General features: G+C 40.7%; 8 protein-coding genes and 3 long non-coding RNA genes across 23 annotated transcripts; 6 read left to right on the top strand and 5 right to left on the bottom strand.

Annotated features, from left to right (window-relative positions):
• The first annotated feature begins 5834 nt into the window (after positions 1 to 5834).
• LOC125500638 (heat shock protein 70 A1-like) lies at positions 5835 to 9220 on the top strand. The gene has a single exon (XM_048654119.1). It carries the CDS (start codon positions 7059 to 7061, stop codon positions 8985 to 8987), a length of 1929 nt encoding a protein of 642 aa, XP_048510076.1. The 5' UTR covers positions 5835 to 7058; the 3' UTR covers positions 8988 to 9220.
• Positions 9221 to 11709: 2489 nt separating this feature from the next.
• Positions 11710 to 19271, top strand: LOC105684445 (arginyl-tRNA--protein transferase 1). Of its 3 annotated transcripts, none has more exons than XM_012397782.3 (9): positions 11710 to 12401; positions 12546 to 12672; positions 12840 to 12973; positions 13082 to 13491; positions 13903 to 14064; positions 14723 to 14895; positions 15104 to 15365; positions 15436 to 15612; positions 18379 to 19271. In XM_012397782.3, exons 1-8 carry the CDS (start codon positions 12305 to 12307, stop codon positions 15580 to 15582), a joined length of 1512 nt encoding a protein of 503 aa, XP_012253205.2. In that variant the 5' UTR covers positions 11710 to 12304; the 3' UTR covers positions 15583 to 15612; positions 18379 to 19271. The 3 variants fall into 3 exon arrangements, with proteins under 3 accessions (XP_012253205.2, XP_012253206.2, XP_048510084.1); XM_012397783.3 differs by lacking the exon at positions 13903 to 14064 and adding an exon at positions 14477 to 14632 and having other exon boundaries at positions 11712 to 12401; XM_048654127.1 differs by lacking the exon at positions 11710 to 12401 and having other exon boundaries at positions 12583 to 12724.
• On the bottom strand, positions 17739 to 23160 carry LOC105684444 (sialin). Its single transcript, XM_012397781.3, has 5 exons — positions 22852 to 23160; positions 21064 to 21940; positions 20685 to 21004; positions 20364 to 20605; positions 17739 to 18568 (listed from the first exon to the last, which is right to left on the bottom strand). Exons 1-5 carry the CDS (start codon positions 22889 to 22891, stop codon positions 18362 to 18364), a joined length of 1686 nt encoding a protein of 561 aa, XP_012253204.1. The 5' UTR covers positions 22892 to 23160; the 3' UTR covers positions 17739 to 18361.
• Positions 23161 to 30208: 7048 nt separating this feature from the next.
• LOC110116910 lies at positions 30209 to 34737 on the bottom strand. Its single transcript, XR_002305603.2, has 4 exons — positions 34601 to 34737; positions 34307 to 34529; positions 33074 to 33197; positions 30209 to 32982 (listed from the first exon to the last, which is right to left on the bottom strand). It is a non-coding gene; the product is annotated as an uncharacterized LOC110116910 (long non-coding RNA).
• LOC105684491 (2-hydroxyacyl-CoA lyase 1) lies at positions 30662 to 36728 on the top strand. Its single transcript, XM_012397873.3, has 12 exons — positions 30662 to 30799; positions 33458 to 33599; positions 33954 to 34038; positions 34331 to 34512; positions 34590 to 34766; positions 34879 to 35120; positions 35259 to 35444; positions 35517 to 35592; positions 35673 to 35910; positions 35996 to 36103; positions 36193 to 36316; positions 36392 to 36728. Exons 1-12 carry the CDS (start codon positions 30749 to 30751, stop codon positions 36485 to 36487), a joined length of 1707 nt encoding a protein of 568 aa, XP_012253296.2. The 5' UTR covers positions 30662 to 30748; the 3' UTR covers positions 36488 to 36728.
• On the bottom strand, positions 36365 to 37474 carry LOC105684492. The gene is made up of 2 exons (XM_012397874.3): positions 37145 to 37474; positions 36365 to 37050 (listed from the first exon to the last, which is right to left on the bottom strand). The coding sequence occupies exons 1-2, from the start codon at positions 37225 to 37227 to the stop codon at positions 36831 to 36833; spliced, it is 303 nt and encodes a 100-aa protein (XP_012253297.2). The 5' UTR covers positions 37228 to 37474; the 3' UTR covers positions 36365 to 36830.
• A 152-nt stretch (positions 37475 to 37626) lies between these two features.
• On the top strand, positions 37627 to 41047 carry LOC125500641. Of its 3 annotated transcripts, none has more exons than XR_007278060.1 (4): positions 37627 to 37825; positions 37936 to 38083; positions 38611 to 38893; positions 40190 to 41047. It is a non-coding gene; the product is annotated as an uncharacterized LOC125500641 (long non-coding RNA). The 3 variants fall into 3 exon arrangements; XR_007278062.1 differs by having other exon boundaries at positions 37628 to 37825; positions 38734 to 38893; XR_007278061.1 differs by lacking the exon at positions 38611 to 38893 and having other exon boundaries at positions 37635 to 37825; positions 37936 to 38093.
• Positions 39806 to 50305, bottom strand: LOC105684435 (mitogen-activated protein kinase kinase kinase 7-like). 3 transcript variants are annotated; one of them, XM_012397764.2, is made up of 10 exons: positions 50079 to 50305; positions 49340 to 49565; positions 49115 to 49232; positions 48485 to 48814; positions 48119 to 48231; positions 47660 to 47838; positions 47435 to 47581; positions 47263 to 47359; positions 42686 to 42939; positions 39806 to 42515 (listed from the first exon to the last, which is right to left on the bottom strand). In XM_012397764.2, the coding sequence occupies exons 1-10, from the start codon at positions 50154 to 50156 to the stop codon at positions 42351 to 42353; spliced, it is 1707 nt and encodes a 568-aa protein (XP_012253187.2). In that variant the 5' UTR covers positions 50157 to 50305; the 3' UTR covers positions 39806 to 42350. The 3 variants fall into 3 exon arrangements, with proteins under 3 accessions (XP_012253187.2, XP_012253186.2, XP_048510082.1); XM_012397763.3 differs by having other exon boundaries at positions 47435 to 47838; positions 50079 to 50304; XM_048654125.1 differs by having other exon boundaries at positions 47435 to 47838; positions 50060 to 50193.
• LOC105684437 lies at positions 46281 to 48638 on the top strand. 3 transcript variants are annotated; one of them, XR_007278067.1, is made up of 6 exons: positions 46281 to 47144; positions 47215 to 47385; positions 47482 to 47729; positions 47801 to 48015; positions 48085 to 48385; positions 48496 to 48638. It is a non-coding gene; the product is annotated as an uncharacterized LOC105684437 (long non-coding RNA). The 3 variants fall into 3 exon arrangements; XR_007278066.1 differs by having other exon boundaries at positions 46281 to 47385; positions 48137 to 48385; XR_007278065.1 differs by having other exon boundaries at positions 46281 to 47385.
• On the top strand, positions 49562 to 66160 carry LOC105684434 (brefeldin A-inhibited guanine nucleotide-exchange protein 3). 3 transcript variants are annotated; one of them, XM_048654103.1, is made up of 23 exons: positions 49562 to 49910; positions 50837 to 50900; positions 50977 to 51110; positions 51339 to 51473; positions 51612 to 51777; positions 51863 to 51992; positions 52086 to 52355; positions 52498 to 52728; positions 52795 to 53022; positions 53139 to 53512; positions 53580 to 53764; positions 53846 to 54008; positions 54097 to 54405; positions 54486 to 54708; positions 54808 to 54972; positions 55207 to 55615; positions 55675 to 55887; positions 56017 to 56866; positions 56964 to 57096; positions 58444 to 58672; positions 62607 to 62833; positions 62960 to 64703; positions 64839 to 66160. In XM_048654103.1, the coding sequence occupies exons 1-23, from the start codon at positions 49908 to 49910 to the stop codon at positions 64980 to 64982; spliced, it is 6729 nt and encodes a 2242-aa protein (XP_048510060.1). In that variant the 5' UTR covers positions 49562 to 49907; the 3' UTR covers positions 64983 to 66160. The 3 variants fall into 3 exon arrangements, with proteins under 3 accessions (XP_048510060.1, XP_048510061.1, XP_012253184.2); XM_048654104.1 differs by having other exon boundaries at positions 49563 to 49889; XM_012397761.3 differs by lacking the exon at positions 49562 to 49910 and having other exon boundaries at positions 50676 to 50900.
• Positions 66161 to 67251: 1091 nt separating this feature from the next.
• On the bottom strand, positions 67252 to 110833 carry LOC105684400 (runt-related transcription factor 3-like). 3 transcript variants are annotated; one of them, XM_048654126.1, is made up of 6 exons: positions 109046 to 110833; positions 107813 to 108043; positions 98294 to 98407; positions 93484 to 93771; positions 68799 to 68948; positions 67252 to 68662 (listed from the first exon to the last, which is right to left on the bottom strand). In XM_048654126.1, exons 1-6 carry the CDS (start codon positions 109296 to 109298, stop codon positions 68145 to 68147), a joined length of 1554 nt encoding a protein of 517 aa, XP_048510083.1. In that variant the 5' UTR covers positions 109299 to 110833; the 3' UTR covers positions 67252 to 68144. The 3 variants fall into 3 exon arrangements, with proteins under 3 accessions (XP_048510083.1, XP_020707072.1, XP_012253132.1); XM_020851413.2 differs by having other exon boundaries at positions 93484 to 93768; XM_012397709.3 differs by having other exon boundaries at positions 93484 to 93762; positions 109046 to 110832.
• Positions 110834 to 133289: the final 22456 nt, after the last annotated feature.

Genomic DNA, 133289 nt, shown 5'->3' with positions numbered 1-133289 from the left:
CGTTGTATCGTAAAAAAGCTCGAAATATCGTCCATGTACATACGTACGATAAATCTAAGCATACCATCTATACCTTTCTCCATTGCTTCCACTCTATTATTGCACCAGGTATCTCATGGAGTTGCGTTGTAACTTGTGCCCAAATCGTTCGCCCATTTTTATATGCAGAGCTGGCGGAAGACTTTCCACTCTATAATTCAGGATGTTTACCCACGAAGTCTGTAATTGAAATACATACGACAAAATACTGTATTTAGAGTTTAGTAAACACGAGTTAACATCAGTTGGCCGAAAATGTATTTAGCGTACAATCTGCGAATTCGTTTAACAGGTATATGTATTTGTTTTTGCTGTTCATAATGGATTAATTTTCATTGGTGAATAGAGCCGTGAAACCTATGGCTGGACTCTGTGAATTGATCCGATAACGAATGTTTCGGATTGAGACACGGTACGGGTACTTTTATCGCATTGTCAAGTAAGTACATCGATGAGTGGTGAATCATCCCTTTCCTCGACGAGTATTGTATTCGGAAACACTTCTCGGTTATTTTACTAATTAAAATTACGTCTGCGGATGGATGGCAACCAATTGAATTTGCTTGACGGATCGGGTAAAATGAGCAGATGAACAAGCAGTCTCAAAATTTTCTTGCTAATGAAGCAAGCAATTCCGCCCGCAAAATACATAAATTCGAAACGGCGGATCCAATATAGCGGAGAGAAATGCAAAACTCGATGTGAATCGGATCACCGGATAATGCGCGGGTCAATTTTTAATAATATTTTTCCTATCTTAAAAAGTTGATGACCAATCGAAAATCGAAATACCAGATGAAAACTCGAAATTCGAGATGAGCCTCGTGTTTCTAAATTCGCGCTGCGAAATGAGCGAGAACCGATTGGTGCCGTTGCGTTTTGTGTGTGGGCCGATTCGATTTTGCGAAATGTGTGAATTGTGCCGCTGAACGCAGCTGAGTTTTTATGCGTTTGCTGATTGGCTGCGTTAAAAATTGAAAAATTGGTTGGAAAAGCGAATAAATATGAATATGATGTTTACGATAACCAAGATTATCGATTCACATTTGGTTTACAAAATGACACACGCGTCGGCGTGAATGTCGATATAATATTATAATGAAAATTACATTTCGAGCATATAAATGATCAATTTGAGAACATGGAAGCAGAAAATGTAAAAAAAATATCATTTCAAAGTTGAGCCCGAAGCAGTAGTCTGTTTGATTGTCTCTGAGCGACTAAAATGTCAATTTTGCAAAACGAGTGGAAACTAATAATATTCATACCGAAAGCAATATAATTGATAATCATTGCGCCAATTTCAAAAACCAAGTTGAAAGCATTAGTACCGTAGAATACAGACAACAATCACGGGCACTTCAAAGATCACACGTCAATTTGCGAAATGAACACGTGTTGTGTGGTAAGTGCTCTGCTAAACGTTTTGCGGTAGAAAGGGTGTCAAATAAAAAAAATTTCAATGATTGTTGTTCACATGGAGACGTGTTCCTAGAGCAAATACCAAATCCGCGAAACGAATTACGAGAGTTATTTGAACATCGCCGTGTTAAATCAAGACATTTTTTAGGAAAAATAAGAAGTCATAATACTTAGTTCAGTTTGTTTTGCTTCGTTCAACGCTAACCTGGTTATCTTCAGAGAAACACGTAATGGACCGCATTGTAGATGCGAATGAAGCGACAGATCATAGATTACACACTGATAAAGAGCTGGACCGTGAAATATTGCATACTATCGATCGGTTAATACGTGAACAGAATGTATTCGCAAATTCTTATCAGATGATTGGTGATGAAATGGAAAATCAACGCAGATCAGCAATCGGAAGGAACGAGATCTTACCGGAATCACAATTATTATTTACGCTGAAGCCGGGAATGTATCGTCGTAGACTTAACTTTCAAAGATGCAACGAAGTTTTTTATTTCATTTATCAATATTTTTGATCCATTATTCTTTTAATTATATGACGTGTGAATTTGATCGTATTAAGATCATAGGTAAGAATAATTTTCTTCAATTGAAGGATCCTTGTCATCATTGTCATTGTCATTATTATTATTATTATTATTATTATCATTATTATATGGTATAATATGAAAATCATGTTCTAAGTGGGTTAGTGTTGTAAATATTCGTCTTCAAATCCTTCACATACTGTGTTTTATCAAATTAGGCCAGATTTTTATGTGTCTCGTCGCCATATTAAATCCGCCATTTTGTTAGGATAATTTTTGACTTCAAATTCGTAATCAGCGACCTCGAAAACCCCCGAGTAAGGATTTTAGTCAAATTTAACGTCGTTTTGAGGTTTTGGCCACGATTTGGGGATTTGGTCCCAGTGTGCGACGTCTTGAAAGATGATGTACCATTCGGTGGAAAGATTTTGATAACGGGTGGTGATTTCAGACAACTACTACCAATAAAAGTAAGAGGTACACGCAGTGAAACAGTCAACTTATCGATTAAATATAGTAATCTATGGAAATTCTTTGAACAGTTCAAATGAAAGCAAAACATGAGAACTTTATCTAATGAAGTTGAATTTTCAAAACTTTTTAATAGACCTTGGTGATGGAAAATTGAATGACATTAATGATTATGTTCAATTTCTAGAACATTGTATAGCATCTCCAAATTCTAACATAGTACAACGTATGTACGGCGATTACATCAGGGAAAAACGATTTAAAAAAGCAGTGAATTGTGCAATACTATCAGCTAGAAATGCAGATGTTGAAGAAATCAATAAGAAAATGGTAGAATTCATCGATTCCAAGAACGAAAAAATGTATACCAGCATTAATAGTATTGACAAAACCGATCACAGGGATGGTATATGCGAGACTATTTTACCGGAGTACTTGGATAGTTTGTCACCGCCGTCCTTATCATCACATGAATTGCGATTGAGAGAAAATTGTGTAGTTATGCTCATTTGAAATTTAAGTGCAAACGAAGGCCTTTGCAATGGCACTAGATTACTCGTGATCGAACTTGGAAATCATTTGTTGAAATGTGAAATTCTTACAGGTGATAATGCTGGGGAAATAGTATTTCTGAATAGAATTACGCGATATTGCGAGGAAATTTATTTTTTCACGTTCAAAAGAAGGCAATTTCCAATAAAACTAGCATTTGCAATGACAATAAATAAATCTCAGGGACGAACTTTGAAAAAAATTGGAATCGACCTTAGAAAAGATGTTTTCAATCATGGGCAACTATAGGTAGCGTGTTCCAAGAGTACGGTCATGGAACTCATTGAATATATTTTTATCGAATCAGCGAACCGACAGCAAGGTCAAAAATTACGTTCACACAGAATTGTAGAATTGATGAATCTTACCAGATTAATAAAGATGAAAATCTAACCATTCAAAGGCCAAAGCTATATATTGTATGAAATAATAATTGGAATTTAATTTTTGTGAGTTTTATCGTGCGTATTCCTAATGATGATCCAATGGTATCTGGTTTGAAATTATCATAAGCAAGCACATTGAAGAAAACGCTGGTCAGGATGCCGCCAATTTTGATGCAAATACACAATTTTTTACCGCCAGCATCAATCATGAAGTCCAATAAGAATACCGAAGATTCGTATTACGTTTATCAAGACAGATGCAATAACGCCTGGTGCAGGAACATCACCTCAATAATAATCAGCCAAACTTTGGAACAATGTTAGATTCGCAATTGCATTGGACAAATTACAATAAAAAACTATCAACCAAAAGTAAATGAGCTGATGACCGTTTTTGATCGAAGGGCGCAGCGCTGGAAGAAATTGCAGTCGAAAAAGCTACCGAACCTTTGATATTAGCGTGCATCAGCAATTGCTAAAATGTATCCATGAAGCGCTGAAAAAAATTTCCAAATGACATTACGAGAACTTATATGTTAACAGAAATCCGCCGATAATTTCTTCCGGTATATATATTTTTTGTATATACCGAGCACGCCATACAGATCCAAAATCAGTCCTATGTAGCCAGTTTTTTCCTTGCTGTGTATAACTTTTTGTCCACCTGAATATTTCGGGGTTTTGATGTAATCCTTTGAAAAAATTTACCTCGAATGAATGATATCAAATGCACTGTTCGTAATTTCATAAAATTTCGACGCACCATGAGTTCCCTTGTAAAGTATTCCAAATTGGTTGCATACTCTGAATAGTGGAATGCGTCAGCAAGACTTTTGCTAAAAGATAAAACAGCTAATTTTACGTTCGCTGGATTTGCCTAAAATTACGTTGTTGGTCGCTACACCTTTCCCTACATTCGCATACCCATATTCAATCTCATTGACCGTCTCAATTTTCTTCCGTATGGACATTTCATCTACCACCAAATTACAGAAGGTTGGGTTTTGTGATCTGAAGGCTTGTTTCTTTACAGCTGCTATTGCTGCTTCGCTAATCCCCGAACCACGAGTTATCTTTCTTTACCATTTGCTTATGGTTTTGGGATGAGTTAGGGTTTTCAGGCAAGTGTTGCGGAGATATAAGTTTTAGGCCTTGGGTGAATAAAAGTCAAGCGTGCGTGCAAATTCACGCCAAGCTAATGGGAATGGGGTCTTCAATTTCCCGGTCTTCAAGACACTTTACACCACGTCCAGATCCGGGAGGGGTAAGGTTTTCTGTGACAGGGAACATGACAGGGAACGTAATCAATTAAAAAAAAAAACATAAAACATAAGTATGCTACATTAATAATGAGAAAATAATCAGAAAGCAATCGGAGAAGTGATACAACAGCGGAAGTAAGCTTCAGCATGGAAAATGTTGGTCGATAACTGGGAACATTGAAAATGAGCCATAGGACTACAATCATTCAAGGAGAATGATTCTGAGACGACTGTAGAACGTTTGAATCGTGAAGAGAGACAATTGAACGTTACAAACTAATTACTAACTTACATGCAACATGAAACTCGGCGAGTAGAATCCATGCGCAGTATTTGTCTTAAGGTTGGGACCTGAACCAAATGAGAATGAGTCGAGATGTTTATAGATCGACTCATGGTTCACCATACCTGATGAGAATCTGAGAAAAATCACTATCTGTTGGTTGTTTGTTGATTTGGTTGATTGCGCGTACGATGTTTTAGTATAGGTCGATGTTTGATCGCAATGTTTGTTCTAGAAATAATGCAGCAGTTAGGTCTCATACTCACCTGGAGAGCAAGGCTTTAGCGATGAGATATATATTTTCGTTGTTTCGAAGCCCTGGCTATTGCTTTCCGATGTAATGGTCTTATCTGGATCTTGCCAAATTCATTTGTGAAGAATCTTTCTTTTTCTGCAATGTCGCAACAGTATTTTTGAGTTTGCTGATTTCTTGGTCAAGTTCTCTTTCTCTGGTTTTACGAGGTGAGCCATTGAAGTCTGTTGGCACCTCGTTCAGCAATGCTCCTTCAAGCGTGGGATTCTTAGAAAAATAGTGTATGATCTGTTGAAATGAATTTTGAACTCTCATAACGAGTTGGAGTAAACTCTGCACGCAACTCACATGTTATGGAATAATGGAAGAATGTAATGTGATTTTCAAATCGCGATATTTCAGGAACCAAGGCCCATTGGATCAAAAATCAAAAACGACGCTAATTCGGAGGTCTCCAGCTTTTACCACGCGGAAGAAGAACCCGATTCGCGACATCCAATCTATGCCGTCTCCTTGTTAGTAGAAAAAAATAGCATGCTGATCCAAAGTCTCGAAGCAAAGAGGTTGATCCGAGCACAACGTCACATTTGTACTTGCATTGACGCTTACTTGGGAAAACTGAGGTCAAAGGCGCCTGGGTCATCTTTCTGCAATTTGTAGCTCGGTATGTAACATTTCATTACCATGTCCGTTGTTTCATTGTGATTCATCTGATAGTGAGCATCTGACGCTTCCAATGACGTACTCCATACTGTCACAACAAACGCAGCAGACGCTGACACGCTTTGTGGACATCGAAATTTACCGAAGTACGGCAATGACCAATCACGTGACAAAATTGTCGGCGACCGATCAGAGCTTGCGAGACAAAGACGCAATGTCCTGCTACTCAGTCTATCTTGTAACACTTCCCTCTCATTGGCTCTGAGCTCTAAGCTCTCGAATATACCAGATGCGTCAAGAGCTCCTGGAATCTTCGGGGTTCGAACGTGCCACCGGTCGCTGGACGTTTCCAGAATGGGTTTCCTTTCCAAATGGCAACATCCGCATACGACACGCACCCCTAAGTACGTACGTCATACGTCGGCGTTGAGTGCGAACGCGATGATCTGTAACCAAATGCACATCGATATGCAATCTAAGCGCATTCGCAATCAGATAAAACGCTTGGCCACTGATATACATAGTATGTATGTATAATACGTTTGGCGCTTTGGGCGATGAATCGCTTCGGGCATGCGCACTACCGGCCGATGCAACGACGCCGGGCGTCGAATTTACCAGATGCGCCCGGAGCACCCGAAAACCCGAGAATCGTCTTTGATCGTGCGTGCGTATACCTTCGATTATATTGCGCACCGGGTGAAAAGCGGTCTACCTATTCGCAATCGACGCCATAATGTAATTACGGGTGCATGTAGCCATCTGAAAACGAAACCTGTTCCGCAAACGTCGGGCGGCAGGTAGAAGGTTCGAGCAGGTTCGAGCTCCGAAGCACCCCGAAGATTCCGGGCGCTCCGGACGCATCTGGTAAAATCGACGCTCGACGTCGTCGCATCGGCCGGCAGTGCGCCTGCTCCGAGCGGAGCCATTGCTGGAAAGTTCGCGCGGCGTCGAGAGATCCGAGCGGGAATATAAATAGGTGCGAGCGCGCGGATCACGTCAGTATTCAAACGAAAGCCAAGCGAAACACAAGTACGAGAAGCAAAGTTGAACGAGATTCGAGAGACGATCTCTAACGTTGCAAAGCGAACAAACGAATTGGAAAGTTTAAGGACAGACGTAAATCAGCGTAGAACGAGTGAAATAATAAGATCACATTGTGAAATAAGCAGCGACAGAATAATAGAAATGCCCGCAATTGGAATCGATTTGGGAACAACCTACTCCTGCGTCGGGGTCTGGCAGCAGGGAAAGGTCGAAATCATAGCCAACGACCAAGGGAACAGAACGACCCCCAGCTACGTCGCGTTCACGGACACCGAGCGACTGATCGGAGATGCTGCCAAGAACCAGGTGGCGATGAACCCCTCGAACACGGTGTTCGACGCCAAGCGACTCATCGGGCGGCGATTCGACGACCCCAAAGTCCAGGCCGACGCCAAGCACTGGCCTTTCCGGGTCGTCGACGAAGCCGGCAAACCGAAGATCCAAGTGGAATTCCGCGGCGAGACGAAACGTTTCAACCCGGAGGAGATCAGCTCCATGGTGCTGACGAAGATGAAGGAGACGGCGGAGGCCTACCTGGGACAAAAGGTCAGAGACGCGGTGGTCACGGTACCCGCCTATTTCAACGACTCGCAGAGGCAGGCGACGAAGGACGCCGGCGCCATCGCCGGGCTCAACGTCCTCAGGATCATCAACGAACCGACCGCCGCCGCCCTCGCCTACGGCCTCGACAAAAATCTCAAAGGCGAGCGCAACGTCCTGATCTTCGATCTCGGCGGCGGCACCTTCGACGTGTCGATTCTGTCGATCGACGAGGGTTCGCTCTTCGAGGTCAGGGCGACCGCCGGCGACACCCACCTCGGTGGCGAAGACTTCGACTCACGGCTCGTCGACCACTTCGCCGCGGAGTTTGAGCGCAAGTACAGGAAGAATCTCAGAAAGAATCCGCGCGCCGTTCGCCGGCTGCGCACCGCCGCGGAAAGAGCCAAGCGAACGCTTTCCTCCAGTACCGAGGCGAGCGTAGAGATCGACGCCCTCTTCGAGGGAATCGACTTTTACACAAAAGTGTCGAGAGCCCGATTCGAGGAACTTTGCGCCGACCTCTTCCGAGGAACACTCGCTCCGGTCGAGAAGGCGTTAGCCGACGCGAAGATGGACAAGGGGGCGATCCACGACATCGTCCTCGTCGGGGGTTCGACGCGTATCCCCAAGATCCAGAGCCTGCTGCAGAACTTCTTCTGCGGCAAGCAGCTCAATCTATCCATAAACCCCGACGAGGCGGTGGCCTACGGAGCCGCGGTGCAAGCGGCCATCCTGAGCGGCGAGGGCGACACCTGCTCGAAACTACAGGACGTACTGCTCGTCGACGTCGCGCCGCTCTCCCTCGGCATCGAGACCGCCGGCGGGGTAATGACCAACATAATCGAGCGCAACGCCCGCATCCCCTGCAAACAGACGCAAACGTTCACCACCTACGCCGACAATCAACCCGGCGTCTCCGTCCAGGTCTTCGAGGGCGAACGAGCGATGACCAAGGACAACAACCTCCTGGGACGATTCGAACTGAGCGGCATCGCCCCCGCGCCACGCGGCCTCCCTAAGATCGAGGTCACCTTCGACCTGGACGCCAACGGGATTCTCCACGTGACCGCCAAGGACACGGCCAGCGGACGCAGCAGCGACGTGCGCATCACCAACGACAAGGGTCGCCTCTCCCGCGAAGAGATCGACCGCATGCTGGCGGAGGCCGACCGGTACAAAGAGCAGGACCGGGAGCAACGGGAACGGGTCGCCGCGAGGAACGAACTCGAGGGCTACGTCTTCACCGTGAAACAGGCGTTGCAAGAGCACGCCGAGCGACTCCCGCAGGAGGACAGGGAGGCGGTCGCCACCCTCTGCGAGGAGACCGTCCGTTGGCTGGACAACAACTCTCTCGCCGAAAAGGACGAGTACCGAGACAAATTGGAGGCGCTCCAGAAGCGGTGCTCCGCGGTGATGGCCAAACTTCACCAAGGAGCTGGCAACGCCGCACCCGGGGCTCAGGACTGCGGAGCCCAGTTCAGGCAGGCGGGAGGAAACCACTCCGGACCCACCGTCGAAGAGGTCGACTAAAGTCGAGCCGCGCTATACCCGTACCCGAAGTATTGATGATTTGTTCCTACCGATGACATCGCCGTCACCGGTGATTGTACATAAATAAATGTAAAAATAGTGCAGCGCATTTATTGTAAACAGCTTAGACCTAAGATTAATTTATTAACTGACGGATGACTGATGCCGAATGTATGCGTGTGAGACGTTTCCATGGTACGTGAATAAACGAACAAAATGTATACTTTTTATAATCGCGCGTTTTTATTCCATCGAGTCAACCTTTTTTCTCCCCCTTATTATCAGTTTGCCACGCTCAATGCGTCGTTCATTCTCTTGATGTCGTGCATCATGCGAATGTCATCGTGGCTTCGTTCAAATACTCCCGCGAACTGAGTTGTTGTGAAATATAAATTTCATCGTCGAGATACTACCTAATCGTGCTGTCGATGACCCGGTCATAGACTCAAGTCCGTTCCATCGTCAAAAATTCAGCTCGCGACCCATTTCAAATTTACAGTCCTGCGCGGAATCGAACACGAGAGCAGCGATACCTGGCGTACCTTTATTTCTAGCCCTACAAACGCTGTTCAGTTCCATATCGCCGAACGATTGAAAAAATCATTCTTATCATAATGAAAGACCGCAGTTCCACATACGAGACGATTCAACGACGATTCGTAAAGCTCTCCCGATTAAAGAAAGATAGAGCTCACAGACTCATAGATATTGTAGAAGAATATTCATCAACAAATGAAATCATCGCGAACTTGAGCTTTGCTCGCAAGTGCACAAGTAATAGTCCAGTCGAATTAGGTTTAATATTAATGTGGAAGAACATAGGCAGGCCAATTTTTTTCTATTTTCTTCAGACCAGTAGAAAGCTACTCTCAAAAGTCTAACATTTTTTTCGAACGGGTTTGGCCGCAAAAAATTCTTGAAATTTGAAAAACCCATATTTCGCAATATAACTTTTTTTCTGTAAACTTTTCGGAAAAAGTTTTCGTACAAAAGTTGTTTGTCGTAATAAGATCTAAATTGTGAGTCCAATTTCAAAATTTTCTAAAATTTAGTTTACTTGTAAATTGCACGCAAATACGGAAATTTTTTTTTTCGTTTTTTTCGAATAACTTGATGAATAATCAACTTGTGGTATTGCAATTGATGGAGCAGTAATTTCAGTTCTTTCAACCGAGAATAGTCGACGATTTGTTCACCTAGGTTTCATAGTTGAGCAACAATACGCGACGAGGCAAAATTTGCGGATTGGCTATACTTTCTCACGAACGATCGTCACATGGTGCCAAAAAATCATGAAGGTAGTGGTCCATGAGTACTTTCTAGATACAAAAAAAATAATTTTTTCATCCATAAAAACTGACCTTTTCTGCGATTTTAGAATGTTTGCTCTTAAACAAATAGAGATATTTCTGATAACTGAATCCAAATTCGAATAGATCTTAACAGATTCTTATTGTTTTTTCTTCATTGAGTATTTTAGAAAAAAAAAACCTGAATTTGTTAATTATAACCGGAGATAACAGTATCTTAGATTTTGTGTGATATTCATTGCTGTAATTAATAATAAGAAACTGAAAAAATATCAAAATTCGTCAAATACTCCAAGGAATAACCATGAATTTTTTCAACTTCGTCAAGGTAGTTTAAAATAATGAAAAATATTATTGAACAGCGTTGAACGCTTCGAGTCGTGCTCGATCGGTTGAAATGCATGATGGGGGGTGCCGAGTCGCGTGGTGGGAGGACCGAGCGACGCGGGCTGACCGATTACTTAACAAATAACCATCTCCGTTAATAATTGTCGTGGATAAGAATTTTTTTTTTAAACCTACTTGTTTTTTTTCTCAACTTTTCGAAAACCCACTTGTATCTTCGATCCGACCTATATTGAGCCTTTTCCAAAAAAATTCATATGTATTCGTTCGAAATATTGCTATAAATTATCTGAAAATCATATTCAATGTTTTTACAAACATGAAAACAAATATTGTCCCCGTTCAATAAGTCTCCTAGCAGATCACAGAGGTGGATTACGAAAGAAAACTGCCGCATATTAGGTCTTAAATGTAAATACAAATTAGGACTTATTTGTCCTAATAAATAAGTCCTAATTTACGGGGATAATATTCGGAAATATTCCAAACTTTTTGAGTCCCTTTCTGCTTAAAACGCCAATAACTCGGCGGGAAAACATCGCACGATCGTTCTCATAAAAGCGTTTTGAAGCTAAAAGACTGACCTTCAGTTGACACGTCTGACATTTGAATAAAAAAAAATCCCCCGTCCCATGCGATGCTGTAAACTCAACGAATCGTTAGGGTGATTCTGTTTTTCCGAATTCACAGTCATCAACTCGGCCACGAGTGACTGAGACCAATTTTTCGATGAGCATCTCAAAGTCAAAACTCTAAGCTTCAAAATGCTTTTTTCTCAATATCCCACGAGGGTTTTTTCACTGAGATTCGAGCGTTTGAAGTTGAGCAATTTTTCGGTCAAAAATGGGTGTTCCTTAAGTTTTGAGGAATGTAGTATAGTTACTCGATGATGCACCCCATGGACATAGGAATACTCCCATAGTATTCCTATGTCCGTTCTGAATTCGTTGTCCATGGTCTCACTCCACCTGGAATTTACGTCAACACGACCTCAGAGGGCAGAAGAAGACAAAAGCTACACCCACAGCACAGAGGAGAAAATTAACCAATCCTGCACCCCCTAATCTCTTGACTACACTATCTCAAAGTAAGAATAGTTTATTCGATAAAATTTAAGTAATCAGTGATAAGGCGATTTAACAAACAATTTTTTAGACAGTAAACCAAACTGTATAAAAGTAAAGTCATACCCAGATAATTAAACAAATAATATAAAAGAGAAAAATCAATAAATAAATAAATAAAACGAAATAAACAACAAAGTAAATAAAGGAATAATTATTCAAGTAATTAAAGTAAGAAGAAACGGAAGTATTAACGGTCAAGTTTCTTCGGGACATGATCCAATAGGGTATTACCATTTTTACTGCTGTGGTTCTATGACTGTGGTTCTGTACAATACTGAAAAAAATCAAAAAACGGTTATAACCAGTCACGGATTTACCAGTACGTACGTACATACACATATGGTATTTGATTGCCATTAAATGGTATTTGGTTGTGCTACCGGCCACGCAATGACCAAACGTTGATGAGACTGTCGTGGCAACGAATTCAGCTTTGCGTCACGATACATTACCGTTGAGCCTATCTACACTCAACGACAATACCTACTAATTCGGGTGTGGAATTCTATTGCTAATACAGTAATTCATTGTCAAAATGTCTAGATATTCTCCTAGTATCGTTGAGTATTTCGCAGAACATGAAAAACACAGATGTGGTTACTGTAAGAGCCCCGACACCAACTTTAGCCATGGTAAGCGTATGTGACACGACTTTCGATGGGGTTATGTTACCATTGTCAATGCGTATTTTATAATTCAAATTCAGTCCTTTAAAGTAAAAACCAATTCAGTCACTCCAGGGTACATGTAATTTTTGGTTCATGCAATCTTAATAGGTCTATGGGCCCACACTTTGACGGTGCAAGATTATCAAGATTTAATAGACCGAGGCTGGAGACGGAGCGGAAAATATTGCTACAAACCTACCATGGACCAGACTTGTTGTCCGATGTATACCATCAAGTATGTCAGAGAATCAATTCAACTAATACTTAACCACTGACATTTCATAGGTGTAAGAAAGTTCACTTTCCGTAAAAATGGCATGATTGTTTTTCAGTTATGAACATTTGATTTAATATTGATTACTTCTCTGTATGTTGATTAATCTGCTACATTTTCGTTGTTAGATGTGATGCATTAGATTTCAAAATATCTACGTCTCAAAAGAAGATACTAAAGAAAATGTCGAAGTCTTTGAAAGATGATTTGAAGAGAAGTGAGAATGCAGATCGAGACGAATCTATTATTCAAGGAGACGCAGGTGAATCTTTAACAGAAGTTTGTCTCTCAAAATAAGACGAACTCCAAATGTGAACTTGATTAAATTATGCACGATAATCCTCAAATTTCATTTTTGCAAAATTTCTAGGTTGCATGGAACAAGCTGACAAGGCTCTAAAAAATGTAACAGACATTGATCTTTCACTGGTTACCGATACTTTTGATGTGAGATTAACTGCTCCAAAGAGCTCTTCCAATCCAGACAATGTCTTTGGGGTTGATAACCTTTTGGGCACTGTGAAACAAGCTCGAAATCTGACACCCACATCATGTAGTAGTAGTAAAGAATATAAGTTAGGGGCAGGCTTAGATAAGAGTAAGCCACCCCCTAAAAAGGCAAAATTGATGCGGCTGGAACGCAAACAGAATAAATTGCTATCAACAGGGAAAGCACCGACTGAAATCAGCAATATTTTTAATAAGGGACAACCATTCACTGCTGGTAAAACCCTAGAAGAGTTATTCAATGAAGAAAATACTGGGGATAGTAAGTTGGAGGTATGTGAAAAGAACTCTTCACCTCTGCATGCTTTCATTAAATAATATTACAACACATTTGCTCCAATTTTGTTGGTACACCAATGTTCGAGAACGTCCATTAGTAAAATTTGGTATAGATATGCTGAGTACTATTCAAGTTAATAAATAATCGAAATTTCAGTTTTCTAATAAAATCTTAGTTTCAGTAAGACTCACGAACATTGATGTCAGATGACCATTTTTTAATCCAATTGTAAACTCTAGAATATGATTGTATTTGGATCATTAGGCTTAATGGATAAAAAAATTGAAACTAGTCTCGTTACCCTGATATAGTTTTTGTTCCAGTATCTGTCACCTGTTCTATTTCGAAATAACTATGTATTATGTTTTGCTAATCTCATGTGATGATTTTATTATTTTACTAAGCTGCGGTTAGTTAGAACATCGCCAATGAGCACTGAGTACATGAAAACCTCGAGAGAAAGTTATGAATTATACAAAAATTACCAAATGGCAATACATAGGGATCCAGCTGAAAAACTTACGGAACAACAATACACAAAGTTTCTCGTAAAATCTCCCCTACAGGTAATCACTAGTAGTATCACCTCTGAATAATTCAACTACCTGATTATCTAATAGACTGCTATGAATAACGAATTTGATGATTCATTCAGAACTCGACAGGAGGTTCACTACTCCATAAAAATTAGACAGAACTTTCTGTTAGATAAAATACAAGATTGGAGCAACGTGTACCATGATGACTGACGTATGTGTAATTTATCTTTGGTTTTGATCCAAATAATTGGTTATTTGAAGCAGCGTGAAAGCAAACTCCAGATTTGTTTGAGTGCCAGAAAAAATTCAAAGACACAGTTGAGTTGCAGTATTATCTAGTGCCTGGCATTCATTGAGTACAAAATTTCACGCAAATTTGATTTTCTTCATATCTCTGTGTTCTTATACGTTGAAAATTAATATATTTTATATTTATTAGATTAAATTGGTAAGAGTTGCATCTGAAGAGTTCTTGGACACATTTGACTCAAGTGCAGAAGTATATAGAAAGTACCAGATGGCAATTCACCAAGATCCACCTGAAGAATGCGATAGACTATCCTTTACAAACTTTCTTGCTAATAGTCCGTTGCAGGTACACTTTGGTCAATCTTGGTTCATGTCATTTTTAAACAATCAGCTAAAATACCTTTTGTATAATTTAATTTTATTTTTAATTTTGAAGCAATGGGCTCCGGCCGATGGTCCTCCTCAAGGCTATGGTTCATTTCATCAACAATATTGGCTGAATGATAAACTGATTGCTGTTGGAGTTATAGACATCCTGCCATCTTGCATTTCCAGTGTTTATTTCTTCTATGATCCAATATACTCGCACCTTTCTCTCGGAACTTATGGGTCAGTCATAATCTCTACCGATTATATTATAGGAACTTAAATTACTGGCACTCACTTTGCAAGAATCTTTCAATGTTTTTTATCATGTATTCTGCATAGCCGATGCACTTTACAACTTAATATTTGTTCAATTTTCCTTGAGATGGTAATTACTCAAAGGTAGCTCAGACTTCACACGTGTTTTTCTAAAAAAAATTCTAAATTTCAGATCCCTCCGCGAAGTGTGGTTAACTAGACAGCTCTACAAAGTTGTTCCAAGTCTAAAATATTATTACATGGGATTTTACATCCATACGTGCCCCAAAATGCGGTACAAAGCCAAAATGTGTCCATCAAAACTTTTATGCCCAGAGACATACGTATGGTGTGATATTGAAAATTGTTTACCAAAGTTAGATAAAGAGAAGTACAGCAGACTTAACGAAGATATAGATGCTGTTGACGAAAATATCAGCAACGATATTTCACAGGTAATGATATGTTGACGATTTGTTAAATTTAATTTATTTTTGGCGCCATTTTATTTCCTACCATTTGCAGGTTTTAATTTTTTATAACCGGAGAGTTATGCCTTACTACATTTATAAACAACAAGCACATCGATCGGATGATGAAGATGAAGTCAGAGAATATGCTGCACTTGTTGGCAAAAAATGTGCCCAAAACTTACTTCTTCATCGCAGTTGACCATCTCACTATGATTCATGTCAGAAGAAGGTATTTAATTCTCTCTAAATAATAAATTACTCATTTATTGAATTAACCCCTAATATTTCCATATCAAAAACTACATTTCATAATATTTCAACATAGCAATTACATAACAATTGATGTAGCCAAAATATATGTTTCGATGCATTAATTTGCAATGTTACTCATGCCCGTCTTTAATCGGAGATTTCACCAAGCTGGTATCAAATATATGAGTCATATCTCGATGGAAATATTGCAAACAGCCTTTTCCGAATATAATAAACAAAAATGCTGCCCCCAAAATACATCGATCAATTGATAAAAAACATTTTTGCTAGCTCTAAATTGAATACCGAAATAAAGATAGGTAAATAGATGTCAGAAAAATTTATAAATATTGCATAACAGCGTTTAATGTAGCTGGTAATAAGTTATTAAGTTCAAATATCAATGCTGATAACGCAGCAGAAGTGAGTCCCAATGTTGTTACAAAGCTTATTATATGACTCCCACAAATTGTCGAAAGATCTTGAGCATTCACATTGCTACTCTCTGACGATGCGCGATTGAACATCATTATTGTAATAACAAGATATGCATACCATTCGTAGCAGTACGCATTTGACATTCCTAAGCACATTGTCAGTATTCCGGGTATTATGTGTACTGGCATGAAGCAGTGCAGGAATGATCATTGTGGAATCGTTACTATAGTGGTTACTACAGGGGATTCAAGCAATTTTTAGAGGAATTTCTACATTCAATATAAAAAATAATGAAATATTCATAACCTCATTTTTTCTGTAACTTGAAACCTGCATTATTTAAGAGTTTTTTTTTAAGAGGGGTTTGAGGGAGCGTACCGATTAAAAAGAGAAAATGGCAATGATTAATAATTTCTTGTCGAACAGAATTTGACATCAGCCTGTAGGTTTTGAAGTCCTATTATGTGATTAAAAAAAAAAATTCCGTTTCAACAAGTGTATCTACGTCGGATTGCCTTAAGCTGTACAAGGTTGATAGGATCTTATTACACAGTGATTATTATTCCAAACTTCACTCACCATGTAAACTTTCAGCAAATAATACTCTATCGCCTCGTGGAACCCATCACATTGTTAATATTGGAAATTGTTCTTGATTGTCCTTAAGTGCAAGTCATAAAACAATCATAACTAGATTCTGTTCAAGCAAAAGATAAAACATTTTCTGATCGTATTTTTCCGTAACGTAGTTATTCATTGAGCCAATACCACTGAACATTTGTACAAGTACGGTCCATTTGCTGAAATTAAGGAAGATACAGAAGAGCATATTTAATGCTGGGTAGTATAATAAACCAGCCAATTACTATTGTTGGGTTGAAAGTAGCACAGGATGAAGTTATATAAAAACTGCATCAAGCAGTAAGAATTTCGCATGCACTCAGTTTTGAGTAATTACATATTACCTACAATTAGAATGTAAGATAAGATATTAATGTTCTTAAATCTATTAGTAACATGTTAAGGTGTTTACATAGAAATAAACTATATCATACTAAATGATTAACAGCGCTATCAACAGGAATTTGTGTTGAAGTGTAATTTTGGACACTTTCTTCGTCAGTTAGAATAGGTATACTCTTGACCATTCTTGGTATTCTTCTTGACCATCTTTAATGTAGCAAAGCTCATATGGACCCTGAACGTTTAAATGCTAAATTTTGCTGAGAAAATGATACGTGCAGTTACGCACCAACTCGTCATTGCATCTGTCGGATATAGAAATCATTGTCTCTTTCCTTCACTGAAACACACTTATATTATTCTTCTGATCAGTACCTTTTTTAGGTTACAGAGCATCATCAAATGCTGAAATCCTCCGTCAGCATTAAAGTCAAATATTTTATAAATTAAAAGATTTACCAAACTATGATGCTGCATATGTATTTTCAAAGAATGTATCCTCTAAAAAAGGGAATTAAGTAGATTTGATATCTTGCTTTTAGGTGGTCAAAAAACTAAGAGATATAGTAAACATAAGATATAGTAATTGATTTGCATTGCAACATGGCAATATCTATTTTACGATTACGTGTAACTCTATACATACATATATGAGCATGCTTCGAAATCTCAATTCCAAAGGATATTGAAATGAATATCATATTTTAAATAAAACTTTTTATTTCGACACCATGCAATTACTCTTGTGAAATCAACAGTTCATTTGTATTTACAATAATTTAGTTATGTTAAACATTGATATAATTTGAAACATTCTACCCCTTATAATATACTTTGTAAAAAACCTTGGAAACAACAGGCATTGTGTCAACTAAACCAATTACTAATATGACAGTACTCTGATTATTTAACTGGAAATCTCGTATACCCAGGATTTATCAGCAACTGAGTTTATATTCTATTCGATCAAAGTTATCTCTAATGACTCATAGTGGATGCAGACTCTACTAAATTTATGAAAGTAGAAAATTCGTAGTTAAAAAATATAATTATCTTATATTATTGCTCATTAATGAATACGCGCTAGTTATTTGATGACTTTTTACGTGGCTCACAGACATATATTTATCATGTCAGGATAGCCTCAACATGTGATGCATTTGAATTGTTTTTTTATGAATAGGCGAAATACCGTTACCCTATCATGCTCATTATTTAAAGTTATAAACTTTTCTTATTCTATGACTTCACAGACAGCAAACTAAAATGGCTTCAATTATATAAATAAGCTGTACATAAATTATAAATACCATCGTTCATAACTGTTATGCTTTTTGTACAGCAGGTGCAGGAGCAATCGTAGGACCTAATGTATTGAGCTGGCTTCCTTGAGGTGTCGTAGATCTTTCCACCGATGATATTTCGTTCCAAGATTGAACTTTCCCGCTGCCTCCGATGAAGAAGACTATCATACTGAATATGCACACGGCTGCACCAACCCAAAATACGATTTGCCAATTTTCTATTGAATCCTATGAAGTATATTGAAATAAGAGTTATTGAAGCATCACTTTGAAACTGGACTGTGTTATATAAATCTTAATTATACGTTTCCTTTGGTATTAACATTATTAAAGTAAGAGAAAATGAAAGCAAAGCCTTACCACGTTTTTAGCTGCATAAACATGAACGTTTGAATTTTTGGTGCAAATAATTAAGCAGAGGATGTAGGTCAATGCACAAAATTTGGCTGAATAGCTCCTAAGTACTCTCCGTACTACAAATACCATACAATGCAGAGACAAACAGTACTTAGGCGTCAACAGCTATTGATACATACAAAATGCGTTAGTTGATCGTCCCCGAAATATTATTAGATTTCTTCACTCCAGAGTACTTTCCGTACTACAAGTTATGTATAATGTAGATACAAAAAGTACAATGGTGTTAACAAATCAAATGATAGGTAAAAGCAATAAAGCCAAAGCATAATGGTGACTGCAAAATGGTTAAGTATTAATGATATGCAAATAGGTATGATGAACATAAGTTCATACATTATTATTGAAAAAAATACATGTACACAAATATGCAATGAAAAATGAAATGTAAGCTAGCAAACTTGAATCCGCAGTACTCACCGTACTACAATTTATTCCATGTAGTGCCAGTCAATACTGAGGATTCAAGATCGCCGAAATTATTATGTTGCCAATAAACTAGATTAAAGCAAAAGGTAGAAGATCAATTATTACATGATAAGCAGAGAGTTGGCAAGTATAAGTCCATAGTACTCGCCGTACTACGAACGTAGTAACGTAGTTCTAGCAAATACTAAGGTCCCATAATTGCTAAAATATTGGAAACAAGTAAAAGCGTGAAAGGATAAAATCAAATATACAAAGTTAGTTAGCAGACTCAAATCGATAGTACTCACCGTACTATGAAACTTTATCTAACATAGTTTCAATGAGTGCCAACGATTCAAATCAACTAGTGCAAAATATTACTTAAATCAGTTTACTCAGCAGATATAAACCCGTAGTACTCACCGTACTACAATTAATACTCTGTAATTCAAGAGAGTACTAAGGGCTTAGACATGCTGTCAACTGAAGCAAAGTTAAGTAAGCAACTGTTAAAACAACAAAAAGCCAGTATAGTATAGCATGGAGTGTTTTAGCACATACGAATCCGGAGTACTCGCCGTACTACGAATTGAATAACGAAGTTCCGGTGAATACCCAGGTTCCAGAAATGCTTGTGATACCAAAATGTGTTAATTGTGTTAAATTAAAACATGTAAGAGCTCGATGTGCGGTAGCTACCACAGATCCGCAGTACTCACCGTACTATGAGTGATACATCATAGTCCTGGCGATTACTGAGGATCTGGTTGAACTTTCATTGCTGAGTGCTTGATAGTGAATTAGTGTAGCAAATTTTCAACATGAATAGTGCAACAATAAATGCGGTGAGCGAGCGCTAATGAAGCAACAGAAACATCAAGCCCCGAGTCTACTCCGTACTACGAATTCATGTACACGTAGTTGAGGAGAGACTCAGGGGTTGATTTTTCAGTGTGATAGACCTTCCACCTATCTTACTGATAACGACATTTGCAGATGAAGTGTGAAATGATTCCTCCAATCCCGAGTACTAACCGTACTACAAAGACAAATATTAATGTAGTAACGGTACGAACAGGGGATGAGCGGAACCATGTTGCGAGTGTATTAATGCAAATTGTGATAAGCCAAGTAGGTTGAACAATTGATATAAAGTGATGCAGAATTACTTCTGATGGAAGCAAATTACCCAACATACCTCATCTCCGATAATAGCAGCTACAATCGGGGGTCCAATGAATCCAGAAGTGCATCCAAGAGTATTCATAACTCCGTATAAGAATCCCGCAAAGTTGGGAGAGAGGTCTTGATTGTTAGAAAGATTAGCAATCACGGCTGCACCATTGAATCCTAAGCTCAATACGAGGAATAGGTTTGCAAGGACAAAGTTGCAACCAGCATAACTCACACCAATCAAGAACAATCCTGGAATTAAGTGAGCTAAAAATATATAAGTGTGTTATAGAGTTAATAGTGCACAAACTTCACTTTTGAAAAGAGATTTGAAGAAATATCCTACAAAATATTGTTGCGAATTTCCTCAGCCATGAAATACTTATATAGTGTCTTCTTCTCATAGTATCACCAATCCAACTAAAGAGAAAACCAAACACCATTCGCCCAGCCCATGGAAGAGATGCGAGTGCTCCACCTTTGGTAAGTTTGAACCCAAGACTTCTTGTAAGATATTGGGTCATAGAATTTTGATAGAAGAACAGCAAAAACATATTGCCAAAGTGGCACAAGACCAAACTGATGAAAGGCACTGACAAAAATATTTTCTTCATGGGAGTTTGAGCCAAAGTAGGTTTTTCGTTGGTCATTGTTCCAGCTTGTGATCTACAATAAAAGTACCAGTTGAGGGCCGAATAGAGCTTTGAAACGGAATATACATTTACCTGATAATAAATTCTTTTTCTTCATCTGTAATACCAGGGTGTTCGTCAGGTGAATCATATGCTATTATTGCCCAAAATGCGACCCAAACAAACATCAACAAAGACGGGAGATACCATGCCGTTTGCCAGTTAATTGAATCTGCGATAGCAGCAACCATTGGATACGTGATTATTGTACCAAATGTGCCACCCAAGAGAGACCATACGAATCTACTTTTCTCATCTGGAGGTGCCCATTTAGCTACCATGGTGTGGCAAGCTGGAAATGTAACTCCGCCAGCAAAGCCTATTATCACTCTTGAGATACAAAGAATACTCCAATGCATCTGGGCTAATATCGGACTGATTAAAGACAACATCGCAGCTATCAATGAGGTCCATAGAATAGACTTTTTAGGCCCCCACTTTATAGCAACTAATCCACCTATAAAATTTCCTGGAGCATTTCCATACCCATACGAAGATAGCAACTGAGCTTGAACTTGTGCATCCCATTCGAATGTCTTCTTTGAAAACAAAGAAAATCCTTCCTCATCACCTCTTGTTTGATTCAAAATCTCAACATCACGCTTTTGACGTATATCTTTGAAATGTAATCGTGTCTCATTTATATTAGATTCAGTTTGTGAAATATACTCTGACGCTTCCCTTTCGTAAATCCAATGATTATAAATATTTTCAGGGTCATACCAAATGGCTCTTTGGCTTCTAGTAGCTTGAATGGGCTCAGCTGTATCGCAATAACCAGCTTTAGTCATACCATTTTTTGAAGCTGTCATGGGAACTACAAGAATGGGCATCTGGAGACGGCACATGTATGACGTCCAACATGCCGTAAACATCATCATGCAGATCAGAAACCTCGTGGGAATACATTCTGCAAAATTGCATTTATGTAAAAGAGATACTGAACTATCCGATCCATCCACACTTAATCCCTAATCACTTTATCGCGAATATATGATGAACCCAAGTGACTCCACATGGATTTATCGACGGAAAATCACTAAATACAAGAAAAAAAAAGAAACATGTGTCATAATACTGCCTCGAAAGCGATGATTTTATGATATTATCGACGTAGATGATAATCATTCATTGTAAACTATTAGCTGTTTATTACTATGTGTAAGCAGCTTAGAATAATTTTTGGTCTCAAATATCTCCTTTAAACTAATTCGTATTACAAGCAATCTTTCACGTGACCATAGCAATATGATATCGAACGTAACATTATTCAAAGCTGCAAAGAAATGATTTAGAAAAATATTTACTATGGGCTTACTGATCAACGTCCAAAATAGTGACATAACTCATATCATAGAAAAATAAAATCATGTGTGAAAAGACATCAAATTGTGTTTGTTCAGAATAAAACAAGCAATCGGGACAAATGATGATCAGTTTTGTATTCAAAGGTCTCTACTATTGTGAACATGCCGACATGGTTCTCGACTATTACTACAAGAAATTTAGACTTAGTTTTCAATTCGTGGATGATAAATCATCAATGAATTAATGTCGTCCGATCAAATTCAATAACTGTGATTACCGAGCATTCAATGCCAGTGATGTAATTACATAGCTAATTTGTTATGAATATGAATTTGAAATTGTCGGTATTCGATATTTATTTGAAATATCGGATGAAACGTGAATATTAAATCACGAATATTTGATCTGAATGTAATTGTATAGCTTATATACATCAATGATCTGGTGAGTAATGTATAGGTTTATAATTCAAAAGAAAGTTTACAAGCTACAAGTACAGCGTTTAAAACTCACGTGGAAAGTAGCGCTGGTACAAATGGTTATATGTCTTCATTGCAACTAGAGTAAATAAATCCCAATAATATTTATAAAAGCTAGCTGGAGCAGTGGATGTTTACAAATTCACCAACACAATGCACATATTAGTTTTTCGCGATAAATTAAAACACTTTTACATATTCTGTACCATTTTTAAAATCACAGTAATTTTCGTTCACGTGTAAGTGAAGTCGGAGAAAAATAATAATAGAGCAAACGCGGCGGAGCTCTGCTCTAGTCCTCTTCTTGCCAAGAGTTCAGGTGTACGACTGATGGCCAGGTAACGCGGTCGCAGGTATTTGAAGACCAGGACTCAAAGGAGGGGGTAAAATTTCCACCCCCGACCACGGGCCACCCTTGAGTGCCATTGGTGCACTTCATCGTGGCTCTGCATTTCCCCCACAAGGGTCTAATTTTCTTCGGAATATGCAAACGGCTATTTTTGTATCCAAGAATTAACCATCGATGGGTGAATAACGAGAAAAAATAAAGGGTAGTTATAGGCGCACCGTAGGGCCAGGTATTTCGTATTCCGAATTCCAACTGTCGTACAGCAGAGTTGCGCCTCGCGTTGGAGACCATAAGGTATAAATTGTTATATCTTCAGCGATGGCTGACTTTGTACGTATAATTTCGTTAATGTACGTACCCAATTAAAGGAAAAAAAAGAATTACTGGGTCGTAGTCGTACTTGATTTTGATTACCTTCGTATTCCAATTTTCTTTCGGACAGCAATAATGTCAAGCATTGCTGAATGGTTTTTGAAAATTTCCTTGAAAAAAAATCTGGAGTGGCTAAGATTTCTCTACATCAATAGAATAATTCGTTCGTTTTCTGTGTTCATTCCATTCATTTCAGATTCTGAGTTCATCGTGTGAAGATAAATTTCATGCACTATTTACCTGTGCAGAAAATCATTGTTACCTATTTCTTTTACTCTCCAGAGAGTTCTATGATAACTTTCTTTTTTTTCGCTGTTCGAACGGCTTACCGATCAGGTCACGTTGTATCCGATACAAATTGTTTCCTATTTACGGAAATGGCGAAATAAAAAAATGAAAATTTCCGTATGCGTGCATATATGCATAGATCCCATATAGATACCGATACAATGTTTAATCTCTATATATGTATGTATAGTCAAGAAACCACATATTATGTCAGCCACGCGACGTCAACTTGAGAACTTGGAGAATGAAGACTGTTTGTTTTATATGGTATATCATAGTCTGTATGTTAAAATACGATACGGTAATTGAGCTGTAATTCTTCAGTATCGGTTTAAAAATGTACATGTATATTTTTTATCTTTGTCAAGGCTAATAATTAAATATATAATATTTATGTATCGTAGATCCGCATGAAGCAATTGAATTTACATATTCATTGAATTTTTATATGTGCATCATTGAGTAATTGATATGAGTACAGATGATTCTTACAAAGAAATGAAAATCTTTTAAAATTCTATTTCTATATAATCATCTACGGTGACTGTACAAATATGAGCACATGATACCAATAGCCCGTAAACCGTGGTTACCATATACTTATACTAAAATTATCGTTCTTTTGTCCGAATCAGGATTTGCTAATTCCTTACATAATAGAATTCTCGGTGGCATTTTGAGGTCTTCAAGAAATAGGCGATCGTCTCGCAATAATATCAGCGATTTGCAGTTTTCATTTACACATCGTACAAGAGTAGGTATCTACAGTAATATTATTTTCAGCCAGTTATCGGATCGGTAATAATTTTGTCGTTAAACTTAAAAATTCCTAAAATATAACGCCAATCCATTACCCATACACGAAAAAATAAAAATAAAATGAAAGACATTCAATTCTGTCGAACATCAGAGACATTTTACCTGATATAAAAAACATATTTCTCATTACCACGAGTTGTGGAGAGGAACCCTTGAGAACCACTCAAGCTCCGTATTCAAGTTACGTAATCGCACATATTTGACGTTGTTAATTATCTAACTATACTTCATCAGGATTATATTCATATGCGATTTGCTATGAAAGAACTGAAACCTCGTAACCTGCGATATGGTCATATGCAGAACGAGCAAGATTTTCATGTAAGATTTGTATCAGTGAATAATTGTTACCTTTCAAATATAGGAAAGAATCTAATTGCAAATAAATGACGCCTTTGCATTGTTCGACTCTTTTCAGCTCAATAATAATTCATGTTTTCGAATCTCCATTCGTAACATTAAATATGTCAATATAATTCTAAACAATTGAACAGAGCGATCGCAATTCGCGCGATTATCCACAAGCGATCGATTTGCGTAAGCTTATTTTATTTATCTTCTTTTCTTTTTTTTCGGTTTTTCTTTTTACTGAATACATGTATGTATGAAATTGATTATTTCTAGTAACGTTCTCTCCCATTCAAAATCCGTGGCTTACTCTCATGTTAACAAAACTATTGGCCTTTATGCTGCTTTTTGAATTGACATTACGGTATTTTCAATATAGTTTCGATTAGCAATGCTTGATGAGTTGGTTAAATTGAAAGAAAAAAATATATTTGGTCAATTGAGAAAAATTGTCTATAATAATTTTGGTACGATGACGATTGCTTGTTGAACATCAACGGACCGATTCGCATAATGGTATTGAAACATCAATTGAATATATTAGTGTTATGGGTGATTCTGTTCTGTGATTTTTTACGTCCAGCACCGTTTACTGATCTTCAATACAAATAATCAATTAATTTAAAACATCTCTATGGTAATACGGTCTACCAAACGTACTCCACAAACATGGATTATCACATTGAAATGTCAGTATCGTGGCATGTCTCATTCTCGGATTCATCATGAAAGTAATCACCTTCTTCGTCAATGTGAAACTTTCTAGCAACGTTGCGGTAGATTTCAATGTGCAAGGTTATTCCGCAAGAAATTATCATCGAATCTATCAATATATCAGTTTATCATTGAATTATTGATTAATAAATTTGGTCCGCGGTATAAATCAATGACAAATTTGATCATTTTTGCTGATGGAGTATCTAACTAAAATTATTTTATATTAGCACCATGGACAAACATATGCGTCTATACCGCAGCGTGGGAATTTTTGAATTATGTTCTTACTTCCGCTATCTTAAGGTTGAAGTGAATTGCTTCTGTACACTCATGTCTGACATCGAATGAAATGAGTGTAAGCGTGAAAAAGCCAAAAATATTCACCTTTAGGAAGAACAAATTTTGAGGTAAAAGAATCACAGTTAGAAGAGAATCACCCCTATGCGTTTGTCAGAGTCCGGCTGATATTGTGATTAATTTTTACTATAAAGCACGAGAAACGGAATGGGCCCAATAATTACAGGTCTGATGCCATTTATTTGCGATGAGCATCAAAATCAAATCACAGATATTGCGAAAAGTAGCCATATATCGGTATTATATGTATGTGGGGAGTTGCAGAATAAGAAAATCGTCCATCGAGTTTACGTGAAATACACTTCCTGTGTAAATACTTGGAATTTTTATTGACTCGAACAAAATGCAAAATGTTTCCAAGAATTCGTTCAAAGTATAATTGTACACGTATATGAGTAGATTATGGCCAGCTGCAGCTGGTTTTGTCGATTGTTTGAAAATGACTAATTTGAATTATTCTTACCTGCACCATTTCAAAGCTGAGAATTTATTTTTCCATAATTCTGCCATATGCCGCGGTGTCTTGTGTTAATACACGTGAAGTATATACATGTACGCATAGATACGTGAGTACCTTAATCCTTTTCTGTGTAGTATCGAAGCCTATTTGAAAATGCACAGCGGTTACCCCTAGGGGGATTCCCAGCGTTCTTCTTCAGCCGTATACCTACTTTTATACATATCTATAGATATTGGTATCTACCTGTGTATTAACCATACCTGAAGTTACGCGCCTAGAACTTTCCAATAATACATCGTTGGTGCAGATATACCTGCGATGTCCTTAAATTTAGTTGTAATCACGTTCATTAGAAGGCTGCGTTCTATTGTCGTATTATAGTTGTAAGTACAGCGTATTAGTTCATCCGCGTGGCAATCAGCTCTGTGTAAATAAAGTAAATCGAAACGACGATTCTTATACAGCGAACGCTATCGCGCATCGGCAGGCACGGGCCAATTCTCCCTTCTCTTCGGAAAAGTCGCGGTATTTTCATTATTTCCAGATTAACTAACTTTTCTATTGTTCAAAGCCGTGGAAAATTCACAAGAACAACTTATATATCCTATGTGTCATAAGGAGCACCTTGTAGGTATGCGAAATTGCCACGCATCTGCCATAAATACGGCGAATTTTCTCGGCCAACTCCATAGCAAAATTATAATGCTCCGTGCGTAGGTACCCGAAAACATGACAAATACTCGATGAGTCTCTCACCTAGGCATCGAGCAGGTAGAAAACCCTCAACGATACTGTCGTTGAAAAAAATTTTACCCGAAACTACCTCCTTAATGTTTGTATGTATTTCTCTGTACAATGATCGCCACTTCAAACGGCCATCTTTTATTTTCTGTTTTTATCGATAAGGATTAATATGATCGTATAAAAATACTTTTTTGACAAATACAAATTCGCCACTTTTAATAAGTAATACACAGCTACAGTAAGGTGGTCTATTCATAAAATTACAAACCAATATTTTCCAAAATTATATGGAACGTCGTGAGAATTATTTTTGACAATACTAGTTACGGTAGTTTGTATCATCTGTGATTTTAGTTGGCCAACGAATCGAGTAAAAAGGAAAGTATTTGAGGCTATATCTCGAAAAATACGGGACATACGGCATTTGAGCAATAGTTATATTGCGGAAATAATGAATAATATATGATAGAAAATTCGAAAAATATCAAGACAAAATTGACTAACGACATCTTCTGATTTCAATCTCGATGAAAGTGTACACTCCCGACGTAAACTCCTATACGAGTACGCTTCGGACGACGCTGAAGCAGGATGGTGAATCGGCTGTAATTTACGATTTCAGAAGTTTTCAAGGTCAAAATGACGCTTTGATGGGAGATGATTGCGTGCCGACTTCATATTCGCTAGTTTTGCATTGACTCAAGGTATGAAAAAATCTCCTAGGCTCCGTCAAAATCAATGAAGGCGAATGTCACTCACAATTAGTAATTCCACCGGCATTTGGTAACAGCTAACACCACATCTTGTTTTGCTCCGATGATCTACCGCGATTGCATTCATCAAAAAACATTTCTCTCCATATTTGAATTGGAGACATCAACTTGTGTAAACGATTCAAATATTCCATTAAATTCATGACTAAATAGAGTACAATTTTATGTACAACATTCTAATCGACAAATGCATCAGCACCAAGAAAATCACCAGTGGCTGAACTTTTCTTTCTTCCCAAACAATTATAGGAAGGAAAAAAAAATTACTCTCAGGTTGGCAGAATACGTCGGTGAAAGTGGTCAGGTGTGTTAACAGAAAATATTGCATACTTTTTCTGCGAATTTTTTATACAGACGCATATGTATATTGCACACATACATATATATATGTATATATAGGTATATGTATTAGCCTGTAATATACTTCATACAAGGCATGCAGCTTTGTAATACACTAAAAGAACTTCGCTAACATCATATACGAGAAGTAAAATTGAAATAATAGCGATACGTTGTGTTATGTATTCGTAATATGAAATCCGGCACGCATTAAAGCATCGTACATAATTTAATGTATATGTATGTGATAAAAAAAAATAAAAAACTGTGCTATGCTAGCAGTGCATTGAATATACGTGTATACATATGTGTACAATAGTTTTTACGGGCATTTTTTATGCGAATAATAAAAGTGGAGTGTTCGGTCTGGGGGTCATTGTGGCGGGTAGCACCCGTCAGAAATATCAACTCTGGAATACCGGTCTGGTGATTCTCGTATATGAAAATGATGGATCTCTAATCCGGAATTTAAACGAACATTGCGCGTCTTGTCGAATCGTTTTTACCGTTAGTTTTAAGTTTCACATGGACGGTATTCGGAGACTCGCAAATCCTACTCTCAGATCAGCTAAATTAGTGGCACACGTACAGCTAGCAAAAACATATGTATACGCGCAAAAAGCAGGTTCCATATGGAAACCAATGAACTATGCGATAATGATGTTCGCGTCTCGTTATACCATTCACAGGATATAGAATTTGCTTAATGAACTTAAAGATTAAAAAATTCCATCTTTATAGCCGATATTCAGTGAGCGTAAAAAAAATAACAAACAAAAAAAAAAAAAACAAAGAACACGTTCGAAACTGCACAATAATCAGATTTTATCTATTATAGCTCGAGGCGGGGACTAAAACTGTAAACAAAAACCAGGTTTTATAATCTAGTCAATGTAATACCGATACAATTTAACCGACGATATAGTTGTATGAATATAAATGTGATTAAATAATCGAGTCTGAATGTCGAACGGATAAATATACGATGAGAATGAATAATAGGTTCTTAAATTTACCGGACAATCCGGAAATGCATCGATCCTCCGTCATATTATCTGCATGAACGATTCTCACACGACCATAATAAGCCTACGGTGCATAATTATGAAGTTTATAAAATTGCTACCTTTCTGTCCCACGTAGACGAATAATTATACATCTAAGTAACTAAATTACATAATTCACAATATTTATAAATAAACAGTATTATAAAACGTGCATAAAAAGTCTTAACATTTACGATGATTCTTTAATTAATTCTTGATTGGAAATAGCAGCTTAACGAGCTCTCTGTGCAATCTCAGTCGAACCGGTGCGAATATAAGAATATAATAAGAACATATTTGCGTGTACTTATATAGCTGTTTTATTTTTGATTTTTCTCTCTCTCTCTTTATTAAGAGTCGATATCCGTATTTTGTGGGCTTATTCTATACACCATTCGCAGACGCTCTGAAGAGTATCTATTAATTGCAAGGAAAAAAAAAATCGTGTGCCAAATTTTTTATAAGCTGTTAACACGGTTAGAAAGTTTTGGAACAGGATGTGTCTACTTTTTGCGGATGACACAATACGATCTTCGAGACTGTCGAGTCTAAATGTGGAGAAAAAAAAAATTAAAATATAGAATAACAAGTCTCGTGAGAAAATTACTAGTGTTTGTTTGTAACTTGAGAAAATATTGTAGAAATACCATACGATGTTCAGGGAGACCGAGTACATTTTTCCACTCCATTGGAAAATGTGTAAAATAAGTAAACAGATTTTATCATATACAGACCGGTGTTCAACGATAGCATGGATTTGCCTAATTATCATTTGGCAATCAATTTTCAATTATTTTTATTTTTCTTACAAACCGCTGTGCTCGAGTACGGATACATAAGAAAAAACAATAATGCTACGATTCCGACAAACGGTCGGACATATAATCATCAAATAAGGAGGCAAAAGTTCAAATTTTACAATGCAAGTACGTGCTTTCAATAAATCGATAACCATCATAGGCGTAACAGTAGCTATTCAACTTGCCTTTTCAGGTACTGAAGATAAAACAGATAAATTCCAATTAGATTTTAAATAGAGACTACAATTTTTTGTGCCTAATAATTATAGTACAGTAGGTCCAATTTCGCAGGTGTGATCAAACCTGTCCAATGTATATTGGGTATCGTTGAAATGATAGCAATCACCTATGAACAGCGCCCGCTTAGCAGAAGACAATGTTAATCGCAATTGATAAAAAGAAAGCATTTTATGGACTTTGCTTCCAATGCTCATTTTGTGTGACGTCTACGCATAAAGAAGTAAGTTCGTTTCGTTATAAAGTGCAAACACCTCGACAACTTCCCCAATTACGATTGCGATGGACGAGATGGAGGGTAATCAAATACTCGCAGAAGCTCTTAAGGAGCAGGTAATTTTTATATATTTAATCATTGTTTTATTTGATGGTTTTTTTTTTCATCACTTACGATCATCTTTTGAGGTTATGTCTACGAAGATGGTATAAGTAATTATCAAACTTTGTAGCATGTTCTGTAATTTCATTCAGGAGAACGTTTCGTTTATCATCACATGTTGAGGTTTTTGCGTACCCAGAGAACGGAATCATTAAACCATTCTTCACGAGTTCTTTCCAAGTAGTGTTCAAATTCATAGTCGCAGCTGCGTTCGAAATGACTGAGCTATAAATGTGCGCAAAGTAACACCGCGCATTGAAGCGCGCAACTTTCCGCAGCAACGATAATATGCTAGGCGTTCAAATAGTCAGGTGTCGTCGACGTTTATCCAATGCTTTCCAGCTAATTTAAACGAACTCTCAAAACGGGAATTAAAACTCTGCGAATATTTCGTTTCGAATGAAAAAATTCTAACGGACTTCTAATTTCAAATCGATTCGCATAACAAGCTCGGATTCGTGTAGAATTTTATATATTGACGATATATGCGAGAATCGCTTGTCACGAAAAATGGGATAATATTTTATATCTTTAGTTCCGTCGTGCATAGAGGAAGTTAAATGAACCTGCTGGCTATTATTCAATTACGAGTACCTGCAATGGTAATTTGCAACATCGAATGCTCGGTTGTGCAGATTATCGTGCGACGTTATTAGTTTGGTAATTATCCTTGTAATCACCGACGATAAGCAATCGGTATGAAGTTGCTCATGTGTTAGCTTCGCGTCGAAAGCCAGACTTCTCATAGCTACGTGAAAAATTTGATATTAATTTTACCGAGTTAATTTTTTATAAATAAAAAGTAAATGAAATAGTGAAATTTTTTCACTTTTACCCAACAATGTGAAGGGGCTTAAATTAATCTGATCAATACTCGTCACGAAATAGTTCCTAAAACACGTATCCGTTTTATTTTAGCCGGGGTTTTCACCCACCTACGGGATTACCGATTTTCAATTGCTGTTTCAACAACGCCGCTTACATTTTAGTTTCCCGAAGTTTTACTTATGTAGGGTCTTGGAAAAGTACGATACCTTCGACCCTGCACCCTTGAGAGTTTTAGGGAGGGTCTATCTACCGACTCTGCAACGCTCCATTACTCGGAATTTTGTTTAGTGGTGCCACGTGTTTAATTCTCTACTACATATTCAACTACTCCAGCTGCAATGGAAAAATCCGAGCGCGATAGTAAAAAAAATTCATCTATTTTATCATGGCCATACTACGTGTATAATCATAAATTCTTATGAGCCATGCACGTTTCGTGATTATATTCGTTTAAGGCTGTACAACGTGAAAAAGCGCAAAATCGGCGAAGAAAATTCTGATTCGAATAACAAAGCGTTTTGTTCATTTAGTTTCTTATTTGAACATCAACTATGAGTTGGAACAGAATTTTTTCAGAAACAAATTTCTTCACGTACGCGCACATGCTGCATTACGCGATGCCGGTGATAGGCGCGGTACTCGTAAAACTTGTATTTTTTCCGCTCTCGAACTGTCCTTGCTTCGTATTACGTGCACATAGCAATCGCATTATCACGGACAAAATTTACGTGTTCCATGACTGTGACCAATCTGGCGAACACCATACTCCAATGATCAGCTATGAGCGAGCCTCGAGGATCATCAGATTACTGCTATGCTGTTCATCTTATATAAGCAAATTACGTAAAAATTGCTCCCATATCACGCGAGGGATATACATATACCTATACAGGCATAAAAACCTAAAATCGACACGCATAGCAGCGGTCGATCGAAAGCCCACCCAATAATCTGTAAATTGTAATACGCCCAAATGCAACGTTCAATCCATGTCCCGATGAGAATTCCATCTACTTATATATTTTTATGCATTTCGCATTATATCTGCATTTGCATTACGGACAAACGGAGCGTGGCGATTTATTCTAGAACGGCACCGTTATTGCGATGATTTAGTTGATTGGTTTCGGATTTAGATTAGTTTCCTGGTAGTTCCATAGCGTTAAGTCTTGACTGACCCTGTTCGGTTTTCGATCGTTGTACACCTGCGCTGTCCGTTCAATCACCGGAATTTGCCAAATGACCGCTGTAAACGGAAAAGAGGCAACAGGCCATGTCGCCCCCCGCGGTGCGTCGCTTCTTCACCACCCTAATAACAAAACCGACGCACGTTTCCGCCGCCCTTTACACAGGTCACTTGAATACCTATTTATGGTATACATACCCATATACATACATACCTGGGTACTTATACTTTTCCGTGTAACGTGCCAACAATGAGGCTTACGAATCAACCTAAGACTAGCCTGTTTCTCATTACCCACCCCACACCCGGACCCGACGCGGTTCTCGCATATTTCAACCCTGTAACAGAAATAATAAAAGTTATATGATTGACGAACATATTTCTTGAATCAACTGAACAGATTTTACTTTGGATCGCCACATTTCGCTCAATTGTTAACGAATTAATTTTTCGTTAGCGGTGCGGAATCATTTCTTTCTGTATCGCAAAGATCAGCATTGTAACTATAATATCATGCATTTAACTACTGGAATATAATAATAATCATGCCACCTGTAATTTATTCTCATCTATTTCATGAAAAATTATTACATTGCAGGGGCTGGAATATGTCTTTGGGATAATGGGACATCCTGTGATAGAGTTGGCGTTGGCAATGCAGGTTGCAGGACTCCAGTACTTAGGTTTTAGGAATGAACAATCGGCATGCTACGCTGCACAAGCTTACGGATACCTGACAAGTGAGTGATCTTTGTGCATTTTATACTACTGACCATGATTCGGTTATGAATCTAGGTGATTCGAATAACCTTGTTTTCATAAATTAATACGTCATGATTTTATCTGAAGACTGACTCGAGGTGATAGAATTCCGAGGAGTCTGCCAGTTATCAGCATTTATTATTGTTCAAAGTAAATTGATTTATTTCAGAAATTTAATTTATTAATTATTGCGCAAAAATCAATCGGAAAATACGTTGTTATCCTATGTACTACCCAATTGGAACTGCAGACCTTCGGTTTTTTTACCTAATATAGTGAACGAAGCCGTTAATGGATCATCGTTTGTATTCAACAAAACTCTTTATTGATAGAAAAGCCGGGAGTGGTTCTTTGTGTCTCCGGACCGGGACTACTTCACGTTACGGGAGGTATGGCCAACGCACAAGTTAACTGTTGGTACGTATACTAATGTATGACAAAAGGGAAATAATTATTTGGAAATACAATCATACACGTGATACGATTCGTTCCATTTCTTCGATTATTTTTTTTCGTACCCCTTTTTGACATGGATCGTTCACATCGATTTTATCGGATTATTATTCACGATTTTTATAGTCACAGTAACGCGAAAAATACAGCGGGGGTGTGAGCATTTTTCAAAATAGAATGTGTTATAAGTGATAGATTGGCTCTTCAGATCATTTCATACTTAGATTCTTACCAAAATAAAATCTTTCTTTCACAGGCCAGTTTTGGTCATCGGAGGATCCTGCCCACAAGATCATGAAGGAATCGGGGGGTTCCAAGAATGGCCACAAGTTGAAAGTAGCCGCCCTTACTGCAAATATGCTGCCAGGCCACCTTCGGCTGCACTTATACCTCTTCATGTTGAGAAGGCTGTTAGATTGGCAACTTATGGTAGACCTGGTAAACAATTCACATTACTGTATGAGGTAATAATATTTGATCAAATTCTTCTGATGATACATTATGCAATTTTACAGGTGCCACATACCTGGACATGCCAGCTACGATATTAACTCAAAAAGTTCCAGTAAAGCGTATTGCAAAAGTTGGACGATGTCCACCACCTCCTGTCATATACCCTCAACCAGAGCTCATAGAGCAGGCAGTGAGTCTATTAGCCAATGCTAAGAAGCCACTAATTATTGTTGGAAAAGGTATTACAAAAAACATGAAAATATTAGTTGTGGTGAATGTACAATACCTGGCGTTAGAAGACATAAAAGAATCGCAACTTGGCTGATTGAAACAAAACTCTAATGATTACAGGTGCCGGTTATGCTCATGCCGAAAAAGAGGTTCAAGAGCTCATTAATTCTACGAGCTTGCCTTTTTTGCCAACACCAATGGGTAAAGGGGTGATATCGGATACAAATCAGAATTGCGTATCCAGTGCAAGAACCTTAGCATTACAGCAATGTGATGTCATACTGCTTTTAGGAGCTAGATTAAATTGGATGTTGCACTTTGGTCGCCCGCCGCGTTACCAGAAGAATGTAAAAGTTATCCAAGTATGTTTACTACCACAGAAATTCCATATACTCTTGTTGTTCATTAATGACGAAAATTTGCATTGAAAGGGAGTATAGTGCACCGATGACTAAAGAAAATATTTATTATTGCTTTAAGTAATAGGAACCTGTTTGCAGGTGGACTTGTGCGCTGAAGAAATGCACAACTCTTTACAATCAACTGTAGCTATACAGGCTGATATCGGGCCAGTAGCTCATCAACTATCACAAGCATTTAAAAATCGCAAATTCAATTTAGCGCACACCAATCCATGGTGGAAAGAGCTAATTGCCAAGGCTGATAGGAATAGAAAAACTGTTGCTGTAAGAATGTTTTGAACTTTCGTTCTTCGCAATCTAAAGAAAATAAAGTTTGAAAGAATATTTCCATTACAGGCTATGGCACTCGATACATCACTGCCACTAAATTATTACACGGTCTTCAAACACATTCAACAAATTATTCCGAGTGGTGAGACATTCAGATTGATGTTCCTCTATGATTACAGAGGCATGCACAATTGAAAATTTGACTACTATTTCATATTTTAGACTCCATCATTTGCTCCGAGGGTGCTAATACAATGGATATCGGTCGCACTATGTTACTGAATGAGCTACCAAGACACAGGTTGGATGCAGGAACTTTTGGTACAATGGGTGTAGGTCCAGGTTTTGCTATAGCGGCTGCTCTTTATTGTAAAGACAATGCTCCAAAAAAAAGAGTCATTTGTGTCGAAGGTGATAGTGCATTTGGGTTTTCTGGTATGGAAGTTGAAACCATGTTTAGGTGAGATGATATTGGAATTTACTCAAGTTACATGCTTCGCTTCTGGTTCCTCATATACATAGCTTAAATTACTTCAATTCTCCAGATACAAGCTTCCGATTATCATTATAATTGTCAATAACAATGGAATATATGGCGGACTAGATAAAGAGACGATGAAACAAATACAAGATGCTGGTGAAGCGACACAAGTGTAAGACATCAGTAGAAGATAGCTTGGCATTTGAAGTTTTATTTCCCGAGTTTTCAGCAAGTACGAGTAAATTATTTTCATTTTTATAGGACACCACCGCAATCACTTACCGCTGAAACGAGATATGAAAGAATGATGGAAATGTTTGGAAGAAGAGGTCATTTCTGTACAACAGTATCAGAGATTGAAACTGCTCTCAGGACGGCCTTAAAGGTGATGTGTTTCCAGGGTTAAGCCTCTTCCATAAATGAGATGGAGTAGTACTTATAATATGGATTATTATTTCAGGTAACTGACTCACCAACTATAATCAATATCTTAATTAATCCTGCCGCGGATCGCAAGACACAGAGCTTTAGTTGGCTTACTGAATCTAAACTCTGAGAGTTGGAAATGAATGTTTTATATTCAATAAGGAGCTCTGAAATTATATGAATGTTGACAAATCTTCAGTTGACGAATTATAGAAGTGATCATGTTATTATACTCATTATACATGGACCAGTTCAGAGATTAATTTACTTTACTTTGTTGACTTGATCCAAAGTCTAATAAATATTTCATATTCCACATTTGGGTGAAAGAAGAAAAAATCGGTATTATCAATAAATGAATAATCAAACTATGAGCTGTTTCAATTATTAAACTGATGGGTATTGATTATACTGTGGCGTAAGATGGAATATTCCATGGAATGAAAGGTGATCAAGTAAATATCACCAGCACTTCATCTATGTGACAACGATTCAAGCATTTCGGTGATGTATTGCATAGAGACTGGAGCCAAAGGATTTGACGCTGGATTATCCTCATCATGACTTGGTTCCACTACTGTGATGCCAACACTTGTTGCTAACGAAGACAAAGACTGGATTGCATTGCTTTGACTTGTATCCAAAGGTCCATCCTTCTTTACATAGTCGTTAATATCCTGTAGCTCTTCTTTTCTAGAAATAATTAATAATGTCTAAGATCAACGAATATTCCAGAGGAGTTCGGTATCAGTTCATAACCCAGCTGAACACTTGAGACTGGACTTACATTGACCGAATGAGTTCGTTTATTGCGATCAACTCAGCTTTTATATCCGCTTGTACGTCTGTATCCGAATCTTTTTGCTCCATCGTACGTACGTACGTACGTACATAGATCACCCACAATCGTGCTGTCCTGAGCTATTCCTATTTATTCCGATTACCCGTCAACAGCCTGTCATCGTGGTTTCATTTTGAACTTTTTGAAGGATAGAAATAAAGCAAAATAAAGTATGAACCGCGCACCAGTGTGTCTCTTTCTAGTAATCTGACTGGGAGTCGGTGCTGGTTGGCGACCTGATACTCAAGGAAGAATCCTTCGACGTAAACAGGATGGGTTCGCTGGGTTCAACTTAAGAACGACATACTCCCGAACGTAGATTCGTTCAGTGCGGTCAGATCCCACCCAACGGTCTGCCCACTTTACCCTCTCCAGGTTACCAAACAGGCTATATCTAACTATAAACCAACCAGCAGGCCCTGGGCACTTATAAATTCAAACATTCAAATGTCAGTAGTTGCGAAGTAAAGAGTGCTGTAAGAATATTGATAATATTACAATTTGTGACTTATTTATTTCCTACTGCGCATATAAAAGACTGGAATAAGTGAACATACATAAGTGCAGAGGAATATGGACGACGAAGTATCAGTGTTACCGCCAAAGAAAAGGAAACAAAAAGGCCAGGTGAAAAAAATACATAAAATTATATACGAAATATAATTTTATGTATTATAATTGAAATATTACCACCGTTTTAATGTATCTGAAACAATTTCATTTTAAATTTTTTACAGACTGTTCACAGACGGGAGCGATTGATGATCGTGAAGTTGTACACACAAGGATCTCAAGGTCGAGGATCCCAGAATATCAAAAAGGGAGGCAGATGACATATTGTCCAAATAGACAGGGTTTGGCGTATTCAGCATTAAAAATATGCAGGTAAATGCAGGTAAAGTTTCTGCTAAAACGTAGCCAGGTTCGACCTTAAAATCCCAAGGAGGATGCATTTCTTCGCGAGTAGATAGGAAACGAGAAGTCTGGACCACGCGCCCTACCTTACCGGCCGAGTGGGTGACCTCGTACCGATCTTCTCCCTGCTTTACCGACTTACTGACCGCGGTATTACTCGATATCGATTTTCATAGTTGTTTTACCGACATCGGTATCGACTCTATGATCACTTAATACCGATGTCCTACCTATTTTACCGAGCTCAGATATTCGCCATCCGATGTTATATCTGTCGTACCGATCTCAGCAATTCCGTATGCGAATCGTTCATGTACTGGCACGCATTACCGATCGATCGACATTCAACCGACAATGGTAAGTAGAATCTTACCGATATTATACTTATTTTACCGCGGTCGGTAAGTCGGTATAATATCGGTACGAGATCACCCATTCGGCCGGTAAGGTAGGGCGCGTGGTCCAGAACTCTCGTTTCCTATTTACTTTCGCCATAGATATATTGAATGCAACCTTTGCGACGCTTGGACTATTTGTTTGCTGGATTCAAAAGCGAGAGCAAATGCTCCGCGAGGCGCCAGCAGCTGCTTCAGGGGCCCTGGCAAGATCCCAATTTTCAGATTTTTCGCACGCTCCTAACTGCTGATACCGACGGAGGTTCACGCACGTGAAAAATTCGTGTGTTGGTAAACGCAAGATGAGTTGTCGCTAGTCAGGCGTATGGAGTGGCCACTTTCGTATGGAACTCTTGGTATTCCGTTCAAAGAGACACCAAAAAAGGTACAAATACATCTAATATTTAAAGAGACTACAATGTTGATATTGTTTGACCTTCCAATCCTTTTATAAAGCTCAGATTCAAGTGCTGGGCCGGAATATACGATAATTTATAGCTACGGGACTGGGTAGCGGGCGTGGCTTCCCCCACCCGACTCACTGGCCGCTCAAAGCTGCGCGAAGCTGTGTCGTTCTTGAGTTGAACATACGTACACAAACCGTGATCATAAGTGGCACATGTAAACACGATGCGATTTGATTTAGGTTCGTGCAAAATATCCCTAGTCGAATTTACAGCAGCGCCACAGCAGAGGTGGGGGGATTGCATCGACCGGCCACGATCTGTTATGATCCACGGCGCGTTTACCGAAAATATTAGAATTATCTGTCGATAATGTCGTAGAAACCATGACTGATGTTGTTATTTTCGATCAGAGAAATGATATGGTTAATTAAATAGGATAGAATGATCTCCGTCGATGACAGAGTAAACACTTGCCATTGATGCATTGATGAAGGAAAGGACAATAAACGAGACGCATTAAGGATATTTGCATGCTAACTTCTAACTGCTAACTGCTTCAGACTGCTAACGCGTCTCGTTTATCGTTAAATCATCGTTGAATGGCTGTGTCAGTTTTGTGAGGTTAACAGTGATCATGACAGATCGTGGCCGGTCGATGCGAGTCGAGCGGCGCCGAATTCCCCCACCTCTGCTGTGAATTCCACTAGTGATATTTTGCGCCAGCCCAAATCAAATCGCGTAATGTTTACATGCGCCACTTATGATCACGGTCTGTGTACGTACTTGTTTTCCAGCGGATAGTAGGTTGTTTATGACAAACGGATTGTTCAGGTCAAAGAGGATAGGTGTGGATTTAGGTGACAGTGAAAAAAGAAAAATGGAAAACAGGATTATTGAAAGACTCATCTAACGAGTAACATCTATTTGTAAAGGTGTTCTTATAAATTATACATCACAAGAGTACATGAAATGCATCTTTTATATTAACAAAATAACTGATTATAAATAAGTAATTACAGGGTAATTGAATAGTTCTTTTTTTTAGCAATGCGAGTCATATCTGTCTAAAATAGCAGCAAAAAATTCAAAAAGCTAGTGCTAGCTGATCTTTAAATTGCGAATCGTGTATTATCTGATCAAGGTTGATTTCTTCTTAAAGATTGAAGAGGATAAGATAATTGAGCCAAATATGTTCATATACGAGCAATGGTAGCTGCTGAATCGGTATATTTTATCCAAAAATAATATAATCATTTTGGTATTCTCTCTTCCAGAATCTGAGGGAAATACAGGGAGTTGCAGATGTACCTGCCCAATTTCGCATTGCACATCAACGAGTAAGATTAATTTTTCACCGATCTTACACCGTGTTCATACAAAGGTATTGATACAACAGAGAAAATATACATATATGTAGATCAATTTACAAAACCACTGTAGGTTTTAGCTTTGTCAACTAGCTCATTTATGTGCAGATTGTAAAACAAATATATTCACTCTGATAAAGGCCACTCTTCCCACTTTCATGAAACAAGTATTTTCTGTTTTGGACACATTTTTTGAGAATTGGAGCATTTGCTTCAGTGTAAAGAAACTGTGCAAGATCTTTGACATTTACGTATCTATCTACATTGCAAATTTCGATTTCGAATATGAATTACTTACAACAATGTGTTTAATTGAAGACATACAATATGCATGAATCACATTTTCAATAAAATTTTCCAACTATTGCCACAAGCTATTAGACACTTGTGTCGAGTAAATAAGAAGAGGGACTACAGATTATGTAGTACATACATATGTATGTATGTACATAAAACTCGCGAGGTTGATTATCAATCACTTTGTAATATGATGTGGAATCGGGCAAATTCTTCATAAACGGTGTCTCGAGCCAAATAATTTGTGTAACTATATCTTGGACATTAGAGGGATCATAATCAATTGCACCAAGCATTCATGTCACATAGTTTCGTACACTGAAACGTTATACACATTTACCGTTCAGCACTTTAGGTATTTTCTAGTAACGTGAATTCAGTTACATTAGTTGCATTTGTTTGATTATTTGTAACATTCGACTAGAGTACATATTGTTTCAGTTACAAATCATCGTCATTACTAAAGTACAGAACAGTCATAAGCATTAGAAGTTGTTCTTACCGACTGTGCACGAAATGTTTGTCAGTAAGCTATATTTAATTCCCATGATCAATTATGTCACTGAACAAAAATAACAAACTTCTAATTATTCAATCCCCCAAGTTGGGGCATTGATTGAGTTGATACTTGGGAAAATATTACCAGTAAAAAACTTATAGACATAGGAACAGATTTTCAGACATTACATATTACTAATCACAGAGATTTTTAGGGTGTAATTAATTCGTAGAAGACATTATGGAACAATTTAATACACTTCAACGGTCACTTCTGACTGATATCGCCAGAAATTGTCGCAGACACCATTTCGAGCACAGCCATAATCTTCACTAATCAAATATGTGCAGAGTAATTTTTTTATTACCTATATGTGTAAATCTTTTTTTAAAAATATAATGACTTACAAACTGTTTAAATCCTATTGTATGTATATTTCTTACCACTTACTAAAATTATTCACAACTATCTTCGACTCAGTGTAATCGACCTTATAAATATAACTAGAGGACGTAATTATAAAGAATGTACGTACGTACCATCATTAATAAACTTTTTTCATCACCCATAAAGTTGTCGCAATATATCGCATCATCTCTATTTTCTATGATACAATGATTTCTTAAAGGTACTATTTTTTCCACCAACTTAGGTTTTAGACATGATTTTATAATCAGCGATAGGTATAACATAAGTTTCAAAATTATGGAAAGTATTTATTTATAAGTACCAGCATAAATGTTGATTCGTCCGATTATATCAAAGCATGACATACCTCATTAGATAACTTGGGTCGTTGACAAATATTAAAAAGGACCTCAGAAAACCTTTTAGTTCGAAGTTTCTTGTAGGTCAGGTAAAAGTACAAATAAATAGGTGTTAATTTTTGCTGAATTGCATAAATGTATGACAATTATTGTATCTGATTCTTCACTGTAGTACTGTAGAATTTGAATAGGTCCAACATTTCTCTATACATCAACTCATCAATGGGACTGATTTAGGCCATATTGTGTCATGTTCAATACGTCTTTCAAATTAAGTGTAATAGTTACACTCCTTCGTACCAAGAATCAGGCACTGGAGTTCATATCGAATAACATATGTTTGAGGAAATAGGAGATCACTGCTCAGGCCTTCCGAATTCAGTTCATATTGCCTGGACTCGGATAAATGAAACAATCACTCTCTGTGATCTTGAATGGTGATAAAAATATGTAGCAAAAACATGTTTTGTCATATGGTGGTGCCCCTTTCCAAGAGTACACATTTTCAAGAGAGTCTGGGGGGGTCTTGGCGTGGTACAACTACCCAACCATCCTCCCCTGAAACGGCAGAGCCCATAGCTGCTGGCGAAGCTCCGGGATTACCTCCTCGATGGCCTTTCATGATTTGTAACTGCGTCTTCAGACTCCAATATAATTTCACCAAAGATTCCTGCCATTGTTAAAAGCATATTTTTATCACCACTCATTTATAAAATGATAAAATATTCTCACGGGTAATTGTACTTGAAGTTTGAAGGGTTTTTAGGAAAATTGCGGTTAACCGATTCAGTTGGTTGGTACTTTTTGAAAATAGTAGATTAGATGATTTTGGAAACTTACCTTTTCGTCTTCCAACTCGCGTAATTGTTGTTGCTGTCGAACACTGTCAAGGCTGAGGTTTTTAAGCATTTCGTTTTTGTGCTGTCCTAGCAGCGCGATTTCAGTCTGAACTTTTAGATATTCTTGAGCAAGTTGCTTGTGTTCCTCAAAGATCTCTCTTGATTGCTGACACGTGTAATCTGGAGTCAGTGGTCTCAATTCTGCATCTAATAGTCGATAGATATTCTCCAAATCCTCGCTCGTTGTGCTGCTCCCTGTAATGTGATATTATTTAAATACTGGTAAGTCTCAATTTTTCTACATGTTAAATTTGAGAAGTTTGGTAAATTATCGGCTTTCACTATTTAGTCATAAGCTATTTCGGAAGTTACACCGCATGTATCATTGCAGTATCAGACTGATCAATTTGAAAATATTATAGTATGAGATGAATTTACACCTCTAAAAATAATTGTTAACTATTGCGATTAATACATCTTCATGTATGTATTAATAACACAGTGTACATAAAGTTTTATACGTATTTAACTACCACGCACTCTTAAAAAGTATGTTTCAGTATATCTTAAATACTAACGTAAAAGAACCCAGCAACACTTGAGAGTTTCTGTGCTAACAATATTGGGATATTCATCGCACATATTGAGCAATGCACCGAGTACTTGTTCAATTAAGTTGTGTAAATACTTTATAACTTATGGTCTTGTTCGCTGAACATAACTCAACTCCACGCTTGAAAAGTTCAGTGCAAGTGATGCCTGGATATTTATGTTCAATAATTTTATGCAAAATTTTCATTCATTATTCCACAAAAAAACATGAGTTAAGTTCATATAAGGATTTTGATATGTATAAAACAATATATTCTGTAGATTTTGGAAAATCACATGTTTACAATAGAATGCGTTCGGGGATTATCGTTGGGAGGTGTTCCTCCGCAGGCAGTTCGCTTGCTACTAAACAAATGTGTAGCTATATTGAGGAGGCTGACTCAGCCACACCTGCTAAATACTGCTCCCCTCTGGCCTTCTTCTGGGGAGTAGGGTTGATGAAGCATGAGCCAAGAACAAAACATACTTGCTTTGATTCATCCCCAAGAATTTTTGATTCCTTTCTTCACTTATGATCCGTGTCTTGCAAGTTACAGTAATATGTTCTATTATTCAATAGTTTATCAGTAATTGTAGCAAACAGCATTATTGATTGACAAGTAGAATGATATTCAAGTTAATCAAGACTCTGGTCGCAAGATTTTGCTATGATCTGACTGCGGTAACTTCGAATAGATGAAACAAAAGGTCAAATGCAAATCTGAAGTCAGGGAAAATCCTAATTTCAATCGCTTGCGAAGCATTGACCTCTAGGTTGGTAACTCGCCGATTTGTGAAGATAGAAATTAATATTTTTGAGTATCTACTAAGTATCTTGAACAAATAACATCATACTAACCCAACAAAATGTGAGTAAACAATTGCTTTGGATTATTGCATTAATCCTATGAACGAATAATTGGCAAGAGGTCAAGTGATGCTCAATAGTATAAAGCCATTTATCTCTCTGACTTTAATGCGAAGTTAATGCGTCAGAATTTTCAATATCACTGCAAGATGTTATTCATGCTTAGAAGACTAAGCAGTGTGTTGCATTTGGCTTCCAACCATATTATACGAATTGATTTCAGTGAACTTATTCTATAAAGGATAAAGTCGCACTAGGAATAAATTAATGAAATAAAAATTGTTTGAGGAAGATAAACTTCATTAATGGACTGATTTTAAAGCCATGAATATCAGTCGCACAATATCGGCTTGATGTATTATGAAGTCAAAATTTCCAGAAAGTCTTAAGGAATAAGCTGTTTTATTCAAATTAATCACTCAGCGGCTGTTCAATATTTAAGAAAAAAAACATAGCACAAATAGTCCTAGTTTCAAAAATAAAATTACGGTCCAGCAACAAGGGTCAGTACCTCTCACTTTTATTTTAAACATTATATGAATCACTAGATCAAAGCACCTAATTGAATATAGCTATACTGCGTATTGGTTGTCAAGTTAGCGCTATTGCAAAAATTTGTAGCATCCTTTTCGTTGTCAGATATAAGCTTTCAGTATTTTCAACGTAAGGACCTCGTAACCGTAGCTGCATAAATATTTGTTTATGCAACATAATTATAGATGATTAATGTAAGATAATAACAGTAATAATAACACAACGAAACGTACTCTATAAAAGGTCAGATAATAATCTCGTTTGTGTCACTTTATCATGCATGATTTGGGGAGAGTACTTAATGTAAGATTATAAGTAAACATAATCGGATTTTATAGAATTTATCAGGGAGAACAGGGAAGTAATTTGGTTGACAGCATGTGCAGCTTGTGTATATATGAGACTCACAAGAGTGTATTCCAGATGAGTCAGCGCGCCTTGGTATTCTGGGCCTAAAATATACTTCATACTCACACATTAGCTCGTATGTGGATATACACGTGGCACCAGACCTAATATTACTTGCGATTTTTTCTGTTAATCGCATTTGTCATTTGTTGAGCATGGATATTTCTTCACTTTACAAATAGACATAATGCCTTAAGTATGTATTTTCAGAACTTGAAACATTACATTGACGATCCTTTTTATCCAACTGGTGAACGCACAAACAGGAGACAGCTAACTCAAGTAAATGCAATTTTGATAGAAGATACTTTACCAAATACATTCTATGGTTTCTGTGCCTAGATACTGCGTATGAATTACAATTAATACGTTACCAATGAATTAATCCGATTTATTTCGAAACTAAATTTGAAATCTGTGCAGCACCTGAGACTCGTAAATATACTCAAATTAAAAAGCCCACGTTTGAGTCAATGTTGATTCAATTTAATAAATAAAAAAGGCTGAGCGACACGGGTGATCCGGTTGTGGCTATGAATAGTGCGCGACGTTTGTCTATGACTGCGCTCGTATTGGCAGACAGTTTGGTGTCACCGATACAGCATGGCAAAATAAAAGGACACATTCAAAGTTCTTACTGACTCTGGCTTGCATTTAGAATGGGAAGAAACTCACTAATTAATATAAATAAATGTATCGAAAATTCTTCACAGTAATATGAACATGAAAACAATCTTCTTTTGAGGATTTTTAATCGTAAGCGTACAGTTCTGTCACCGATGAGCAAATCAACTTTCCTCTGATCATCTCTGTAATATTTAGCACTTACTGCTGCGACAATTGAACTTGAATCATTATTATTGCAATAAAAAAGAAGGCTCTCAGTTTATTTCAGTCACTTGTAGCAGTACTGTCTTAGTGTCGTTCACCCCCATCCCCCCACTAGGCACCCTTGATGTTGTACTCGCTGCGGGCTCGGATACACAAGGTGTGACTCACAAATGATATTCCAAGCGATACCGTCATTCGGAATGGTCATTTAGTGCGCGTTCATCAAATAACACTGGGGTGACAGTTTAGTTTCTATCAAATTCACCATGTCAGTACTACATCCTTGCTAAGACCAAAATATAGTGACACGAATATAAAGCAATGCCTTCCACAGTTTGTTCTCAACAGTTTGTAAGAACTTATTTCAAAATTAATAACAATTTCAGATGAAATTATTATCAATGATACTTCAAGTCAGTTTGTCATCACAGGCTAAAAAAAAAAAAAAATGAATAGGTATATGAAGCTATTCTTTTCTGTTTGAATATGGGTGAAAATCAATTTTTTACATTTTGTTGAAAGTGTAGAATTGAGATATATTTAAAAGAGAAAAGTAAAATATAAGTTTTATTTGCATGACACGATCTGAGCATCTACGTAGTCGACTAAGCTACCAAGCTTTCAGGCTCTATGACACATCTGTTAGGCTTTCACACGCATACAGATGCTGGCACAGCACACGGACACATGTCTTAGAGGCCAGACATCTGGGGACCAGCTTCTGTTTTATCCTTACTTAATGCCTGCCCTGTATTCTGGCTATTTATGTTTGTATCTTTGCGTTGAGTCATACCATGAGCTTTCATGTCAGGGAAATGCAACTAAAAGCTTTTTTCAAACGGTGCACAAATTTTTTGGTTCATTAAACGTTCATCTCAAGCGTCGAAATAATCGTCCAATCATAGTTCACATTTTTGTAGCACATCGAAGTATTCTGAGTTTGGTTTCAAATCGCATTTTTGTTCAATATTGGTATAAAGAATCTGAACCGGATTTTTTCGGCAAGAATCATTTACGTTTTCACTTTGAGATATTCATCAACATCTTTATGGGGCATCATATTTTCAAGTCAAACACGAACTACGCTGAGAGGATTGACTCGAATATCTATCTGAGTCATTATCTATCACTCCTGGCACGTCATTATAAAACGTGTTGAATTGGGTTATTAGACAATACTATTTTGCATGATATGACACTGACAAACTCTAATGTAAAGCACGCAAAGGTAGGACACATGGAAACATTATTGACGATATTGTGGGAACTCTGATAACATCATTCCATATTTCCAAAAGAATCAACAAAAATCTGGTTGGATATGTGAAAAATTTGAAATAGTTTACCTTGAGCAGTTTTGTTTGTCTTTGGAACCATCTTGTCTAAGCCAGCCATGTTTCGAATCTCCCACGAAGAGTCATTCGAACTCATCTCCCAAGCATTCTGAAAAGAGGCGAATATCATCTACTGTAAGTTCAGAAAATGAAAGATAAATTAATATTTATTTTAATGACTTACCGAGTCACATTCAACTTGTAATGGCACCGAATGGTAATTTGAAACAGGGAGCGGTCGATTTCTTTGAACAACAGGTATACCCCTAGGTGGTCTTTGTGGTGTGACTTCTGTCTTTCCACTGATTTGTGAAGTAGGCCTAGGATTATTCTGAAGACCAAGAAATGGAGTTCCAGCTTGATTCAGTCTAGGTGTGAGGTACCCTGTATTAAAATCAGTCTGTGGTACCTGGGATTCTAATGAGTCTACGTCAGGATGTGAAAACTGAATTTCGGACATTATTTGACTGTCCATAGGGGTAGGTGTTTGATTAGTTCCGTTACTGACAGACCCATTTACTTGCGAGTCTAATGTACTTGGCATATCCAGAGTATCATCACAACCGTCATCCTCGTCCACCTCACTGCCTAGAAAATGAAGAGATATAATGTCAATGATGCCAGAATAAGATGTCTTTTTTTATCATGTTATTAGTTTGGTAAAATTAAAAAATTCTCGGAAACCAGAAATGTGAATTGAGATTTATGGATGAATCTAAAGTACCAAACAGAAACTATTGAAGTGTCATTGAACTTTCGTGCAATGTAAGATTTCGTTAGTGTGTGTTTGAAATCACTGGTCTGTTCAAGAGTATAATAATTTCACTCTTGTAGGCCAGGTAGGACCAGAAGAAAGTGATGGACTTACTTAACGTGTATTCTACAGGATCCAATCGACCACTGAAGAACTCCGATAAAGAGGTCATTATCCTAACTACCTCATCCATCGATGGCCTTTCTTCAGGAATCTTCTTCCAACACCTGAATGTAAAAATGTACAGTTCAAGTCAAGTGAGAGGGCTAAATATCAAAGAATATAAATTTGGTGAACAAAGAGTGACTTTGAGGCATGAAACTTATTCAAATAATATGCAAGAAATAATTTCCTGGATCTTCGATAATTTGAGAAACAGATGTATGTATCCATTTACTATCGTGCATTGGAAAATATGATAAATTATGTATACTTGAACAACCTATGATGGTAATCACTATCTTTGATTTGTTTCCTCACCGAGTCATCAGGTCTTCTATTGGTTTTGGGCATCCCTCCATCAATGGAGGCCTCTGTCCTATGTGTACAGCCCACATGATTCTGTATGCAGATCCACCGATGTCGTCAAAGGGTTTTCTCCGTGATAAAACTTCCCATAAGATAACACCCCAACTGAATACGTCACATTTTTCTGTGTAACGAGATCCTTCGAAGACTTCAGGTGCCATCCAAGCAGCGGAACCTTTGTTATTAGTCATGTACGTATTCAGATCGCAGGCTGTTCCAAAATCACAGATTTTGAGAGTTTGACCACCCAAGATAAGTAGAAGATTAGGAGGCTTCAGATCCCTTTCAAGTAAATGAGTCATCACAATTATTATTAACACATTACTATGATAACCATGTTTCGAAAGCTCCAGTCAGTATTTAAAAAACGTCTAACAAAGCGATGAAACTCATTCGATAAGGTGATGTGGATCAGTTCAGTAGTATTACTTACAACATATGTGAGAGTCTATTTTCCATGGAAAACTAACAATTAAAACTTTCCTGCCCTTTACTTGCTTATATTCACTCCTAATGCTGTGATTGTATGGAATTGAAACTGGATGTTTTTCCCAATTCAGGGTAAGAAAAAAAATAACCAACCTATGAATTAATGGCTTTGGTTTCATATTGTGGAGATAAGCAACACCTTTCGCACATTGAAGCGCCCAACTCATGGCATGGCCTGCTGAGTAGTTAGGCTGCGGATTACAGTGCAGCACTAAAAAATGAAGACAGAAGTCAGACTATAAATATATAAAAATACAATACATAGCAGTCTTGGATAACCAAGCTATTGGACTATTCTCAAAATTGACAATAACTTGCCGTTATATAGAGATCCTCCTTCTGCGTACTCCATTACTAAACAAACTGGATTCTTGGTACATGCACCATAAAGCTTGACTATATTCGGGTGTGTGACTCTGGAAAGTTGGCGCACTTCTACAGTAAATGCCTTTCTCTCTCCTTCCGAGTTTATGTGTTTCACCGCCACATATTGACCTCTCCAGCGTCCCTTCCATACGACTCCAAAAGAGCCTTTACCCACAACCTGTTTATAACAAAATTCCCACATTTTTTATATAATCACCATCTCCCTATGGTCTTTAAAACTGAAAATATATCTTACCTCGGCATGGGTATTATATCCTAATTATTTACAGATCTAACACACGTACATCCCAATATGTTTTTAAATGTGGTGAAAAGTGTAATGACTCCGTTTTGAATGATTGCAAAGAACATTTGTCGAGGAGCATGGCAAGGAAATTATCGAGAGAATTAAAGCTGATCTGTTATGATTGTTGTTTTAACGAGCAGACCAAATCGTGGGTAAAAAGGAAGATGTTTTCAAGATATCTCCGCACTATGAACGGTTTGTGCAAGAGAGGGCATGGTAAGGTTATGTTTTTATCATTGATTTAAAAAGGGTGGTTTTTGAATGACATGCTATTTTTGATGTACCAGTAATTTGAAGGTCAGTTATTCATTATGAATTCATAATATAACGACGGTAATCATAGTGAGAATGTGCGATTTTCTTACACAGATATCACAAGATTACCTCCTGTGTTTCGATTTCATTGTAGTCAATTTCTTCAACAAACTGTTGCTGATGGCCAGTTCCTTCCTTGCTCGCCATCACATACCGTCCGCATCACACATTATTTCCAGCCCGCATTTAACCAGCTACCGCAAATTCCTCAAAAATATTTATTTGAACTGGCATTCAAATTATTTCGCCATTTGCCATTTTTCCTTATTATTCTACCGACGTGTTTGCGTTGTTTTAAGACGAAGTGAACGTTCTGTCTCATGGTTGGTCGAAGATAGAAAACTAGTAAATGGCGATCCAAGAACACGTTCTCTGAGTGGCCAATCCTGTTAGCGCAAAATTTGAGATGTATCAAATTGTGAACAATATTTATTTGAACTGGCATTCAAATTATTTCGCCATTTGCCATTTTTCCTTATTATTCTACCGACGTGTTTGCGTTGTTTTAAGACGAAGTGAACGTTCTGTCTCATGGTTGGTCGAAGATAGAAAACTAGTAAATGGCGATCCAAGAACACGTTCTCTGAGTGGCCAATCCTGTTAGCGCAAAATTTGAGATGTATCAAATTGTGAACACTTGCAATAGTTGTCAAATCTAATTTGTTACTTGTTAACTCTTATCCAAAAATAAAAGATCTCACTTTCAGTGATTACTATAAATGGCTGTGTATTAGTTACGTTTTTATGAACTTAGCGTTGTGACCGAGTTCCGCATTCGCGTTATCGATTTTATTGTATGGTCTGTCATGGAGGACCTCTTATTGCAGATAGTTAAGGAGGCTTTACACGCGAAATTACCAAATATCCGAAAATCTGCACAAGAAGCGCATGGTGAGTAAAACACCAGAGTTTTTATAAGCTTTATAATAATTACAAATTTTTAACACGTTGTTTCATTACTTGAAAGACTTTCTAGATAAACAACAAGGTCTGTTACGGGATCCCCCGCACGAACTTCGGGCGAAATGTCTACACACCTTTCAGCTTGCCCTAGAAACAAGAAGAAGCAAATTCGTCACTTTTGCTCTTGCTGGCCTACATGTATGTAAAAAACTTAAGCTTACAGTTGAACGTCAATGTTCTTTTATCATCTGGATTGCTTTGGCCTGTAAGGGCCTTGGGTGTTATCAAAGTGACCACTTCCTGGGTGGCACCATAGTATGGTTGACATTGGTTGTTATCCTTTACTGCAGACAGATTTGGCAATAATATAAAATTTGGATCTACTTTCGATAATGTGCATTGAATGTCTATTTGTTTTATCAACAGAAAATGCTAAGAGATGATAGATTTCAATCTCCGTATGAGCCAGAGGATGATTCTTTATGGCTTCCTGCTCAAATGCTGCATGCTATGGGCTCTATATTATCCCAGTCTGATGATGCACAGACAGATATGCTAAAAGTACGGGTATAAATAGAATTTCATAAGTCTATTCGGAGTAAATAATTTCAGAGCTTTCTGTCAAGATACCAAATGAATAATGTTGAATCATTATTTATCGGATCAGCTGGTAACAAATCTTTCAAAACAATTGACCAGGTACTGCTACAAGTCGCATGTTCATCGTATTGGACGATGAATGGACGTCTGATAATTGCGGTACTCACAACGTGTAGTGAAGCTTTTGAAAATGGAAATCAGGCGGTCAGAACAGCAGCGCAGGCAGCTACTAGCCAAACTCTACGATCATTCTGCTTATTTCTAGGTGACTTATTTTTGAGATCTTGATGAAATCATCAAGTATCCCTAAAAATAACTTTACTGGATATTAACTAATGATTTTCTTGCAGATGAAGAGTGTCAAGAAATGGATGAAAATGCCAAACGAAATAAAAATGTTCATGAACGTGGAATCTCTTGTTTTAACGAGGCAATACCGATACTCCAATATATTTGTAGCAAATTAGATGAAGCTCAAACGTAAGTGAATTGAGAAGACTTTTATATTAAATAGATGATAAAATATGCACAACCACGCTACTTATTAGTTACAATTCATTAATGTTAATTTAGTAACGGCAGAAATGGAACAACAGTCGTGTTTCTACTTGAATGCCTGCACACGCTGATATCGTCTCTTCCTCAAAAAATCCATACCAATACGCACTTCACAACATTTTTGTGGCAAAAGTTTTGTCCTGCGCTAATAGCATTTCTGGGCACACCAAGAGTAGATAAAACATTCACATCCAGGGAAGGAAAAGAGACGGAAGTTGGAAGAGGTTCAGGTTATTTAGCAACTGCCTTGGGTTTCGACAGTCATCAGGCTAAAACGGTTTACAGGTATGGATGATTCATTACGAAATCTGAATAGCGAAAAAAGTATTATTCACCAGATCATTCTGAAGCGTACCTCTACTAAACCGATATGTAATCGAACAGGATGTTCTTGAAAATGACATGTGGTCTTTGCACTTATTTTTAGTATTGGAACGGAATTAGTTCGACTAGTTGGCTGTGTGGGATCCCTTCGTCCAGTACTTGAATCAGTTTTCCACAGAATGTTATTGTACCCCCCACCTCAGTACAGAATAGAACCGCTCAAAGCTCTCCGAGAGCTGTTACGAAGTCCAAGCAGGATGGTCGATTTTGCAGGACCTCTGTTAGTGGAGGATGAAAAAGGAAGTCCACAAAGTGACATGGCATTAATGCGTTTGTGAGTTTGAAGAATCCAGAGCCTTCTGAATTATGGGTACACTGCCAATACCAATCTTTATTTCAGAGTCATGGATTCAATTGAAGAATCAACAACAGCAGGGCCTATGGTACTGCATGCAAGTGTTTCCTGCGTCGTTGCTATGTTGTCAGCATTACAAGAGCTTTGTGAAGGAAAGGCTATCAATCATAATTATACTTGCACAATTAATAGTCTCTATGAAGAGCTCGATAGCTGTAACTACCAAGGTCCGTTAACTTATCAAAGCATGGCCAGATTGCCAAAGACTTATCGGTAAGAAAATGTACCATTCTTAACTCTCATGACTTAGACGGCTGCAGTAGCTGAACTATAACTATATTGTACGTTATTGCGAAATTGAATGAATGTTATATATTTTTATTCTATAGCGAGCAATTAGAGCTCATGAACAAAGTAAACAATTCCGAGTCAGATTCTTCTGGCCACGGTCTATCAGAAAATGGAGATTCGACGGATACGGAAGGTCCACAAAATGAGTCTGATATAAATGAAGAGAACAGTTTAGATGAAAATGATTATTCGTTAGAGAATGAGAAACAAAGATTGAGATTAGAAAAGTTGCCAAAGTGCCTACATGTTGGACGTCAAATTGCTGAGGAATGCAACGTTGACGTGGAACGGCATAATGCCAGGTTGTTTGCTAAAACTATAAGAACAGATTTAATTCCAATGGTATCAACATTAAGAAGTAATATTCAGGTTGATGAAGCGTTTCAAGGTTTTGCTTCTGAATATTGCCAAGGTAATACTTTTTGGGCAATTAATATGGCGTAATAGTGAGGACTGACAATAACTAAACTTGTGTACAGGTGTTTTTGCAGAGCAACAAAAGTTACAAGCTCAGGGCGATACTAGTGTCGATACTTGTGCCCTGATAACGATAATGAACGCTGATGGCATTTACTTGGCTACGTATGCTGCATTGCTTTTGAATTTAAAGTTAATAAAGATTAATTACTATAATGATGATTCTCAACAAGTTCCAATCAGTGAGGTATGTATGCTTCATTGCGGTGATATTCTTGATCTCAATTACGGTGACATTATCTTAATATGACATTTGAATCATCTTTAGGAACAATTCGTTGAGGAAGTTCATGGCTCTGGTGTACTTGTGTATCTTTCAGCTACATGGCTATCCGAACTGTATCAACAAGTATTAGCATGTAATCTACTTGAGAAATGTGGATACCATCCAAATATGAAAGAAAACAACGCGCTAGTTAATGTACTCACAGGTAGAATGGAATAAAGAACTTACGCACGTGGTTGGGGTAGTTCCTGTAGAAATAGAGTTATTGACATTGTGCGTTCAATTTTTTGTAGACATTGACGGGCTCGGTAGTATTCTACAGAGTGGTCAACTTTTATCGGATTATCGTCGTTTGGAAAGAGCTCAACCATCTCACATCGATCCCTCACCAGAAGCAGAGGCTGGAGCCAAACTTTCACGTCGAGTACTCACGTGCTGCTGGGGAAGTATGATGACTGTCTTGACGTCGGGTCTCAATCCATCCAAGGAAGAAAATACTAAAGGAATTTTAAATAGAGAGGGTGGCAGAAGAGGAGTTAAAGATACAGTTGTGTTAGCCCTTGAGGGATTACATAAAGCTGCAACACTGAGTAACATTCTGGGTAATGATCGATTATAGTTCTGATATTAATGGCGCATCGTTCTGATTTAGTACAAATTTAAACAGGTGCCTTGTTTACAGGTCTCCAAAACCGATGTGGTTCCATTTTTTCGCTTCTTGCTAAAGCGTCTTGTAGTGAACAATCCATATCAAAATTAAGAAGAACCAAAGACGTTCTTAGACTTAAGTTACAGAATAAAGGAACCAACATACACACATCCCACGCTTTGAGTATGGAAGTATTACTGGCGAGAGGTCTTGAATTGGGTAGTCATAGCAGTGATTGTTGGCCGCACGTTTTTATGTGAGTACAATACTTGGTAAATCATGGAAAGAAGCAGCCGATGATATCATCAAATCACTTCATCATGCAACTCAAAAATTCGTTGCTTTTATTTTTCAGATGTTGTTTATACGTATGTAAATTAGAACATGGGTTCTTCAGTAAATCACAGAATCAGAGCTTACCAAAAGCTCCACAAAAAAAAGATAATAACATAGGAGAAAATAAGACTACTCAAGAACGGTTAAATCTTACTTTTAATCTCACTGACGAAGATGAGACCTGGTATGTTGATCCAAAATTTTGATATCAGGACCTGAATATACCATGTGTCCCAGCGTTTACGCTACAGTATGTCTGGTTGCCTTATGCTTTACAGTAAGTCAAACCAAGGTCCGCGAATGAACGTGGCGCTGTAGGAAAAGTGGCACCTGATGGCAGTAAACTAGACATACTGTAGTGTAAGCGCTGGGACACTTCCAAAATCATTAATAACTTAATCAGTCATTCGTTTTTCAGCGTGGATGTGTACAGTTTTCTTTCAACCCCATACAATCAAAATGTGACGTCGGATTCTATTCCAGAAATTATACAGGAATCTAATGCCGATAACCATTTCAATGGTATCTTACCTGCTGATTATGCAGCCAAAATCATTTGTGTTTTGTCCCAACTGGTCGATAGACTCTTTGAAGATGCTGCGTTAAAGTTAAATTTACGAGCACTCTGCTCGTTTCTGAATACTTTGTGTATGGCCAGTCAAGCGCAATTATTTAAAACAACAAATGGTTCAAAAGAAAACAAACGATTCTGGTGGAGGCGCACTAAGCCAAGGGAGAATGATTTGAATGTTTTACTATTGACCAGACTGGGTGCAGTGATGTTGAAGTGCGTAAGGAGTGGACGACCATTGATCCACATTATGAGGGTAAGCAGAACTTCCCCCTGAATCTGTGTTAAGATCTCAGAATAATGTTTTTCATACAGGTATGGAGTATTTTAGGGCCTCATTTTATGGAAGCAGCTTGTCACAAGGATCGTGCTATTTCAAAAAAAGCTGTGCAATGCATTCATGATTCCGTTGCTGCATTGTTAAATGAACAAATAGAATTACCACACTTCCATTTCAATGAAGCATTGTTTAAGCCTTTTGAGAATCTACTTTGCCTAGAGTTATGCGACAGCGATGTTCAAGACCAGGTGCATAAACAAACTACATTTATGATATTTTTTACTATTATTCACATTGGCTTTGCTTACGAATAAATTTCCTGGTATTTATTATTTGTTTTGAGCATTGGTAATATTGAATTCATTAATCTTTGACAGATTGTGAGCTGTATTTGTGAATTTGTGGAAACCAACAGAACAGAAATCCGTTCTGGATGGCGGCCTTTGTTTGGAGCTTTAAGGGTAGCTTCCGTTGGAAATTCAGATTCAATAGAATCGGAGCCTCTCCTAGAAGTATTCAAAGTGTTTCTTTCAACGGATAATACTCTAGTATTTGCCAACGCTGCACTAGATTGCATATTGTGCTTGTTGAGGCACGTTAGAGGGCCTAGCGATACTGGATTTGAACAAGAACCAGAATCTAAGAAAATGCAGCTATGCGTCGAAAGTTTGAAGTATTTGTTAAGCTGCAGTGATATTCTAGGATCGATGTACTGTATGCCGGCATGTCCCATTTTCCATTCCGCACAAAGAATTCAAGTGTCAACTATTCCGCAATATGTGGATGCTGTAATCCCAAATCTGGACTTGACAACCTTTGATCCAAATGGGGAGTCTCCGCAAAAAACAATTCCAAAAATATCATACAAAATTTTATCGACAGCCAATGGAGTCCTTACCACATTACAAAACTTGGACAAGCCCAGTGGGATATTGAGGGTGTGGTATTTATTGATAGAAGGGCTTGCAAGTGCTACCATGATTTGTCCACGGAAGTACCAGCCGCATACTTTGGAAACTTTGTTTCATTTGTTACGAGATATATTGAACATACCAGGGCCGCAATTTGGATTATATTGCGTGAATCATCTGCTGCTACCTATGGTTCAAAATTGGTTGAGAAAAACCTCAAAAATTTTCCGAGGTTGGGATAATTTTGCACCTAACTTCAAACAATGTTGTGGTCTAACAACCGACTTGGTTGTAGATTACCTAACTCATTTGCAAGGTATGTTGTTTCAACTCTTCATATTTCTTTAATAAATCAAAATATCATAGCTCATTCTAGTGCTATGATTGGTAATGAATGTGTTTGCGATTTCTAGGACCTGATGTTATCAGAAACGATTCATATTTACCCGCAACGACGTTGATGCTCAAACAACTCTTGCTAGTGATGGCTGAGTGTGTGGTACAGCCTACGGAAAGTATTGCAAGATTAGGATGCGCATGTATCAGGCGAGTGAAATCTACCATTAGTATTTCATTAGTCGAGTAGGATGAGATTTCCGAAAGGCGAGACAAACTTTAAAAATATTATGTCTCTTATCGGAGGTCCGATTCTTTAAATTGTCTCAAGACAACAAGATATAAATTCAAACTTGATCGCGAAAGCCGTTTATTTCTCCAAAGTCTTACGAGTACACTAAAATAAGATGAAACAAAAACTACGGGATGCATCGACATAATATGGAATCTGGAAAATTATCGGGTTTGAGATGCATTTGATTTGGATGCATTATGAATGCAGAATAACGCGCACGGGTGTTCCCCGCAGTGTCATGGGCACTTCCACATCTTCATATGTTTATAGTTATTTCCCGCAACGGCGCGAAACGACTACGTGTCACCGCTAGAAGTAAATAATTATAAAATCTCATTTCTGCAATGAAGTGTGTAAGATAATAACGAAGCTTGACAGGCTGTCGGATAAAATAAGGCAGCCGCGGAACCCAATACCCCGACTGTTCGTTACCACACAAGCAAATATCCACCAACACAATCGTAATGAACGTGTGTACTATATCCGTATCTCGATATACGCCAATCGCATGCCAACCGCCAGCGAATGTGTGCGTACGTACATACATGCACAAAGCCGTTCAACTTCGGACACATTTTCCCCATATTATAACGCCGCACACATCCAGTAGTAACTCAATCCCTCGCAGGGATATCGGCGTAATCTTAGCTAACATTAAAAACTGCTACAGGTCCGTGGACGCAAAAATCTCGCTGAACAAGTCATTAATCGATTAATATGAGCCTGCGAATAATCATGTCGGAGAGGAAAAGAATTAATCAACACGAAAATATAAGGGTAGAATGCATCAAAGATGTGTTTCTCACAGCACGCTGAGATATAATTTTGAATCGTATTTTTTATTTTTACTTCGTTATTATTTTCCCTATTTTTTTTGGAAATTTCTGGCGTTCCGATCATGTTTATAGAAATCAGGGTAACAGCTGCGCGGTACCCGGTGATTTCATTCCGTCTGTAAAATTTCCCACAATGAACAACGCGACGTATATGACATTGAAGCAGGTCAATCGGCTTTGTGGAATCATTAATTGTGTTATTAATTCCGATCCAGCATTTACGCACATCGGCACTGAAGAAAAGGTTGGCAAAAAAACGATGAACATGGCTATTGATAAATCTGTTGAAACGCAATAATGGTGCATCGAAATTTTTGAGTCAAGATCCAACAATTACGTTGAAAAAATATTATACCCACATCGGAAACGAAGCTTTGAATAATTCATTATTCTAATTTAGTTGAATGATGTTCTGTTTTCATACAGACACGTGCTTATCAGCGGTGGCCCGATGTTGACAGCGGAACAGTGGGAAGTTTGTGGAGTTGCATGCTATCGGGCGTGTTCGAATTCACTTCAAGAACTCCACCAGCTAACGATGGCATTTTCTCCACGTTCCGAGTCGTTTTACGGTGATGTAGCGCAGGTCAAGGTCGCTGCGCGTCGCGACGCCACCCCTGAGGAATCCGAGCGTCTCCGACAGCTTGCCACGCAGGTCTGTTCATGAAAAAATCATATTTTTCTTTTTTAATATGATTAGTTTGAAAAATTAATTTTCCTCAGCCATGGACATTTTAGGGATTTACAAAAAGGATAGCTTCAAATACCAGTTCTGAGTTATTTAAAAATTTATTAGGTGAGCAGTGTCATTTTCCGAAAATCTCGCTCTCCGAATCAATCAATCAGTCAACTCACAATCAACATGTGTCTTCATAATTGATTATCCGAATCACAGGAATCCATTGTCGTTGTTTTGCACGATTTCGCGTGCTGATTCATAAGAGGTTTGTATTTATGATACCCGGGTTAGTTCTTATGGAAAAAATTTCTCGTGTACTAACCACAAATTATACTGGAAGCTCAAAGATTCGAGCTTCGTCGGAATTCAAACTATAATGCCAGTGGTAGAAAAAATATAGCAAAAATTGTACCAAAAATAACAGTATTGAACTATCGATGACTCCTCACAAATCTTTACACCCCTTCTGGGTATAGTGAATTATCGATAGTCCGAGTAATATCAGCGGGTCACTAAATTGCTGTCAACCGATGATATTACACGATCGAAATTGCTCGCTATTCGTATCATTCAGAATGCAAATTTATGGCGAGATGCACAAGTTGAATTTCCGGTCTCTGTCGAAAAAGATAGATGAAAAAAATTCCACACTGCTGCGAATGTCTGCAATTGAATTATTCCTACTGTACTGATCACTCTGTAATGTCATGGTATAGGAAAAAACCAATAAGTTCCATACCTGGTATCTAAAATTCTTTACCATGATTAGCATCTATGAACGATGCATCTCCAAATAATGGTGCGTTCTGAATCTCGAGCACAGGGATTTTTTTTCCACGCCCACGACATGCGTCTGGCCCGAGATCAGAAAGCGAGCAGGTTGCTAGTGGTGACTCGCGATAAGCAGCTACAATCTCTCTTTCGCCCTGTAACTCTACACGGTCCCTATGTGATGTAGGGATAAACTGAATGTCTACGAAACTAACAATTTTTCTTTATTTTCTGAATGCGTAGGACCAATTGAACCTATGCTCGTAACTTGAATTACGGCTTTTAATTAATATTTGCGTACAATATATTGTATATTTTTTCCCTGTAGCACGGTGTAAATGACCCCGTAATTTACGTGAATTCAATTTCAGTATACACAGAATTGAAGCTGACGTTGACGACTTTTACCTTTTGAAGCAAAACCGATATTGTTTTCGTTCTGCGAAAGTTCAGGTCGTTCCGTATGTAATCCCCGCTGACTCCGTGACGTAGGCAATCGCGACGCGGAATAATAACTATACTAGCCGGCGGTACGAAAACAGGACGTTCCTTAAGAATAGATATACCTCGAATCAACATTTTCAGGAAATCTGCAACAGAATCAGATACTTCGTCATTATATTCTTTTCCGAAGCATCTCTGAATCCACTCTTCTCTTCTATGAAATTTCATTGTAAATATCCAACAAGTGTTATGCTCCAAAATTATTTTATTTACGCCGAATTCGTCGTAGTTTAAAAGTCCATTCAAAATTTGCACAAAAATGTCCACAATTTGAAAAACGGAAATGAACTACAAGCCCTGCCTTCGGACCGGTCGTATCGAAGGCTAAGTACCAAAAGGGTTTAACCGACACTTATTTCGGTTGTCGGCTATTGTGCTGCCAGAAGGGCGCATCTCTGAAAAATGAAAACGATCTAATATAAAATGTTGAAAATATAACACAGCCGAGTCTGCAGTATTCCAGTTTTTTGTGGGTTAGGTTTTTTTGGTTCTTAGCTTTCGATGCATTCTTCAACCTTGCCTTGTATCGGAATCTTGATATTTTTTTCCGCGAATAAAGCGGTGGGTGAAATATTTTTTGATAATTTTGGATGGACCGTCTAATGTGACTGCTCAGGTCAGCCAGCTGCGCGAGGCTCTGGCTGCCATCAGGAAGCAAAGCGCGGCCATTCTGCCACCAGGGCCTTTCGATGACACCAGAATAGAGCCGACACTGTTGAACCATCTGAATCAACTGAATCACCTGAACCACCTGAACCAACTGAATCAACTGAACCACACAACTGCCCCCGGTTGTAGACAGCACACGACACCCCCAGATTACACTAACACTTCGTCGAACAAGGGGCCGCACTGGCTCTAGCCATTTACGGTAACTCACGTCATGGATTTTAGTTTTCTTACCCATATAAATCAGTTATCAAACGCAACTGTTTCTCACGTATATATAAAGAACGTTTTGAGCGAAGAAAAAATCTTTTCGTTCTTGGTATTTCGGTCCTTCGTTTTTATATCTTCGAATCAAAGATATTGTCGCCGACGAACTTTGAATCAATGTTGATTGAATGATTTGAACCACGACAGTATCCGGACCCGTGGTTATTAAAAACATAATATAAGTACATAGTACACGGTTTACGATTGCATAAATTTTTGAAAATAACTAAAGCTTTGATAGCGTTTTCAGTACTCAAGAGTCTGTTGCTTAATGTTATTTCTAAGTATCATAGCGGTTGCAAGAAACTACGATAACTGATTGCGACTCTATAGGAGAAAAAAGATTTTATTATATTATTTTTAAAAATGAAATAAAATTGGAAAAAAGATGTCGTCTCTATTCGGAATCCGGATCAAATTTATAGTGACTAAAACCGAATGCTCGCCAATTATTCACTAGATATAAAGCTTACAATTAGTGAGTTTCTGTATGAAACTTTATCATTACTTCCGGAAAATAATGATATAGAGCTGATTGGCTGCCCATTTCAAATGCGGGCTGGGAAGTTGGCTAGTAACTACCGCGCTCTCATTCGTTCATTGATTTCTTTTTTTTTTTATATATTCAAACGATTGCCATCAACTTTCAATTGTATCTGTTATGTTACAAGGATTTTCGCAACCTCTGAATTCCTCTTTCCTCAATATGACATTTATAATACTGTACCTATTTACAACCGCGTGTCTGGGGCCGGGTTCGTGACGGCAACTTTGGTCACGCATTCTTCCAGATTCTGCTCAATGAAAGATTAGGCTTTCACCTACATACGGCCGAGATAAAAGAAACCACAGTTGTACTACCACAGCCACGACTTTAATTGTCAGATTCAGATGTAATGATGTTGGGTCATTCAGAAAAATCAAACACGTAAGCTGCCGAAACGCGCCTTGCCCGATTGTGGATTGGAAAGTGTTGACGTATGGGTTTTATTTTATTTTCCTCATTGTTCTTTTAATTTACGAATATAAATAAAAGAGCTTATATCGAAGGATTATATTGCGGAGCTTCATCTGATGACAAAAAAGCGATGCAATCATGAAAGTTCGAAAAGACGTTGCTCTTGTTTGTTGATTGTGGTTTTTTGTTTAACAATAAGTGTTTTTCACCCCCTTTCGAAAGTCACTTCACCGATCACAAACACCAAATCATTTTGATGATAAACTCGGCCATTTTTCTAGCATTCGTGCTTCTCCCCCTTCGTATAAATCACAATTGAATGGCCTCTGAGAGAAATTTGCATGTCAGTATTCCCATATGTTTCTAATACTTGTTACGTATGGCGAAGGACCCATTTATACCTAATAGACCCAACCATCAAGTTGCACAGTTTGTTTTCATAGTCACTGCTAAAATCCATGGCTTGAGACCATGGCTATTTATGATTAGTAACTCACATAAATGAACACTTAGGAATCGCTTTCGCTACGTAGATCGCACGTGTTTTTCCTATGTACTATAAATATAAATTATACCTCTGAACGATTATTATTATATCCATTATTATAACACACTCTTTATACTCACCAAAACAGCATTTTGTACATTGATTATTGCAGCCCAAATCATCGTCACACCATCTTGGTCGAATACACTTTGAAATTCATACTTATGCAAAGACATTATTGCTTCCCTTTTCAGGTCCTCCTTCTCGACGAACAGCGAGTGGAAGAGATCTCCTCATCACCTGACGACAGGTCCTTTGTGTTTCTGCTTTATCCACCCTCAATTGTCACAACACTCAACCCTGATCTTTACATTGTGAGAGTTCAGCTCAAAGCTCTAATAGTTGGCCTCCTCGTGCATCAGATGCTGCTTCGTTGTATAGCTAGCGTACTCCTACACGGAACTAGACGGCTCATTCCTAGGTGAGATATACGAACGCACCTATTAATTTTTCAACTATTTTACATAAGTGATGAATTTTTAACGCTCTACAGAAAATCTCTTTAATAAACAGATCGCAACGAGAACATGTTTTATTTGAGTTACAGCCTTGCTCAGATGATTTTACAGCCAGCTACTTCACCTGTAATCGATACCTCGGAGAAATCACTACCAGGATACTTGACTTACATGAATCCAACGCACATCGATACGTTCCTGGCAGCCCTTGATTTCTCTCAAGCTTCAGCGTTGAAGTTTGACTCTCGACCAGGGCTCAAATTCCTGGTGCAAAAAGTCGCTAATCTCGATCAGGCCGCAAATTTATATCAACAAGCCGGCGCGGCTTGGACTATCAAGGTTGTAACTTTGTTCGAATTGTGTCTCGATGAGATTTCTAAAACAGAAGCTGACGTCGAGACAATTAAATTAATTCTTAAAGACGAAATTGAAGATAATACCGCAGAGAGTAAGAGTGATCTGTCTTTATCATCCGAAGTTGCGGAGGGGGAAAAATCTGACGGAAGAGGTGCTCAATCGACTCGTGATTCGAGTAAAAAGTATTCCAATCTTTCTAAATATCTGAAAATGTTGCAAACAACCTTTGACAAGGTATGCGAAATGTACGTAGAGGTAGTCATTGACAAGGACGGGAAGCACTCCAGGGTCGATCAATTTTCGAGTCAATCCGTATTCTTCTTGGTCGCTCAACCTGACGACTACCCGGAGATAAGGGGAAAGGAAATCTCGGACAGCCGAGAAAAAGTCCAACCGGCATCTGTCGCGAACGATTCTTCTGCGATCCCCCATTACAATACCGTCGAGATGATGCAGCGAATTCACGAAAACATTGATACCGATACTTCCGATGAAGACGACGACGAGGTTGAGATCTACAATCCCAATCTCGACGACGAAAGTGGACTCGAAGAACTCGGACTAGCGGAAAACGAATCCAGACCTTTTAGATTATCGGATCTGGCGGTCGAATATTCGACAGATTCTGGACCACAATCTGAACCCCCTGATTCTGATCCCTACGATTCCAGGCCCGCTTCTCGATTAGGATCCATTAATGATCAAATTCTATACTTGGAACAGTCAAGAGAAAGTTCTCGCGAGGGATACATCGACGGATTAGAAGACGAGAAAATCATGAACCGGATTAATTCAATCGCTCCTTCGAGGCTGGATCACGTGGATATGGCGGGCGAAGAAGTAGCGGGAATTACATTGAATTGTTCGAAAGATCGAGCTGGTGTTCGACTTCTTGAAAAATCGACTCTTTTATCGAGGCAAAATTCATTGAAGTTTGTATTTGGACCTATGGATGACAAGGGGATCAGAGAATCACCGCCTCCCTTGCGCTCCCAGTCTGTGATGGAGCTCCGAAAGACGACGGCGAAACAACGAAAAGCTGCACACCAAAGTACGAGCAGTTCTCCGAGGTCTCTCCGGCCTTCCAAGTCCGTTTTCGAGTCGCCGAAATTTCGGTCGTCAAAAATTAGTAATTGTGCGCAACAGTTGTCTTTGAGGACATTAGATCAGTTGGAGAAAGACATTTCCTCAAGCGTCGATCTCCCGGTCAGGGAAGTTCCTGACGGAGTTTCAGCCGGTGACGAGAATTTGAGCGCTTTACTAGATGCTTATAAACGCAGTAAAATTGGACTACGTACAAATCCATTTACGATCGCCGCAAAAACTGCAGCGGAAGAATGCCGAAGCAGACAACCACCGATACCTCCGGAAGTCGAGTTGCAAAGGAAGAACAGTATTTTCAAGGACCGCGAGGCGCAATGCAGGGCGTGGGCTGAGATTTTAAGTGCTGCTTTACAGTGGGCCTCCGTTTTACCGGTAAGTGGTAAAATTTCATTAGAATTTTCAGACCAAGAAACTTTGTAGCTGGAACCTGATTGTTGAGTCTGCGCTCAGATTTTCGGTGTTTCTGTGCTTATGGAGTGTGATTATTTGATCTTTTTCAACATACAGGATGAGAAACTGGCGCCGTTACTTCCGGTTCTTGAAGGTGGCATTCAAACTTTGACTAGGCACGCTGCAGATCCACCGCTGAAGCAGCATCTTGCGATTATATTTCATCGTATCGCGGTATTGTACGGCTTTTCAACAGTCTAAGATCAAATGCTTTTAATTTCAGTTAAAGCTCGAGCTCAAAATCCTCAATATTTGTAAACTATTTTAAAAAGTACCTGTAGGCAGCAGGTAAACAGTATTTTTAGTCGATCCTCGACGGTGTTCACTGAAAATTCATCAGCATACTGAAATCTGGAAACGAGCGGAACACAAATCGCTCATTTTCAGCCACATTCGATTCGCCTGATTCGCTCGGGAAGCATTCTAGTCAGTGTTAGTGTTTTTAATGATATCAGTAAACTGTAACATGGAGTTCCTGATTTTCCTGAATTATCCGATACTATATTCATAACACTTATATTCCTGCATGTATTTAGTCTGGATTGAATCCCTATCGTCGAAGATAACTCTTAATAATCAGGATGTTTTTACTATAAATAATTTTTGTATGCCTATAAATATAATTTATTTTCACTGTCGACTTAACAGCTATGCGAAATAATATATATTTTTTTAGTTATCCTTGCCCATTGATTAGAAATATGATTTGTCGGCATTTTGTACATCATTAAAAAGAACCTTAGAGCGTTCTGTCCGGCTGTGAGGATTCTAGTTACGATTAAAGTATCTTATACGATAATTTTTTAGTTACTTAATTTTATCACTTAAATATATTTGCATTGGTTTTTTCATTTTTTATGCGAAATCGTTACCAAATTTTCAGTTCTCGTAACTGTTTGGATGAGAATAATTATTAAACACGTTGAAACATTTCGAGAAAAATTTTAAAATACAAGTTATCAATGAATTTAGACCAAGAAGCACAACATTGTGAGTGAAAAATAGTTAATTCTTGAAGTGATAGTTACAGTTCATCTTTTAACCACATGCAGAAATAAGAACGATAAAATTAAATAAAATATCGAAACCAGAACAAAAAATTTTATGATAATAATTGAGAAATGCCTACTTAAAAACATATATTATATCTAAATCTATATATGCATATTATATATTTAATATATTATTGTACGATCGGACATACGAGCCAATTATTATTTTAAATGAATAAAATAACTAGGTATAATGTTGTGATTACTGTGAATGATAGTTGTATTGAATATGTTATTTTTTGGAGCATATTACCAGTATTGTCATCCCAAGACAATACATTATACTGTACTGTGCAATAAAAGCATAAGAAAGCAGCGTCAGCATTAGCAGCGGTATTTTATTACTTGGCTAATAATTTCTCCGATCGAATATTTTATCAATTCTTATACTTACATCGTGTGTTACCCTATTCTTCAACTTGTTGTTTAGCCGGTACTGTGAGTTTCGAAGAGAACCAAAGTCGTGCCTCCGCTTCTATTCGTAATGTTTATTTATGCTTTTTGCGTTTAACTGTAGTCTGTGGTTTCTTGGCCGCAAGTTCTGAGCTTAGCTCCAGCAAGTCGTAACTTTGTCAACCGCTTCCTGGACAGCGATATCGCTAGGGCAACGAAGAGGTATGTTGTATGTAAAAACTCCTGGACATTTGATCAGGAGTATTTTCGTTCTGTATTTCAAGCACCAAGGAATTCGATACGCGCATTCATAGGCACCCAATCACGAACAAATACCTAGATATACATCCAGTATTTCTAACACTCCATGAAATACCTTCAAGCTTGTTTGTTTTTTTTTTTTCTTACATCCAGTTGATGGTGACGTTGAGTATAAATTGACAGCTCATTTGTTACAACGGTAAAAAAAAATTACAACCTTTCGCTGTTATAGTCAAAGTGATTATAAAATCGCAGACGTTGTCCTTCGCAGCCTTCGAGAGGACCGACCCTCGTATCCTGGAGTCTTCGCAAACTATTGTGCAGCTGATAGTCGAGCCGGTGGATTGGTCGGCGTCTGCGGTCGCCCGCGAGTGTCACAGCTACTCGTAAACAGTGGAGCTTACGATCAGTACTTTGAATGCCTTGAAGCCGATGTTAACTCTCAACAAAATGTCGTGTATAGTCCTATGAAGTATATCCCCTCCCTCCTACGCACATCTTACGACGGTGCCGACACTATTCTTCACCTCAGAGCCTAAACGTGCAACGATAATTCCCATTAATGATTATAAAAAGGAAAAACTTAAAAGAAAATTCACCGCACCACCGTGTAGTACTCAACAATTGTTTCGCTTGTCACGCATACGTGTTTCATCGAGACTTGTGGTTTTCCAAAATACTTTGCCAAGACAGCGATCATTTCTGCTGAAATTTCGCGACGGGGGAAGAGCGAAGGTTTTGCAACTATGATAACGTGTGAATTACTTGATATTAAGGAATTATTGTGGAAAAATGAAGAATAGCCTCGAGTTTCAGGTGTGAGATGGACATCCTTTAACCCGGTTCATGAGAATGAATAAAAAAATTTCGGTCAACGTAATGAAAGATAATGCGATAGGAACAAATTCGGCAAGATTTTATTTATGGAAAATATTGCATATATTTACACAAAAATTATGCATTAATAAAATTGTTTTATTCTAAAATTAATAATTATGCATATAATGTAAGTACATATATGCATAATGAACCTAATTTATTCATAATATATTTCTATAATAGATATATATATTTATAATTATAGTACATATTTCTTCGAGCTTAATAATTATGAGTTCACAACTCTGTTGTACAACCAATGATGTTTCTTTAAAATGTAACATCTAACATTTTCATAAACTGATATATTCTGATACAATATATATCCATTCTATGATTTGTCATTTGCGTCTAATTTTAATTAATGAGATCTCAACGCCATCCGTTATACGCTAATTATTTAATCGGCTAGCGAAATTCACACTTCGGATCGATATAATATACATATCATCAACAACTCTTGATGTTTCACGGGCAAAAATCAATTCGTTTCACAATAATTAAGAAAATTATAGTTCCGGTATCTATAAAATTTCGATCTCACCAAATATAATGTAGGTATAATATTAGAGCACAACGGAGAAATGTTTGAGCAAATAACCGGCCGTTAAATTTACCTTCGTGTAAACCAAACAAATTGTTTTGTTGTCAACACTATTCGATTAACGCAAAGATACATTGAAACCGAACAGTTGAACGAGGTGTTCGAATCGAAGCTTTCAAAAGTAAACTGCAAAAAAATGATTTTCTTACTTCCTCAATAAATTTGATCCATGCGTCAAAACTGGTGATGAACCGGATTATTGGGAGGAACAAAAGGTCTCCAAACGTCGTTTCTTTGTTCGCTTTCTTCTCCTAAAACTTCGATTTCGAGCCTGTTATTGCTGATACTCACGCCACCAGCTATGGTAACTTGTTCGTCGTTAAGATCACCGCTGTGCAAATGAACGTGTATTTGATTTTGGTTTACGGTACTGTATACTTGATGGGGGTACCAAAGCATCGATGCAGGGTTTATGGAATTGTGCGTCGGGTTGTTAAAGTATCCTGAATAATTAGGGTTGTAATTGTGCGAGGAAACCGAAGCCGCCGGACTGGTCCAAGTGCTGTAACTGTGGTAACCAGGACTTCCGCCGCCGCCGCTACCTCCTCCCCCTCCACCGCTGCTACCGTTATTTCCCAGGACTTCGAGCTCCGAAGATTTGGCCGGTACCAAAGGAAGCGTTGCTGCCGGACCGTGCGGATAAACCGACATACAGTTCGGGGTGTAGTTGTCTTGGGGACTATCCGTTATTACTGAAATTTGAATAAAGATAACCTAATTACGTTGAGGAAAATAAACGCGATCATTTTTTCGAAAAAACTGTATTAAGAAATAATCTAAAAGACAGTTTAGATATTGCACGTTATCGGTATACCGCACACTACTCACCGGTGGGTAACGAAACGGGTTCCGTCGTTGGGTGATGCGATAGCGACTCCCCAGGGTAGGAAAAAATCGGGGAATACGAGCTACTACTTCCCGCGGGATAACCCGTCGCCGTTGATGGATACGTCCAGTCCGTTGTACCCGTGCCTGTATCTGAAACGAAATTGAAAACAAAAATAGCATTAGAAGAATAATGAAAACTTTCAACAAACGCACGTCGAAATCTGTTGCATTTCTTGACTTCATCATTTGTAAAACGGGTAACTCTTTCAAAAATCGAAGCGAATTCAGACCACGTGCGATCTTCTGATTTTCGAATAAGATGCTTCAGTTTTCTGGAAGTTCCCAGACGAATTGAAAACTGTGAAATGTTGCAATTTTCGTCGGTCATCGAGAGAGATTTTATAGGTAGACAGATCGAAGAATAATTTCGCAAAGTCGTCGTCGCCGTAAGGGGGCCATTAGGCGCATCCGGAATCCTCGAATAGTTTAAATCGCGGAATTTCTCCAGCCTCCTTCATCACCGAGTCATTCGACTGGATTCAGAAACACGCCGCTCGCGATCAGCATGTTGCGTAATTTCGGTCTTTCTCTCACCAAACTCATGGTACAAACCGTGATACGTAAGTATACGAATCGACGAACGTTGGACATACGGCGGGCCTCCTACTAATTTGATTCGTCAATTTCTGAGGATCCTCTGTTACTCATTCGGCGAGGCCGTCACTCTGGACTACACCAACTTCCCAAGAGAAACCTTAACATATTAACTCCTACCCTTTTTCAGTATAAGCAGCACGTTTCACACATTATTATACGTCCGGTTCGGAACCCAGTTATTTTTTCATTTTTTTTTTTTTCTACTACGTTACGTCTACTACAAATACATAATACGCTTAATAAAAAATTTCGTAATGCACGATCACCCTCTCGTTGATTTTGCGTTACGTATGTCTACAAAGTAATTAATTATTTACGACCCGAAGATATTATTTTCCATAAACCGCGCGTGCACTGCGGGTATAAACTCCTAAACGTTATTTTCCATCTGTGATTGTTCATATGTGATATATATGTACGGGAACACATGTCGAATGGAAAATAATAGAGAGGATTTTACGGAGCGTCGTTTTTCTGCTTTTTTTTTTTTTTTCCTATGGGCGCGTGTGACCCGCAATTCATGTGATCAGTGAGTAACGCCGACAGATTAATTAGCTTAAACTCGATGATTCATTCACTCATGAATATATTATGGTGCTACCGGAATAAAAGTTCATATGTATTACAATTTAAGTATAGAATACGGAATGAGAGATACTCCGTAAGTTTCTACGTGCTTCTATGAAATATTTTACTGACAATATGATTTTCGCGTTGTACTGTGAGAGAAATTTTCTTCAACACGTGTTATCGTTTCATTTATAATTCACTCATTATATACCGTAAAAATAACGTTATAACACGATACATCCCGCGTAGTATAGAAGGAATTGAAATTTTATTTCTTCGTCTGTAAGTCGTCCTTGGTTACGCTCGGTGGCACACAAATAATATTTTAATCAAACAGGTTGTCTGCGACGCGTCACTTGCGCAGAATAATATACAACAATATACATGTATATAACATGTATATAAAGCAAGAGTGAATCTTATGCGCCTTCGTCGCCAATATATATTTTATTTGTTACGCGTGTGTTATACGTGTATCGAAAATTATGTGGACACCGTACAAATCCGTAATTAGGACAACCGGTAATTTTCAACGCGAGTTAATTTTCTTTGCCCAAAATGCGACGTTCGGGCGTCACGATAGTAACAAAAGACTGACTTTACGAGAGACTTTTGTACGAGGTTAATGTCCCTGCAGATCGATTTATATTCGAAATAATACAAACAAGAGTTCGCATAATTCGCTCAAGCGAAGCCCAACTATTGCCTGCAGCGGCAAACAGTAATCGCTTAACGCTAGCTATGAAGCTAATAATCGATCAGCGTTAGGAAGTGATTAAACTCCATACCGAAGCAGAATAGAAATCGAATCATTTTAGATAGCAAATCGACACGATCGACGAATCGGACGAATTGTTCCGCGGGACAAGTTCAGACAATTCACGGTATTACAGGTGATGGAATATTTTCATTATAGTATAAGGCTGTTCTTCTTCGTGTGCTCGTGTGTGCGTGTGAATTACCTGGACGGTGTAAAAAGAGAAGTTGAAAATTAAAAACTTGACAAAAAAAAAGAACTAGTGAAATCATCATATCGATAAAATTACGCATTATAGCTGTACGCACACCGACTATCATCAGGTTCTTTTAAATACCGGAATTTTGCGTAATAATTTATATTTAAATTTCTAACATTTCATAGTCGTAGTCTTCCACGGGGCAGGAGGTTAATTTTTATTCCCTCTTTCTACGTCTTTTTTTTTTCTCACCACGAGCTTATGTTATATTATTGACCGAAGTCGATACTTCGTCGAGTCGATGAATTAATCAAAGACTAAAAAAAAAAGCAAGAAATATTGTATATATTATAATTTATACGCCACGCACGCGTCAAATGCAAATTAATCCTTCTTCGGATTACATATAAGTAAATATAATTTTCAATTCCGATCATTCGTTGGATCTTTGAATCATGAATGGAAAACCCCAATCACTATGAACGCCTACGAAAGGTTGCATATTTTGATATCGATGCATAACGAAACAGGTGAGTGTACCTTGGTCGTAATAATTCCTTCGATTAACGGCCGATTCTCCACTACTTACAACTTCTCTCTCTCTCTCTCTTTCTTCCTTCTACCGAATAACATATACAGCCGACTCATTAGCACTTTCACCTCCCGCTTTAAAACGTAACTCGCTCAACAAGTCGGTGTATGAATTCATGTGATTTGAAAGAAACGATCTTTCAATCGAGGAATAAAAAAAATGACAAATGAATATCTAATTACTATCGGCAACACTCGCGGATGTATGAAAATGTATGGGGCATTTCACGTCAACGCTATATTTGTGCTTTTCGAATTTTTTCGATTAATAATTCCTCAGTTTCGTATTGATTACTGCTGGCAACAATGACATCGAAAATAAATAAATCAATCAATAAATATATAAGTTTCGTCCAAATACTGCAGTTTATTAGGAAAGCTTTTTGATAAATGTGCGATACACAGAACACCCGACACATATTCTACACATAGAATAAGAAAAACTTGAGATTTTTTATTCGGCTCCATTGACACGACGATCCCCCGAATTGGTATAGGTTGTGGTTTCCACATAGTAGGTGAACGTGAATGAGTTCCCCCGCGAGTTTATTCTCTGAATCATTCGAGTTTACTATTCACGTACCGCGCCTGGAGCCACCGGGTTTCCCAAGATACAAACTTGAACGCAGTCTGCGTTACGTCGCCCGTAAATACGTACGCATGTAAACGTACGTGCGTTTGCTACATCTGTGTATACGATACGCGTCGCGAAATTTGACATTCGGAAGGATGCTCAACTCACAACTACTTACGTTGCGCTAAAACTGTGAAAAAAAAAAAAAGAATCGAGTCGTCTCAAAACAATTATTGACGAATCAATTGACGTGACGAGAAACCATTGAAACTTTTCTAGAAATGCTGTGAGAATTTTATTTTTCGATTCAGTTTCTTACCATAACGATAAGAGTTTGAAATTGAACGTCCCATGCGTATGCACGTACGAAACGAGAGAAAATTTTCAATATTTTTTTTCCAGTACAGATATTGGAATTTCCAAAATAATCGTCTTGTTATTAGGACTACACCGCGCAACCTATGGATATTTTTCCACTTTTTTAAGACACGTAATTTTTTCTTCGATATCGGACCGGGATTTTTAATCTGGATTTTCCCCGTCAAGAAATTATTTGTTGTCACCATTTCACGCAGCACTTTGATGTGGTTACAACTAAATGTGTCACCTTATAAAAAGTATGAATTTTTCATACATATATAATATTTACACAAACATGAATTTCATTATTTTATAGAACGGAAAAAGCGGTGAATATAATTATATTATCATTTAACGGGTATTATTCAAACCTGATCGTTTAGCACAAAACTAAAAATATAAGTAAGTATTACAGCGTGTGGTTCCACGATTACACGCGTCTGCACATATACATATGTACACGCGTACGTGTAATGTAGATATATGTGACAAACAAAAACGAGAGAAAAAAAAAAACGAATGAGAAAAAACTAATATTTGTTTGGCATACGACATCGTATGTTAATATATGGCGATGGCAAAATCCCGAATTGCATAATAATTGGTTCATCAGACTAAATACGGTTTATGTATTTATTGTTCCTATTTTCTGCAGTCATGAGAAACTTGATTCCGATCATCCGAGTTAGAGTAACTATATGTAAATTTAAAACATTCTTTTTTGTCGAAAAGAAAACAGAATGTTACCGAAAAATTGAAACTGGATTTTTGAGGATTCGGTCATAGTTTTGATACATCCGTACATATTATGCAACATTTCCAACTATAAATGCGATAGCCGCACCTAGAAATCGTGCCCTTGAATTTTGAAAATGTTTTTTTCTCATATACGGGAAAGGTCCGTGAGGTTGAGGATGAATCGTAATATGAATTCGCTCAAAAAGACCGTTGAAAAGGTGTCGGACTTATTCGAATCTGTATAGCCGAAGGTCCATATATTTTGGTGCAATTACCGGAACGGTAATAGTAACGAAAAAAATGTTAAAAAGAAAAAAATGAATAATAATAACGATATACCAAAAGAAATAGAAAAAAGGTGCAGAGCTGGCGAGAGATGGGCCATCTGTTATAACAATAATCTCATACTTTGAGGCGGCCCAAAATTTCGACCCCTTCGAAGGGTCTTCTATAAACGATTCTAATGACCGGTTAAAGATTGCCGTACAACGCGCTTAGGTATACGTATGGGTAGATATGATATACATAAAAAAGCACGTTATATAGACGTACATCAATAAGGTTAAGAATCAGAACGGCGTAACCCACAAAAAAGCGAAGATATTACACCAAGGACTTCCCTCAGGAAAATCAGCTGGAATTAAAAAACTTAAAAAATCCCTCAAAAATTGTAAACAAGCTAAGAGATTGAAATTCTGGATTATTCGAATATAACCGAAGGTGCGAGCGTCTCTTTTTTTCAAAGATCGCTCTATATTTTTAAATATGATGTGATTAAATATCGATGCAAATTGTGAAAGAATATTACCTATATAGTCGGTGAATTATGATCGTTTAGGATGTTCTTTGCTGCAACTTGCCAGCAGAGTCACAAATAAACCACAATCGATCTTATATACCAACAATCCCGATACAAGGACCAGGTTTTCCCGAATTGGCTGCAATGTATATTTTGTTTCTCGTTATTGTTTTTTGCCTCGAGTGCAATATCAACGCCGTATCGATATGCGAATAAATAATCCACGTTACACACATAATGCATATGTACACGATATAATATAGGTAATATACGTATGTCTTGTTACTATATGTATATAGTTGACACATGGATATTATAAAACGCGATATTTTATGCAATTGAGAAATTTGATTCTGCAGTATTAGTCCTATAGAATGACACCGAATGAAGTTGATATTCTGATTAGAAAAAAAAAAAAAAAAAAAAAAAAAAAAAGTCTGAGGTGCAGGTAAAAAATTGTGAAAAACAATACCGTATAATATCGGTGCAAACTCCGCTACCGTTCTATCAACCGCAATAATGGAAAGAAAAGAAAAAAAGAAAAAAAAATGGGAATCAGACCAAATTTCCTAATAACGTTTCAAAAGGACTTTAATCAGAGCCGTTTGTGGGTCCCGGTCTGAAAGAGAAATAGGTATACATCTATAGTTTTTTCTTGACTTTGTTTTTTAAAAAAAAAGAGAGAGAGAAAAATGAATGTATGACTTTTTTTTTTTTGGGTTTGTTTCGTTTCATTCTCTCTCCTCGCGTTATGCGCGGTTTTCAAGGTGTTTACTACCGTTGTGGGTGTGAAACCACAGTGAGGTTTTGGTGCTTAGGTTCCGAGCAGCAGTCATCTACTTAGCTGACCGAAGTGGCTAACCGGGTTCATCGCTATCCTCACAATCACATCGGAGAGTCCCAGATCATAATTCTGTCTATCGACGTTATTAGGTTTTGGATCGATGTATTCGACGTTATCTCGTATGTTTCCTGAAACTGCGTAGCGATAAAAAATAAGATTTGAAAAAACAAAGAAAACATAAAAAATTAATTTCTTTCCGATTCTTTTTGTTCATCTTTCAGCAGGCTCGTCCGTATAGGGGAATACGAAAAAAATTCTACACACGCATAATATATCGTACGCATCGGACTCGCGACTCGTGATATACATTATTATACATGCGTACCTAAACAGCGTTGGAATCTTTTGTGGTTTTCGACAACGCCCAGAGAAATGTGTATATTTTTTTGTCATGCGGTGCGGGGCTGCGGTTTTGGAATTTAAGTAAACACCCGTTATATGCGTTGTTCTATCAACTATAGCCTGCTGTTACTTAAAAACATACAATTTTATAGACGGACCGACCGGGCTAAAACGAAAGAATATCGAGGCGAAGCTACGTCGGTGTTCAAATTTTGATTCACGCATTGCATTCGAGATACCACAGGCATCCGTAATTGTTAAATATGTCCACACCACGTGTGGATCACGACGCGACCCGTCATCGTCGGTTTCTTTTTTTTATTTCTTATCTTCTTCATATTTCCTCTTCACCGAGGTGGGTATATGAGGTATAAGGTGTAAGGTATAAGGCAGGTAGGCATAGGTATGTATGTGTATAAGGTAGTATAGGCACGGTACCGACTCTCCACTCTTTTTGTCGATAGACACATTATCCTTGGCAGAATACTTGCTAAAAAAAAGAATATATATATATATATATACATATATACATATATATCAATGTAAGCGATACGCCCTGGCAGCGAGCTGCGATCGAGGCGCGAGAAGCAGAAGAATAAGAAGTTGGTGCTGACGGTGACGGAACGGGAGGCCTCCGATTGAAAAAGCAAAAGAACCCGCGACCAAAAAAATGGAAAGAGAGAGAAGAGAAGCGAAAGAAGGGCAACTAATATCTGGACTCGGTATCGCCGTCGGTCGTCGCAACGCGAAGGGAGGAGGTATACCGTAGGATGTAAGAGGAAGGTGGGTAATCGGTAAGAGAAGAGGAGAAGAGGAAAGAGAAGCTGAACCGTCGAGAGGTTGCCAGTTTCCTGCGTCAATGTCTGCGTAAGACTTCGCTCCGCGCTCCTCCCGCGTACAACGGCGGCGTCGGGACGCAATATCAACTTACGTTATACAAGACACCGATGTGCTCTGCCCTGCCTACCCGCCCGCTTACTTCGCCCGGGCGTCACTGTCCACGTCGCGTCGTCGTCGTTGTCCCTCGCGGTGGGAACCGAAGCCGTATCGAGCCAACCGATCTCAAAACTTGTTACAATTTCCTTTCTTTTTTTTTTTTTTTCCTCTTTCTTTCTTTTTGTCTTTCTTCTGTACATTGCACACTCGCGAGGAATACGTGTACTGGAACAAACAAACATGTACACCCGTATGTATGTACGTCGAGATTATCGACAGCGTGAACGTTATACAGTCAAAATACGAAAATTCGCGATCGATTTAGCTCCTCAAGTATTATCCGCAAAAGTTTAGTTTGCCTTACCGAAAGTCCGTTTAAAGATCACCGTGAAACGGCGGTATTCTCAACAGTTGGTTCGGGCTTTTGAACTCGGGAGCAAAAACGAGGCGGATTCGAAGCCTGTCAAATATTTTTAAGACGAATACGATCACCGGTAATTTGGAGTATCCTGTTCGTGTCAGATGTTTTGATTTCCGTTTGCATGTATTCTTTTTCTTTCGGGGGTTTTTTTTTTTTTTTGTTTTTGTTTTTTTTTTCTTCTCTCTCCACCTCACCCTGCCTAGTACACGAAGGGTTGTTAATTTTTTTTTATACCCGCCGCACAAGCACGATGTTATTTCGGCCTCTTCGCGATGTATTCAATAATAATTGCAAGCACGTACGTACGGCGTATAGAATATTGAAAAGAATTTGAAGAAAAGAGAAGCTTCTGCACTCGGTGCATCAGATGGTAAAATGTAAAAAGTGACAAAAACAAAAAAAAAAAAACAAAAAAAAAGGAAGCGATTCACCTTCTTGACAGATTGCACAGAATCGCGTTGAATCCTGCGCTCCGGATGAAAAATAGAAGAAAAAAATACTTGCTAATATAAAAGACCTCTTTTAACTTCCTCTTATAATCCCATGCGTGTGTAGATTTTTTTTCGGTTTCTGTACACGGCATAGTTTCTTCGGCATTTTTTGTTGTTGCTGTTTTTTTTCATCTCATGTTGCCCGTAATTCGGAGCATGAATGAAGTTACCGGCATGAATGAAAGAGCGTGTGGCCGGCAGGAGAGTCCCGGAAGCTTCGGAGAGAAGTCAAGAGGTGAGTTAGAATATGCCTCGGGGGCTCACGGCGATATACGAGGAGAGATACCGACGCGATCCGTTAAACGTTCGAAGAAGATTTTTTATTGCACTCGCTTTCGCGAGGCTCAAGCTTTTTTTTTTTCTCTCTTTTCTATAAACGAGTCATTTCAACCGCTTGAAATTGTCACATTGATTGGAATTTTGAATTTTCTAAAAACTAGACCGCTGCAGCGTTCGGCTTTGGATCGGATGGAAAAAAAACAACTGAAATTTGAGATTTCGTCGTTCGTGAAAAGATTTTGTTAATTTTTAGTATCTGGCTATTGCAGACATCGCATTTTTAGGTTAGGGTAAGAACGACGGGGTCATACGACGAAACGATATTTTAACGCGATCGTTGAATGACGATGTTCCAACAGCGTAATAAATCGTAACGGCGGTCTTCTTTTGAGTTTAACAATTTGTATAGTTACGATATTAAGCAGAGGACTCTTAACTAGCTTCGTATACAACAGATGTTCTGCCGTAAAAATTTATAATACCGCTCTGTAGGGATGATGCCCACTTCCACTCGTCAGTTTCTCTCCATGTTACGTTTGGCACGTCCACGTGAAACCGGTGTGAGGGTATACGCTATACATCCCCGTGGTTGTCTCTGGGAGGAGTTTAAACTACACCGAGCAAAAGTCCTAGAAAAGGAATCGCGTTCTCGTAATTTGACAGAAAAGCGGTTCCATCCTTGGATGCGCCCTCTTATTAGCGAACCCGCTGTCGCCTAGGTGGCCTCATGCTATTGCCGTAGGTATACCTGCTCTCCTTGGTCCCGGAACCTGCTCTCTTCCTTCTTCGCTCTATAGATCCTAATTTTTGTATCCAATTAGTTCAGCAAACAAGCCACGGCCAGAAGCGCGGATGAAACGACATACGGCATTCTTTTGTCTTTCGGTGTTCCCGGGCTATAAGTTCATCGGAATAGAGTCATATTCGATTAACGATTTATATTTACGATCCGAAAATCGAAAACCGTTAAAGACCGATTTCTCCCGATTTTGACTTGTGGGTGTGAACTGATCTTAGGAATTAAGTTATACAGCTACTTTACAAACTCATCGAGATATCTCAATTTCTCTGTTTCCTGCAGTTTGCGAAAAATTAGCGATAACTCGATTGTTCGGTCAGATAGATCGAGATACGTAAGGATACACTGAAATAAAAACACCGCGTTTGATTTTTGACCCCAAAATCGAATAAAATCAAACGTAGGTATAAATCTACCTGTTGAGATGTACTTGCGATTTTTGATTTGAAAAAAAAAATTCACCATTCCGGAATTCCGGTGTGTTTTTGTCTCAGCACCTGCATTTTTTTCCACGAAATAAGCGAAAAATCGCTGGTATAACGCAGTGCAGATGAGTAGCGCGTGCCGTATGTTCGAAAAAATAAATTTCAGACATTTCGAGCAGTGTGATACATGGTTTACGTTGTTTTTCTCGCTTCTCTTTTCGAATTTTACGTCGTTTTTTGCAGCTTTGCACGTGCTACTAGAAGTTATAATTAATCACGATTCGGTTGACTCGGTGCAACGACTCATCGGCTGAACTATATATATATACATAAAAATCGATTAAAGGCGATCGAGTAAGAAACTTCAAAAGTTTAAGTAAAGCAAAAAAGGACCGTTAAATAAAGTCGAAGTACAGGGCGATCGGATTCGAGAAACTAGGTGTCGAAAATTAGTGGATAGTCCGCATAAAAGACTTGGAAAGAAATAAAATAAAATGGAGAACAACGATACATCTGATGAAAAACGATTTGTAAGTATATACGATCATCATCGTACGAACGGTCGATTAATTTCGCACTACTCACCAATAATTACGGTACATCCTATCGAAGTTGGGAGCGTATTTTCGGTCGATCACCACCAACACGTGGATTCCCGTCCGGAACCACTTCTGCTCTTATTTTTTTCCTATTACACCTCTTTTCTATCCTTCGTTTTCTTTTTTTTTCTCGTCGATACACCTTTTTTCCGTCCTGTTTCCCCCTGCTCGGCTATACGCACGTACAGATTTCCACCAGAAGCAGCACCCAGAGAACAACGTTTTTCAATGGTTCGTGGAATCTCGAGAGTTTTTCTTGAAACTTTTATGTATAGCTTCGGTAATACGTGCGCGCTCGCTACTCGAAGAAATTTAGAAATAAAAGGGAGAAACCAATCGATCAAGTCGACGTAGATCGACGAATCGCCACCGGTAGATCGTGATCATTTTCTATACGATTTATCGATCCATGAAACAATTGAAATACTTGCGGCAGCCTTTTCGTCCGATCTTTCGTCGAATTTGCTGCCTCTGATCGGTGTTGCATAGTGTGGCCTGATTTTAATTCTAAGCGAATCGCCGCGACATCTGGAAAACCTCGAGCGGAGGCAGAGATTCCGTTCGGCCGCGGTGCAAAAATATCGCTGTACGTATTTTTCGTCGCGTAGATCCCGCGGGATCGCAAGGTCAAACGATCGCAAAAATATTTTACGGTTCTGCGCAGATTCCTTCGATTGTGTGAGATGACCCGCGTCGTCTCGATCTTAACGGTTTGTCGAACCGCGACGGGACGCGATGCCGCCTACCGTGCAGGAGATGGATGTACAGATCGATGATCGTCGGAGTTTGATTCTGTTGCGCGGCGCGTCGACCGGAGGCCACAAAGTTGAGGTGCATTAAAGCCAAGAGGTAGAGGAAAGGTACGTGATCCACGGTTGAGGGCGCAGAAGAAGCCACTCTCGTTGATCTTACGATCCTTCGGTTATTTCGGGCGGAGCGAGAGAGCGAGGAAGAGAAACAGATGGAGAGAGAGAGAGAGAGAGAGAGAGAGAGAGAGAGAGAGAGAGAGAGAGAGAGAGAGAGAGAGAGAGAGAGAGAGAGAGAGAGAGAGAGAGAGAGAGGGGTCTTCGATCCATTGATTGAGGAAGTGAACCGTTCTTAGTTTCTGGGAAACGTTCCATTCATGACTGAATATCAGGCTGGTCACCCGTCTACACGTATAACGTTCAATACGTATATATCTACGGTACAACATATAGATAGTTGGTGATTTTTTCTTCATTGATCAATTCCATAACTATTCGAGGCTCTGAGCCGATCGAGAGTTATAGACGAGTGACGTCCTGAGAATATAAAGTTACGACTTCGTTACAAGAAATATGAACTTGTAACTCATGGGGACGAGTTTTCGGGGTTTCGCCGCAGCGATGATCATTTTTCTCAACCCATCATCATTTTTTCCGCTGAAAAATCTGAACACACATCGACAGAGGATTTCCCGCTCGCGCGCGATTCTTCTGCCTAACGGATAATTTTCAGAAATAACTTTCTATTTCATGGCGTAAAAAGTTGATCAATTATCAAAACGCGATCCGCCTCGTCGTCGGTGAACCCCGTTTTCCCGTTGAGAATCGGCGAATACTTTCGGAGAATCGGATGAATTCATAACACAGTGAGTCACATAGTATAGCGTATAAGTCGAGTGCACCCAACACGGGATTCCAGGATTTATATATTTGTTTTCTTTTTTGTTTCGATAATAAAAATATTGATCACAACGCGCTAAGAACACGAGCATCGCTTGAGGCACCGATGCACATGTTCACCGTTCAATTTTTTAATGTCACTCGATGAATCGCTGCGAATTTTCAAAAGACGGTCATAAAACGTGAGCCACACATTGTGCCTACCTTTTGTGAACAGGTGATGATATCGAGGCGGAAAATTATCGGTTATAATTTATGTTCGGCGAGGATCCGGAGATGCAAATACACGGCATAGCTCGGAGACGTAATTCTTGTGATTTACAACAGGTGCGAAATTGTAGAATGGGACAACAACTCAATCGTGTCTAATAAAGAACACGACGAAGACGACTTCGCTACGAAGATATTCCACGCGTTACGATTGGCATATAACTGGTTTTTTCTCCTTCTCTTTTTTTTTTCTTTTTTTTTTTTCTCATTTTTTATTTTACTTTTTCTCAACGACGGAGATGTAGGTAGGGAATTACTGAGAAATGTGACGCCATCAGAATGTCAGGCATTCCCGGTATACCGCGATCGTTATTTGTCAATAGGTCAAAAAAGACGAAACGAGACCTTAAATAGGAGACCGAACTATTTGGGAAGAAAATTTGTCCTATGACACCGAATAAATTTTACGCCTATACGGATTGGTCGATTAACATAAATACATTCGACGTATCTGATCGTCAAATATGCAACCCGTTGGCGCCGGTTAGTCTGTTTTCTCACTTTGCAAATCATAAGTCCAAAATTAGGTTTCCAAAACTCGCACGTGTCTTCGGTATTAAACTGAAATTCTACATACATTTAAAATCCATTCGACATACTTTTTTGGCCAATGTCTCGAACAGAGTCCGAAAAAATTACGAGTACCAGTATACGCGATCATATTTATGACACACGAGGAAGAATATTGTACGCGATGGTATAGAGAATCGACTCGAAGATTTATCGCGTAAAAGGTTTCGATTTCGTATAACCGCTACATCGGTATATACGGCTCGGTGCGACGACATCACGTGACACAATCAATCGCCAGTGTCTGCGAAAGGAACTATGATAAAGCGCGGTATACTCGGTATGACGATCGAGTGTTGTTTTTTACTTCCTAACGTTATATACGGCCCTCGAATTACGTACGCGCCCACGGCGTACATGAGATGAATAGTAAATGAAAATGAGTCAGTAGTTAAATCCAACGTGAAGAAGAACACTGCAGTCGGCGTCTAGTGACCGTTACCAGGAAACAGTTTTCATATAAACCCACATAAACGAGGCACGGTGGCGGTAAAACACACGACTCTTCTCTTCACAAAAGACGCGAGTCTGTCGCCGATTGGAGAGAGTCGGTTTTGGGTAGATGTTACACGAGCTTTTTCGGAAGGTTTTTTGCCCTTTTCGATTTCGTGGTAATGATCGATTGAAAGTTTGACGTTCGGATCTATAGCGATGAGAGATTTCGAGTAAGTTGTGATTATTTCTCGAGACTTTTAACCGACGGGTATTGCGCACACGTATCATACCGGATGTTGTACGTATACATGTATCGTAATGCGACATGTAAAATTCAGCAAAAAAACCCACCGGAGTCTAACCCAGTCAGTCGTCCAGCTTACCGCAATACGCACAATATCGTCACTTCGTAATAATTCATACGATAAAGATACTAATTTTCTTTCATGTTCATTTTTCCATTTTCAGTTCGAGCCAGCTCAACACGTAGACGAGTTTTTGATGAGATCGGAAAAACGGTATAGTGTTCGGAGGTAAATTGTAAGTATATAAATCTGCGACGATGCACTCAAAAAATTGAATCAAGAAATTCGTCCGTCAAGAGGAATGGAGACATCGTGGCGTATGAAAAATTGGAACGTGCCACTTGTAAAGACGATTTTTGTTCGTGGTTGAAACAAAAAAAAAAAATAAAAAATGAACGACAAGTGAAACGGAATATAGGATGCAACCTACGGCTTTGTGCCGCACAAGAAGTGTCGCCTTCGCAGGTCCGTTGACAAAATTATAATTTAATATACGTTAATTTCCTTCAAATATTTTATACCGCGTCACTTATTTTTTTTCTCTCTTCATTTTTACTCTTTTTATTTGCTCCTTTCCCGCAATGTTTCGGTGGGTTATAGTCGTTCTGGGATATCTTTCTTTTTACGAACTGTAACGACTTTCTCGTCAGTTTGCTTCAGGTAGGTTTCTATATATATATATATATACCTGTAATATATTATACACCTTAATATAATGGATTTACTCAAGCGAAGTTAATCAATATAAAACGATTAAACGATCGCTACGCCACGCCAAGCCGTCAGCGTCTCAATCTTGAAAAAGAGTGAGGCGAAAAAGGAGGAAAGAAAGAAATGACGAGAGAAATTTTTTTGCAAATTCACCCGGTTTTACTTTTTATTGCGTTCCGTTTGCTTTTTTCTCCTCGCGACGAATCCCCCCCACGACGCAGCTTAAACGGAAGCGCAGTTCTGCGGGACAACTTTTCAACTGCATCGTTTCGTTGGAAGAATCTCACGAATTGCAGCGGCGCGATTAACCCATCGGCTATCGGACGATCGTCGTACAGAAAACTCGTTGGAAACAGAGGCGAATAAGCGAAGCGGTTCGGACTGAGGCGAGGTTTATTTAGTTTTATGTCGATTTTATTTTTATCCAACACGTATTCGATGACGCGTGACTGACCATTGGGACTCCGATTCCTCCCGCCGATGCTGTTACCGCCGCTACCGCGACTCGTCTGGTCTCCCCCTGCCCCCGATTTTCTTTATTCCCTTTTCACGTTCCCCCGTGTATCGCGATACCACGGCGAAAAGGGGAATTTCCATCGGCAATTTTTCCAAAAACTTATGTGAGAAAAAAAACAACTTTCTCCTAACGCTCAAGAGCTGTTCGAAAAAAAAAAAAAGAATCGTAATTTAAAAGTGACGGCGATCGAAGTGATTGAAAGGAATAGTGACTAGAATCGGAAGTAGCGAGAGTTTGATGAAAATCCCCATACAATTACAAGTGTAACGGGGGATAAAAAGCGATAAAAACAATTGATCTTTGTTACAGTAAAGTCTAGGGTATGGAGGTAGTATACGTGTATAATAGGTATAAAAACAGGAAGCCATTTTTCAGAAAGATATTGCCCGCGATAGACAACCTGTTGTATTCTCGTTTCTCGCGCTCTCCGAGGTATGCGGATACACACATAGACCTACACTCGTACATATACATATATATACGTAAGATGTATTACATAAACATTTTCTGAGCGTATAAAGTGCGGGTTATATAGAGCACGCGTATACATATAGTTGACTATATACTAACGTCGACGACGCTATGCACTCTATATACATACCTATACCTATACATGATATACATAGGGGCGAGTAACAAGAAGTAACTTTGGTGCTTCTCCGTAGGTTGCGGGATGATTTCTTCCCCCCCCCCCCCCCCCCGCCCCCACCCCTTTCCCCGATCCGCCGCATCTCCACCCTACATCCCCCTGCAACACCATCCCCGGCTATTACGGCCAGGTGCAACGGATCATCCAACGCGTATCATGTTCGACATATCGAGCATGGAATCCGCCGAGAAGAAAAAAATTTTATACCTTATATTGAAAAATTGATCACATCGGCTGCAGATTATTTTCAACTTAAGGGGATTACATGCAATTTATATGTTATGTATATATAACTATTATAATAGCCATGGATGTTTTGTACCTGATTTTGCTGACCGACCTCCGCGGGCGAGTCCTCAAAAAATAACTGGACTATCAAATTTTTCGACATTTTTCTTAGCGACCTTGGATTTTTTCTTTGAAAATTAGAAAAATCGAGATTCCTTTGTTCCGTTGTCACGCAACCACTTCTAATCGTCTCCTTGTGAAAAAGTAGGGAAAAATATCGATCGATCTTTTCTCAAAATATCGTCGGATCGAAAAATCAAAATAGGGCTGCTCGCGCGCTGAGAAGACCTGCATGTGCGTAAAGGTATGCGTCGATTTTTCACCGCCACGCATCATGTAGAAAAAGAGAGGAAGGAGGTAAAAGTGAAGCAAGAGCGAATCAAAGAAAAAAAAAAGAGGAAAAAAAGAAAAATCGAAATCAAAAGAGAAGAAAAATTGGATCGTTGTCCGCGTCGGATATACATGAGACTGATTGTGAGTTGGTCACGATCCAAGACCGGAAGTGACCGAATGCCGTTACAGTAATTTCTCGACGAATCGTATTCCCTGTATATTATTACATCGAAATTTAAAGTTGATCGTTTCCTTGCAACAAAATTGGAAGAAGTGTTTTACCGATACACATAGGTATATACGTAAAGGTATACTTCTGGGATTCGGGCGCAACATGAAAAATTCTCTCGTCAATTGTGTACGAAAATTGCAGTGGGAAAAACGATTTCGATTCCAATGAAATTCCTGCACGGCAAAAATCGCCACATCTCACAATTAGCTACACGCGTATTTTTCGCAGCGAATTTGAAAGTATAAAATTATTGACGTGGTTACTGTATAATTATAAGTGCAACGGCGGCTGCATGACTCGTTATCATGTAACGAAAATTAAATTAGGCAGAGAAAAATGGAGTGTCGTTTATAAGAAACGACTGGTAACAATCCTCGTGCAATCGTCTGGAACCCGCATGCCGTGGGAAAAACTAAAAACTCAACTCGACTCAATTCTTCAATTCCCAATCCTCTCGCACCTTCACCCGTTATACATATACATATATATATATATATATATACATAGGTTTATGTACCTTGTGATACATACTTAAAGTTGACCATCGAACCAACGATCGTTGTAATGCAGTGTAAAGAAAATGGATTACCGAAAAGCAGAATGTGACCAGAGACGAAAGGAAGTAGGTGCGCGCGATCGTCGATTGTTTTTTTATTCTGTCGTCTTTGCTTTTAGATTCTTCGTCACCGACATTAACGCGTCGACTTTCGCCGAGTATGAAAAATGTAGACGTTACAATCGGCGATTTCCACGATTTGTCTGATTTTTTTTTCGCGTCTTCGATGATTTTACGTATTTGTTTTTGGTTTTTTGGTATTCTCTTTTCTTTTTTTTTCATCGCATTGAATTTCGGTTCGATCTAATTGTAAGAAATTACAGCGTACCGTCGCTCGAGGAGCTCGTCGCGAGTTAATATTATATTCATGTACATATTTAATATCGCGACTTTTGCGCACGGATTTTCTGCGGTTTTCTGTTATGTTTTTGAAAAAAATGGTTACATGTGTATAATGTGTGCTTACGGAAAAAAGAGAATAAGAAAGAGAAAAAAAAAGAGAGGAAAAAAAAAATTATGATTTGAAATTATTACGCAAGATTATGGAGAGCGTTTATCGCGGTATTAGCGGTTACACTCGAGTTTCCTTAAGCTGTTTTCAAGAATTTTCTGATTCGTTGAATCCGAAGGATGTTAGTTCAGGATATACAAGATAAGAAACGAGCGATAAACATTACTTGCAAGTACGGATTTCGGAATTTTCCTTTCAAATGCAAAACACGAATCATTTATTCGCATGTTCAAACGTCGGGACTCGCGATGAATTCGATAAACGATGCCATGCGCTATTTTCGCGCTTTTCAATCTCGTGTGTCGGGCCGACGACGAGCGATTTTTGAAAAATTCTGCACCACCGTAAGATATTCTCCGATCCGACGCTATGCCGCAGCTGCTGCAACGTCGTAATTCGATGGGAACTTTTAATATCATACGGTAATTCGTTGATAAATATTTCAAAGAAAATAGATACATATAGATATTTCCCGAGAGCGCGAGTAACAAGACACACGCGGCAGACTCGTTTATGGTATTGCGGGTTAATGGATTTATGCGTTTAATTAACTTTCGCGGTTACGTTTGTCATTTTATCTGGCGTACAGAGGCATTGTTTTCCAACGGTTAGGGTACGCAAACTTTGCGCGAAACTTTACTCGCAGTCAGTAGATACATACCTATCGCAGGAAATACGACTCGCGAAGAAAAGGTTCGGTTCGGTTCGTACGGATACACGAAACAAGTTCCCGATTAGGGTGGTTTCTTCATCTTCGAATTCTCACTCGTTTTCAAACGAAGGAAGAAGAATCGTCGCCTGCGCGAGCGCGACGGCCGCTCGTCCGTCGACTCGAATCGCCTATTCGCCGAATCGGGTGCGATCGTCGGATATTTCTTTTCGTCGTCGTCTGTACATGTATAGGCGACGATCGCGTTGAAAACCCCTGCTTTCGTACGCGCGTTGTTTTCTTAAAGGGGTTCGCGAGGACGTAATTAGGGAAGTGTCACATACACGCCTATCGCTTTACCCTCGTAACTCCGTTAACCCTTATTGCGAGGAAATGTTATACCTTGTTATTATCACACTCGCGGGCTGAAAACTTATATATCGCGCGTACGTCTATTTACCCGAGAAATTTTTTTCGGAAAATCCACCGACTGTGATATACCGAATGCCGCGTGAGCGGACGACAGGCTAGTTTCGCAGGGACGAGGGACGAGGGGAAAGGGGGAAGGGGAGAGGGGGAGGGGGGCAGGTGCATTCACTACACGTTTCATACCGTACCGCGACGGGTGATTATATTCGGAGGTGAACGTATAAAATATATATAAATGTATATAGGTATATATATATACACGTATTACGCGCAGAGGCCTTTGTCTGCGACGGAACAAGGAGCGTAAAATGCACAGAATAATTTGAATTTTAGTAAAAATGTTAAAGTAGCAAAGTGCATTCCTCCTGTTCAACGGACTCGGCGAATCCGCGTGGTATATATAACCGTAGACAATATACCGTATACGTATAATGCAAACATCTTAGGAAGACGAGACAACGGAGATAGCGGATGGTTGCAGAAAAGCTGCAGTGCAGTGGCGATACATATGTACGATACTATGTATACGAGGTACATAGGTATACACGTGAATATACACGACGGGATGAAGTTGGCGCGGGAGAATTCAGCGTATAAAAGGCCGAAGGAGTAGGTATAATACTTTACGCTGCAGTATAGTTAAAGTAGGCTGTGGCACGTGGGAATCGCAAAATTTCCCCCTCTGGAATATAAGGCTTTTTAGCGCGGTAAGTAGCCGCATCTTGGTAAATAGGTAAACCGCTTTACCACAGTAAAATTTTACTCGTGCACGGGCATATCGTGTACACGTAATATATTCATACGTACAGTAACGTACGTACGTACATCATCACGCGGTGTAATATTTATACGTATATTATACATATAGGTACGTCTCGTATAAACGAGCGAATAATATATTTATTATAATTCGCATCGCGCACGAGATCCGGAGATTCCTGATCGTCGTCTTTTATTTTACACGGTGACTTTCTTCCGTCGCTTTCGGCAAACTATCAGACTCCCAAAATTCGCGATTCGCGGAGCGAGACGTCGACGCGATCACCCCCGAAAGGAAAACTCGACTTTCAAATAGGATTCGCATTTCAATTTTGCGGCGTTTCGACTCTCGGACGATAGACGAGCATTTTTTCGATCATCTTTCCGCAACCTCCATCCGATTCGATTCGGAATCGAATGGACTTTTTTTTTTATTTTTCTCGCGCCAAATTATTCGATAATAACTTTCTGATTAAATAACCAAATCAAACCGAACCGAATTTTCATTTTTCAGCTCCCACTCCTGATACGGATAACAAATGGGGGGAAAAAAAGGAAATTGTTGTTTGGAGAAAAAGTGAAGAAAAAAAAAAAAAAACAAAAAAAAAAAAAAAAACAACCTGGGGCGATGCAAGGCGCGTCAAGATCCAGAAGTCAACGGATCGGCAACTATTTTATCGTCACGGTCCAACGGCTCGGAGTGTTTTCGCCCGCGGTAGCGCATGATGGGAGCGTATCCGATCTTATTTCGATGATTCGTGTGATGAGACGTGCGAAAACTGGGTAAAAATAAATGAAACGAAACGACAAAATAGGATGGCGATCGAATCGCGACCTCCGCAGGTGCTGCGGCTCCTTCGAGGAGACATGCGTACACGCGGCCGCGGAGTCCCCGACCGTTTTCTCCTCGGTTTTCTCCTTATTTCTTAAGCTGCGCAGCTCGTTCTTCTTATCCGGTAATTCTTCAGCTCTTTCGAATTATTTCGTTATTTCGTTCCTCCTTTAGTCCGGCGGTCCGCGACGCTAGCGAAGAAAAGGATCAACCAAAGTATAGGTTTGTTACTTATACAGTCAGAAGGAGTCGGCATATACAATCAGTGTGATTGTTTCACACCCCATCATCAGCGTCCTTACCCCCTCCATTCCACGACTGAACGCATCCTTCTTTCTGCCCCTATCTCCCCCCCTCGCCCCCCTGTCGGTCGGGTCTTTTCTGCTGCTGCAGGTCTCATTACCCTGATCACGACCCGAGATGAGCGACGAGAGACGAGAGACGAATCAAGTTATATTATAAAAGACAGAAATAACACTCACTTCCTTTTTCATTTCATAATCCTTTTTTTCGCTTCATTCTTTTCCTCGCATGTGGCGTAGTTTTTTTCCCTCGTTCTTTATATTTTACACACACACACACACACACATATATATGTCTCTCTCTTTTTGCATTTCTTCATTCTGCGATTTTCTTCTTCCCTTTTTTCCTTACCGTTATCGCTCACTTTTTCCTCGAACAGAGATGGAAGTTGATAAAGCGATACTCGCACGAAATACGCTTATCCGCTTTCGTTTCAATTCGTAGCCGACTTTTGCGAAATATCATAAACGACGCACGATACATACATATGTATAATTGTAAGCATACCGCGACGGAGGTAAATGTTGCGCGGGTCAGCCGCGGAACCGAATATTACGTAGATGGTGTTCCATTCAAAGGAGCGTACGATATCGAGATATTCCGAAAAGTGGACAAGTTTCGAAAGATATTTTCGACAAAGACGTGCTCAAAAATACGTGATTCGTGACTCCGCCTGGTCAAATTTTTCTAAAAATAATCGGCGCGCAAATTTATCGTCGCCGGTTAAAATGGTGCACATATAACGTTTTGCCAAATGGAACACTCTGTATATCAGGATCACGATAGCGTTACGTATCGTATATGAAACTTTCTACGAGTTGATGATTTACTTGGATCTTATTGCCAGTCGTGAGCAACGATTAAGTCCGAGACAAAATTGTTGGCCGCATTAACGACCCCTGGCGAAATACCTAAACGTAACGTTATACATCCCGCAGCGCGGTTCAAAGCCTACCTATACTACTACTGCGTCGATGCATGCGCCCATCTGTGCGACGCGAACTCGAGAAACCGAATGAAAATTACGAGGTAATCTTTTGATACCTCGAATACATCATCCGCGGCGCGGATATAATACGCACGGTGCAACTTTCGGAATTCACCTTATACTCCGATGTGACTCGCCAGTCACATATTGACACACCGGTTACGCAAGATACACATCCATCGTGATATAATCGATCATCGAAATGGAATTTCGAATACACCGGTTTCCAAAATTTTTCACAAAACGCACACCTCGAGATTCCTTTCAATCAGCCACAACTTTTTCGCTCGTTGAATGAGGCTCGCTTGAGAAAAAAGTAAATCGAAACTTTGGCGCTGTTTTTTTTTTTTTTTTCTTTTTTCTGCAAACCAGTCTAATTATGTTCATATGTATATATGCGGTACGTACACACATATATACATACGTGTGTCGAATTGTCTGTTTAGTACGCGTGACGAGTAGGTGTTGCTCCGCGGGAGCGGAGTGTGTCGGGTAGGGGGACGAAGGTCGGCTCCGCATCGACGGAGTTCGGGGTGTGTTCGGGATAGCACGGCGATCGCGAACGGGGGTAGCTACGGAAACCGCAGCGTTACACCGTATAATATCTTCAAAGAGGTCTTACCAACGGGGACGCGGACTGTACCCGCCGTCATCTCTACTTAAACGACTTTGATCAGACGCAAACCACTGCACGGCTACATAGAGGTATAATACCTGCAACGTTTTACGTACATATCCTACATAAAATTTATGTAACGTACTCGACATCACGCTCTTCTTCTCTCGTTCGTATTGAAACGCGCGTCGAGTAGAAAATCAAAAACAAAGAAAAAAAAAAAAAAATCAAAAAATAATATATTCACACTTTCTCTACTCGTTATCGGGCGATATGGGTTTGTGTACGGGCTACGGGCCAAAACTACCGACTATGATTAGATTTTTCCATCTACTTCAGTTTTCGTAATTTTTTTTTTTTTCCTCTTTTTCCTAAAAAATAAGAAAAACGAAGAGGGGCCAATTTTTTTCTTCACCGTGTATAGAGCTATTTGCGACGATGGGAGTATGAATCTCGTGGCAAATGAAGTGCGAGATGTCGAGGTGATTATAAATTGTAAAATCATTGAAAACGAGAACTCCCCGTGTACGAGAGATCGTTACGATAGAGGTACAGTGGTAGCAGCGGCTACGTGAAATGATTAGCTCTTCGAGTTTCTGAAGGGTCGTGTGTAGCCGCGGAGCGTTTATATTATTTATACAGTTGATTAGGGTCCGCGTCGGATGTATACCTGAAGCGGCGAAGGATGCTGCCGCCGCCGCTGCCGCCGTTGCCGGAGCGTAGGGAGTTTCACATTTACAGAGCATCGTAGCTCATGGCAGCGAGGGGACCAAGATAATGGTAATGGTAAATGGACCTTCGTACGTGCCCCACGCCTCCGGCTCGCTCTTCGCCTTCTCCCGTTTCGTACGTACCCCGGGTCTTCGACGACTGCAGTTGAGAATTTTTATCCCTCCCCCTCCCCCTCCCCCCCCCACTCCACCCCGCAGCCTCCGCGGGTCTCTTTTCGGGCTCCTCGATCGGATCCTTATTTTCCAAGCGGCGTTTTCTCTACGCGCCCTCCACAGGTATATACACGTTACATATATGTAATACTACACACTCGCACGTATCGTCTGTACCTCTTCGGGGGCCCGCCGACGATCGAGGAACCGATTTTGAAAGTTCTAATGCAGCACGTGGGCCGCGATCGGTGATGTTCCTCACACTCGGAGGGATCGGCCCTCATTTTCTCGGCAAGAACGACGATCGTCGATCGCATCCTTCTGGGGCGGAGGGGGGCCCCCCGTCTCCCGTCTCCCGTCTCCCGTCCTTCTCCTCTCTCTTTCCCGCTCGCGTTTCTCATTCACATTTCGCATTCTGAATCCGATCGCGATTCCGATTACCGTCTCTCTGCGTAATCTCGGACGTGTGAACAAAAAAAAATAAGCAAATAAAAACGGGGAATAAAAAGAGGACCGACGATAGCCACCTTTGTTCGCGCCCGGGTTTCTGCGGGCTACGTGTGTAGGTATCGTACGTATAATACGCTTACGAACTTACGGATCGAGCCGAGATCGCCGATCGTCAGCGGAATATTTTTCAACTTACAACCGATACAGCCGGGCGGGCTATCAACCCGAGAGAATCGCGAATCGTAGGAGAATATCGCCGACGATCCGATCCGTTCGGGACTAGCTCGCGGCTCACCACCTCTGCCGATGTTGTTACTCGGGGAGTCGAGTTCGCGATGAATCACCAGTTTCCGAGAATTCGGACAACGAGGCTAAATTCGTGCACATCGCGCTTCAGGTGCGGACTCGATCGCGAAATTTCGTTCAATTGCTGATAAGCGGAAAAACGAAGAACTTGGAGCGTCCGCTGTGCGTCGGTCGATTCGATTCGGAGTCGAATTGGAGAGTTCGCTCGTTAATCGAGTCTGGTATAATCGTAGCGGGAAAATTTTTTCTAATTTATTTTCTTATCGGTAAATGGGTAGGTATTATACCTACAGCGTAATCGGTTTCTTTTAAATACACAGGAAAAAGCTGATGGGTATATGTTGAATAAATAGCATGTAATGAGATTAGGGGGAAAAACGTGCTTATTATACAGTTCCCCGTATTAAACTTATGTAGCGAACCGCAAAAATTTTATCGATACTTAATCGGTCTCCGTTTATGAATTTATATACGGAAGTTAATTGGCGTGGCGATGTATACTGTACATATATATAAATTAAAGAAAATGGTCGCGTGGCACTTTCGTTTTTTGGAGATGTGGTTTTTGTCATCATAGTTTTGTTTCTTTTATTCACCGTTCGTACGCGATATATGCGCTCGATCCAGTGTTCGATCACCTTTTACAGACACCCGCGTCTTTCTCGTCGGCTACAGCTGTTTCGCTGCGGTTCTCGGAAACCGTCGTCGCGGCAAATAAAGCCGCCGCTATTCCAACGGCGGTTTTTCGGACCCAAATCGCAACCGAGCCGCTACTGCAGCATTACGATCGTGACATCGGTGAACAATGACGGACATTTTTTACTACACGCGAGCGATTCGCCTCGCCATTTTTTCAAGAGGATATTTGAACAAAAATGATAAATATCACAAAGACCAATTTCGTAGAAATACACAAGACGCACGACTATATTAATATCGACGAAAAATAATTGCTCGAGTTATATTCAGAGGAAAACTTCGCACTGCACGATCGAATTATACGTAAGGATGTATTTATGAAGGAAATAAGATAAAAAAAAAATAAATAAAAAAAAATGAACTCACCGCCATGCGGAGGACTCTGCTTGTAGCAGGCTTGCTGGGCGTTGTTTCCTTGACCAGCGGGAGCTGAGGATCCCGCGGATCCCGTGATATGAGCGGACGTCGCCACGGAGAGAGGAGATGTCGCGTTGGGGCCTTGGTGATGAGGATGGTGATGGTGCTGATGATGGAATTTGCTTTTGCCCCTGTACTCCAGTTCTCGAAGGTGGCTGCCGAACGGAGGTCCGGATTCTATGTAGGGCCGTTGCCCCAATCTCAGGGCTCCGAATTGCTGCGGTTGCCCTAAGTCAATTGTGGGGGGAAAAAATTGTTCAATTAGTACGGGGGGAGACGAGTGGCTATCGATGCGTCGTTACATCGATACGTATATGTATACGAGGCTGACGTAAAATGCCAAATCATTCGAAAACCTCCGAATTTATGTAACGTCTCATTTACCTCCGGCGTTTTCAAATTAGCGACGCAGCTGAAATTGCGATGGTCGAAATCGGAGGGTAGAAGGAATGAGATGAATAAACAAACAAAATTACGTTGTATACATATATGATTTCGGGGACGCGGATGCGATTCGGAATGTCGCTCTGAACAGAGTATTATACATCCACGTTTATCCGTAGCCTTTAAATTAAATTAGCGCAAACTAGAAGTGGATGTAAATTACTGGAGAAAATGTTCCCGTATATAAGTAGTATACCGTCATTACGTGGAACGATACGTATATACACACGCGAGTATCCACCCACACGAGGTTGGACGATTCGTCGGTGAAGAACGTCAAAAGCATAGTTAGCGTACACGCGGCACATAGGACGCGGTGTAACTCGCTGGTTCAGTATCTGGCTATACGAGATATAGAAGTTGTTGGAACGCACGGCATCCTATTGAACCGAGGTTCCGACGTGGTCGAGCTACTTGATCACCCTAATATTCACCTAATTGCACAAACAATATATTCGCGACCCAGATAGTTCATTCACCGAACACCCGCACCCCGTAGCGCCGTAGCGACGACGTGACGTCTGATTCGCCTGATATTTCGGGGTAGCCGAACCTTCCCCCCCCCCACAATCGTAAGAATTCTACTTTATCTTTTTCAGACCATCGAACGGCTGTATTCCGTTAATTTTCAATCGGTCCAGTCTAGCTCCACGGCAAAAAAAAAAAAAAAAAAAAGAGATCGTTTATCCCGTTTTCCCACGCGGGACAGCGAACCCGGAAAAAAAAAAAGAAAAAAAAAAATGACAAACATATTTCCATAACCCGCGAGGTCCGCGGTCGCGTATCGATTGACTTTTAGCGGCGGTTTGACGGGTTTCGGGAGCTCCGCTTCGTAAGTCGTATCCGTATCGCGTGCATACGTTTACAGCGCGTTAGATTTTCCTTTTATCCGGTATCAGGATATGCCGGAAAAAGATGAAAATATGGCCGCGATAAAACGCATGTAGCGTATTTGATATAAAGATCGATAGAATATCAGCAGCGTGCGACGAGGCGACTAATGTGAAATAAAAAATTTGACCGCAAACTTCACAAAGTGGTACCACCCGCGACTCTAAATACTAACGTGTTACACGCACAGCTGTACGGTAGCCTCGCGATCAGCCGCGTCGATCTAAACCGAGATTATAATATCTCCCGACGCTCTACGTATAGGTGGGTAAGTAGCTACGCACGTACCATTACAGCCGTGGTGACTGTGCGCGTATAACTGCAGATCGAGCTGTCCGAAAAACGATTCTGATTCCGATCGCGCCAAAGAGATCCCACGATTGACTTCTCACGTAGCGGACGTGAGCGTTGCGTAAGCCCCGAACCCCTCCCGATACCCCACGTATAGGTATATGCCCGTTCCACACAACCATTTCGCCTCGATGATTTTCTTACGATAATTGGTTTTTTCCCTCAAGATTTTTTGCCCCGAAACGGATCGTCTTCGTTTTCCTCGCTGGCGTAGTACCTGATTATCGACCGGACGGTAAGGTTGTTGATTTCTTTCATGTGTCACGAGAGATTTGAAAGGAACATTGAAACAACGTTATTGCCGTGAATCGCCTCTGACGAAAAATGATCTACTAGGAAAATCGCGCGTTTAAAAAGCGATGTACCGTCCGAAGTGAGAGAATAGAGCGAAATTTTCGTATACGTCGGTTTTTCTCGTCTCGCAGATTCGCGCATACCTATATGTATAACGTCGAGTAAAAATCTAGGTGGATAATAATAAATGTACAATACAATCGAGCGTAGGTATATTCCTTCTGACGCGTTAATAATACAACACAGCTATAATGAATACGAGGTTTTATCTCGGTTCTTATCTCGAGAGTGTGTGGAGCGCGACTAAAGGAAGTAGCTCTGCAGGCCACCTCGTGGGACCACTCCCCGATGAAGTATTTATGCCCTTATTTTTAGCTCTCCAATTTTTCATTAAAACATTACGGATCGTCGGATGGCTCTTGGTGCCTCACCGATTCACCGACTGTCGCCGATCGAGGAAAAGAAGATCAATCGGATTGACGAGAAACTATAATCGACGCTTGGCAGTAATTACGGTTTTACACGATACAACTGCTATTGTACGACCGATATAACGTACGTATCGTTGTATGCTCTATACGTATACGGTATGTCCATTTTAAATCCTGCCTTATTTTTTCTTCCTTTTTTCTTTTATCTGTAAAAGAGGAGATTACAAGCTCGTCGACGAATCGGTATCATAGAAAAGAAAATTTCTATTAATTATACACGTTCGTCGAATATACGAAGCAGCTGGCGTATAAAGTGTGTACAATTATATTTCGACGAAGTGAAATAAAAAAAAAGAAAAGAAAAGAAAAGAAACTGGGTGTCAGAGTGCAGATAAGAAAGTTCATAGCCGATTTACACGTGGCACAGAAATTGCGGGCGAAAGAAGAAATAGAAAAATAATCAAGAGTCGAATCGCCTCGTTAATTATACACGACGCAGAACGTACATAGATACGAATAACGAACGTCGTCGATTGGTTTCCCGCGCGTACGCGGCACACGTATACGTATTCGCATACACACGGCGAAACGGCGTGCGTCTGAATTGTGCGCATACAACAATCTATACGCACCTATATGCACATTGCATCGTTGCACGTTACGCACATTTTATCCTCGAAACCGCTGTGTGTTATATTGTAGGAAACGTAAGCTCGCGACTTTACGCAGCCTCCGTACGGACCACGTTGCGCACTCGGGGAACTCGATGCGTCGTATATTTTCTTCGCTCCGATTTGTCATCGATACAACAGAGATATTCGTCAATGAACGCGCGTGTACGGAGCATCGGCGCCGCGGTAAAAATCGTCGAGAGACAGCAGGGTAATGTGCAACTCCGTTGGAAAGGAACCTCGAAATTACGAAAAATAGCTCAATTACGTGAAATTATGTGGGAAAAGTAGAAACAATTTCAATAACAAAAAGCTCGCTGACGATTATTGACGTAATGAGGGTTGGCAGGTGTTTGTGGGGTGTCGTGTGCCATTGTTACGTAGGAAGACAATAGCGACACCACAGCGTCCGACGAAGCGATTCCTCCGCTACGGAGTAGCGGCGATACGAATACACACGACGCTTTGCCTATGGAACTACATAACAGGGGAACGACACGCACGCGACCCTCTGCTACGTACGATCGCCGCATATGCAATATGTTGTCCGTTGTCTCGTCGGAACTTCCCCGACTACCTTTGCAACACACGCGCGCGCAACGCCGCTCTCGTACACCCGAGAAGAGCCTATATCACCCTACCTAACCCCGTGAAAAAAATAAACTGAAAAACCCGACGAAAAAGGAAAAGAACTCCGGCCTCCCGGACGAGAACCGATTAGAGTGCGTGCCGCGGTATTGTGCACGGTTATACGCTGTATTATAACACCCGACGATCCCACGGGATCGAAACACCGGGTACCCCGGCTGATCGAAACACACACCACCCGTAAAACCGTCCGTCCTTCGACGTTTTTTGGTGGAATGTTTTTCTTTTTACATCCGAAAAAATGTATGCATAATCTACATTGCGATTTGCGTTATTTATCATCGATAGTTTTCGTCGTCATTTTTGGTCCCCGTCGAAAATTCGCCATTACTTTCGGGCCAAATTATACCATATTCACGTACGATACAATACGCGTGAGTTGTAAACTTGGCGCGCGCACCGGAAAACCGAACGAACGATCGACGACGACCACCGGCTAGCGAAAGGCTACTGCGTCATATCCGCGCTGCAACATCTGCCGGATAATGAGACACCCTATTGTTACACAAATTTCACGTGTTAAAATAACAACGTAACAACAATCCTCGCAATCTGTGGCAGACCATCTTCCGACCTATAATAATCGTCGGGGATAATGTTTTCGTCATTTTTTCGAGTACCCTCGGTACGAGAAGAGATGATCGATTCGAGTCATGTGCCGATGCGCGAAAGAATCAAGACCGGATCTGACCAGCTGAACGAAAACAAAAAAGAATCGCGCGGACTATCGAACGCAAGAGTTCGGATATTTCCCACTTTGCAGACACAGGAAAAAACTCAAAAGCGACGGACACGCTCGTCGTGTCGTCTACGAAAAGCTGCGTGCAAATTTACACGATTCAACGTCCCGAAAAATTTTTCACATTTTTTCTATCGATCCGATTGTGTTCGTTCGTTAATTTTTTTCAAGCCATCAATCGAACGACGAGATCGCGCTTGATGTTAAAAACCATAAGGACTAAACTATAGTGCGAAAAAGGCGATTTTCTCAATCCATGGGCTCATGCTAAAATCGTGGTAGGTACTCACTGGTCTTCGATCGCGGTTCTCTGGGGCCATCGACGGTGACTTTGATCGCTCTTGAGACGGTCGCCACCTGGGGTGGTGTCGTGGATACGGTTATGGTGATACTGAAGCTTTTGCCTGCAAGAAAAGAGTGAGAAAAAAAAACAAACGGATTAGATTCACATGGAACACTATCGGCAGACTTGGTATACGATTTTCGATAATCATACACCGCGGTGTATGAAGCGCAAATTAACAAATAATGGAAAAAAGAAAGGAAACCTAGTTCGCAAAAGCTGCGATGTAACGTGTAGATACGCGTGGAAGGACACGTGTGCGCGAGGTATTAAAATACATGTGCGTAAAGTTGGAGGGTACGACGGAGGGAGGCGGGAGGCGCGAGGCGACCAGCTTTGTGAAGTCGGAGGTTCGAGGGCCGGTATATTAATTCTCTCTCCATAAACGTCGGAGAAAGAGATTGACTACTGCCGGGGGTCTTAACTGCCTCGTCGCTAATATGCATTCGGTAATTCATTGCTTGCATATAGTATATGGTAGCTTCTTCGGTTTCGAATCCCTCTCTCGGCGTTTTGTATTTCGTTTTATTTATTCCCCCCGTGTCGTCCGACGCCGCGACGTTATTCGTCGTTTTCATTACCTTTACCGCCACGGATACGCGCCGCGTGATTTCATTCGAATAACGTAGCGGAATTTCTAAACGAACGTAGGAAGGAAAATAATAACGACGGAGCGCGACGAGAGGTCGGAAAACGAAAACGAGGAAAGCTGAGGGGGAGGAGGAGGAAAAGAATAAAATAACCGAGAGGCTCGTGCGGACCGTTGGCATTATACGTGTAATAAGTGTCAATTTGGTGGTTTATAGATTTTCGACATTAATCGGTTCTTTAAGAGAAGGGTATAATCACCAGCTTCTTCGCTATACTGTATACCTATGTTTATGAACTTCCGTACGTACCACTGTACTATACGTATGCGGTAGAAATTGTGGAGAGCTGCGGTTCACCGAAAAGAAAAAAAAAAAAAAAGAAAAAGAAAAAAAGAAACAAATTATGCTTCGCAATTATGCGATCGGTTTTAATACAATGATCAAAGTGACTGTGTTATGCAGAAACACTGCAAGGTTAATATATATCGGGTTTACCACGATGTTCTCTATGAAGAGGAACCTGAGTAATTGCCCTGTGTATTTAATAAGGTGTCACGTGACCACGAGTCGCTTAATTTCATTTAACCAATCAGCCTGTACGGCGCACAGCGAGTGCATTATTTTATTAATTGAAATTACGCTCTGCTATGTTCGTTTTTTCTTCATATTAAACCAGAGAAAAAAGCTGACGCGCGCAGTAATTATATGATAATGGTGGGTATTCGGCAACATTGTATCCGCAGGTGTGTTATTATCAAATATATGTATGCGTTACGTATAGTTTTGGCGTCGAGTGTACCGAACCATTAATGGGCCGTCTTTAAGGATTCGTACCTACAAAGTGTTTGGAGCGAGTTATTAAAAGTTGAAACGTTTCATTTTTTATGGCCCTCTCCAAAGACGTTATGTAGCGAAATTCACCGCCTGTCTCCGCGAGAGCGAAGAACCCCCTTTTTCTGCACTACACGCATACACGCACGGTGCGGATGCCGGCTGAAATATAAGCTTTGAGGTTTAAAACAGACGCCGAAAGGGATGCTGCTTGATCTCGATTTTTTCATATCCGTTCGTCTTCGTTGGTTCGGCGGGCGGGCGGGCGAGGTTTTTCGATCGCGCTTACACGATATCATCCGACGCCGATCTCGACGTACGCCGCGTAATGCGTAGCAACGCGAAGTGTTGCAGGTAATCGGTGGCGCATACCTCCACCCCGTTTCACCCTCGCTGCGTTCCTGTCAACATGATAACCGGCATCAAACGCTCTCACCTCATCTGCACACGCGTACGCGCGTACACACACACGTACGCCTCTTCACCGCGTTCTATACCCACGGGGACTGCAACTGACTGCGGAATCGTCCTTCACGTTCAAATGTACAGCGGGTTCTCCGCTTCGGGAGCGAAACTCACCCCGTCCCACGACGTCCCTTACGTCATTTCAACGCCCGTAATCGCGATTGTTGCGCTATCGAACGCGCGATCGATCGCATTTTTCGTCGTCGCGAACGCGTTGCAAATTTTTGCGAGGCCGTCGAGAGAGAATTTTTGATTTGCGGAGCTTCGAAAATCCGGAATATCCGCGTCACCTAAGCGTCAGAGGCGTATAATCGACCTTGCGTTACGTGGATCGCCGAGTGTCAGATGCGGAGCGATTCATTGTCAGAGCGGCGAATCGGACGGAGAGGAGGACGAGGAGGAGGGGGAGGAGGAGGAGGAGGAGGAGGGGGAGGAGAAAGAGAAATAGGAAGAGGAGGCGACGGTGCGACGAGGCAAGGGGGAAGGTGGCACCAGTCTATCGCATTTGGGGCTAATAATGCAGCCACCCCCGTGCCGGATCTGCGGTTAATACTCGATGATGGGAACAGTCATCTGCAGAGACAGCCAGCCGGACCGACAACACCGGCTAGCTGCCGCTGCCGTTGGTCTCTCCGCGCCAATCGGACAAAACGGGGCCACGGGTAGCATCGCATCGCATCGCATCGCATCGCATCGCATTGCATCGCGTTACGTTGCGTTGCGTTGCGTTGCGTCGAGTTGCGTCGGTATTTTCGCGTCGAGTCGCGAGACACCGTATAACGCGAACGCACCGCGGAACGTACAGGGAAAAGAGAGAAGGGAGGAAACACGGGGATAGAAATGGGGGGATGCAACGTACGAGTGCAGAGGGAAAATAGGAAGAGAGGGACGGAAAAGCCCGTTCGGAGGTACGAGACGTCTCTGAAATTGTCAAATAATTACTATCCGTGGTAATTTTGCCCCTGCAGATATTACCGCGTAGTATATTACCAATTATACGACCAGCTGAAACTATAACAGTTTCCACGCATCCGCATATATACGTATATACCTATGTACAGCCCATTTCGCCTGAGTTATGTATAGCGGATATAAATATATACGCATAATCTACCGTACACGTGTGCGTTATATCCTACCGATATACGGTATACCTACGTGCACGCGCACGATTATTTTCCATAACTGCAATCAATATTTAATCGATCTCGATACCTGTGCGGATGATTATTTCACACGTCACCGCGTCCTAGAAAAATTAATAATTCATATAAAAATCATCCGATAATTAACAGACGGATATATCCCGAGAGTTGGATGGAATGCGACGATAAACTTTCATGTTTCCGCAATTTTACAAACTCGTCGAACGATCGGAGACGTATGAAAAAAAAAAATAGCCGGTGGGTTGGATTGAACGGATTGAATTGGAACGCGACAATTACATTGTCAGAAGACAACTGGTGAGTATACTGTACGACGTGTTGTGAAAATTTTGGTCCCCAAAATTGAAAGAGGTGTTACTCTTTTTCAACGAAAAATCTTTTCAAATCCTGCGGGCAATATTGGAATTGTTATTTTCGTGAGGGCTGAAGGTTGTGCGAAAGATCCGGTTTCGACAAATGGTACATTTTACGTAGCTGTACAGATTCTGGTCCATCGATCGTTTGTGAGTTATGCACAAATCTTTTACAGTAATCGTGAGTTATGTTTTTTTTTTTAGCATTTTTACACCTGTGCTAGTATCTCGAGTAATCCAGCTCGATAAGACATGTAAAGACCAATAATCGCTGTGGCAATATTACCCGAATAATAGAGACTTTCTTGAATCTGTTCAGTCCACGTTTTCATTCTCTTCTTCGAAACTGATTTCCGATAAGCTGATTGAATTCTTCCACGCTTGTTCGGATTTTCTTCAGACTTTTCGTGAACAAAATTTTTGCTGATCGTATTGATTGACAACTCTTGTCATTTGATTTGCCGATGTTCCATCAATTTTGATCACTAATAATGAAATTCGCTGCGAGTGTTGCCGAAAATAGTATTCACATAATCATAAGTTACGATATACCGTTATTTCTTATAGTGATGCTTTAGTTATTAGGAATATTTTAGATCATATATGGTCCATCCGCAAGTGTTCTAATTCTCGAGGCTCTTGGCCGCTTCCGCCTTACTAACAATAAGACTTTTTGTCCAACTTCGAAAGGTTTTTGAGTTCTTCTCTGTGATCTTTCTTTGGTCTTTTCTCGACTAGTTGCGATTTTCTCTTTAGCATTCTCCTGCAGTATTTTCCGATATTTTCCCAACGAACTACCGTATTTTTCTTTTACACTAAATTCCCATTCCTCCCATTTCATAGGAATATAGGGCGCATATCCAAACAGAAATTCCGAAGGTCCCTTCGTTGACCGTCGAATCGTATGCGATCATAGCTTCGGACATAGCAGTCAACCCGATCGGCGTTTTTGAGGATATTCCGATGAGCTCTTTCGAACTTCTTATTCAACTGAGGATGATGGACCGCATATTTGGACTCGATTTTGTCTTCAATTTTTCTTGCATAATTTTGTAGAATTTTCAAATAAATTTGATTCCATCATCCGTCAATATTTCCTCGGGGATTCCGAATATTTTGCGATACTTTTCTCAGAACTTTTCCGAGGCTTCTTGAGACTTTTTGGTCTTCAATGGTTCGATGAACATGTAAGGTAGTCTTATGAATCGCAAGAATGTATCCGTAACCCTTGCACGCTGGCAGTGGTTCCATTAGATCCGAAGATACTTTATCGTCCCGATTCGACGAAATATCCGCTCTTCCTGAGACAGGTCTTGTCAATTGAGATCTCGATTTTTCTTTCTAAAAAGTTTGGCATTTCTTCGTTACATTCTCCACATCTCTTGCCATGCCATGCCAGTTCCAAGTTTCTAGATAGTCGTCCGCGTGCCGCAGTGTCCTCCTGAAGTTGATTCGCGAACCTCTTACTTCTGTTTGAACGCTTTCTTTTTTTGATTGAGTCTCCGGATCTACTGTTTGATGTAGATGACCAGTTCTTCATCAGGATTATCTATATTTCGTGTGAACATATTTGATCACTTGTAATATAACTGATCGCTGTCGAAGATCTTTTATTCGTAATTCGACCGCACTCAAATCCTTTAGATGAGTTCTAATTATAGCGTAGCGGACCAATTCGTCATCGTCGGCATCTGAATATGTGTTCCTTTTTCTTCACTATTTCATGTCAAGACTTTTCTCGATCGTTCTGATTATTTTTTCGGATTTGGCACGAATATTAATTCCCTCCAAATATGCGTTCGTATAATTGGAACATATAATAAATATTCTTGGCCAATCTCGATAAAGTAAAAATGGTTCTTCGCATAAAATCCTTTTCAAATTTTTCGAACGACTCTTCTTCTCTTTGACTCCGATGCCAAGATGTCTCCTCCTTTGTAAGATTTGTAAGAGGTGGAGCTTTTCTTCGAAAAGTCTTTTTCAAATTTTTAGTAACAACCGAGAGATCTGACAAACTTTTCTGGGACTCTTGTCGATAACATTCCTTCCATCGATGTAGCGGTTTTCAAATTTCTAGGTGTTCTAACCTTTTCATCATGTATTCTAGACTTCGGATCGCCGCACGTATAGTCTTCTATTCGAACTATAGAAAGCTTCCTATAGATTCAAATTTAGGGGAAACACCGATGATAGCTTTTTACCCCAGACTCGAGAAATTTTGGCGCTTCGTTTCTTCAGATGATACTTGATACTTAAACTTCGTTATTGATTCGGAATTTTTGAGTCTTAATGTTTTCCAGGATTCCGGTAATTTCGGAATCCGACCGCTGCCACCATTCAATTAATGTTACAGAGGACTGATGAGCATAAAGTTTTTCAAAAAAATACGAAGAATATTTAGCAAATTCTTTGATTAAATTATTTTAAAACTACCTTCCATAATTCCGTCATCCTACACCGGTTAAGGCGTTGGCACGGGTGAGATAAGAAACCTGCGCAAGATGATCGGGACACCGAGTGCAGTGAAGCCGGTGAGCTCCTCCGAGGAAGTACGGACAGCCCGACTGACTCGGGTCCATAACTAGGCTTCCCATGTGGCGCGAATGTTCCTTCTAGTAAGCTCTGATGGGAATCGTTTTCCTCACCGGAATCGATGCGCCGCTACGGTAGAATTTTCCAGAGTGTCAATATTCGCCGTAACAATAAATATATATATATATATATATATATATACCATCGGTACACAGTTGTGATGTATAGCGGGTGCACTCAAATCAAAATTAATAAATTGACCAGATAAATACGACCGATGAGAGATGGGGGACGATGACCTGTAGTACGTGTAGAGGTGTACCCATGTGTTATGTACATATGTCGTACATACGTATGTGCAGGAATACCGCAAAAGAGCCCACGGGGTTCTCTCTTAACTGTCCTTTTCTACGTGTGGGTTCATATACGAATCATCTTTTTGCTACATATTTACACATGTACGCGTATATATGCATACAGGCAAATATAAGCTCACATATACCCGAGCTTCCATTTACCACGTACTCTTCATTGTTGCACACATTTACGCTTTTTACCAATGAAATTTATCTCAAATGTTTTCATCCATCACCGAAAGTGGGGCTTATTCCACGACAGAGTCTCAATCGTTGTGCTACAAAGTCGCGTCGGGGGTGTAAAATTCGCAGAAATATGCGCATACGCCGAAACAGCGTCATCAGCTAATTGATTGTGCATCGCGTACGATGATTTTCACAGTATTTTGATTTGAATCCATTTTTATACTTTGAAAAATCGGACCAGCTGCGGGGTTAAACATTTTTTGTCGTCTGGCGCGGATATAATTCAAACGCGTACGTTGTATCCCCTTCCAGACGACAACGAGGGCTGCGACGACGATGATGATGATGATGATGACGAGGACGCGAGGGATGATAAAATTTGGTTTGAAAAATGCGAACGAATTTCGCGCAAACTACCGCCGTACACAGCTATACGTATATCCGCGTGTACAACATAACGCTACACCATAACGCGCATCTCCCTCGAATATTGTCACGTTGATAGCGCAGAACAAAACGAGTGCGTCAATCAATCCGTTAACCATGAAATTCGGTACAAAACCGAATGGAGAACGTTGACAAATAATCGTCGACTACGTGAGGGTGTACGTTTGAGGAGAATGATCGCATACAATTCCCGATAAATAACACCGAAATATCCCAGGACCGCGACAGGAATCATAAAAATGGTAAGACCGGAACCGGAAGGTCTCGCGAAAATTCAGTTGACCTGACCCAACCAATAAACGCACAAGTACACGCACTTCACATTGCCAAAAAAAAGGCGACGAAGCAAGCAAAGAAAAAAGAAAAAAAAAAAAAAGGAAAAAAAAAAACTATCGGAGAGCGTAATTCTTGGGGATATAATTGCAGTTTCGATCGATTGATACCTGAATCAACGAGCGAGATGATTCCGGGTTAACGGTAGCGAGTTGTTTTCGGTGGTATGGGAATTGTAGCGGACGTGGAGTAATGACTCTGGGGGTAGCGAGTATGGGGTGTTTCGGAGGATGAGAGACGGGGTATGAGGATTGAGGGAATAGGGCGGGAGAGGCTGACGATGATTACAATAACTGTGATTTCACCAGGAGGGCAAAGGGGTCCACCGCGCCTCCATTATATCGCTTTGTACCCGAATTGAGTGATCGCATTTATTAACAGAGTGCCAGTTCTCCGAAATGCATGGGCTTTCCGTATATATATATACCTGAAAAATATATCTGCCGACTACACGTCGCATACACATATACAGTGCACACACGCGTATGTACGATGGTGTGAGAACGGTTTTTAAAAAAAATGCAAGAAATTTTTACTTCATTTCCACTCATGATATGTTAACAAATTTTAGGATTTGGTTGATATGCCACTAAAAAAATAGAGGATCTACAGGACGTTGTCCATTGATTTTTACGAGGATTTAAAATGATTCTTGACACGCGCATAAATTAGGTATACATACATATATACGATAGAGTCACGTTGCTTTGGGAATTTAGGGTATAAAGTCGAATTCACTTGTGATTTCCCAAGTTCAGTAGAATCCCTGTCTGACGAAGCGGGTCGCACGATATAAACTGCACGCTGCAGTTTATGCAATTTCGAAATTTCCATAATTCGAAACACGTCACGATTAATGATATACGACGAACGATAAAATTAGAAGAAAAAATTTTGGCGCATAAATTTTTTGCGCCAACAAAAACTGCGGACACTATATATACATATAATTATTGGTTTTTCATCGCGTCTTTTCCGAATACTCATCGGTTCGCGGTAATCCCCTTTCATAGAATATAATTACGTGTTCCGTAAGTATACTATTTTGGATGTGTACGCTAACTGGAATTCACGGGGGAGTTCCCGAATCCATTGGCCTCCAAAAAATTCAACTATAAAGGGTGATGCGAGATGAAATTCTTCACAGTATTCTATGCGAATCTGAGAACTGCATCGGTGCATCGGGATTCCGTTTAAAGAGTCAAAGTCCGACGTGTGCAGTCTGACGGAGAATAATTCGGTACGGTATCGCGAAATATCAAAAATATCGGTTTATCGTCGGATAATTTCATCATGCGAAAACGTGTCGGTAAATATACAAACGAACGATCGATCGGGGATGATATTCTAAATAACTTCTATGAACTGCAACGGTCAGCGATGTATGTAAGTGTTGGTGATGCTGCAGGTGTCTGAATCGAAGTAATCCGAGTCTTGCGATGTTAAAAAAAAAAAAAAACCAAAAATATAACAAAATAAAGGAGTGAAAAGAGGGAAGAAAAAAAAGTTTTAAGATTCATTGAGGTTTCTGTACAATATCATGTGCGATGAAATTTCATACGCGTGTATACAGAATTTTATGTATCCCATCGCGTACCCATATATGTATAGTGAATGAACCCCAAAGTAAAATATATACTGTATATATAGGTAGATGGAAAAGATGTTTGAAAAATGTATGCGTATACAGAAAAAAAAAAAAAAGAAAAAGAAAAAAGAAAAATTGGTACTCCACAGCTCCCGGAGTTTCGGAACGATTTCAATTTTGGTTTTCTCCTGAGTATATGTGTATAAAAAACGGTTTGATGAACAGTGACATCGAATAATTGAATGGGTCAGCTGTCGCGTAAAACGTTCCATAATACACATCACATGTAGCCGGTACAATTTTACTTTTTCGTCATTTTCACGTCATTTTCTACGTAGTAGTTTTTTTTTTTTTATCTTCGAATTCGTGGAAGTATTCATCGGTCCGTCAATCCGCGGGTATACCTGCGTGATGTGAACATTTTTTTTTTTTGTTTTTCTCTTCTATATTTTCCAAATCTATGTTTCCAGCGAAATTGCAACGCACAACTCGTCGCGTGTGTTTTTGACTTCCCTAACACGGTATTGAAAACAGAAACAACAAACATTGGCGTCTTCCACGATTACATATACGACCGGTTTTCTCCATATATTTGAATATAAAAGTGAACGAAACTGACCTCTTCCACTCCTGCCGACGAATCTTAGGTCGTTGAATTTGGCTATCTGGTTTTTCATTAGTGCTTCACAATTCCTCAACTCGGCGCAGCAATTCTCGTCGTTTCCAGCTCGTACAGTGACCTTAGTGCCGTCGCTAACGTCCCCGAGTGCCACCACCTTGAATGCGACCGGTAAGGTTTTGTTCGATCTCCAATGCGTCGGTAAATGACTGCACAGGAAATAAGGTGACCCTAAAAATACAGAACAAATGCAATCACGTTGACCGATCGTCGAATTGCTATACTAATTGCGAACTGCGGAGAGTGCGCGCGCGGTATCGATGATCCACAATTTTATTTTTCGCGTAAAAAAAAAAAACGGCGATTTCCGTTGTCCGTCTGATTCTGGGGCGATTGATCGTTCGTCTTTTTTTTTTCTAATTCCGGTATAAATATCGGTCAAAATCTTACGTCGTACGTGCGTTATGTGCGACGATGACTTTGGACGGTAGTGTACGATGATTTCTCCACGTCTCCGTTCTCGGTATCATGTAATGAATCATAATCGAATGATCTGCCGATGATTTTTAAATGAGCTAGATGGGCGAGGTCAGAGAGATTGGTCGTGCGTGGACGAAAACTAAAATGAAACAAGGGGGGAAAAAAAGAAAACCGAAGGTAGAAGAGATGCCCGAGGCGGATCCGTTTCCTTTGGGTAAATATATGTATACTGTGACGAGCATAATTCCAGAATTATAACTGAAATTTCGTAATAACCAGGGATCCGGGTCATCGTACACAATTTCGTATTCCCGTCAAAATCGGGACATTGCAAAATGGAAAATATCAAATATTGTAGGATGTGTAAATTTTTGTTACTCATATCTCTCGCTTCAGGCCCATGAATTTCCCATTACACAATACGCACACAACGTACCCGGATGATCGTATATTTTTTTCGGATCGGATTGAGAAACTGCAAAATTAATCGCTCTCCGAGTCATTCCGAGCGGAGAATCTCACTCTACCTGACGTTGTTTGTAACAAGGCGAACGACGACGCGGAGAGCCAGAAATTTCGTTGATCAAAAATCATTGAAAGAGCGAAGAGACCGCGGCGACCGAATCCGGGATTCGACGTTCGAAAAGCGGTTTAAGTTCGCCGGTGACATTGAGGAACTTTTGACCGTTAATGAGATCAGGGGTATAGGTATACACAGGTGTAAAGCGTATATCGACAATAATTTCAGCTGACCCGTTCTGACAAGTTCCCCGGGGTGTTCGGCTTGCGCTTCACCGACGAGCCTCTCCGTCCACCAGAGTTCGCCAACGGCTGCGGCTTCGCTCATTTCACCTCCACCTCCTTGGTACCCTAAGCCACCCCCTTGCAGGGGTGCTGGCAGCGAAGATCCCGTTAACTCACCACGGTCCCCTGACCCACTACTTATACTTTCTTGCGTCCCGGTGAAATTCTCCCCGCAGCTTACCGAACCCACCGGAAGATGCATCGAAACAGTTCACCAGGAATCTTCGATCTCCCGATTTAATCACCTCAAATTCCGAGTGTATTACAGGCGTTACCGACGATCGACGCCGATTACAAAGTTCGTTTCACTTCTCTCAGAGTTTATCGCACTCGGTTCGTCACAATTTTAACGTCTCGTCTTCCGACACATTCCCTACCGGTTCGCCCGAATCATAGCGTCTCTATCTTCGATCGATGGTCGGCACAAGCTTTGAGTTCCGTTCTTCTTTTTTTTTTTTCTTATTTCGAACAAAACTCTCCGGTCTTAAGAACGTGACGATACACTAAAGTACGTACGACAGTTTGATAAAATTACCACGATCCATGGAGAAGAATTGATCGATATCACGGTGCATCGTGATGATTAGAAAAAATCATCTTGTTGCATGATTGAGAGTTTGCTATACGTTTCTTCGTTTGATTTTTATTGTTGTTTTGTTTTTTGCTTTTTTGTTCAGTGTTAAATGAGAATAGAAGAATTTTCTACGGGCAATTAGGCCTCATGCAGATATCACACGTGCTTTAATTCGATATCATTTATCAAACTCTAACGTCCACGGCGTGCCCTTGATGTTTGTGTGTATTATTAGCTACTGATATAAAACTATTCGAGATAGTGTTAACAAACGTCTCAAGCATTCGTGGAAAAGAAATGTAAAAGAGAAAAAAAATTCATTGTTTTATTGTACTTCCCACGAAAGCGTGTATTATCACAGTAGATGATCATCACCACACAACAACCAACCAACAAATAGCAACTAACCGAACGATTTTCGACCGTTCACATCCACGTAACACGCTACATCAAACTTTTCTTTATTTTTTGTAAAATTTTACAACGAATTAATCCTCTTCTCTTTTATTGTTTTATGATTTTACGGACGATTAATTGCCCTTGCCAGAAATACATCTTGTTTAACCTGCACGAAACGATTTAATATGCAAAACCAAAAACCACGTGAGCTGTCAAGTTCGGTTGTTTTTATTTTATTTTTTGTTTTAACTTTTCGTCAACAAAATACTCGAACACGTGGTACTCTTATCGATATCGGTGGAAGATGAGAAGAAAAAATAAAAAAATAAAAAAAAAAAAAAAAATTTAGAAACGAAAAACAAAAATCTCTGAATTTCAACGACACTTTTATCTACGGTTTACACTCGCGCACTGTGCAGCGAAAGACTTTGAACAATGAATCGAGAATGAGAAATATTAAACAGCGATAATGATAATGCTATCCCGTAGCGATAAGTCCATGAATGAACGATGAAAATTGGTCGGATGATTTTCGGTTTGCGGGTTACGGGAACGTCAAACTTAGGCGGAGACGCGTGCGGGCGAGGTGGGTGAAATAAAGGCGCGCGTTACTCGTTCGTTGCTCCGGCGACGACGGTCACGTCGGATAATATGCGGAACGATCGTAAATCCGGAGTGGAAGCAGTCAGTCGCGTTCGACGGTGCGCGACGTTGTGTCGAGTGTTCCGATCTCTCCTCTCGCACTCTCGTGGTCCGGGACGGTCGGGAACTCCTCCTGCCTCCAACCCCCGATGACGACGGCTGCCCAGCCTCTCCCTCTCCCGTTCGATCTTCCCACTCGCACTCGCGTTCTCCCTCCCACGACGGTCCTTCGCGCTCCTTTTAAAAGCGGCGCCGCGCTCCGGACGACCGCCGCTGCGGCCGCGGCGAACGCTCGTTCGTTGGTTGGTTAATTTTCCGCTCCGCTTTTCCGTGCCGCGTGAGAATGATTGGCCATTTTTCGAGTTTCACAATTTTCGTTCCATCAGTAGCAGTGGTCATTACTCCTTTTGATAACGTTCAGCGGTTAGCTAAGGCGAAACTGCCACGGCTATTGGTTCCCCCGGCGTCGTACGCCGAGAGATTATAACTTCGTAATCGAGAGACGCGGTTACGTATAGCACGTAAAAACTAAACGCTAATTAAAAATGTCCCACCATTTTTTTTTTTCTTTCATCACTCGTTTCCTCATTTTCTTTATATTCCAATCGTACACATATACGTTGTGCATACTCGATGATTTTTCGAGCTACGATTCGTTCGAGCTTCGCGTAGAAATCGTTAGTTGTACGGTGTGAATAGGTGACGCTGTATACGACGAATTTTTATAATCATCGATTAACCCCTTCGCATTGCTGAAAAGTCTCATATTGTTTATCGCAAATAAATTCGCTCGCGTATATACATGATATGCAGCGATATAACTCTCGTAGCGGTCTTTACGGATTTTTTCCTCCGGTTTTCTTTTTCTTTTTTCATCCAAGGACCTTGTTCACTTTATCTGCATACATTTTATATCTATGTACACGCATACATTTTTTTGCAAACATTAATACAGCGAAACAACGCTTGATATCCTTTAATCAGCGCGGAGCAAGCCGCACATGTCGCAATATATTATGTAGTATACGATACCTATAGTATACGCAATGATGTATATAAAATAAACTTTAGCAAATTTTTCCGAACAATTTTCCGAATTTATAATTCGTGACGTCATTGATTATAACTTTTCACACAATTGCTTTACCATACATGTGATTGGTACGTATACAGTCATAATCAAACAATTAGGTATCTATATACTTTGCTGCATTTCGCGAACGTATGTAAATATATATATATATATATATGTATATAATGTTCTTCGTATACCTCCTGCCATATACCATCGCGAGCTTCACGTAAAGCGTGCTATGAATTCTCATTTTTTAGGCCTAATTAAATTCGCCAAATGCAGCTAGCATTATACCGCTATAGTTCGCCTTCACGACGGTTTGATAAACTTTTTTCTGTAAAAATAAAGGAATAAAAACTGACGAAAAATGCTGTACGACTGAATTATACTTCTAAGATAAATAATAAGTGACGGTTTTATCGAATAATATTTTTATACTCGATATTATATACCATTTCGGAGTTGAATTTGAATTATTTTATTTATCGATGCGTGCAGATACATATATGTAGGTAATAGGTATATCGATAAATATTTCTGGCACACTATATAAGTTCAGGTCACTCGTGGGTCATATTTTGAATTTTTACTTCAATGTCATACGGATTTTTTGTTTGTTTTGTTGCAGATGTGAAGTGAAAAACAATTCATCACGCTTACATGCAGTTCTAAAGTTTTTTTTTTTCTCGCCCCCCTAAAAAACGAAGAGTATGGAATTTCTGGAGAGACGGGAACAAAAACACGTTATATACTGAAATACTTATGCGTGCATGAATTCATAAATGAAGAAAAAAAACAAAAAACCTTCATCAACGGCCGACTTCAACTGCGACTGTAAAAATATGGCGTCGAAACGAACGGTAGCCTTCGGCGTAAACCTGAAACTACACAACGGAGTGTGAGTTAAAACAATAAGCTTAAAAAATCAAATCGGGAAAAACTTTTATGAACTTCCACCTTCAAAATTCATTATCAACGCAACCAAACTTAGTTATTCAATTCTGAAACTTGTAAAAATCTCATCGAAAAATGGTATATGTATACAGAGTGTCGTATAAGACGTATATGGTCCGAAGTTATCGAGAGGTCATTCGAACGAAATATGAATATCATCTCCAATCAATTGCTCGCAGCGAAACGATGGACAGGAAATTCGTCGATCGACCGTAATCCTAATAACGAACGTTAGCTTACAATGAAATCGAAATTTCTCAGTAACACCAACCGTGGCGCGATAATCATCGCCAAGGGGTCTCACGGTTATTTTAAGATTCAGCACCTTATCATCGCAGGTTACATTTTGGCGTTCCCACGGAACGACCCTGTCCGTCGATTTCTCCTATCGCGATACTCAGATATACGAAAGGAGTTTATAGGTGGTAAAAAAAAATTCGTGAGCTGAACACGCGGGAGAGCGAGCAGTCCCAAGTTGTAAGCGAGGAAGCGAGCGTAGAAAAATATGGAGGCAAAAAGAAAGAAAGAAAGAAAGAAAGAAAGAAAAGCTCTCCTCCTTGCCTCTTGCTACGAAAACTCAGGGGAGCAGCGTAACAAGTGTCCACGTGACGTCAGCGACTGCTTACCGGGGCGGAGCCTGCGTGGGGGGGGTGGGACTCTCGACGCTGATGACCGCGACGCCCCACCCCCAACAATTTCCGCGCTTGCCTCTCTCCAAGTCTTGTTACAGACTGGCTGCTACTACTTCGACGCAACTTGCCTCGCGCTCTTACTACTTCCACGCAACTTGCTACGACGCTACAGGTAAAACGCGTTCCAACTTTTTCCCATATTCTCTCCGAGAATATGGAAGACGCTGGATGCGAACGCGGAATTTTATCGACCACCTTCGCCGAGCTTCCGTGCGTTGATTGAATTAACGTTGTTTCGTTGACGAGGTACGTTAAGCGGGAAGAAGGCGATGTCTTGGTATAATACCTGACGAACGCACGCTGAAGTTCGCTAGCGACAAAAGAGGCGGTTTATGAAAAAACGCACTACGCTATACATCGGGATATAACTCGAATGTCTATTTTCGACTTTTAACGCTCCTTCCGAGGGGTTTCACAACAGGTTCCGGAACGAACAATATACATACATTGGATGTCAGGAGCGAATTGAGAGCCACGAAAGAATTAACTTGACATATCGAACGAGAGTAATACCGTAAGCTACGATGTGCCAGCTGTATCACCGAGCAACACGTTTATAACGAGGCAGCTGGATTTCCTCGATCTTAGGAGCTGTGGCCTAATTCGAAAAGATATCATGTTCACTGGAGAGGAGAGTACACAAATTGTAGTCAGACGTGGCATATATTCTCTCGCATCTGCAGACTCACAGTCGGACGAATATCTTTGCAAGCTAATTATTTTAGCATGGTATCGATATTCATCATTCATCTGGTGAGGAAGGAGAAACAACTTTGCCGAACCTACGGCACGTGTTCTTCACATTTTGTAAAAATTGATCATCCAACTCGAGAGCCTGCAAGGCGACCGACGACGAGCATCGGAATCTCAGCAGCGGTGGTATTCTTACGCCAACTGCCTGAATTACAAGCGTCGGATGGATACCTCGACGGCTGCTAACTGAAAAAATGAGTAAAACGGATATTCGAACCAACGAGATTTGAAATTTCTGCTCTAACGTCGAATCTTGTAACGTGCAATCCCGAAGAATGTCTGAAATCGATTTTCGACAGAACTTCGAGAGTATAATGCGTAGGTAAAATGTTCCGCTCTGCAGCGGTCGATTTGTACAAATGACCGCTGAACGGTGCGAAAGCTCTTCATCCTCTGCACGATCGAAAATCGAACCAAGTCCCACCAGCGTAGATGCACGGCGACGCTTTTCATTCTTACGTCCGATCGATCCGATATCCTTTTTTCCGTCGGGGTAAACGTTGAACGAGCCCGTAAAAAAAAAACAAAAAAAACAACAAAAAACGAAGCAACCCACCGAGACTTCCGCAGACGTCGGAGAGCGGTGGGTATGAAATTAACTCTCTGAGGTTGGGCCCCCGCGTTTAACTATTGTCACATAATTATATGGAAGTCCGTGCGTGTATATGTATGTATACCTGTGCGGCGTGTGGAATTTTTGAGGTTGAGCGTTATAGTCGGTCGCATTTTGAGGTCTGCAGGGCATGAGGCTAGGCTATCCTCGTTACACGTGTGGGGTATACGTATATCACGTAATTTACAATTTACAAAGCTAAATATGGCAACCCGTGCCCTGCGGATACACGTCGGATACTGTACGACAGCCTCTGATTACACAGGTGCTTGCGGAGGAGGAGGAGGTGTCGCGACACGTGGAGCGTGTCCTACGTTTTTTGAGGTCCGTCGTTAACGAACGGTCGTTGAGAAATCACGGCGGGGGTGTCGGCGTCGTCGTCGGTTTTACCATCGGCAAGCGGCAGCAACGGTACTGCTACTGCGGTAAGGAAGCTTGTCGTGAAGCTGTTGATGCCGTTTCGGTTGCGAGGTTATAGTACCGCGGTAGTCCCTGACCAATGATGCCTGTTATAATGCTTCACATTTTGAGGTCTGCTCTGAGGTTGCTACCGTTTATTGCACTGTGGTCGGGTCATCTGCAACAACGGGTTACACGTATGGGAAACCTACCGACCGACCAGCCGACCGACCGACCGACCAACTTCGCGGTTTTTAGCCCGTCGAATCTTACGTGTAATAAGGCTGCAGTCGCGTTACTTGCATATTCGATAGAAAATACGTATATATGTATATTCACACGTGTCATCTTTACACACTTCGACGATTCCACTTGTTTCACCGGGACGACCACGTTGCAGTTATACATACATATACGTATGTATTGGGTTATTGGGGCGATTAAAGTTTACACGAAAATGTATACGACACGATAGCGGTGGAATTGTAATGCCGCAATAATCAGTGTATATTTTTAATAGACGTCGTCAGATGGGGTAAACGTCGTGATATTTTTTTCCTATCGCGGTTCTACGAGGACGATTGAAACGTCCGTGCAAAAAAGGTTCGATGTTCGATGTTGTTTTTCCCGAATACTTGCACTGCGGTATGCGGCTGTGATCTTTGGTACAGCGTCGAGATCGGTATAGCTGAAATGCAGAGTTTTCATTCGTGTTTCAGTGAGAAGAAGTGTGCGCGGCATATTTCCCCCGGGCATCACCCTATCTACAAAATATTCGTTCGCACGCACCCCTTAACGATTTAGTTAACCGCCCCGAGCCGGCGATTGCGGTACGCGGGGTAAAGATTGTTTTTCTTTTCCCTGTGTTTGTTTGTTGTTTTTCTTTCTTCGGAAGAAGCCATTAATCATTCTCTATCGATGAAACGGCATCGGTGTACGCGGACTCCACGCGGGTGGTGCAGGGCAACAGACTTTTCCTATAGATTTAGCTCTATTATATCTATATAATGCACATGCGGAAAGGCAGAAAAATTTGAAACCTTATATCGCCACCGGTATCGCTTGCCGACTAGAAAACTTCCGGCGCCACGCAGGAAATGTTGGCATGCACAAGACTGCGTGTTATACGTATAAGTATACAACGACGTGTGGTACAGACGCGTCTTATCGATCCTCAGATCATTTGAATATATGAAAATTGTTAGGAAACACCCAAACCCCAGACCGTTGTACGTATGTATGTTACATCTATACGTCATTCGTTTTTTCGACACATAATACATGTACACATATTATGCACGTATTAAGCTTCATAGGGTGCGTCATCTCGTGGAAATTATTGAATTTAACCCGTGCCGCCCCCCGGAACGGTTCCAAATCATGAAAACGTAGGTTGACAAGATACAAGGATTCTTGAGACTCACATTGTTGAACTCAAAAGCTCAAGACGTACGCTCCAATCGCAAAAAGACTCGGACTTCTTTTACATTCCTCTGTTTTTTTTTTTTTTTTGGTCGTGAAGAGCCATTGGATCCGAATTCGAAAAATATACCATAATATGTGTAAATATTTTTACTAACAAGTTCGTCTAAATTTCGAATTTTTCCCTTAAATTTCAAAATACCTGGTGCATTGCAAAGCCATGCAAAATTATTCGTAAAATCTAAATTTGTCGTCAGAAATTCAAAGTAACAAACCAAAAACCTGCTGCAGACAAATTACCCAACAATGAAAAAATCCCAATTTTTTAATTTTCTCAGTTTTTTGGTCTAATACAATTCTTCCATCATTTTCTCGGTGTTCTGTAGAAAATTTTCCACCAATATACGAGTAGCTACGGTTGATGTTATATTTTCGAAAATATTCGATTTTCTTTTACTCTACACGTTCCTCGTTAAATCAGTGAATATTTTCGTTCTTACGCACCAAGGATATATCAGAAATTTCCACGATCTAAGGAAGTTTAACGTACACGGGGGGGGGGGGGGGGGGGGGGGGGAGGGTGACCCTCCTTCTGCAGGGTCTTTAATTATTTCTCACTCGGTTGATCGCCGCCAGTATATTTCTGCTCGACCTTATCTGGATTTCGGTGTTAGACACAGTGACCTCAGTTTAGATTCGGTGGTGACCCGACTCGGTCCATCTAACCTAGGTACATATAGTATACGGGGCGAGGAAGCTCCCGGCGTATATAGCGGCTATAAGGCTAGACCGGAATCTCGCGAGCGAGCTAATTGGCGGGTGATGTCCATCGCTAAGAACGGTTCCGGAGCAAACGTACGTTTCCTTGGACGGTAGATATAGGTGAACTCCGCGTAAGGTTGCAGCTATACAGATACGCGTATGCGTATACGTACGCTAAATCTGCCGTCTGAATAAGGCTCGACTAATGAGCCATAAATAAGGGACGTATACCCGGGCCCGTGATGTCCGTTCGTACGATACTCGCGAGCCACACTTGGCGCTGACCCTTGTAATTAAAATCCCTTCCTAAATCAGGACTATACCCCGATTAGACGGTCACCCTAGCCGGACTAAGCTAAAATCTGCAGAACCCTTACGCGGGCCCTTTAACCTTCCGACCCCACCTTGGTTATACTTAAACACTCGCCGCCGTCAAAGCTTCTCTTATACTTAAACGCGAACGTTCGGGGTGCTGGTGGTGCTGGTAGTGGTGGTGGTGGTGGTGGTGAATCCGTGCGCGCGGACCACGGATGACCCCTGTACCGTATAAAACTACCCCTCTTGCGCGAATTGCCCAAGGATTTTTTCTTACAAGCTCAATTTGATAATTGGGATTTATAATGCTTGAGAGCCTTGTTCCGGATCTCGCGCGGATTCCCGAAACTCCAGAGGGTGTAGTACGGGAATGAACATTACGTGATTAATTCATGTACCACATGTGGCGATTCGATTTTCTCTTTTCGACGGATTGCGATTATATCAATTTGGCTCATATTAATTTCGTTAATTGAGCTGCACCCGCGGAGATTACTGTAGCGTTCGTCGATTATAATATCAGTTCTGGATATATATCGCATTAAAAATTTCGGATGAATTTCCAGAAAGTTCAACAGTTGCGTTAGCTTACCATTCCCTGTTATATTATTCGAATCGTACACAGAACCGGAACGAATGCCAAAAACGACAAAAATTAGAAGACCAAAAAATATTGTTGATTATAAATCGCGGGAAATACATGTGAGTATATATGTAATTCTTATTTTTCTGTGGTCATCGGGCACCAATAACCGGGTATCTGCATACGTGACGCACTTTAATTTTTCTCCCGATGAATTAATTATGAGATTATACACACATACATGTAAAAACTTTGACATTGCTCCGATCGTGGCGCAGAATGTGAACCGAGCTGTAATGGCGTTGCAATATCGAACGAAAAAAAATGGTGGAATCACCGGGTGATTCCATGAGATTGAAATACCTTCCGTGCAAACGTGCAGTAAAAGGAAAACCACGTTTGAAAATAATCCGTACAGTTTTAATATCGTAGTCACGTCGTACCCTAATCGTGGGACAAAATAGTCTCGATAAAACGTCCCGAGCTCACCAGGAGGTCGATCCAATCGTAAGACATCCGACCAAAAGGCTGATTATCTTGTACCAGAAATTACTCCACAGCTTCACAGGACTTGGCGAAATTCCTCTCTCGCAAAGTTCTCGAGTTAACTATCCTCTCCTACCACGTACCGCGCTCCCCTCCACCTTGCACCCTTCACCTTGGTATCCACGCCTCTGGAACGAGTCCGCGCCGCTGCTCCAGGGTTCAGAAATATACGCCAGAGCTACCGTACCAAAATTACGCGATGTTATATACACGCGGACGGATATTGTTATACGCCTCCCGAACTAACCGGTGCAAAATATGTATATACATATACGTATACGTACATGCACCGGTATATACGTGTTGTATATATATGTTTATGGAAAGCTACCTAATGAGCTTAATAAACCCTTTGTACTGCAACTACCCCTCAGCTTCGCGACGTCCACACGTGAATTCTGTGAGATTTCTAGATATACAGGGATCGGCTGTTTGTTCGGATCAACTCTTTTTACGCCTCGAAAGCACCTGTGTACGTGTTTCTCTTAGAATTATTCGTTTCGTGAACAAAAATGAATTGCAATTCGATTCAACGTTTCATAGCATTCACTTCAGCTGGCGAACCTATTGTAAAATCATATTTTTTTTGCTTAAATAATGTAAAGTGAGCCGCTGAAATAAATTGCACATTATATATTATACATAGATGTCTTATATACATACCTGCAGATATAGGTAAAAACCTATAGATATTTTGCAGGGATGAAACCAGGGGGGTGAAGGGGGAGGAAGATTGTCGCTGCTCGTGCTTCCCAGGAACGCTTGATACGAAATACGTCGTATATACATATGTACAATATATACAACAAACTATACATATATGGGGATTGTAAGCTTGGACCGGGAAGGTCCAGCGGAGCTTTTAGAGGCACATCAACAGGATTATACTACGAATATATATGTCTAAATAAATCGTCTTCTGTCCGCCTTCCGTTTCCCAACAACTATACGTACGTTTCTCGCTCTCGCTCTCTCTCTTTCTCTTTCTCTTTCTCTTTGCAATCCTTCGGACATCCCCGCGCTACCGTCTTTGGGGGAGCCGGACATGAAGGGAAATACAACTGAGCGCTATGCGGGAGGTTTGTTAAATACGAGGGGTATTTAGTTGAGTTTAATACCGGTGTCTCTTCAATTTTAACGTTCGAGCATTAATTCCACGTACATTATATATTCATATATATATATAAAAATAAATAAGCCGAAAAATGAACTGCGGAACTCGGCAGCTCAACGTTCTTGTTATCCGTTATGATTTAATAATCTCGTTATTTATTTTGCATCGCACAAAACGTTGTACGAAATTGGATAACTAGTTTTTTTTTTTTGTTTTCTTCTTCTCATTTTCGTACAGAGCAAATGCCACCTATAATAGGATTTACTCGTTGGATAATTTCTTTGAGTTTCAAATAGAATTGGTATATTTTAAATCTTTGTACATTTCACAAGAGAAGAGAAAAAGAACAATTCTCTTCGATTGACCGAATATAACGGGACGCGAAATCACAGTTTACGAAATAATCGAGGCAAATTTTTTGAAAGATTACAGCCGTAATATGTATTACAAGGTTTAATCGCGAGGAGTCGGGAAGTTATTAAGTATGAAAAATTTAACATTCCAGCATAAAATTATTGCATCTCGTATAATGACGATAAATAATTTAATGGTGGTTTTTGTATAGGTGAGTAGGTAATATGTTCGTCAAAACTGACTTATGGGAACAATGCGCGAAGGTGAAGGGAAACATGGTTGTATGGAAACCGTTCCGTGCCTAAGGAAGTGTGCCGTCGTAATAAAGATACTATAATCTGACCACAACTCTGTGGTAGTTCTTGTTGGTTCTCGTTATTGTACCTTTAATAAACTGCTAAATGAAATAACTAAGAGTCTCTAACGACGCCCCGAATCTGATGATGAGGTTCGTGATTAAACGAACTGTACGCCAACGGTAGATCCGAAGTTTAATTCGCAACTGAATTATGAAACGAATCGTAGAAATTAACCGCCGCAACTTCGATTCGGGATCATCCGTACGGGATCTTTTTCCGTTGAGTAAAACGCATCCTTCCGGAGGCGAGTCCTTAAAATCACCCCGTCGAATGCCGCTGAAAATCTTCTCTCCCTTTTTACCATCGCCCCGTGAAAACTATCGGTTCTCACGATTGTAAATCATATCGATAAGTTATCTCTCGGGGATACCGTTGCCGAACGGTTGATACGTCCTCGACGAAAATCAACTCGACTCTATTCGAACTCGCAGGATTCTGTTTTGTGGACGGCTTACCGAGCTTACCGATCGTAGGCAGTTCGGTACCGTGCTCCGCTGCGACGATCGATCAACCCCTCTTGTGGTTCGACGATTCGCCGCCGGTGCCGCCTCCGACGTTTCTACCCTCGTACAGGGCTCTAAATTTTGAAATGAGAAAAATTCTCTCCAAGTTTTCGATTCGGATATTCTTCCAACGACTACGAGTCAAACTACCCCCTGAATGTTTGTTCAATTGGGTAATTGAGTGAACGGTAGAATTCAGAGATTCGGGGCGATCTCGAACAAAACTCTGTCATGATTCGCAGAACAAGAAAAAATGATGGAAAATCGTGCGAATATTTTCCATGGTTGAAACTGGTGAAAGTTTCTGCTTTCCATTTCGGAATAGGGTTGTATGGATTTGGCTGCGCCTACGTCAGGCAACCAAACAAACGTGGGGGTGAAGCGTGAAGTTCACCGTTGACGGGGTGCGAATTTTTCAATATCTGTTGACGCGTGGCAAAAATGTTTTACCGTGAAAAATTTCACATCGCTCATGGACCTCGTATCAGCGATTGCGTTTTACACCATTCCGTACAAGCGTAGCGTGAAAAACATGTACGGTATTCGTAAGTATGGAAGAGGGCGTCGGTTCAATTTGGTTTTTTCCTGGTTTTTTTTTTTTTTTGTTCTTTTTTTTTTCACCGTACTCGTACCAGATCGGAGAAGCTTACAGCGATATTTTCTGCTCGAAAATTACGTAATATCTCCCATTACAAGCGACATACGCCCGAAATTACATACTGCCCAGGCGGCCCCATTCACGTGGACGATAAGATCTTGAAACTGTTGAAAGCTCGATAACATCTGATGGTAATGCGATCCTGAAAGTATAATGGCAAAAACCTGCCCCATTGTGTCCCGGATGGCAGGGACATTATCCGGACAGGATGTGCTCCGATTTTCGGGCGCAGCGTGGCTTATATGGGAAAGATCGAGAGATTTTTGTCGTTTATGAAAACACATAGTTCGGGGGTGGGAATATTTTTTCGAAAGATATATGGTTACCGAAGGCGAGAGAGAGAGGGAGAAGGAGAGTGAGTTTATAGGTATAATCCTCCGTTAAAAAATACGATCGATATGCTTTTTTCGGGGGTCAAAAAAGCCATATAGATTTCGACAGAAAATTTTCTCCCGTACAATTGTTTTTTTTTTTTTTTTTTTTTTCCCCGCATCCGCGGAAAACGAGAGAACTTTGTTGAAATTTTTTTCGTCAGTTTTTTTTTTTTTTTTTTACGCACGTCCACCCAAGCCACGAAGTACGGTGAGGATTTATAAAATTTTATCTTTATTGTTGAGGTTTGATTTTTTTGGTATCAAAAAAAATGCCACGTACAATAGCGGCGCGCCGTGCAGTCCTGCGAAGGTTTTAATTTTTATGGTTTTTGGGGTTAAAAAGGTACCCACGGGGGTCGGGCGTAGGCTTTCGGGTTGTTTATACACCCAATAAAGTCTTCTAGCCACCGTCGACCCTTCTGGTGTCTGTACTAATGTACCGATGTCGGTGGCACTGCTTTTCTCCTGTGGGCGAAATCTGGACGAAATTGCCGGGCTTAATGCCGGACACGCGTTTACTCGAGGAAAAAGTTCTGGAAAAAAATTCACGAAAAAATTATCAAAAAAATATTCTTCAAATATTTCAGATAACGACTCATAATGTCCTACTAATTTAACTGTATAGCAGCCCCTTGCAGAACACGTTTCAGGTCGTGTTTTTTATTTCCTCAACTTATTACGGGCTTTCACCATATTTCTCGGTCGCACTTCCAGATGTTATGTTTTAGCTTTGATCGAGCCCGTTTAAAGCAGTTCTCGCTTCTCTTTTTTTTTTTTTTTTGTCTTTTGAGTTTTCTTGTTTTATCGCCTAACTTGTAAATGTAACTTCGTAAGTTGTTGAGTCGAGTGCTCGATGAGATCAAAGAGTTCGATGTTGCATAACCGGTAGACATCCACTGCACCAGAAGCTCTGGATTTCTGAACAGGGAATTTGAAAAAGAAAAAAAAAAAAAAGATTGTCCAGTTTTCAAACTATCGTAACATCTGCGTTCAACAAAGTTGGACAATATTAAGTAACCCGATATCTCGATGAAAAATCTCAGCTGTTGACACCTTTCCTCGGAGCCTGTGATCTCCTGGAAATCAGTATTCGGAAAACTTGAAAATCCGAAATCATCGCGCGAGGAATAGATGGACGAGAAGGTCCCGACGGTAGCTCACTTTTTGCAAAAAAACGGGAGCTTAGCCATTTTATTTTCCTTCTGTTAGCTTTTTTTTTTTGCATTCTCGGTCCAAGGCTTACACCTCGGTGTATTGCCGTATCATATTTGTCTTCTCTCACCAAGGGGTCTTTTGTGGCTTGGCTTGGACCGGTGCACGTCCTTTTTGTACGTTCCGTCCGAGTTCGGATTCCATACCGTGTCATCTTATTCTGAAAAACTGAGGACAAAGATCTACCCAGTTTCGTTTCTTAATTCTTTCCGCGCGTGAAGTTTCTCACCTAAAGCGGGACCGCCACTTTTTGCGAACCTAGTCGCAAAGGCATTCTAATGTATGTACTCGTGATCCTTCGTCCGAGAAAAAGGTCCTTCGAAAGATGTCCCCATCCGCGATCGAAATCTTATACTTGTACCGCACGAATGAAAAAATATTTCGCTCCTCCCGCGTTGCTAGAAAAAGAGAAAATTCTTGATTGTCGGATAAGAAAAGATCGAAGGATCGAGGAGTGGATCCGATCCTCGTAATATCATCGCGGGAACGAATAATTTTTATGGGACAGGATTAATGCGATAATAAATAATCGCGAAACTCGTGTTACTATTTCTCTGGCTGCAATAAAAGCCACGAGATTCTCGCGATATCATTTTGATCCTCCAGCAGCATCAGGTATATAAAATAGGGTTTAAGGAGTCCTTCGAATCCCGAGCACGCGGTCTTATTATGATGTTTCATAAGGATAGAAAGATTTATTTCAACAAAGGGTTATAATCTGAGGATCGCTTTGGCGACGGAGTTTCGGAAGCCGTCACTTTTCGCCTTTCATTCTTTTTCCATGCATCCGCGGCTCTTCGTCCGTGGAAACGAATAGAAGTAGTCGCTCGTGTGCTCGCAGAGATTTGAACTGGCGTTTCTCTACCGTCGGTGGTATGGGTGTAGCGACTCCCAATCTCGGTGGAATCGAGGGCCAACATCTTAATTTCAAGAACAGATGGCTGCTCGCAGTCCCTACGGTGCAGAGCGTGGATCGGTCTACTCTTTGGCGACTGCGGCGTCATAAATTCTTGACGGTTCGGCTCGGCGTTAAGTACGAACAACAGCACGTGCCTCGTTCGCTCTCAGCTTTAAGACGCGCTTAGAACTCCGAAATTCTTACGTACCTCTCAATATCCCCTCAAACTCGATCGAAACCTGGACGCCCTCTCGGTCAGCCGCTTTTTTCCGCGCTGGAAACTCTCACGTTAACCAACTTCTGGCTACGCGGAGTCTTAAGCGCGACTTCAATCGCGCAAGGCAGCTGTTCGCTTTGCTCTCGTTAACCTAAACGAGGCCCTAAACTGCCGCCTGCCGCCCTGGTCACGTTTACCAGATATATACGCGATCGCGCGGGGGTTCGGGACGCAGTTGCAGGAAGCAATCCTGAGGGTAACGCGTTCGCTACCGGCGGTGGCAAAGTCGCACCCCTTCCCCCCCCTGGCGATGACAGTGGACGAGAAATGAGCCGGGGAATTGCGATTGTCGCGATTCGCCAATTTGCGAATCTTCGTATCGAAATCTGTTCCGGACTCTCCGATCAGCTGTTGCTAGCGGCACCGAAATTCTCTCCGGAGAACGAAGATGCCTCTCGTTCGTCCACATCCGGAAGCCATCGAGTCCGAACAATTAGCGGGCGGTAATCTTCCGGGATCTTTCTTTATTTTCCGAGATGTCGATAGCTGGCTGCGTAACGGACGGCCCAACTGTCGCGGGCAGTTGCAACAACAACGGCACGCGTTTCTCCGTCGAAACGTTCGTCACGACGTTCCAGTTGGGGACGAGGGACCGAGTCACGTTTACCGCCGTCGTTCGTCACCCGGAGAGAGACGGACTCGAGAGACGATCGATCCCTCGATCTTGGTTTTCGTCGTACGAAACTAGTTGTGGATTTTAATCGTTCGGTTTCTATGTCGCAGTTGAGATGAATTGTTGGAATCGCAGGGGATATCCTCGAAGAGATGTTCGAACGATGTTTGGACAGAGGAACTTCCTCCGATCTCCCTTCTTCTCCGTGGCGTTGGATATCCATGCAGCGTCGAGCCCCCTACCGATTGGGCTCACGTCAGCGGCACATAAATATGATGTCACGCTTCTCTGGCTACCAAAAGTCTCTTCTTCGGGGGGAGGGCATACAGTCAAGGAGCGAGAAATGTGAAAGAACACATTCGAGGCTTGACCTACCCTCTCGTACCTTCCTGCCATTACGACATCTCCAGAGTCTTATAGGACTGTGCGAGCCTCCGGACCCCTCGAAGAACGCGTCTCCGAAAGAGAGAGCAATTTTTATTACCCAAATGAAAAATGAGGTTACTACGCTACATCGTAGCGAAGTTGAATAGGGCACAATATTTTGGCACTCCACTACTCCTACGGGGGTTACGCTTTCAATCTTCACATTTTAAATTCCTTACACTAGTTTCAATGGTCCAAGACTACCGCTGCACATTCCTGTGAACTCGAATTCAATTTTCGAGACGAAAAGTAGCAACAATGATCGAGTTTTTCTAGAAAATAAACAACACCATCGATTCGAGGTTCCGTGGGTTCGAAAATTTTTATTTCAGAGCGTCAGCTGTTTTTCCCCCTCGGCAAACTATCGTCGCGATCAAATTTTCAACCCTTCGGTCACGGACGTTTTTAATAATATTTCGAAACGGCCAACCGAGCGTAACGATGATTATCCGAAGACGAGATCCCGACCGGAGATTTCGCCGCTTCGCCGACAATCGCCTCCGAATCGAACTTTGTCTAAAAGTGGCTGCTACACCTTTGTTACCCCTGATGTAATTACCGAGAGGAGCGATTCGGCAAAACGATCAAATCTGTTGCCCCGCACTTCCTGCGTGCTCCTTGTATACGCCATTGTAAATATAACGCGTCATTCTGTTCCAGGTCACAATGACCACCTTGACACCATTTATCTGCCCCCCCCCCCCCGTACGAGGGACCCACGAGCCCCATGGGGCCCGTCTGCAACCGGAGTGCGGAAGGTACGCGCGTTCTTTATGGGGGACTCCAGCATCGCGACGGCTTCATTACGTTGCGGGCGTCGGGCCCCCGCCGTGGGCCTACAACGGACCGCAAGGGTGCTGCCGCGGATACCAAAGACATCTTCTCCGGGTCTCTCGCCTCCTCTCTTTCTCTCGTTACCCGCACCGTATACGGTTTCCCCGACGCGGTTCGTCAGCCCCTTCACGTGGGCCCCGCTGTGGCCACTGGACCCTGACCGACCTGGACCAACAGCGGGGAGCGGAGAGGGGGGGGGGGGGAGAGCTACCTCTCTTCAACTGTTCGCGATGTGGATGTAAAGTGTACAAACGATTCACGTTCGCGTCGGTGTACGTGTTGCGTTTGTGTATTCACGAATGGGAGATCTCCTGCCGTTCTTTGTCGAGCTATTTCGACGTCTGTCTGTCTGTCAGCGGTATCTGAATTTATGTTGCCAGTTGCCGGTTAAAGAGTCGCGCAGGCTCTTATGTAGTTTCAATGTCAACGGTGGCAGGAACCAATTCTTTCTTTATCCCGTCCGTTATCCGAATCGGTTATCAATCGGCGATGGCGTTGGATCAAGATCACGAGAAAAAAAAAAAAAAAAAAAAAACGCGTACGCCTTTTGATCTGGTTCAAAAGGTATTTCGGAGCTCGAGTGAGGGACGTTTGTTATCCTTATACCTACTTCCCGCGATAGAACGGTCGTTTGACAAATTCGCCATATTGCGCGGTGGACTTAATTGACGGGGGGGAAAAAGCGTAGACCTAGAGTTACAGGGATGTGTGGGGGGGATGGTCCAATTTCTGTTGTATCAGCTTTGTTCCGATTGTTTGGCCGGAATCGTTGGACGACGCTTTTGTTAGCCGTCCGGCTAACAAATCGTGTCAAAAATACCATTTACCCCCGACATACGCACACACCGTTTGGTAATCCTTCGGTCGTTTCGAATCGCGCGCTCCTCGATTTTCGCCGTCGGCGAATCGAGAGGCGAAGAAAACCGTAGGAAGCGAGGGGATGAGATGAAAATGACGAAAAGGTGAAGAGAAAGGGTCCGCTAGACGGTGGCGCGAGAGCGTAATCGTTGGAAAATCAGAATCCCCCGGGTCGGGCCGGGGAGGTCATTACCGGTGTATGAGGTGATCCTCGGTCGCGTCGCGGGGGGTGGCGCGCGGTGCCTTGGTGGCCACGGGTGCGGGCGACCCTTAACAAGGGGCCGCCTTTATGGCTCGTAAAGATACGCGCGGCGTCCACTTTGCCGGTATTCCGCCGAACTCCGTACGGTAGCACGGCGTGACGCGAGGTTGTGTGCGAAAAAGGTGAACCGTACGTACCTACCCGTGTTCGTATATGGGGCACGTCCGTCGCCGAGTATCGGTTACGGAGGTACGTATACGTATACGTATGTACCGCGCACGTGCACACGGGTCTAACTACGTTCGCTCCGAGCGAATGTGTAACGTACACACACACGGGCGCGACCCCTTGGCCTCCCTTTCCTCCGTCAACGTCATAGAGAACGCTCCCGAAGGGGTAGTTTTATAATGCGGAGTGATTGTGTGTGATTGCCTCGGCAAACCAGCGCAGGCTCTGAAGTAGAGTCTGACTTTCTGTCGGGGACCAATCAAGGCGAGTCCGCTGAGCGACTCGGAATTCGGAGGACCAAATTACATTTATATATCAAACACGTTCGATCGCACGACTTCTATTTTTTTAGTTTTTTTTTTTATTTTATTTTATATTTGTTTTCGTCTTTTTTTATTTCGTTTATCGGCGTAACGATTTCGTATTTCGGTGATCCCTAAGAGCCGTCGGCAAACGGAGACGGAGTTGAATATAGTCGTCGGGGTTTTCGAAACGCACCGCTTCCGCGATCCGCGCGCGGTATACCTATATCCCTGCAACGCGAGCGGTGAAATTCATTCGAAATACTCGACGCAACGAGTTCATAGAAACTTCGGGCTTTGCCGGGCGTTGTGAAATTAGAGACTTTTGACAATTAGTCGAAACGAGATAAACTCATCCCCGTAATCCGGTGAAATCCATCGTAGCTTCGCAGCGGCACGGACCTGCAGGACGGCAACTTATTAGATGATCCTCGCGCGGAGCCCGGAGCTAGACAAAGGCCGAGTTAACTGGCTTAGGCCTCCGCCGCCCCCTGGGGTAGCCCCGATCGTCCCGTTCGTCCTGCCGAGGACCTCGGTCACCCCGTTCGCCACCGTCCGCTTCGTTAAACCGTTGCTTTCGCCTCTGTGCAAATTCACCTTGCCAACCGGCGGCTACCGGGTATCAATCGCTCAAAGCTTCGGGATCGGGTTCAACGCTTATTCACCTAGCGGGAAATATTCAATTTTCAGCCCTCTCGACGCCGAACATTCTGCAACGCGATCGCCGCGTTTCTCGTAAATTCGACCACCCGCAAACCGAAGACGGATCACAACGTTTAAGAGAATAACGAACACTCCGATTTTTTTCTCAACTCTAAAAATTTCCCACGGCGATTTTCGATCGGCTAGCGAGCCATCGATCGATTTTTCGATACCGCAGAGCCAGGAAATTTCGTACTCATCGGAGCTACGCCGATTGCTTCGAATGATTTTAGGGGGAGGGGGGGTAAGTGATCGTTAACGAGGAGAGGTCCGTGTGTCGGAAAAACGTGAAACACCCGGTATGAAAACGAACGCAAGCTGGTTCGCTGGCTCCCGTGTGTGGGAGGATTAGCGAGTAGGTGTGCGCGTAAGCGTGTGTATGTCGGGTGGGAGGAGGGCGTGAATCAAAATTAGCTCCCTCTTGTACGGCAGAGCTGGACCGGACTGGACAGTCCGTGCAACTTTTTGAACCACCGCGTACAACGTCGGGTCACGGAGTTTTAACCGATCTTCGAGCCGCTCTTTCGATCGGGATTCGCTTTCGGGTGGTCTCGCGCGCGTGTCGGTCAACGACGATCGGTAAAATCATGTAACCATCTCGTCGCATTACTTCGCCATCGAATGTCAAATGTGGCGGCCGTCAAGGGGCGAAGTAAGAGGAGTACGGTCGGGCCGAATGAGGGCGGATTTCGAGGTGAAAAACGAAAAACCAACTCCTCAAAAAATGGATCGGTTCGGTATCGCCGTCGATAACGATCGTAGGATTTCGTTCGTCGGACGTACATACACGAATCGTCGGGTAAACGTTCGGGTGCGATAATGAGTCGGGCGTATCCGTCGTAGATTTTCGTTACGATCGAGGGTGGTAGTTTGCCGTTTTTTGCCGTTGACTGTCCTCCCCCCCCCCCCCACCCACCCCCGCCCCCTGCGCAGACCCCATCCTCTTACCAACACGCGGGCAGCGCACGCGAGCGCGAAGGTTGCCGGGGGTATTGAAATTAGCCGCACGGCCAAAGGGTGGGACGGGGCTACAGGGCGGGCGGCGGTAGGGGAGTAGTGCATATATTCACACCGAATTAAGTCACGCACACATACGTCGCGCAACGCCACCCAGCTCTGCTGTTCGCCCTCTTTGCGTGCAGTCCTTTCACGCACAAGATATACATACCCTCCTGCACGTGTACACACAAATATTTATATATATGCGAGGGGTGTGTACGTAGATACGTTTGGCACACGGTGCGTACCGTGTGTGCGTCAGGCGGAATTGCGAGTGTGTCGAACGTGGCTGTAGTACGTACATTCGCGTGTAGACGTAGGTACAGCGGCGGCGGTAGCTATAGGCGGGCGAAAGCGAGCTTTTGGTCCAGGTTTGACGTATGCACACGGGGGTATGTGTGTGTGTGTGTGTGTGGGTGTGCGTTGTACGTACGTACCGGTTGGTGTTTTACGCGGTAGAAAACTTGGATGTGTTACGTAGGTTCGTACGCGAACGAACGTGGAGGAGAAGCAAGGAGAACGAACGAAGGCGCGTTCGTACGATGAACCGACGTCTGCATGGCTCGCGGATTTTCGATGGCGATGTCGGATCGGCTACGAGTTTCGGGGGTGGGTTAGGTTAGGTACCGCCTTCAGTCGCACGATATATCTACCTAAGGGGGTGGTCGCGAAGGTCGAGGGGTCCCACGTATGCGGAACCGCGATTCTTTTAGATTTCGGATATCGGAATCGAAGAATCGCCGAATTTACGAATTTCCGATACTCGGGATTCTCCGGTTCGGAGGGAGATCGACGCACGACGCTTCGAGTCTTCTTATTTCATCTCGTTGTGAAATACATCTGGCGCTCTTAAGGTAGACGATTTACTACGGCGTGCGTGACCGAACCGTCGGGGAGGCCGACGTCGACTGAAACGCGGGCGTCTGTCGCACGTTTATTGGGCTTACTGTTTATTTTTTCAGATTCTAAACGCCCGCTATTATACAGCCTATACACAAACGGTAGGTGTTGATTTTTGAACCGAGGATAAATGCGATCGGTTACGCTGGCGCCGGTCGATTGAAAAAATCCGCGGCGTTCTCTTTTCTTTTTTTTTTTTTTTTTTTCTTTTCTTTATTCCAGTTTAATTCCTCAATAAAAATTGATAAAGGCGCCGATCTATCCGGCCTCGGTTTTGAGAAAATCGGCTCTCCGCCATCGATGTTGGTGTTCGAACGTCCGAGGTATGGATCTCGTTGGAGAGACGAAGAGACTGGGCTTAGAATAATTGGCGGTGGTATTAGGCGGGTGACGCGCTATTTCGAGTGCGACCTGATCTTATTAGAGATTTCCGTTTTACAAAGGCGCAGCGGGAGACGGTGCCGACGGTGGCGTTGCCCCACATAGAGGCCACAATACGCGCGCCGCGTACACTACGCTCGACTCAGCTGAAACGCCGCGTGGCGCCCGAACCTTTATCGTGATTTTCGGCTTCGGTTAAACGCGACTCCTTCTTTCTTTCCTCTTTTTTTTTTTTTTCATTCTTCATTTTATTACGTCGGTCGTCTCACGTGGCGAACGGGATTAAATTGGGATCTCTGAAAAGAACGTTGTGCTAGGGTTGAATCGAACGGTACACGCGCAAAAATCGGGAGCTTCTGAGATTCTTTGCAATTTGATTCTCGACCGCGGTGCCGTCGCCTGCGTAAAACTCGTCCGAAAAGTCGTGAATATATCATACATTCGGAGTATACAGGCCGTAGTAAATCAAAATCGTACTTCGAAACGTCGAAGGACGCGAAAAAATAAAAATATTTATTTATTTATTTAGGGAGGAAAAAATGTTCCAAATTCAACGAGCCCGGTGGTAAAAAAATGCCCTGTTTTGGTTAAAAATTAGTGCGACCCGCGGGTGTAAACTCGTAGTAAACGAGTAAACGTTGCCCGAAACTAATTCGGTGCAGGTTAAAAAGGTCGATATTTTTCCGTACGGTTCTCGGAATTTTTTGCCCGTTTTTTTTTTCTCTGGTCGAACGAAATAATAAAAATATACAACACCGTTATTTAAAATAGTCCAACCGTTAGGTGATAAAGTTCTTAAAGAATTGGGTCCCGAATTTTTTGGTCCCGTTTCTCGCGAGTTCTGGCCAAATTTTACTGTCGAGGATCGCACCTCCGTAAAAATATAAAAATTTTTCGGCACAATGGCGTATCTGCACCAGTTTTCGGTACCGCTATTTCGAACTGGGTCAACCTCTGCAATTTTTATGGCTCCGGCGAACAAAAACGATGAAATTACGAGCTTAACGGAGCCACATTTTTCACGCATTATTAAAATTGGGAGGACAATGAAAATTTCATTGACTCAGATTAGACCACCGACGAAATTATCAAGTCCCACCGATAGAGAAGGGAGAACGAACGTGCCGAAAAAGAGAAGAAAAAAGTCGAGTCGTTTCTCGTACCGTTATACGAAGGAACTTCGTTACGACCGCGGCGTTATTTTCTTCCACGGAATTCAGCGAGTGAAAGGAAATGGGGAAAAATGAAGAAGGGAAGGTAACGGTACGCGGTATGCGAGCAACCGTCACGACCCATATTGAAAAAAACGGTAAAAACGTCGCTCCTATACGTAAGCCTTTTTTCGGAAAAATCGTAAAATCGAAAAAGCTTGTAAAACCGCGCTCGTTTTGACCTAAAAACTTTGGAAAAATATTGCAAGAGTTGACTTTATACCGCTAATCCTTTCGCGCAGTAAAGTTAATCCGAGTACCGCTGTAGCCGGGCACCCTTTCGTCCCTCCGGAAAAAGAAACAAAAAAACTAGTACGAAAGGTGTCCGTACGGTGCGCCTCGTAAAAACTAAAAACGCAAAATAATACTCTCCTTTAAAAATAACCCTTAAAAGTCAACCCCCGTCCATCGGAACGGGTTATCCCGCGATCCCGTCCGCCCTGCAGGACCGAAGAAGCATAAATTCATAAACCTGAACTGCACCGCTAAGAAAACTGCGGGACTCCGTTTGCGGCAGTAAAAAGAAGGACCGGCCGTTTTTAACCCGACCGATGAACGGGTGGAGAGTTTTGTTAACGCGTCTATATACAAGTAGCTGGACGCGGTAAGAAACGGTAAAAATATTAAAATACAACCAACCCCTTTAAAAATCTAGGAACGCTGGTCGCGCGCATACACCCGTCACCCAATGCCCGAAAAAAGCGAAAAAATTTTACTCCCTTGCACCGAATCCTGGGGGGGGGGGGGCGAGGGGGAAAAACCGTAAAGTTTTAACAATGCCCAACCCGTTATGCTGCTTCCCGCGCTCGTGAAAGCGTAGATCGTTCAACTTGGCAGGATCTTCCGCGTCGTTGTGGAATATAAACACCTAATTTCGGGCACGCAACAATTCAGTTCGACGGTTACCGCGATGATTTACAATTGACTGACAGTACCGAGGTTAAATTTTGCACCAGATACATTCCTCCGTACGGGCAAGGGTTACGGTATACACACTTATAATACAGTTACCTTCGTACAACGGAGCGTACGAAGGGGTTGCGCAGGTCTGGAAGCTCG

This window comes from Athalia rosae, chromosome 4, assembly GCF_917208135.1.
Source record: "Athalia rosae chromosome 4, iyAthRosa1.1, whole genome shotgun sequence".
NCBI lineage: Eukaryota > Metazoa > Arthropoda > Insecta > Hymenoptera > Athaliidae > Athalia > Athalia rosae.
This window is presented reverse-complemented; position numbering and strand designations above follow the sequence as displayed.

Bases quoted from the DNA above. Each gene is read 5' to 3' on its own strand.
- LOC125500638 (XM_048654119.1), top strand. From the start codon at position 7,059: ATGCCCGCAATTGGAATCGATTTGGGAACAACCTACTCCTGCGTCGGG.
- LOC105684445 (XM_012397782.3), top strand. From the start codon at position 12,305: ATGTCTAGATATTCTCCTAGTATCGTTGAGTATTTCGCAGAACATGAA. The intron at 12,402-12,545 runs GTAAGCGTATGT...CAATCTTAATAG, and splicing joins CGACACCAACTTTAGCCATG to GTCTATGGGCCCACACTTTG. The intron at 12,974-13,081 runs GTGAATCTTTAA...CAAAATTTCTAG, and splicing joins TATTATTCAAGGAGACGCAG to GTTGCATGGAACAAGCTGAC.
- LOC105684444 (XM_012397781.3), bottom strand. From the start codon at position 22,891: ATGAAGACATATAACCATTTGTACCAGCGCTACTTTCCAC. The intron at 20,606-20,684 runs GTAGGATATTTC...ATATATTTTTAG, and splicing joins GAAATTCGCAACAATATTTT to CTCACTTAATTCCAGGATTG. The intron at 18,569-20,363 runs GTATGTTGGGTA...TATACTTCATAG, and splicing joins CTGCTATTATCGGAGATGAG to GATTCAATAGAAAATTGGCA.
- LOC105684491 (XM_012397873.3), top strand. From the start codon at position 30,749: ATGGACGAGATGGAGGGTAATCAAATACTCGCAGAAGCTCTTAAGGAG. The intron at 30,800-33,457 runs GTAATTTTTATA...ATTACATTGCAG, and splicing joins CAGAAGCTCTTAAGGAGCAG to GGGCTGGAATATGTCTTTGG. The intron at 34,767-34,878 runs GTATTACAAAAA...TAATGATTACAG, and splicing joins ACTAATTATTGTTGGAAAAG to GTGCCGGTTATGCTCATGCC.
- LOC105684492 (XM_012397874.3), bottom strand. From the start codon at position 37,227: ATGGAGCAAAAAGATTCGGATACAGACGTACAAGCGGATATAAAAGCT. The intron at 37,051-37,144 runs GTAAGTCCAGTC...AATTATTTCTAG, and splicing joins AACGAACTCATTCGGTCAAT to AAAAGAAGAGCTACAGGATA.
- LOC105684435 (XM_012397763.3), bottom strand. From the start codon at position 50,156: ATGGCGAGCAAGGAAGGAACTGGCCATCAGCAACAGTTTGTTGAAGAA. The intron at 48,815-49,114 runs GTTGGTTATTTT...TTTACTTGAAAG, and splicing joins CCAAAGCCATTAATTCATAG to GGATCTGAAGCCTCCTAATC. The intron at 47,360-47,434 runs GTAAGTCATTAA...GCCTCTTTTCAG, and splicing joins TACAAGTTGAATGTGACTCG to AATGCTTGGGAGATGAGTTC.
- LOC105684434 (XM_012397761.3), top strand. From the start codon at position 50,816: ATGGAGGACCTCTTATTGCAGATAGTTAAGGAGGCTTTACACGCGAAA. The intron at 52,356-52,497 runs GTATGGATGATT...ACTTATTTTTAG, and splicing joins CAGGCTAAAACGGTTTACAG to TATTGGAACGGAATTAGTTC. The intron at 58,673-62,606 runs GTCTGTTCATGA...TTCCCTTTTCAG, and splicing joins TCCGACAGCTTGCCACGCAG to GTCCTCCTTCTCGACGAACA.
- LOC105684400 (XM_048654126.1), bottom strand. From the start codon at position 109,298: ATGCATCTTCCGGTGGGTTCGGTAAGCTGCGGGGAGAATTTCACCGGG. The intron at 98,408-107,812 runs GTCAGTTTCGTT...CTTTTCTTGCAG, and splicing joins CGTCGGCAGGAGTGGAAGAG to GCAAAAGCTTCAGTATCACC. The intron at 93,772-98,293 runs GTGAGTACCTAC...TTCCCCCCACAA, and splicing joins AGAACCGCGATCGAAGACCA to TTGACTTAGGGCAACCGCAG.